Below are 144,179 nucleotides of genomic sequence, written 5' to 3'. Positions count from 1 at the left end.
CCAATGACAGTTTTTGCTGGAGAGAATGTGGAGAAAGGAGAACACTCCTCCACTGCTAGTGGGAGTGCTGACTCATACAGATACTTTGGAAATCAGTATGGAGATTCCTCAGGAAAATGGAAATCAGTCTACCATACAACCCAGCAATTCCACTCCTAGGCATATACCCAAATATGCACATTCATACAACAAGGACATCTATTCCACTATGTTTATAGCAGCACAATTTGTAATAGCCAGAACCTGGAAGCAACCTAGATGCCCCTCAACTGAAGAGTGGATAGAGAAAATGTGGTACATTTACACAATGGAGTACTATTCAGCAGAAAAAAACAATGTAATCTTGAAATTTGCAGGCAAATGGATGGCACTAGAAGAAACCATCCTGAGTAAGGTAACCCAGTCACACAAAGACAAACATGGTATGTACTCACTCATATATGGATTTTAGAGATGAATCAGGGGAGTGCCTGTCTACAACCCCACTGCCAGAGAGGCAGAGAGAAACAAGAAGGACCCTACGAGAGACATACATGGTACCCCAGAGAAGGTGGAATGAAGCAAGATCTCCTGAGCAGATTGGGAGCACAGGGTGGGGGAGGGGAGAGGGAGCCAGGAAAAAGAGGAAGACAAGAGGAAGGGAGAGGAGGACATGGGGGAGCAGGAAGGTTGAGTTAGGGGAAGAATAGAGGAGAGCAGAATGAGAGATACTATAATAGAGGGAGCCATTCTATGTTTGAGGGGAGATCTGACACTAGTGAGAACTCCAAAGATGTACAAGGATGACACCAACTAGCAACCTGAGCAGTAGTGGAGAGACTACTTTAAATGCCCCTCCCTAATAATGATTTTGATGACTGTCTTACATACCATCCTAGAACCTCCATCCAGTGACAGACGGAAGCAGAGGCCGACACCCACAGCTAAACACTGGACTGAACTCCTGGAACCCAGTGACAAAGAGGGAAGAGTGATCAGCAAAGGGGTCAAGACTGGGATGGTGAATCCCAGAGAAACAGCTGACCTGAACAAGGGAGAGCTCTTGAACCCCAGATCAATGGCTGAGAGGCCAGCATGAGACTGATCCAGACCCCCTGAATGTGGGTGTCAGTGAGGAGACTCAGGCAATCTATGGGGTTTTGGGGTATTCAGTATTTATCCCTGGCACACAAATGGACTTTGGGGACCCATCCCACAATGAGGGATGCTTTCTCAATTTGGACACTTTGGGGAGGGCCTGCACCCTCCCCAGAACAAAATGACAGACTCTAGAGATCCCCCATGGAGGAATGGAGTGGGGATTGGGTGAGGGGCTGGGGGGAGGAGTTGGATGTGGAGGGGAGGGAGAGGGAGCTGGGACTGACATAGGAAGCAAGCTTGTTTCTAATTTAAATATATAATTTTAAAAAGTGTAAAAAAATGAATGACTGTGGAATAATATACAGAGGTTCTTTCTGCACATCTGTGTTACTTTTGGTCCATGTTAATTCATTGCTTACTAAACTCAAGTAACAGGAGACAGTGATGTTGTCCTGTGTTGGACATCCTGGTTTTTTATGTTATTTTAATTCATGTTTTACTGCTGAAGACACTGAGACCTGTATACATGAGAACAACTAACATCTCTAGTCAGTAGCTAAGCTGGGCTAGTCCCAAGCAGTATGTACCAGACATTCTGTCAGTTGGCAGCTATGAGAATAGTGATGCTCCTATTAGGCAACACAAGTGCAGCTGCTCATTCTCCAGGGGAGTCGGTAACTACAGGTAAAAGAAGCAATCTTTTCCAGTGGCACTGTCTGGAGACTGCACAAACTAACTATATCCGTACAGTCTCTAAAAATCCATTAGGATTGTTGTTCTGGCTGTATGCACCACTACTTTTCATTTCTCAGGCCTTTGTTTCTACATATAGGAGGCAAACTAAGGAAGTGCCTATTTCATATTAAAATCCAAGCCCATTCCATCACCCGGTTCACCTGAAACATCACTACTTCTTCAATATTTCTGGGTTGACTTTTTCACTAAATTCAAATCAAGAGATTTATCTGTGCACCTTCCCCAAACAGTAACAGGGCATAGCATCTTCACCTTTGCCCTCACCAGAGGGAAAATTCCTAATACATTTAACACAACAGTAGTTCAAGCCAGCCTAATAAAGATAGCAAGTTCCAGGCCAGCCAGAGCCACATAGTAAAAATAAAGTCAATAGGGCTGTTGACTACCCAATCCTACAACAAGCCCTTTCCCTCAGTGTTATACAACTCTATGGCTGCATCCTCAGCCTCCTGCCTGATGGTCACTTCCAAGAGCTTTGTACCCAGCCACCTCTGCATTCATTCATCCGCTCATTCATCTAAAGCACCATTAACTCATCTCCAACATTTCCACACACTTTCCAGAGTATTTAAAACAAGACAGAAAGTGTCTCAGAGCTAGCTAGCTAGCTCTCAACGGCCTTGAAGGTCATTGAGGACAGACCCCTCCCCTTCATCAGCAGCATCTTGTAAAAGCCTGGACTGAGACTGGAGAGCTCTGGTTACTGCGTGGCCGTGGTCCTCTTGAACTCACAGCAGTTCTACCTTGATAAGAACGGTCCTGTCACTGAGTGGGGATAGAGCTCCTGAGACACCGCCCCCATCCCCCTTCCCCCCCACCCCACCCCACCCCACCCCCGTGTGCCTCCACCTCCTTCCTAGGTGGATTTCTTAGGCAGTTCATGGTTGTGAAGGGAGGAAGAAACATTTTCTTCAGTTAGGTGTCCATGCCCCTGTAACTTTTCATGCTCCTACGAGCAACCTTAATGATACTCATTAGGTCGTGAACACACACTCAAAGGAGCAAGTCTAGCCAGGAAGAAAAAGGGCACCGTGAGGGTGGGACAAGAGAAGGTAACCTGAGTTAACATGATCAAAATGTATTACATATACGTGAAAATAGCATAATGAAACCCACTATTGTGTATATTTAATATACGCTGAATAAAGGCACTAAGAAGAGTTTATCCAAATGGGCCTGCCAATCACTTGGGCAGGAAGATACCCTTTGGGGGAAGCTGCCAGTTCTGGAAACCTTAGAAATGGTATAAGCCATGCCTAAAATGCAGCATGCTCTTTTTCCTGCTGCTGTGATGACACACTGACGAAAGCAACCTAAGAACAAAGGGGTTTATTTTCCCTCCAATTTGAGGCTCCAGTCATAGCTGCAGAGATCCTGGCGGCAGAAGCTTGCTTGAGGCTGCTGGTCTTGCAAGATCCAGCCAGGAAGCCCAAATGCTCATGCTCAGACCTCCCCCTCTTTTGTGCAGCTTGAACCCCGAGTCAAGGAATGGTACTGCCCTTCTTTAGGGTAGGTCTTCACGCCTCAGTTAAGCAATCAAGATAACCCCCAACAGGCATGCCTATTGAAGAACTTTTTCATAGGGACCGTCAGCTCCCCAATAATGACGTGGAGACTTATTATTAACTACGAAAGTTTGACCGATAGCTCAGGCTTGTTTCTAACTAGCTCTTAAAACTTAAATTAGCCCATATCTTTTAATCTATGTTCTTTTATGTAGCTCGGTTAGCTTTACTTTGTAAAGCTCATGCTGCTTTTTCTACGTCTCCCGGCGACTCCGCCCTTCTTCTCAGAGCTCTCTCTATCTAGAAGTCCTTTTGTCTATAACTACTGCCTAGCTATCGGCCATTTCACTTTTTCTTTGACCAATCACAGTGGCACATCTTCACACAGTGTAAAGGAATATTCCACAACACATGTCCAGCCTCTACCTTTAGCTAAATAATCTGTCACAGGAATGCCTGGGGACTCATCTCTGGGGCAATTCTGGACCCTGTCAAGTGGATAACATCAACCATCACAGGTATGTTGGCACAGTGCTCCATTGTTCACTCTCACTGCTGAGGGTGCTCCTCTTTCTAGTAAACTCTATGTATCCTGTCTTCATGGTGTCTCATCTAAATTTGGTGATCAAAAGGACCCAGGAGCTGAGGGGAGTTCACCTTACCCAACCCTACACTGCTTACAATAAAACCCATTATTAAAGATACTGACATTTTAGTTGTATGGGGGCTTGAGTTTGGGTTGAATAGGTCATTCCTCATAGATTTCAACTAGTTTTATGTCCAGGACAATGACTATCCAGGGATCATCATCCATTTGTTCTGTCACCAATTCTAAAGTCCTAAGCTCAATAAAAAAAAAAAGCACAGAAAACAGCTTCCCTGCTTCTATTTAAAACATTATCTCTATACTAGGTGCACCCAAAGCCTCCAAATGTCCTTACCATTTAAAAATCCCTTTATCAACAGCTTGATAGAGAGCAAAGAAGTCCACACACCCCTGAGGCAAGACAGTGAAAACTATTACTGTCCAGCGTGCACTGCTGCAAATAACTGCTGGTCATGTTTTAAGCACAGACTCAGGGAGTAAATCTGAAATTGGCCACATTAGTTACTGAATAGTAACAGGATATATTGAGATTCTATTCAAGAATTAAAATACTCCCGCATCTGGTATTAGCAATGGTATGATTCGATGGGCAGTAGCAGAGCACGCCTTTAATCCCAGCACTCAGGAGGCAGAGGCAGGTGGATCTCTGTGAGTTCGAGGCCAGCCTGGTCTACAGAGCCAGTTCCAGGACAGCCTCTAAAGCTACAGAGAAACTCTGTCTCGAAAAACCATTTTTAAAAAAAAGGTATGGCCCATTTTTGTTACTTTAATACCAAAGTCACATAATCTCAGAAAGAAAGAAAAAATGCATACATAGTCTAGGGAATAACACATATGTAAACGAATGTATATGCAGGTAAAGCATAATATGAAGAAAAGAGGACAAGAAAGGTCAAATATGAGTGAATAGGAAAGGACTGAATGCAGGTAATGGGCATGGGTTATGAAAGGAGACATAGAACTAAGTGTTTTTCTACTTCTAATTCTGTCATGGATTTTTCATTTTTAGTGGTAAGTAAGTTCTTAAGATATATTCAATAGTGAAAGTGCACAAACCAATGTACGGCTCCATAGCTTCCATTCCAAATGGTGATTTCAACTGTATAGATGTTCACTAAGATATAAAGACTTTGACTCTGGTTAATTTTGGGGCATGATTTTTTTTGCAACTTCCTCATAATATTTTATTTAAAATTTTTGCAAAACAATTTACTGAACAAGTACTCCCAAACTGTATTGGCTTCACTGGGCACAATTTGCCCATGGTTCCAATTTCCCTTGGCATCTCTAGCCAAGGCCAACAAATTCTTTTATTCCAATCCTGATTACCAATGTCAACTCTCAGGTCACACAATATATATCACGTGTGTGTGTGTGTGTGTGTGTGTGTGTGTGTGTGTGTGTGTTACAGAATAGTTACAATGAGTTAAAGTGGCCAGAGCTGATGCCCGACTGGAGACAAGCAGACAGCTGGTAGGGGTGCAGAGGGAATCTCCCTGGCAGCTGGCTCACGAATCCTGTTGGAAGTCTGCTAGAGTTCAGCCAAGACTTAGGGTTGAATTGAGCAGCTGAAGTCAGAGAAGACAGGAAAAAAAGAACAGGATGGGGTCCAACGGGAAGGATGGCAATTTGTGTAAGTCCCATCAACAATGGAGACCGAGACAAGCTGAAGCCTCTAGGATAGTCAGTAGTTTTATGCTTGTTGGTCCCTTAAGACCCACACAAGGCTGATGAATGACAAGCTAGTGGAGACTGTCCCCATCATAGTTTCGGTGTCCTACTCCCCATGGAGTCCAGGTGAGATCCTCTACATCTGCACTCAAATGAGAGGCAAGTGATGCTTAAATGTGGTGTCTCCTGGAGAAAGCTTGTTTCAAGTGTTTTGGTGTTTTGTTTTGATTACTGGTTGGTTTATTTGTTTAGCTCTCATGTAGCCCAGGATGGCCTTTAACGTGCTGTCACCAAGCATCATCTGAATTTTGGATCCTCCTTGCCTTCGCCTCCTAAGTACAGGGATGATAGACATATGCCACCATGCCCAATTTTATGTGGGGCTTGGGACTGAAACCAGAGCTTTGTGGGCACTAGATAAGCACCCTGACAATTGAGTAACATCCCCATTCCCAAACAATGTTTTGTTTTGTTTTTAAAAAGAAACAAAAATAGACGAGAGGAATAGAGCAAATTCCAAGTTAATAAATTAACGTGCTTTGTCCAAATCCAATGCCAAGTTCATCAGTCATGACAAGACTAAACACTAAACCCAAGACAACTGAAGTATGACAGGTTGTTAGTGCATCTGAAAGCCAGCAGGGACTAAACAGTCAGCAAGACTTTGAGAACAGCAAGTTCAATCAGAATGCAAATATCTACTCCTGGACAGAGAAGTGAGGAGGAGACTTCATGGCTTTGTTCTTATTCTATCACACAGCAGGTGTGCAGTCAAAACTACCTCCATTCCTAGGATTTAAATATATACAAACTTAGGCCAGGATTGAGAGAGAGCTGGAGAGAAAAAAAATTTCACTTTGTGCAGTGTTGAGGAGCAGTAGGATTAAGTTTTGAATGTGTTGATCAGCAGGATAATTCAGTCAATATTAATGTATGTACTAGAATATGTAAATTTCAAATATCTTAACTTGAAAGTAATAGGTCAACGAGGAGATGATGATATAATGAGCTTGCTTTAATGACACCTAGTGAATGTTAAATAGTTAAAAATTAGAGGGCATGAAGGTCATATAAATAGATTCCTCCCACATAATCAGCTTTTGGACACCCCCACCCCCAAGCCCAAATATCACTAACCTTAAAGGGAAAGTATCAGAGTTGCCTCCCCCAGTTGAAAATATCCCCTCATAGGAAGGCCCAAGTGTTATCGTCAGCCCTCTGCTACAATTTAAAGGAAGAAAAAAAAATGAGCCATGCTGTCTGTCTTTGGCTGTGTGTTTTATTGCTGCCTATATTAGAAACATTGACAAGGTGGTTCTACTGGTAGCTAGAAGAAATTCTAAATGTCTAATATGCATAGCATAATTATCACTTTTATTTCACTAAATATAATTTTCCTAGTACACATTACCATTTTATCTGGCCATTTAGCTACTGGTAATGATTCTTCCTGAATCACGCCCACAACCTGAAGATTTTCTGTCTCATGTTCCTTTGGACCCTTGCAAAAACAATATAGAATGCCTGCAGAGCAAAATTAGTCCTCAACTTAATTATCTTGCAGCCTATTTTCCGAGTTTAATTAACTTTCCTGAGTGGCTTCTACTGCAGTGAGGACTAGGCTCATTCCATATTATTTAAAGTCATAATTTCTCTTCTCCCTCAGTTTCAAGGACACCACAAGCTACCTCCAGTCTTAATTGCCATCACAAACGCAGAGATATGAGACTGGAAAAACAGTTAGGCCTAAAATTAAGGGTGTGTTGTGGTGCATACTAACACAGGGATGGCAAGCTACGCCTGTGCTATGTATAATCCCTGCTGGCCTCTAAATGAAATGACAGTAAGTATTGATGTTGCTAAGCAAATTCAGACTACAGACGAAATTCTCATTGATGTAGATCTGAATTCGAGCCTAATCCAACAACCTTTATAAACTACAACACAACTGTTTACACTAAAGATGCCTCCCTCCACCCCCACCCCCCACCCCAGCTCCCACCACACCCCACCCCCACCCATACTCACACACTGCTCCTCTGAGCTGAGAAGAGTGGATATGGCAAGTTACTCTTTCTCTTGTCTAATCATCTTCACAGAAGTGGAGTGAAGGAGGGTTGTTGGAGAACACCTGATTGGAAACAGACTAAGTTGTTGCAAGGTATCTGTAGTGCTTGCAAGTTAAGTACTTACCTAGAAACCTCAATTTCCCTGCTATTGGTTGATGTGTTAGCAATGTGTCATGCAAAACACTGCTCTCACTTCTGAGGAAATAAGTGAGTTTATTCTGAGCCAAGTGGCCATGGACTGAGAATCTCAAGCTACAACCTTACCTCACACACACACACACAAAAAAAAAATTGTTCCTATATGGAAGCAGTTACGTGAACTATACAGTTACAGAAAACAAAAGGCAATTTTTAAGGTGTGCTGGTGACAGCATCAGGTAGGCACATTGTAGTAGCAGAGCAAAACCAAGCAAATGAATAGGTTTTAGATATTATTTGGTGGAAGATACTGATCTGCTAGACTGATATTTTCCAAAGGTTGACCCTGATGCTTTAAAGGATGATATGTCTAGCACAGATGTGGGAAAGAAAAAAGAAAAAAAGGGGAGAGTATTAAGAAGGTTAAAGATAGCCCAAGATAATTTGACTCTGAATCTACATTCCAGCTCTCTACAGTTCTGTTCAGTCCATTGGCCTTGTAGAATCTTCAACACAGCATGGATTCTCAGGGAACTTCAGCTCACAAAAGAAACCATGTCCTTCCAAAGAACACAGTCAGTTGACCTCTAATGTGCTGGTGTGTTTGAGAACGGCAGGGAGGAGTTACGAACAAGAAAATGCACTTGGAAAAGGAGACCTTGTTTTAAGACACAGGTCAGAAACATCCTACTTAGAGGAGAGGTTGTGAGGACCTCAACCTTGCTGGAAGGAAAAACTAAGCAGAAGAGGCAAGGAAACAAGGAAGGGAACAGGAAGCATCTGGGAAGTTCAGTTGGAAATTGCACAGAAGTCAGAATTTCTACAAAAATCTGGCAAAAACAAAGAAGAATCCAGAAAGACAGCAGGCTATCCCCCAGGCCACTTTCTCTCTAGTCTCCAGGTCACTCTTCTGCCTTTGCTCCTGTCAGAGGCTAGAGACCCACTGGTCACTGGTACCGAGGGATGCTAAGTACCTTTCTGATGGCACTAAGGCCACCCCCGACCACCTTTTCAGTCATTCACTTTTCTTGCTGATTCAGTCACAGAACTGCAGTTCTCCCTGGTTCAAAGCACAATCTCCATTTGTCATTTGTCTATTTCACAGGGAAGGCAAGGGGCTCTCTTACCTCACTACTGCCCTCGGTCCCTTAGTCCCTCCTTGGGTCTCTTTGAGCCAGCCAGTCACTCACAACTACTCCAACTTATCTTTTAACTGTTGTCATCTGAGAGAAAAATAGAAAGATACCGAGATGGATATAGAGATAGAATGAGGGTGACTTAAGCTGTGGTGGGTGAGCAGATGCCTTAGCAACTCTGCCTACCTTGGTCATGAACCAGACAGGAGTTCCCACCCATGCTCTCTTACCACAGAGAGGCCCAAGCAGCCCCTGCTGAGCTGCCTGGCCTGAGGAGCCTTCCAGGAAAGAGTTTAATGAATATACTCACCCTCTTTTGTCCAGAAAATTGCCAAGTGACCCCAGAAAACAGCCAAATTCCTCTATTTATTCTCTCATTTCTCCGGAAGCATCCAGATAGTCACACTCACACAGTCTTGGCTCCAGGAAAAAGCTGGGCCACCAGTCCTGATCCTAGTGACCCACAGACCTAGGGAAGCAGCAACCCATGAGCCTCAGAAGCCACTCAGTGGCCTTTCCTGAGTGGCTTGCTCCTGGGAGGTAACCAAAAAACCCTATACATTCTCCTGAGGTCCCCTTAAAAGAACCAAAAGCTCCTGCTCTGTATAGCACAGCTCACTGAAGCCCCAAGAAGACCTTTCTAAAGATCCTACTCTGTGTAGCATAGCTCACTGAAGCCCCAAGAAGACCTTTCTAAAGACCCTACTGTTAGCATTCAGGCATCTACACTGGCCTGCCCCTGGAGTTCCGACAGGATAAGTCCTCAACTGCAGCCACTAAGAGCACCACCTGTGCTCATTCACTACGTTCCCTTATAAAAGTGCCTTGCCGTGTCTTTTTCTCTCTGTGTCTATCTGTCTGCTCCTGTTTCTTCCTCCTCCACCTATCTCTCGGTACCCCCCCTTTCTCTTCTGCTGCTCCTGTCCCCAGAGGCCGATCTTCCCTCTCCCCTCCCTCCTTTCCCCAAAGGGGGGGAAACCCTCCATGAGAGCTCTGTCAAATACGGTCTTTGTCTTTTATGCTGCTTTTTAAGTTACACCACCTACTCTTTGTAGCATAGTTCACGGAAGCCCAAAGAAGACCTTTGCCTTCCAGGAGCATTCAGGCAGAATTCTCTGGAAAGACCAGCCTCTAGAAGACCCATAAAATCTCCTATGTAGCTTTCAGACCCTGACATTCATCCAACCTTGCCACTGGGCACTGTGATATAACCACCTGGGCACATCAATATACCCTGCTTCCACACATGACCCTAAATATTGATGGGCACATTACACATCCGGGACGTGCACACAGAGACTAGGTACACTAAGCCTGGTGCTGCCATGAACCAATGTCACTTAAACTGAATCCCACCTGGCATTGTGCCCCCACAATGGCTACAGCTCAGGCCACTAAGACCCATGCAGACATCACCAACTTGATTATAGCTGAAGCTGATATGCTGACCCTGAACTTAAATGCACACACCTGGAACAAAAGCCAGGCATACCCAAACAGGCGTTTAAAACATTGCCTGCTAAAAGTCCTTGACTACGAAAGCCACTCTATAAAATTAATAGGGGTAACTCAACTACCACTGGCAGAATACCGAGGTATACACTCAAGAAGACTCAAAATACACAACAGGATGCAACCAAAGGTACACAATTATTTTATAGCAACAGACCCAAATAAACTGATGAATTACCTGAAAAAGAATTCAAATAATGATTTTAAAGAGAACAAGACACAGGAGACACAGGAAAACACACACAGATGATTCCATGACACCAGGAAGACAACACATGACAAGGGTAGGAAATTCAGCAAAGAGAACACAATCCTACAGAACAAATCAGAGATCTTGAAGCTTAATAGCTCAATAAATGAAATAAATACAGCCTAGAACCTCAGCAGAATTATCAGACAGAAGAATGTTTTGCCATCTTGGTTGCTCATGCCTGTTGTCCCAGCATTCCACAGACTGAGGCAGGAGGATTTCCAGACCAAGGACAGTGTGGGATATACAGAAAGCCAGAAAAAAAGGCTGCAGTGGGGAGGAATGGAGGAGAGGGGGAGGAAAAGCACAGTTGGGGCTTGAAGGTAGGTCCTTTGAAATAGTCCAATCACATAGAGGAAAAATATGTACGTTTGTTTATGTCTTTTTTTATTTAAATTAGAAGCAAGCTTGTTTCACATATCAATTCCAGCTCCCTCTCCCTCCCATCCTCCCCTTCCCTCCCCACCAGATTCCCCAGTCCCCCACCCAATCTCCACTCCAATCCCCAGACAGGGTGAGGCCCTCCATGGTGGATCTCCAGTAACTGTCATTTCATCCAGGACAGGGGCTAAACTCTCCCCCAAGAGTCCCATCTGAGAGAGCCTCCCATATTATGGCATGGGCACTCAAAGTCTACTTGTACACCAGGGATAAATACTACCTAAGGCCCCATAGATTACCTAGGTCTTCTCACTGACACCCCCATTCAGGGGGTCTGGGTCAGTACCATGCTTTCCATGCAGCCATCAATCAGGGGGCCAAGAGCTCCCCCTTGTTCAGGTCAACTGTTTCTGTGGGTTAAACCAGCCCAGTCTTAACTCCTTTGCCCATCAGTTCTCTCTTTCTGACGTTGGATTTCACGAGTTCAGTTGAGTGTTTGTCTATGGGTATCTGCCTCTGCTTTCATCAGTCACTGGATGAAGGTTCTGTTTCCCAGACTCTCTGGCAGTGGGATTATTGTATGCTGGTACTCCCCTGATTCATGTCTAAAATCAATAAATGAGTGAGTACATACCATGTTTCTCTTTTTGTGACTGAGTTACCTCACTCAGTATGGTTTCTTCTAGTGCCATCCATTTGCCTGCAAATTTCAAAATTCCATTTTTTCCCACTGAATAGTGGAACAGACATCGTTGTTGTATGAATGTACATATTTTGGGTATATACCTAAGAGTGTAATTGCTGGGTCTTGTGGTAGACTGATCCCCATTTTCCTGAGGAATCTCCATACTGATTTCCAAAGTGGCTGTACAAGTCAGCACTCCCACCAGTAGTGTAGAAGTGTTCTCCTTTCTCCACATTCTCTCCAGCATAAACTGTCCTTGGAATTTTTGATTTTAGCCATTCTGACAGGAGTGAGATGGTATCTCAGAGTTGTTTTGATTTGCATTTCCTGGATGGCTAGGGATGTTGAGCATTTTCTCAAGCCATTTTAGTCTCCTCTACTGAGAACATTTAGTTCTGTACCCCATTTTTTTTATTAATATTTTTTATTTTCCATTTTAAATTTAGATAAGAAACAAGGTTGCTTCACAAGTCAGTACGAGGTCCCTCTCCCTTTCCCTCCCCTCCTCCCGTGCCCTCCCCGCATCCCCCCCCCCGTTATCCCCTCATTCCCCCAGGGAGGGTGAGGCCCTCCACGGGGGTGTCCATAGTCTGTCATTTCATATAGGGCAGGGCCTAGACCCTTTCCCAAGAGTTCAGGGTGAGAGTGCACCTCACATTGTTCTATGGGAGTCCAAAGTCCGTGTGTATACTTGGTATGGGTACTGATCTGCTGCCCAAGGCTCAATAGATTACCTAGGCCTCCTCACTGACACCCAGATTCAGGGGGTCTTGATCAGTCCCATGCTGATGCCTGGGATTCTAGAGTTAACCTTTGTCTGGTCAGCTGTTTCTGGGGGTTAAACCAGCCCAGTCTTAATCCCTTTGATCATCAGTCCTCCCTCTCTGATACTGGCTTTCTTGAGTTCAGCTCAGTACTTAACCAGCCACTAAATGTAGTTTCTGTTTCCCAGACTCTCTGGCCATAGGATTGTAGGCTGGCACTCCCCAGATCTATGTCTAAAATCCATATATGAGAGAGTACATGCCATGTTTCTCTTTTTGTGACTGGGTTACCTCACTCAGGATGGTTTCTTCTAGTGTCATCCATTTGCCTGCGAATCTCATGATTCCGTTATTTTTTTCTGCTGAATAGTACTCCATTGTGTAGATGTACCACATTTTCTCTATCCACTCTTCGGGTGAGGGACATCTAGATTGCTTCCAAGTTCTGGCTATTACAAATAAAGCTGCTATGAACATAGTGGAACAGACATCTTTGTTATATGAATGGGCATCTTTTGGATATATGCATAAGAGTGCAGTTGCTGGGTCTTGTGGTAGGTTTATTCCCATTTTTCTGAGGAATCTCCATACTGCTTTCCAAAGTGGCTGAACCAGTTGGCACTCCCACCAGCAATGGAGGAGTGTCCCCCTTTCACCACACCCTCTCCAGCATAAATTGTCATTGTGTACCCCATTTTTTGATTGGATCCTTTTTGGTGTTTTGGAGACTTGCTTCTTGAGTTCTTTGTAGATTTTGGAGATCAGCCCTCTGTCAGATGTGGGGTTAGTGAATATCTTTTCCCAATCTGTGGGGTGCCTTTTTGTCTTGCTGACTGTGTCCTTTGCCTTACAGAAGCTTCTTAGTTTCAGGAGGTACCATTTATTAATTGTCGATCTTAGTGTCTGTGCTACTGGAGTTATATTCAGGAAGCAGTTTGCTGTACCAGTTTGTTCAAGGGTCCCTCCCACTTTCTCTTTTAACAGGTTCAGGGTGGCTGGATTTATGTTGAGGTCTTTGATCCATTTGGACTTAAGTTTTGTGCATGGAGATAGACACGGATCTGTCTGCAATCTTCTGCATGCCAGCATCCAGTTATGCCAGACAATTTGTTGAAGATGCCTTCTTTTTTCCATTGTATAATTTTAGCTTCTTTGTCAAAAATCAAATGTTCATATGTGTGTGGCTCTAGCTAGAACTTCAAGTACCATGTTGAAAAGGTATGGAGAGAGTGGACAGCCCTGTTTTGTTCCTGATTTTAGAGGAATCGTGTTGAGTTTCTGTCCATTTAGTTTGATGTTGGCTGTTGGTTTGCTGTATATAGCTTTTATTATGTTGAGGTAAGTTCCCAGATCTCTCCAAGACCTTTATCATGAAGGGGTGTTGGATTTTGTCAAAGGCTTTTTCAGCATCTAGTGACATGATAATGTGATTTTTGTTTCTCAGCTTGTTTATATGGTGGATTACATTGATGGATTTTCCTATGTTGAACCATCCCTGCATCCCTGGTATTGTTGTGGAATATCTTGTTTTCTCCACCTATGGTGATTGAAAGCTTTTCTGGGAATAGAAGTCTGGTCTGGCATCCATGGTCTCTTAATGTTTGTAGAATATCTATCCAGGTCCTTCTGACTTTCAGAGTTTCCATGGAGAAGTCAGGTGTGATCCTGACAGGTTTGCCTTTATATGTTACTTGACCTTTTTCCTTAGCTGCTCTTAATATTCTTTCTTTGTTCTGTATGTTTGGGGTCTTGATTATTATGTGGCAAGGGGATTTTTTTGTGGTTCACTCTATTTGACGTTCTGTAAGCTTCTTGTGCTTTCATTGGCATGTCACTCTTTAGGTTGGGAAAGTTTTCTTCTATGATTTTGTTTAATATGTTTTCTGCCCCTTTGAAGTGGATTTCTTCACCTTCTTCTATCCTTATTATTCTTAGGTTTGGTCTTTTCACTGTGTCCCATATTTCCTGGATATTTTGTGTTGGGGATTTGTTGGACTTAAGAGTTTTGTTGGTCAATGAATCTATTTCTCCTAGTGGATCTTCAACACCTGAGATTCTCTTTTCCAACTCTTATATTCTGTTGGTTATGCTTACATCTGTAATTCCTGATCATTTACTCACATTTTCTAATTCCAGCATTCCTTCAGACTGTGTTTTTGTTATTGTGTCTATTTCAGCTTTCAAACCTTGCACTATTTGAATTGTTTCTTGCAATTTTTGCTTTGTCTTTTCCTCCATTTCTTTAAAGTATTTTCTCATTTCCTCCTTTTGGGTCTCTATCATCTTTATGAAATTGTTTTTAAGGCCATTCTCTTCTGCTTCATCTGCATTGGGTCTTGCTGGTGTACAGTCTCTAGACTCTGGTGGTTTCATACAGGTTTTTCTGTTGTTGAATGTGTTCTTATATTGTCGTCTTCCCATCCCTTCTTCCAGTAGGTACAGATGGTGTCTCTCCCTTTCCTGGTGGGTACAGGTCCAAGGTTCTCTTCCAGTGGGTGCAAGCAGGTTCAATACTCTGATGGGTCTCATGGTGGGTACAGTTGGGTCTGAGGCACTCTCTCTCCTGACAGGTGGGAGCAGGATTAGCACAGTGCTATTAGCAGATTTAAGGTTTCTTGGTGAGCCTGGAGGAGTCAACCTGTCTGCAGTCCTCAGGCCAGGAGATCCCAGAGAGGGCAAGCAGAAAGAAGTCGGGACCGAGAGGGGGCTGGAGCTCACCTCTGCCCTCTGTCCTGAGTGGGGGCAGGGGTAGACCTGCACTCTCAGCAAGCTCCTGGTTGCTTGGTCCTCTGGGGGCAAGTTGACCTGGCTCTGTTTATATCTTTTTTAAGGAAAAATATTAATGAACAAAACTTTGGAGACATACTGTTGCTGCATGAGCAAACTTTTGCATGGTGGTTATTCCAGAACAAGAGAAGAGAAAAAGCATGAAAACTCCAGTCAAAGAAATTGTTGCTGATGACTTTCAAACTTTTGAGGAAGATATAAGCATACACCTCTAAGTATCTCAAGAAACCCCAAATTAATCTGATCTAAAACAATTTTCTCCAAGCCCTTTTCAGTCGAACAATCTAAAACACAAAGAACCCTAAAAATGGTAAAATAAGCATCAAGTGGATTATAAAGAAACCCCTGTTAAAATAACAGAAGCCAGCAAAATATATAATAATATGCTTAAAGTCATGAGAAAGGAAAAATTCCAGCCAAGAGTGTTATACCTACAAACCCATTCTTTAAAAATCAACAAGAAATGTTTTCCCAAACAAGAAAAGAGCTGAAAGACTGTACTGTGCTTCAGTAGGACCCTTTGACAGCTGTTTAAGGGAAACCAACATCTCGAGCAAAAGAAAGATAATTGCTCTCCTGAAAACACATCAAAGTGAAAACATATACCAACAAAAGAGAGATTAAAACATAATATCAAAAAGCATCAAAACAATGAACAGAGGACAAATTAAGGGACATACAAAATAACTAGGAGAAAATAGACATTGTTGGTTGTTAATAATCTTCCATATGAATGGCTAGCTCCTCCCCCAATTAAAATATACAGCTGAGCTGAATTGATTCAAAAGAGAAAAGCTAGAGCTAACGTTAAGTCACTTTCAGGAACTCCTTTTTCCTAGGTACAGAAATGAAATGCAAATGAAGGGATAGGAAAGAAGACAAACCCTGCTAAGTGGAAATACAGAGCGAAGGCTGGCTAGATGACTCAGTGGGTAAGGGGGCTTGCTGCTAAGCCTAACAACTTGAGTTCAATCCTCAGGACCCACTGACTCCGGCAAGTTTTCCTTTGACCACCAGAAGCATGTTATAGAATGTACTCCCTTTCTCCAAATGAATAAATGAATAAATGTGATATGGAATATCTACCAACAGCAGCATTTTTCCCCAGTTGCTTTCTAGGAGCAGGAAATGCCTTAAGGTTCTTTGACAATTTGGAAGCATGTCTGGGGGTAGGACCTGCCCTGAGGGCATACAAGCAGGCCTCTCCTTAATGACACTAATCTCCTTAACAATTACAGCCCACCCAGAGCATTGTATGTCTCTAACTAGGCTGCACTACCTAACCCTCCCCTAACAGTACCAATTGGAGTCTAGGTATTCAAATGCCTGAGACTAGGAGAGACATTTTCTCATTCGAATCTCTATAATTGTAACTATAATTAACAGTTAGCGGAGTATTCCAAGCTGGCTGATAGAAATTGTGAATAGTCTCCACGCAAAGAAAAGATGTGTAGGGTAAAGAAGTTGCCTGCTACCCTGATCTGGCTGTTACTCAATGCATTTCTACATGTCCTCCCAAGCATGCATGATTACCATGTACTCATTAAAATTCATATTTTGGTCCATGAAGATACCTTACGCAGTGGGTGGAAACACTTGCCACAAACGCCAAATGACCCGGCTTCAAGTCCCAGAGCTCATGTGAAGGTGGGAGAAACCAACTCCACAAAGTTGTTCTCTGACCTCTCCACACACACCGTGGCTCACATACACAATAATACATTTTTTTTTAACTGTAAGGTTTTGTTAACACAGATTGTTCTGGAAGAGGCTCAGTCATATTGCACTCAGTGGTGTAGCCACAGGGTCTAGAGACATTCCATCCCCCTGTGCCAAGAACCTCATACGTGAGATCAGGGTTGCTGTTCAGTCTTCGTGTGGAAGGGCTGTGACATGCACCGAGGTCCCAGCGTCGGTTTCACCTCCACCCTGGGAGAATTTCTCTCTGCCCATTCATGGTCTGCTACCGCCATTCAGAATTCTCAAACCTCCCCTTTACGGTGACATGACCCTGAAGGATTCGTCCAGTACCTGTGTCTTCGTCAGTGTTCTGTTGCTGTGAAGAGACACCATGGACCACGGCTTATAAAGGAAGGCATTTCACTGGGGCTCGCTTATAGCTTGAGAGGTTCAGTCCATTGTCATCATGGCGGGGAGCATAGTTGTTGTTCTTTGGTTTAAATTTCTGGGGGCTGATGGATGGAACACAAACCAGGAGATACATTAACCATGGAGTTTATTACAGGAGGGGGGGAGTGAGAGGGGGCAGAGAGGGAGGGAGGGAGGGAGGGAGGGAGAGGGGGAGAGAAAGAGAAGAGAGCAAAGGCAACAGAGCGTAAGTGGGCGGGGTCTATCTTTTAAAGGGGTCCTTTGCGGACCCAATTAAAAAGTGGGATGCAGAACTAAATAGAGAGTTTTCAATAGAGGAATCTAAAATGGCTGAGAGGCACTTGAGAAAGTGCTCAACATCCTTAGCCATCCGGGAAATGCAAATCAAAACAACTCTCAGATACCATCTCACTCCTGTCAGAATGGCTAAAATCAAAAACACCAATGACAATTTATGCTGGAGAGGATGTGGTGAAAGGGGGGACACTCCTCCATTGCTGGTGGGAGTGCCAACTGGTTCAGCCACTTTGGAAATCAGTATGGAGATTCCTCAGAAAAATGGGAATAAATCTACCACAAGACCCAGCAACTCCACTCTTAGGCATATATCCAAAAGATGCCCATTCATACAACAAAGATGTCTGTTCCACTATGTTCATAGCAGCATTGTTTGTAATAGCCAGAACTTGGAAGCAACCTAGATGTCCCTCACCCGAAGAGTGGATAGAGAAAATGTGGTACATTTACACAATGGAGTACTATTCAGCAGAAAAAAACAATGGAATCCTGAGATTCGCAGGCAAATGGATGACACTAGAAGAAACCATCCTGAGTGAGGTAACCCAGTCACAAAAAGAGAAACATGGCATGTACTCTCTCATATATGGATTTTAGACATAGATCTGGGGAGTGCCAGCCTACAATCCCATGGCCAGAGAGTCTAGGAAACAGAAACTTCATTTAGTGGCTGATCGAAGAAGAGGCAGACTCCCTCGGTTAAGTACTGAGCTGAACTCAAGAAAGGGAGGACTGATGACCAAAGGGATTAAGACTGGGCTGGTTTAACCCCCAGAAAAAGCTGACCTGACAAAGGTTAACTCTTGAATCCCAGGCATCAGCCTGGGAATCCAGCATGGGACTGATCAAGACCCCCATTATGTGAGTGTCAGTGAGGAGGCCTAGGTAATCTATTGAGCCTTGGGCAGTAGATCAGTACCCATCCCGAGTATACACACAGACTTTGGACTCCCATCCAACAATGTGAGGTGCACTCTCACCCTGAACTCTTGGGGAAGGGTTTAGGCCCTGCCCTATATGAAATGACAAACTATGGACACCCCCATGGAGGGCCTCACCCTCCCTGGGGAAATGAGGGGATAATGGAGGGGTTGGGGGGAGGGCACGGGAGGAGGGGAGGGAAAGGGAGAGGGACCTGGAACTGATTTGTGAAGCAACCTTGTTTCTTATCTAAATTTAAAACTGAAAAATAAATAAATAAATAAAACCAAACAAAAAAAATAAAGGGGTCCTTTGCACCTGCTTGCAGACTGGTTCTCATGGAACCCTGAGTTGACCATAACCCTGAGTGCATTCTGCCAGGTAACAGGGGCAGGCCACCATAATGCCTGAACCCTTACAATGGTGTCATTCAGGCGGACATCCTGGAGAAGTAACTGAGAGTTCTGCAGTGGAGCCACACAGGCAGCAGGAAGAGAGAGAGCCACTAGGCCTGGCTTGATCATCTGAAACCCTAAAGCCCATCCCCAGTGACACACTTCCTCCTCATCCTTCTAAGCAGCTCCAGTCTCTGATGGCTGAGCATTCAAATATAGTACCCTATGGGAGCCACTCTTAGTCAAACCGCCACAACCTGATTCTCTTCAAGAACAAAAGATGTTGCCATAATATAGAGCCTACATACTTCTCACGGCTTGTACATAATCGCAACCCTTACAGTGTCGCAAAGGGCTTTACGTTATAGCCTTAGTAAGTTAGCTTTCCCATCACAGCACGGCGAGCCACCGTGGCCCTTGGACTAAGCAGCCTCCCTCCTGTTCCTTCCCAGCCACCCCACACGCCCCTGCACGGGCTTTAAATCATCCCCGCACACCCTGCTCGTGTACCTGCCAACATCATCGCCGTCTGAACGCAGTCGGCAGCTGTTTATTTACAATTAGATCTGCCAGCTGGAAAGCAAACAGTCTGCGTTACCAAATCAATCAATGTTGCCGGGAGAGGAGGGAAACAAACAGGTACAGCATGAAATGGAGGGCAGCCACGCTGCGTGTGGCCTCAGCTGTCCCTGCCGGCGCCATTAGTTGCTCTCTGCACAAAGAATTAATATCACCGTGGCCTAGGATCAGCTGTCCTCTGGTTGCAGCTTCGACTTCTGAGAGACACAGCCTTAAGATGAGGGCTTTGGAAGCTAGCCTTCAGCTGATGACATAATAATTCTGTCCCAGGGAAGGCTCTCTGTAATGCACAGGGTTTGTCGTGTTTACTTTCTCTCCTATTCAGGATGTGATTATAGATGAAACACACATCTTGGAAGTGGGATTTCAAAGCAATACACTACTAGACCTGTGGTATTGAGAGACATTTACATGTGTGCACCGGGAGCATAATCTCATTTTTGAAACTGTGTGTCTTATCCTGTAGCCCAGGTTGGCCTCGAACTCACAATCCTTTGACCTTAGCGTCCAGATGTGAACAATTATCTTCTCCTCATGAGAGGACCATTTGTGAGTCATCTTCCAGTCCTGGACCCTGCATTTCCTGACGTTCATGACCTCGGCTTGAGTGTTAACGCATGCAGCGCATGCTCAAGCCTTGATGCCTGGCGTGTCCCTCATAATTAGTAAGAAGGTGGAAGCAAACCTTCCTCAGGGCGCTCAGCCTGAAAAGCTGGTGATCAAATGGGTGCTGCTTTCGGTATGTGTGGTTCCTTTTGAGATGGGGTCTCCCTGTGAAGACCTCGGCTGGCCTGGAACTCACTATGTAGACCAGGCTGGTTTCAAACTCAGAGATACAGGTCTCTGCCTCCCAAGCGCTGTGGTTAAATGCATGCCCTGTGATGCTGGGTTTTTTGTTGTTGTTGTTGTTGTTGTTTGTTTGTTTGTTTGTTTTTTTGGGAGGGTTGGTTTTGAGGGGCTTTGTTCTGGTTTGGTTTTATTTTTATTTAAATTAAAACAATCTTGTTTTACATACCAACCCCAGTTCCCTCTCCCTCCTGTCCTCCCATTCCCCCCACCATCTCCCCATGCCACCCCCAGTCCACTCCTCAGGGAGGGTGAGGCCTCCCACGGGGAATCATCAAAGTCTGTCACATCATTTGTGGCAGCACAGAGGCCCTCCCCTGTATCTAGGCTGAGAGTATCCCTCCACAGGGTATGGGCTTCAAAAAGTCAGTTCATGCTGTTTTGTTTTGTTTTTAACAATGAAATTTCTTTGGTTTTTGAGTCCGATTCTGGGTACAGTCATTGACAAAGGCCATGACGGGGAAGCGATAGCTGCAAAGTCTGATGGCGACTAAACATGAGATCACAGGATATGGAAAAGTTCGCGTCTGTAATCAGCGAAACTTCACACCGAGGCGCTCAGCCCTGCGGTCGCCCCCTGGCCCTCACTGCCGTGTCATTTACAGGGAGACCCGCCACTGCGCGCCACTGCCCCTGGAGCTCGCCTGTGTGTGCAAGTTCCTGGCACAACCACTGCACCCAGTGGCAACGCGGGAGCTTCCGGTGCAGCATCTACTGAGTTAGTGGAAGAAGGGCTGAAGCCGACCTTCAGCAGAGCCCTCCGACCTTGTTAGAACCTAGCAGAAACATTAAAGCTTGGAAAGCTAAAGGAAGCCAGAAAAGATAGCCGAAGGCTTCGGGAGGGCAAATAAACCTTCTTAGCCAAGCGGTAAGACAGGCCATGAGTGGTTAGGGGCCTGCAGCAGGGGCTTCTCATTTTCTCTGTCCAGGTTACATGTTCAGCCACAAGCTGAACTCCGCCTCACTCACTCCAGTGGGCCAAGGGGAGTCATCCGTGTCCATGAGACCTGGTTAATAAGGTAGCAGTTCAAAGCCTTATAAATTCGAAGTTCCCAGGAGGGCACACGATGAACACAGCTAAAGGTTGTAAACTAGTGGTTCTCAACGCGTGGGCCACACAGCAGACATTTACATTACCATCCATAATAGCAGCAAGAGTACAGACCGTCATGAAGTAGGAACGAAAATAATTTTACAGTTGGGGGTCACCAAAACATGAGGAACTGTACTGAAGAGTTGCAGCATTAGGAAGGTTGAGAACACGTCACCCGGGGTGATGGGGGTATGACATAAACAAATGCCGGGGTGATTGATGGGGGAAGCCAAGGATGCCCATGGCTGAGCTTGGGTAAGGACCAGCTGAGGAAAGGCAGCCAGACCATGCAGGAACCTCATAGGCAGGAGGAATGAATGATCTCTCGACATCGTGTGACTTAAGTAAATACTGACAGGATGGTCCCACGGTATGATGACTGTGTGCTACAGAGGGCAGAGCCATCCATGGTGTCCTTTTCCTGGGACTAAACCAGAACATGGGAGATTTGGAAATGAAGACGTTTCCTTTAATAGTACATGTGGACTCAGCATGACCTAATCGGAAATGAAGACGTTTCCTTTAATAGTACATGTGGACTCAGCATGACCTACTGCTTGCTTTTTTCTTGTTTTGTTTTGCTCCCAGAAGAATGTCTCTTTCTCTAATGCCGATGTCCTTAGCCCCACGCACTCATCATGACATGAAGGCAACCTCATGATACCGATTTCGGTCACTTGGCTGATATAGACTGTGAAAGTCCTTGGGAAGGAAATAAGGTAGTACATCAAACAGATGAGTAAGATGAGCATCAAGCGTCAGGAGGGATGAAAACCAGACTGATGCTGGGAGGATGGACAGTCTCCTCAGGCCACCAGAATGAACCCAGCAGCTGGGTCTTACCATTTGACTTGGGATTCAGGTTGCTAGGTAATATGCCATTCTTAGGAAGATTAGGGTTGGCCCTTGGGTTGAGACTCAGGCTTTGGTGTGATGGTATGAGGAAGAGCCTGGGAGGCTGGACTCTGAGGGTGGCGCTCTCCTGGAGAGGGTGAGTGGCCCTTGACGCCCTCTCCTTTTCGTTATTGGCATATGGCTCACTGTTGTCACCCCCCATGGTGGCTGGGGTGGCAAACAGCCCTCCAGTGGTCCCCAGCTGCTGGCCCTGTTTGGGTAGGTTTAGGAAGCATGTCACTGGGCCAGCCTTGCCCTGCCCACTGCTGGTTTGCCTTCTCTGCTTCGTGCTTGCGGTTCAAAATGCGAGCTCTAGAAGCCTGCTGCCCCAGCCACCATGACTGTCACCTCCCCATGATGGTGATGGGCCCTTATCCCTCTGGGACCATCCTACAGCAACAGAAAAGTAGCTCAGACCCCCCCAACCCCATACCAAGGAGGCGTATTTGCCCATTCACTGTGCCTGCTCACGGCAAGAAGCTGGCAGTATGCAATCAGCCTCTACAGTAGGGGTTCTCCACCTGTGGGTCCCAACCCATTTGGGGTCAAGTGACCCTTTCACAGGGGTCACCTAGGACTATCAGAAATCACAGGTTTTACATTGTGATTCATACCAGCAGCAAAATTACAGTTACAAAGTAGCAAGGAAATAATTTTGCGATTGGGGGTCACCACAACATGAAGGACTGTACTAAGGGGTCACAGCATTAGGAAGGTTGGGAACCACTGCGCTAAGGGAACACTCACAAGAACGCCCATGTGCCGGCTTCGTCAGAGTTCCCAGCCTCCAGGGTCAGCAGAGGCATAACCATTGCTCAAAAGGTGCCTAGCTTGGCGTGCTATCTGACAGGAATCAGGATCCCTTGTGACAGACCGAATCACTCCCCATCATTAGGAGACTGAGCTAGAGCTACACAGAGTCTCAGAAGTGAGGGTAGGGAGACCTTGTCGATTACATAAATGCTGTGGCATAGAGTGCCCGGTACTGGTGGGCACCTTCTGCATCCAAGCTCGCCGAAACTGCCCGCGCTGCGAAGGACTGAACGCTATCGGATTCTGATTAATTCCAGTGCAAAGTTAAGCAGCCTATTATGATTAACTCCATACTGGGCAGTGAGAGGCGATCTCAGACACCCAAGAATTCTTTGTCTTTATCTGGGCCCTGCTCCTCTCTGAGTCCTGGGCATGGTGAGGGCGTTAAAGTTGACTTGAATGTTCCTCTGAGGATATTATCACCAACACTGTGCCAATTTCAAGAGTGTAGCAATAAAGGAGCACCGTGGCTTAATGACCTGTACCAGATCTCCACAAAGCAACGGCATCTGGGCACACACCCATGGCCTAGGCCATCCTGAGCCCTGCCCTTGGCTCCCCACGACTGCACAGCTTATCCTCATTTTCCAGAAGGGGAGGAGTCAGTCTCCACACTCACATACCCATATTAATTGCTAAGTGCCCCGCCTCTCATTCATCATCCATGATTCTGGGAAGGGAATTTGGGTGTAAATAGATGAAGGCTCTGTGATTTGTTGCAATGTGTGTTTTATGAAAAAATAGATTTTAGTCTTAGATAAGATTGCAAGTGTTTGTTCTGGGAGAGAGGCAGAAAATTCTCACCTGTCAACGATGCACAGCCACAAATACTGCCGCAGTAAGACATTATAGCCACCAGGTGGCAGCATTGTAGCACTAAAGGAGCTCTGACCTTGCACTTGAGATCTGTTTCTGAAAAATTGTCTTGGCCCAATGTCCAACTATCTACATTCTTTCTACAGTCATCCTAGCTGGGACTTTTTAAATATATAATTTTTAACTATTGTTATTTGAATTTATTGTTAATGCTACTTAAGCCATTCACTTTTTAATAGGCCACTGTGTTTAAAATGCTGTTACAGACATTCGGATTATGAACTAGTAGATTGAAATCACCTAGGAAGTATCTTAATGAAGTAGTAGCCTTCATTGTTATTAGCTTATTTATAGGTTCCTGGGCATGACAATAGTGTATTCCCTCACAGCTGCGAAGGACAGGAAATCTATTATCAGGACCAGAGCCCTTTGCTACATCCTCACGCGACATAACAGCAAACAGCTCTTGCACTGTTGTTATTCTAGAACTCAAGCCTGCTAGACAAGAGCTCTTTCACTGGCCTATATGTTCCCTGCTCAGCCGTACTGCCTCATAACAAAGGAGCACTGTACCCGCTGGTGACATCTCTAGTCTCATGACTGGATTCCCAAAACTCCTTCTCCCTCCTCTCGTTTCCTTTTCGAGAAAGGATCTCAGAGTGGTTATGTCTCCCAGGCTGCACTCAAACTTGAGCTCTTCATGCCACGGCTTCCTGAGCACTGGGAACAAGACATGAATCTTCAGATGCAGATGAAGTCTGCACCTTGTTATATGCCTTGACGGTTAACTTTCAGCATACAAATTTTGGAGAAAGGCATTCAGACAATGAGCAAAGGTTCCCATTTTGTTGTTGATGGGAGTGGGGGTACTCACCATGTCACCCAGACTGGTCTCAAAGCCAAGAGATCCCACCTGAGACTCCAGAGTAGCTGGGACTACGGAATGTGCCTTGAGTGATCAAAATAACACTGGGCACCTTTTCTCTTGCTGGTCCTTTCTCCCTTACACAACTCCACAGAGTGGAGTCCTTGCCTTTGACTTGGGAGTTCATCATTGGACAAAGCAGTGTAAAACCAGTGAGCGGGGTGGGGTCCCGGGAGGGGGTGGGAAGGTGGGCTTTCTCTGTTTCATCCTAAGGGCTCACCTCAAAGTAACCCATCCTGAGATGGAAGGCAAGTCTTCCCCACCTCCATTCTGAAAAGACTCATAGAAACTAAGTCCCGACAGGGTTATAGTAATCATTTTTATCCCCAAGTCCAACAGTCATGACTCCAGAAATAACATCGACTCTCAGTACACCCTAATACAAGTGCAGTACTATTGTGATTGCGAAGAAGAGGTTTTGTTTCTTTCCCTTAGAGATAAAAAGCTGACATAGTGGTCACTGAACCCCCATGAAGATGCCTACTTGCTCTGTAAGACTTCTAGAACATTGGAGGGCTGTAGTGAAACACACACACACACACATACACACACACACACACACACATACACCTGTGCTAAAACAGAGCGAGTGCTATCAGGGGTCCTGGGCGCCAGGAAGCCATGTTTCACCCCAGGGTGAAGCATTTGAAACTTTCCACCTCACCCCCAGGTGTTTTAAAGAATGAAGTGTTCCCTTCTTTCCTCAACCCAAATGCCTGCTTACAGGGATTATTTGCTCATCTTTTGTCTTATTTTGTTTTCCCCATGACAAGACCTATAGGAAATCCACAGAACACCTAAGAGACAAAATAAGAAATCAAAATCACATCGTAAGACACATGCAGGGGGCTGGGTTCATATAGCAGAGCAGGCAGCCTGCAGAGTGACCGGACAACCTCTCAAAACACAAGACTCTACCTCTAAAGCACCATCGTAGTGTCATCATTGACATCCCAAAAGACACTCGTTGTTGCTTTTTACAACACTAAAAAATTGGGGACTGCAAAGAGGGCTCAGAGGTTAACAGCATTGGCTGCTCTTCCAGAGGGCCCAGGTTCAATTCCCAGCTCCCGCATGGCAGCTCACAACACTGAGAAATTAGACATTATAACACCAACAGTGTTGATAGTTTAAGTCAATTGACGGTGAAATTTGCAGCCCTTGATAAAGTTTGATAAAAGCTAAGGACAATACCAAAACATGCTTGCTACAATGAACAGAAAAGGCCAGTTCTAAAATAGCCTGTGCTAGGCTATGTGCAATATATCCTGAAGGACACACAGAAACACAAGGCTATCTCTAAGTTAAACAAATATGACTGAATCTGTATTTTCTCCTGCTTCACTTTATTTTTCTCATATTTTTAAAAAATGAAAGTACATATTTACATCACTACACACCACAATGTTTATAGGCACACAGAAGTCCATTTAATTGCCTGGAATGCAGGAAGTCTGGGATATCAGAGAACTACCACCCTGAATGAGCAGCAATAAAACCAATACCACAGCCACGACACATCCCAGCTATGAGGGGAAGGAGAAACTGAAGTCAGCAGCAGAGTGACTAAGTAAGTCCTATCCCGAACCATGACTGTATCAGATAAACAGATGAGGGAACAGACACAGATAACATCACCCAACATCTGCTACAATGACTTCAATGAATAACATCTTTATAGAAAGCAATGGAATTGGCCCAAAGCTCTGGAGTTTTATAAATTGTGGCTCCCAGCATGCCTAGACTGGGGGAAAGAAGCTAAGATATCTCTGGTTTTCAAATGTGCGTCCTGCCCTACTGCAGAGAAAACTGCCATGTAAAAGAGAAGATCTGTTCTACAGACGAGGAAGAGTGGCCAGGTCAGACGGATTTATGTCAGTATTAGAACTTCTTTCTTTGTGAGTCTCAATGCATTTAACAGAGATTTTAAGCGGTAAATCTCAGAAGAGGTTCTGGGCACGGTGGGCATTGTGGATTCTCCTTCCTAGTCTTGGCTTCCAGTCCTGTCTGCCCTTCCACAATCTAAAGACATGTGGCACACGTGTATATCACTGTATAGTGCACATACACACCTCCATCTCATCAGATAAACTACAGACATGCGGCACACATGCACACCACTGTATGCTGTATGTGATTACCTCCATCTCATCGGGTAAACTACAGACATGCGTCACACTAGTGCGTATACACACCTCCATCTCATCAGGTAAACTACAGACATGCGGCACAATGTACACACCTCCATCTCATCAGGTAAACTACAGCTGTGCGGCACATGTGCACACCACTGTATAGTGTGTATACACACCTCCATCTCATCAGGTAAACTACAGCTGTGTGGCACATGTGTATACCACTGTATAGTGCACATACACACCTCCATCTCATCAGGTAAACTACAGACATGCGGCACACATGCACACCACTGTATAGTGTGTATACACACCTCCATCTCATCAGGTAAACTACAGACATGCGGCACACGTGTACACACCTCCATCTCATCAGGTAAACTACAGACATGTGGCACACATGCACACCACTGTATGCTGTATGTGACCACCTCCATCTCATCAGGAAACAAAGCAGGTCTTTCTCAACCCAAAGCATTCTTCCTCACACCACTACCCGCTAATAGCATTTTATTTGTTTGTTTGATCAAATTCTGGCCTCAGATGAACTCACCGCTCTACTACTAGAATGCCTTAGGGACACAAACGTGCACCTTTCTTATCAATTCGAATATTAGTGTGTCTCAGATCCCTTACTATTATACCAACCAAGCCTATCTTGGTTTAAATAAATAAGACCCTGTTTAGGACATCTTAACCACATCTTCATCTTCACTAGCAGGCAAAGCCATGTATGATTTCCCCACAAAAGTGTCCAGATGAAAAAAGTGTCAAATACTGTGCCTGTCTGCATACAACAGCAGAGAACAAACCTATTTTATAGTTTACCAGGCAGAAGAGAGCTTATCACAGTGCATTGTGATCAAAAACAAAAATCTCTTACAATCTAATTGACTGGAACTTTTGTGGGACATCACAGTCAAAGTTAATACTGCACTTCAAGGCCGCACGCTGCGTACTCCTGTGTACTCGGCCGGATTGCTTAACCTGTAAGGACTCAGGCATTACGCTGGCCTGCCCCTGTTAGCTGGCAGCATGCACTCAGGCAGTACCCTGGTCAACCCAGGTGCCAAGGACCCCTTTAAAAGACAGACCCCGCCCACTTATACCCTCTCTTTCCCACAGTTCCCCTGGAGCAGACAGGACTTTTCCTGTCTCCCTCTTCCCTTCTGTCCTCTCTCTGTGTCTCTTTACCTCTACTCTCTTTCCTTTCCCCCTTCCCTCCCCTTTCTAATAAAACTTCTCACTTAAGCTCTGTCTGCCTCGGCATGTTTGTCCCCCGGCTCGGTCACCCTCGCCTGCCATAGAATCCGACAAGTTTCCCCCGTTTGCATTATCACAACATAACCTGCTTTTAAGAGAACAACGTAACAACCAACCTGATTTGCCTTGGGTTTCCCGTGTAGTCAGATTTTACACCCTAAGCTATTGCATAGCTGTAATATTAATCTATGTGCTACTCTTCCATATCCCTGACCCAGAATAATGCATGTGTATTCTAATCATCATTTGCTGAAAATAGCAAATACAAAGGTGGAAAGTAACCTTATTATTAGGTGAATAGCCACTGTAAATGTTCAACCTAACATCTGGATATTGCTTGATAAGCAATGATATTGTAATGGCATTTGTTATCTGAGTTAGTTGGTGTCTGTGAGACTCTTATGATTTCTGTAATGGGTACTTTATTCCTTCACCCATGTGATGCTTTCTGTGATGTTCAATAAACACAGAGCAAAGCCCTTTCTTAGGGATTGACAGACAAGAACAGACCAACACATGGACAGATCCACAAGGCAGTCTCCAGAAAGGTACAGCTTCAGACTCGTACAACAGACAAAGGACAGAAAACACAGGGAGCAGAAATAAAGAATTCAAATCAGGTCTCACTCTTGGTTAAAAGACGCCAGGGGGAAATGCTTTGGTGGTTTGTTTGTTTGTTTGCTTGCTTTTTCCTTAATGTGACACCGATCAATTATTGGTGACTCAGAGTTAATCACCAATGCATTTAATCCACACAAGTTTATCCTTCCCTTGAAGACGGTGGACACTCATAATTTGCAAGATTTATTCCTTTGATATTCTCGATCCTAACCCTCTCAGGTTTGCAGTTGCAATGCTGTGTTGTGAAAATCAGCAGTCCTAGGCAAGGACAATGCCTCATTGATTTAAAATCCCCCCACAGATAACGCTGCCTATTGTAGAGGTTTTCTGAGCCCTGGGCAATTCATTCATCATCTTTAGCTTAGGCTGTGGAAAAAGGCTAGCTGTTCACCTCTCTCTAAAGATCAAATCCACTGTGTTCAAGACAAATTACTTCCTTCTTAGGGGTTTAAAAAATTATTTACTTCTAAGTCCTAATGAAGATATATCGCTTCAAAGACCAGAGAAAGGCAGTCCCAGGTACAGCTTTTGAGTGAGCCCGGGAAAGGTCAGAGAGGTTGTAACATAAGAGGTTTCTACTGCATCAAATCATCCTTTAGAACGGCTGCAAGCTCTGCAGGCCATGCCAGGCAGCGGCTCTGGTGGGTGGCAGCGGGGTCACCCAGGGAAGCCACTCACACCTCTAGCAACAGAACAATCAGATTGTTCCACTTGTGGGAGGATAATTCCACACTCCTTTCATACCTTGTGTTCAGAGGCAAAATGGCTGCAGGATGGCTTTTGACAGCGGACGCTGCTGTTCTCCATTACACACGCCCTTGGGAGGTGAGAGGCTAAGGTGTTCCACCAGACAAGGAGCGACTCCGAGACATCAAGGGCCGGAAGATCTCAAACCACTCCATCAAGTCCAAGTGAAGGTGCCTCTTTGAAGGGCAGAGTTCAGCTCCTTCTCTTTTCCCTGAACCTCAGAGAGGTGTATGACTCAGGCAGAGGTCGGCACTGCGTCTTGATGGAAGAGAGAAGTGCAGGCACTTGGACACATTCACTCGGCCTGACAGTGCAGGCCAGCAAGAAGGTTCCTCAAGCCGAAGGCTGCACTGCAGTCTGCCTAAGACAAGCGCTGACCCTGGGCACTAACCAGTAGGTGATCGGAACACAGATTCCTTAACAAAGCCTCTTGCAAACACAGTGAACAGCTCAGCACCATCCCGGAGGAGTCTTTATCACCATTCAGGGTACGCCAACTCTCATTCCTGCCGCCTGATTTTGGGAAGCAGGAACACAAGCCCAGGCTTTCCAACCCTCCTCGGTGGAACCCTTGGGGAGGAATTAGGAGAGTAAAATGAGCTAGAAGACACCTACAGTCCCCACCTTAACATAACCCAGAAAACTAAGCCCATCTGCTTTACAGAGCTCATGGCTTGTAACATGTGTTCTACCCCTGCTAATTCGATACCCATAAATGCTAAATAAATAGATCAGAAAAACGGGTGACAAAAATGGTAAAGCCAAGAAATCAAATAGACACACAGCATCTGGGGTCTAGAGAGGAGGAAGGGGAGGTTCGAACTATCCCATTACCCTGAAGATACTGGCCCCCTGCCAACACCTAAGGAAAACTCTGGATGGACATAGTCACCCAACATGGATCTTTCTTTTGAACTGTGTCTCCTTGTAACAGTTGCAGACGATGTGTGACTGTTTGTCATAAACACATTTATCCTCCAGTCAGTTGACCTAGTGACTCTACCTTTTCTTCCAGCACAAATCCCTGCCATCCTACGGGGATTTGCTCTGAATTGGTGAAATCACTTTGATCCCACACGATTGGGTAGAGACCATATTATCCAAAGCATTATTCCAGTCTCCCAGTTTGGGTTCCCAATACTGGAAAGTCATGTTTGAATAGGAAATACATGCTTTTTCAAAAGGAAAACTGCGTCTTTAAGTATGTATTCTTTCAAGAAATACTTGAAGCAACCCTGTTCGTTTCCCTTGTTGGGCTAGTTCAGTAGCAAAGGATACGGGACCCATGGCTGAGGCCCTCAGATGTCGTTCAAGCCACCTTCACCGTGAAGAAACAGTCACCCAAGCCACCTTCACCGTGAAGAAGCAGCACCCAGACTCCAGTCAGGATGGGTGTGAAAAGCACGCAGACAAACCTGAAGGCATCTCCCGTCTTCTCCGCTCCATGCTTGAATTTCTGCACCCCGATCTCACATCTCGTTTTCCATCTCACCCCTGGCTCCTCTCTAGTCTCTTCATAGTTCCGTGTTTCTGTGTGTTCCTCTCTCAACCTGAGACGCCAGACTCCCCACTGGGTTTCCCTAAGGGTCTCAGTGCGAAAACAGTTTTATGTTCCCATATGATGTATTCTTATGGCACTCCTCAAAACACACCCCCAGTTACCCAGAAGTCTGTGAGTATGAAAATATTATCAGTGGTACCATACACTGTATATTCCTCACTTCTGTGCAGATAACACGGAAATTGCTCATATTTTTGTTAAGTTGTTTTTCAGGGTTGGAAATCAAACCCAGGGACTCACACACACTGAACAAGTGTTATCGCTCAGCTATACCCCATATATACCCTCTTACCTTTTGTAAGCTTTGGACCGACCATATGCATGCTATTTTAATCTAGGATGAGTTCTCTACTCAAAGAAGTTGCTCATCTGAGTTTGGTCCAGTGAAACCTGCAGCAGGTCCCTGACCAGTCAGTCCCCTTGCCTTCCTTCTCTGTAACACATAACCCACATGGCTATTGACTCAACTCTCTAAATCACTGGGAGGCATACCACTCCCCCTTCCCTAATCCTGCTGTTGCTCTCTAGTTAGGGTTCAACACCCATCTTTGCCTAGATTACTACTCCTGTCCCAGCCATTCATCACTCAGTCCTGAACATCCCCAATGTATCAACATTCTGTGCATATTCCACGGAAAACCAAGGTCCCTAGCCTTGTATCCAGCATGTCTTTCCCACCTTGCCTACCTAGAGCGTTCTCACACAGCTCCCATGATGCTCCTCTTCTTCATAGCCTTCCTTCTAGTCTAACAGATTCCCTCTTTGCCAACTGCTAGGCCATTTCAACATTTCTGAATTTCTTCGTATGCATTGACGCATAAAAACAAGACGACATATTTATCTCGCAATTCTGAAAGCTCTCCTTTAGTTATCTTTCCATTGCTAGTATTTTACACAATAAATACCATCCAATAAGTATCTGTGGAGACGAACTTCATCTCTCAGCTTATGGACCAGACTTACCACATGGACTCAAGTGTTTAATTAACCTTAAAATCCTCACCCCAGCGATCAGTTTCATTTTCCCCATCACAGTCTTGCCCCTTGTCAGTCACCAGAAAGCCAAACTGGGATCATTCCTCCTGAAACTTGCAGGCTGAACGTAACAACATCCCTGGTTTCAGGGGACAGAGGGCTGGGGACAGGTTGCTGCTGTTCTGAACAGTTCTGCTGGTAGGAAGGACCACTTCAGGGTACCCATCATCCTACCTCAGTCTCAAAACTATCAGAGAAAATAAGTGAGAGCCATATGAGGCCCGTTTATACAGTTCTTCATGTCGTGGTGACCCACAACCGTAAAATGATCCCATTGGTGTTTCATTACTGTCATTTTGATACTGTTATGAATCTTCATGTAAATATCCAATATGTGAGAACCATTGTTGTAAAGGGAGACAACATTCTGCCAATGGAGTCTGTTGGGCAAAGGTCAGGCCACCAAGAGTTACCATTCCATGTTAATTTCTGCACATTTGCCTGACCCCATGAATTCTATTTCCCTTCCAAAAAAATTATACATATTTTTGCTTAAAACTTTTCTCCAAGAGACACCAAATGGTATAGCCATTCAGGGGTAGAACTTGGTCTAGAAATACTGGCTTCAGTAACTTCCGTGTTCAATGTGCAATTTTCAGTTTCCTCTTAAGAAGACTTCAGAGGAGGGTCTTATTGGTGGCTTCCACGTGTAATGAAATGTGATGGACGTTCTTCAATAAAATGCTGTCCTGTGGCCCTACTGTACTCCTGAGCTCTCTTTCCTGTCATTATGTGTCATTTTCTTCCTGCTGCTGGTTGCTGCTATCGTGTTAAATGCCTGACCCCCCCCCAGAATGTAGCTTATAAAGAGATCCAAATGAGCACTGCAAAGAAAAAAAAAGTGTGTCTGAAAAGATAAACGTTACAAGCTTCAGTTTTACTTTTAAAAAAATAACAAACAAAAAACCTGGAGGTGCCTAGTCCCAGGCCACCCATGAAAGTCAATGAGAAAAATCTTTTTGTCTTTCAATGTCCTACTTTGTAACCAGCTAAAGCAAACAGAAAAGTGCACAAACAGTACAGTACTCAATTTTCAAAGCTAACCCTCCACCTCCAACCCACCTCCCCACCGTCATCCTCCCCACCCCACCCCCTGAGCTAACTGCAGATCAGCTACTCCTGTTTCCCAGCTCTGGTAAACTGAGCAAACATTCTTACACACACACACACACACACACACACACACACACACACACACAGTCTGTGAGCTCCATGTTTGTTTGCCATGCTGGCAGTTTTATGAAGAAGCCATAAGTTTTAGATCCTTGATTATTGGAATTAACTGGTAATAGTGGGACCTTTGGCTTCATGAAAACAAGTCTTTTGAAGTACAGTTTAATCATTTTTACAGGCGTCAATTTCAGAGGATCTGGAAGTCATCAGAAAGCCTGTGCTTTCCCGATCTCTTCTTCTACCCGCAGATTAACAAAACCTATCACAACGCCAAGTTCCCTAGCTTCAAATATCTGCTAGGAACAAGAGTGGATGCTGGGGAATATTTGCTAGAGAAGACAGGAATTACCAGCTTGTGGGAGCATCTCTGACAACTGTTTTCTTTGTGTCCCTGAAAGTTACACATATCCTCGAAACTCCTTGAACCGTTAGAAACTCATCTAGTGTCATCCGAGGTCATCCTGGGGAAGCTTGCGTGTGGTCTGGCTGTTCCTTCTAACACCAGCTTTCCACAGAAGCACCTTCCTAGAATGCTCTGAAAGAACTGTTTTGTAGAACAAATAACAACAGAGGCACCTCCAAAGCCCAAACAATGGGAACTGCCAGGACTGGAACGCATCACGGACCTCTTGATCGCTGAGCTGACAACAGAAGCATGGTTTCTGCCATGTTGTCACTGAAGACAGGTCCTGAGCATAATCAGGAAGAAACATCAGAAAGTCGAATTGAGGCCTTATGAAAATTAATTATCCAGTATGATGTGAAAAGGGCATGCCTATTGAAAGACAATAAAATGAGTCCAAATTATTACAGACTGGACATCAAGACTACACACTTTAATGTAAACCCCAGATAGGAATACAAATCAGGTACATTGGTGGGCCAGTAGGCACAATTAGTAAAGTCTATAAAATATGTAATGGTATTTCTGTATCAGAGATACTTTTTAAATTTTGATTGATCTGCTGCGAAGTAGCGAAGTGTTGCCACTTGAGGAATCGGGATGAAAAAATGAGAATTCTGTTTTTTCTAAGTCTGAAATGACTTAAGTCTTAAAAAATGAAAAGTTAAAATTCATTTCATTGTTAAGATTAGTAGGATGGACGATGAACAATTGAAGTAGGATCCTAAGGTTAGCCAAGTCGCCTGCCACGCTCGCTGGCCCGTGGCTGACTACTCCAGTAACTCTCCATACCTCGGCATAGCTTGACTGCCACCTCCTCTCCAGGCTCTCTATTCTTGATTGTATCAAAAACATAGCAATTCACCTTGATTTTATAATATAAGACACTCTTTAACACTTTTACTTAAGAAAAAGAAAGGGGTGGCGTTGCGGGGAGTAATCAGACAAACGACTGACTTCCAAGGAGAGCATTGAATCTTAAAGTCAGTTAAAGCAGAAACATCTAGAATGCTGGTTTTTAAATGGCAATGCCCTAGTCACACACCAAGCCTACAGAGTAAGAATCCACACGAAAACGGTGTTGCTCAACTCTGAAACAAGCTGAGACATTTGAGAGATCCTTTTGGAGAAATGACTGGGCTAGAAATCTGGATTCATTAGCCACTAGATGGCGCCAGGACTCCAAAGATGGGGCCCTCCTGATACCTGGTCTTTAAGAAACAGTTCACTCAGCTTCACTTAGCAGTCTCCCTGGTGTTTATCTTGGTTGTGGCATACAGGTGCTTCCCAAGAGGGTCTCAGGGAAGAGGCCGCCTCAGACCCTTCCTTTCCCTTCACTTAGGGTGTGTTGAGGAGGAAAGCCTCTGCAGGTGGTGGCCTTTCCCAATCATGATCAACAGGGTAAGAATTTCATAATGTCTATACTCAATCATGTGTACTCCCTATTTCAGCTTGCCCCCGCCAAACCCCCCACTTCTGACATGCACAATGATAACCAATTTTCTTTCTTTGCTAAGTCCTGCTGTCTGTGAGCAAATGTATTCGACAGGCTTCCTTAACTACTTAGTTCTTCCTTCTCGTCTTTTGCAAATTAAATTCTGTGCAGAAAACGATCTCATCCAAACTGTCTCTACGTCCATGTGTTTGAGATCTCTTTGAGGACATTGCATTTGTCTTTACCCGTGTTTGTTTTCGAAGTGTGCCTGAATCAGAAATGGCAAGAAAGCTTTCATTAATTGATTAGTCTGTCTGTGCTATTATAATAAAATATCTGCAAAAGGCTGCTGTGTGAAGAATGGGATTATGTTCATACTATCCTGGGAGCTACCAGCATTGCTTGTCCAGTCAGGGTCTTCCTCACAATGAAGCAGGAATTCAAACAGACTGAGGCCTGTGCGAAGTCCTCTCCATTTTGACAAGTGAGAAACCGTTGTGCTCTGCCGCCCCTGAGGGCCCCGTCTCCCAACAGAATCGCATCACCAACCCCCAGATTGTATAGGCAACAAGTTCAGAACACAGCAGTTCCAGAAATTATCTATCCAGACAGGCACTGTAACATACATCGAGTTAGGGATGCACATTTGAACAAAACAAATCCAAAGAAAAGAAATGAACCAGACAAGGACAGAGGGCAGCAGCTTTTTTTGCAAATAAACAGAAGGTCGTGGTCATCCCTCACCACACTGTGTGCCCTTCACGGTGTAGCCAGGGAGGGCCTCTGAGGAGGGGACCTTCGAGTAGAGGCTGCTAGGAAAGGCCGCAGGTGAGGCTGTCTAGGCAGAGGGCAGAGCAGGTGCACAGTCCAGGGACGAGGACAGAGTGTTGCTGATCAGAAAGAAAACCAGCAGAAGCAGGTGTCAGCCAAGCAAGGTATAGACGGAGGCGGGGGTCCCATCAGGGCCAGGGGTGGCATTTCCTTTTCAATTTTAGCAATTCCTGAAACCACCAGGCAGCTTTAAGGAGAATAAAGCCAGACATGATGGTTATACCTCCAGACCCAGATACTCAGGAGGCTGAGAGAGCAAGATCCCGTGGCCCCAGGAGTTCAAGGTTAGCCTGGGCAACACTGAGGAGCACCACACCCCACCCCCACCACACCCTACCCCCACCACACCCCCAGCCCCACCACCACCGAGTCTAAACTACGATAGTGAAAAAGGCTTGATGGACAGAGTGTAGTTCGGTGTAGAGTGCCTGCCCTGGCATCATTCCCTGGCATAGGGGTGGGGATAGAGAGCATGACTAATTTTGTTTTTTAAGATGATCTGTGTACAGCAGGTTCGTGAGGAAGGGCAGACAGACCTGGAATACTATTTGTCTAGCATCGGGGCAGCGGTGTTTAGAGGCAGGTTCTGAAGGCACAGCTGACAATACCACTTAATGATTGTGAGGATGGAGGCATTGAGAGACGTCAGCATTGTCTTACGTTGCTTCACCATCACCCAGGTGGGGGAGGAAACACTGTGGTAAGAAAGGTTAAAAAAAAAAGAATGTTTTCAAAGAGATTTTAAATTTTGTTGTGGATTTAAATTTTCACTTTGGTCACATGAAATCTGGGTTGTTTTGTTTACTAGGGATCAGTCACAGAAAATGCCAGGATTAAGGCAAGACTAGGATGTATGGCATTCATCACAGGACTGATAACCTTGCAGTTTGTAGAGCAAGCCTTGTTGGGCACGGTGGCACACACCTTTAATCCAACAGGAGGCAAAGGCTGGCCAATCTTGATGAGTTCAAGGCCGTTCTGGTCTACATAGCAAGTTCCAGGCCAGCCAGGGCTACATAAAGTGCCCTTGTCTCAAAAAGCCCAAAAGTGAAGCAAGGGAACAAAACTTACACGCACACACACACACACACACACACGGAGATTCTGTGTTTTTAGTGCTGTCTTCATAAAGTTAAACTGGTTATGGGGTGGGGCTAGAAAGGCATAATTGTTAAAGTCAGTATTAACAAAGTAACATAATACTATCCCATAGGGTTATTGGAAGGAGTAAACAGGAAAAGTATAAAGTACCTGGATGATACCTGGCAGAATAGGCAATCAAAAAATGTGATTCCTCCATTTCCTCCTCTGGTAAAAGCAGACATCTTTACAGCCGAAGAAAGCCTTAATTACCTATGTCTACATGTCTCAACTAAGATTTTCCCCGAAGGTGTTAATAGGTTTCCATGCTCTCTATTGGCTAAGCCTGGGTTAGTACAGTTGCCTAGACTGATGACATGTGACCTTCTTCAAGGTCTTTCTAAGGAACAGAAATTTTATACAGCATTTCCTGGCTTTTATACTGGTTAGAGGAATTATTCACAGATTAGGAAACTAATGGATCATCCCCAGGCTCATGTATTACCTAGGAAAAACTGGGGACAAGGGGGCCAGAGTCACATCCCATACAAGTGAAGTGTTCTGAAAACATGGCTTGGAGAACTTTGTTCTAGAACACATCATCGTTAAAATGCCACTTACTGTTTCAAATGTATTCCCACATTCCTCCATCCTTTCCCTCTGAGGATTCCTTTCCTGCTCTCCTAACAGCTGAGATGCTGAAGTGTCCAGAGAGGATTGCTGTCTGATTAGGTGACTAAAAAAGGCCTTCAAGTTCCCTTATGTGTCTGGAATTGCATCATGATCTTAGCAACTTCCTAAGGAGGAAGGACCTTGTTACACATTTATAATATTGCGCAGGAGGTAAATTTTCATATTTTTTTCTCTAAAGATGATCATGACTTAAATAATCAATCTGTTATTACATTAAACACCTCCCCTTCTGTCACATATGTGACTTTGGATTCATCCATACACATAAAGTCTGAACTTTTGTTTCTGGGGCTGATAAGGAAAGTAGTAAAATAAGAGTTAATATTTACCAAAAGGTTTGGCCCATAACTCCAAGCTTCCAAATCAGCAGAAAGTGTCTTCACGGGTGATCAAAAGGACCTTGGGCTACGTGACTTCAAAGCAATCAACCCTGGTTTTTCTTCTATTTCTTTCATTAACAGTGAGGGTAAGCAGTGCAGAGAAAGCGTAGAACTTGGCCGGTGTCCTTCCCTCTTCATCATTTTTCAGAAAAGAAAACTGAACTGCAGGGTTACTGAGACCTCAGAATGTCTGAGGACACTCACATATCAGGCGTGAGGCTCCGCGGTGGCACACTGCTGGTATATTTGTCACACTAATGGTGTACTATCCCTTTACTGCAGAAGATCTGGGTCCCAGAGAACAACATTTCGGGAACAGGCCCGAGGAGAGGGATGCTGGACCCCGTCCTGAACTTCGCTGAGAAATCTCAAGTGGAGTACAGGGACAGAAAGGTGGCGGGGATGTGGTCCCAGCATATTGCGGACGTGAGAGTGAGAGTCTTGGTCTACCATATTTGACTTTGAGACAGTCCACAGATGTCATAATCCTGATCCTAATATTACCTTTCACTGTTAACATGTTGGCTCTGCAGTGAATCTGTCTATCATTCCATGAAGACTCCAGGTCAGTCTTCATGCAGATGCTGTCTCATAGTTAATTTCATTTGCTTAAAACACTTGGCGTTTACATTGTGATTGTCCCTGGGAGAAGCTATTCCAGGTTTACCCCATTCATAGTATGAGTAATGGTCAGAAGCAGTTATCCATGGCTGTCTATCACATCATCCTGAAGCAGAAGTGTTGAGCATGCTTTTTTCACGGGCCTACAGACTAGCATACACATTGCAAATCCAGGTCGAGTAGATTTGGGTCAGGCTCACTCATGTGACTGTGGTGAGATGACCCATGAGCTGGGAGGTGAATGGTATACCACGGCTGGAATGACCCAGGTCTGCTCAGGGAGGATGCCTGTAATTCAGGTGCGCTACCATGAGAACCACATAGAAGAAGCGCTCAGACATCCTGAGTACTAAGCTTCCAACTGTCACAAGTTCCCATCTGCCCGATTCCACTCACCAAAGCAAAGCACATGCCCAAGTTATAGTGGGCAGTAGTTATGTGTGGGGACATAAATGTTACTAATTTAAATCAGAAGTTCTCAACCTGTAGGCTATGACCCCTTTGGGGGTTGAACAACCCTTCACAGGGGTCACCTAAGACCATAGGAAAACAGATGTCTACATTACAATTCATAACAGTAGCAAAATTACAGTTATAAAATAGCAATGAAAATAATTTTATGGTGGGTGAGGTCATTGCATCATGAGGAACTTACTAAAGGGTCACAGCATCAGGGAGGTTGAGAACCACTGATTTAAATAGAGCTGTTGTGGCCGTTGTGGCCATTGTGGCCATTGTGGCCATATCATCTAGTTGCCATGACATTCTGCCTAGCCTCAGGAATGAGGCAGTGGACTCAACTGAACATGAACTGAAGTATCTCATGCCATTAGCCAAAATGAATGCTTTTCCCACTTTAAATGTTTTTTCTCCAAGCTCACAGAGCAGAAAGCTAACACCGGCAGTAGTACTTTTAATCTTCCCCAGAATCTCAGGCAGGTTTTCATCAAAGAGGAGGAAAGAGAGTGGAGATCAGAGAATAAAGCCATGTATGGTCCTAATATTCTTGTTCATGGGAACTTCTGGTTCCATCTCACCCTAAACTCAAACATGCTGTGCTCTTCTGTTTGAACGCCTTGATCTTAGAACTTCCTGTGCAAACAAATCATCTTCCCATGCACTCTCTGTTCTGCAGTGATCTTAAATTAATACACAAAACACGTTCAACCATTTGAGTTCAACAACTGAGATTTTGTTTGACGTAGAAAAAGAAAGGCTATTTGAATCTCTCTTTATTCTCCTTGTTGACGCATTGGAACCACTTACAGAGAAGAGAAAAGAACAGCTCCCAAGAATCCACTTCCTCCCGTGGCAGGTTTTCTTTGTAATTGGTAAATATTCCTAGACTCTCCACAGTGAGGGATGAACCTGGCACTGAACACATTCAGCAAAAGCCGGGTTCCGTTCTGATTACAGAAATTCCCGTTGAAACATAGGAGATATAATTTAGTAGTGAGCATCCAACTTGCATCAGGGAGGTTTGATTTATATAAATGAACAGTCCTAAACTTGAATAAACTGAGGATAATTTGAGAATTCTGGTGGGACCCTTCAAGGTGCATATTCTCACTGCTTAGTGAGAAAGTACTACATCAGGACTGATGTAGGACATAGTAATGTAGTCTCACTTGTCCTTAATCCCATCTCCCACTGGCCACCTCCTTCTCCTCAAAGCCCCCCTAGGCCTTCGCCATGAGTATGTCTATGTTTATATTCTGTACGCTCACTTGTATTTAAATCTAGATTCCTTGTGTGAGAGAAAAAATGTGGTAATTGTCTTTCTCAGTCACTCTGCTTTCACTTAACATGATCTCCAGTTCAACCATTTTCCTGAAAATATTATTATTTCATTCTTCCAGGCTGAATAAAGCACCTTGTGTATGGAAACCACATCTTCTTTGTTCCTCATCTTATGGGTATCTAGGTTCCATATCTTGGCTCTTGTAAATAACAATACAATAAACATGGGTGTGCAAGTCTTGCCTATGGTCCACTGACTTAGAGTGCTCTGGTCTATGCTACAGAGTAGCATAGCTGGTTCATATGGAAGCTCTATTTTTAGTTTTGAGGAACCTCCATAGCTGATCTCCACAGTGGCTGCACATATTTCCTGTGGTCATCTTCAGAGCCACAGGTGCACGTTTGGGGTGTGGCTGATCCCGTCATCCTGAGCAGTGTGTGAAAGAGAAACCAGACAGTAGGATCTCAGGGCTGTAGTTTGCCAGGTGGAACAGAAACTCAAAGTTCCTTCCTGGTACTCTCCAGAGTTTCTGGGACCAGCTGGCTTCCAGGAATGAAGGGAACACAGCCGATCCTGTCGCCAAAGAGGAGCATCCAGCAAACACTGCAAGCTCAGCTCATGCCCTGGAAGAATTTGCTCCCATGGAAGGATGTGAAACCAGAGGGGCTGGACATGGAATTGTAAGTGACAGGTCTCAGACCTGGGAAAGCCAACAATGGCGAGAACGGTGTGCAGCTGCCTTGCTAAGTGAAAGGCCTTTTTCTCTGCATGGAAGACGGTCTTTGGTTGCTCATTGAAGCGCTTCCCCTGTTTAATCGTTAGAGTCTTGAGCAAAAGTGAGCATGTTCCTACAGACTTGATTGTACTAGCGTTCAGCATATATACTCGTTGCATAGCAAGCAGACTCAGATGAGCTTCTGTGTTGTGCACGTTGAAGAATTCAGACGGAGAAGGTGGGTTAGTGATGCAGACGCAGGATGGAGGGTGTGGCTGCAGCCTAAGACTCAGTGCGCTCGGGAGAGTTCTGTGTTTCCCTCTTCGGGGCGTCAGCTCTGCAGACTTTGACTTTAAGTTCCTGTTCATCCATAAAGATAGGTTTGGCTTTAGGTTTTGTTTCTTGAGTTCCTTGTAAGGAAGAGATGGAGAAGCGGCTCAACTTCTAAGAGCACGTACTGCTTCCACAGAGGATCTGAGTTCAAGTCCCAGCATCACACACACACACACACTAGGAGAGAGGGAGGGAGACAGAGTTAAAAAATAATTTCAGGGTTTTATTTTTTAAATCAGGAGCTGTGGGTCAGACTTTTGGGTTTGGGGATTTTTCTTTATTTTCTAGTTTAAGTTTTATCAAATTACTAGTAGATAGGTAGAGGTAGTTTTTAATTCTCTATTACTACAGCTACAGTTTATTTTTAAATCCCTCAAAGATGTCTATCTTCAAACAGTAAATATTTTTATTGGAGGGTTATAGAGGTGGTAACTTCCCAGAAGTAGGCCAATAAAGAGAACAAATCCAGATATACATGACAAAGCACCACCATGGTCATAGGCAATATTGTGAAGACACATACTGCCTGTGCGGGATGATGGGAACAGAAATCATATTATAAAATGTGAGGAAAGCTCCTGGAAACGTGGCCTCTGGTGTGACTGTCTCTGATGGTGTCATCAAGGTGTTCAATGACTTGAAGGTGCACAAGTCCTCAACACCAGAAGAAACACAAGAAGGCAGTGCTCTTCTGCCTGACTGAGGACAAGAAGGAGGAGGGCGAGGAGATCCTGGTAGGTAGACTGTGGATGGCCCCTACACTTTTGTCAACATGCTGCCAGACAAGGACTGTCACTATGCTCTCTACAATGTAATCTTACGAGACCAAAAACAAGAAGGACCTGGTGCTCATCTTCTAGACCCCTGACAGTGCACCCCTTAAGAACAAAACCATTTATCTGAGCTCCAAGGATGCTAACAAGAAAAAGAAATTGAGCATGAATTATAAGTAAACTACTAAGAGGTGGTTATCAACCCTGGCAGAAAAACTAGGTGGCAGCTGTCATCCCCCTGGAGGCAAGCCTTGATGAGTCACTCCAGCCCACTGCCTGGAACATCTAGAAGCCCCAGACCTGCTCTTGGGTGTTGCAAGCTGACCCTTTCCTGCCAGACTGGAGGAGTTGGGGTTATCCCAGCACGGGGTCGGCAATCCCTTCACCACAGTTGTCAAATGTCTCCACCCCACCCCATGGACCATCATCCCCACCTCGCTCCCTGGCAGTCCAGACCTTCCCAAGATGCTTTTTTGATCTTCTCATTCCTCTTGGGTTGTTATAGACCATGTCACTTCCCAGGTACCCAGTTTGGGGAGAGCCTGTATTTTTTTAATGACATCCCTACTCCTTGTCCCACCCCCATCCCATGCTGCCAACTTCTAACCACAATAGTAACTCTGTGTTTGTCTGTTTAGTTCTGTGTGTAAATGATATCTGGAAATGACCCTCCCTGTGCCAGCTGGTTGCCCAGTCCTTTCCCTTGATTCTGGATACTCATGAAAACAGGACCAGAAAGGGACCTTCAATTTAAATAAATAAATAAAAGCTAAATAACAGAAAAAGAAGAAAGAGGAGGAGGAAGAAGAGGAGGAGGAGGAGGAAGAGGAGAAGGAGGAAGAGGAAGAAGAAGAAGAAGGAGAAGGAGAAGGAGAAGGAGAAGGAGAAGGAGAAGGAGAAGGAGAAGGAGAAGGAGAAGGAGAAGGAGAAGGAGAAGGAGAAGGAGAAGAAATATAGCAATAAATTAAAAAGAAACAAAAGGAACAAACAGCACACATTGATGAGTTACAGCTGAAAGGAGTTAATCTCCCATGAGTTACAACAAGGATCGGTTCTATATAGCACCCTCCTGTAGAAAACATCCAGTTATGGAATCAGAAATGAAGGGAGCCTGGAGGCAGTGCTAGCCTTACTACTGATTATTCCTGGGAGATTGAGGTCATCATCCTCTCCAAACAGAGACAAAACATCTATAGCAAGAGCTATTTTAACTGGATGCTTTGTAAGATCCTTATTAGTCCCCAAATCTCATAATCAATTTCCATTGCCCAGAGGGACCACCCTCCAGTAGCACAGGACTCAAGGGGAAATCCACAGAGTCATGGTACTGGGACATTTTTATCTAAGGGGGTAAGGAGAAAAAACACTCACACTCCCTTGATGGTTTCCTTCAGAACTTTTCTTTGTTCTTTTGCATTCTCTGCCTGTATTTTGTCTGTTTGTTTTTCTTCTACAACTTATATACCCCCCAAAAAATTTTCAGGCAATATAGAAATCACAGTGTGGTTACATTCCATTCTTCAAGTGAGAGATTATAATGAATACAGGTAAAAAAAATGTTTTCATCTCTCTTACATGATTAAAACAAAGTCATCCCAAGAACCCACATACATTTGCATCTAAGTAACTTGTTACAGATTAACAGACTGTGAGAAAGAAGGGGGTATTTTTCTCAGTCATTTCTTTTACTGGAAAGCTGAATATTGCGGTTATAAAGAAAGAATCAATTACTTTATTAGTCATCTTGAAAGGCAATCTTACAAGGAATCACAAACTTAAACTTTTATACATGAAGAATAATCAGTCAGCTCTACTTTAAATCTTTAGGGTGTGTACCCATTCATCAATAGGTTTTTTTTTAAGCATCAGGATATTGAGGGCAAAAATGGATACGAGGAATTAATTAATTATCACCTTTGATCATCAACCAATCCTAGCAAGAAAGGCATGTCATTAATGATGATTGAGCTGCTTTGCTCTTGTTCCCTGACCTTAAAGAGTTCCTCACTCAACTCTGTGTCTTTCTAAAATTTTAGATTATCTTCACGGGTTTTTCATCTCACAACTATTTAACAAAAAAAAAATCTTAGTCTAACTTTAAGTTATTTTCAGAACTTTGTTTCAGCTGTGATGCACTCCAAAACTTGTGAACACATCTCCCAACATTAAGATTAAAAGAATTTAAATTAGCTGGCCTACTGGGACTCAGTTGTTTTCTTAATCATTAACCTGAGCCACAGTCTATTTGGCTCCTCAATAGAAATTCATGTGTTCTAGCTGTGTGACACTTCTTTGTTTTAGTTTTAATCATCAAAACTCTATTTAAACTAAACTTATTATTAATCAATTAGACAGGATAGCATAAGAAGAAATCGTCTTCATAATAATCCACAGGTAAAATTGCCCAGTAAAACAGGATATTTCCAGGGGATAAGCATGCTACATTATAGGCAGCGGGGTTATCCCCACATCCATGCACACCATGCCAGATACTAGAGAAAGATGGCAGCAGCAAATATGTAAAGGCACAGCACTAGCAAAAGACACTCTGGAGTCTGTGGTCTCAGGGCCTTCCCTATCTGAGGTTCACCCATCAGGGATTTTCCTTCGGGTGGGCTGACACCCTGAAGTCAATTGCCACCTGCTGCTCCTCTGGCAAGGCCACCCACAATCAATATCAAGTTCCTAGACTTATCTCAAAACCATTGTGGCCAGTGGAATGCAAACTAAGGTCCTGAGGTTGTCCAATGATACTGTTAATGTTATCTCAACAGTCCTTGGCCTCTGGTAAGGAAGGAGTCAAGAAGACATAATTTTTTATTACTCCCTTCTGATAAGAGCTTTCAAAAGTGATAAGTTTATTTAGTCATGTTGAACATACTTTCAGGATTACTGAGCTATTTTGACATGCTTTGGAAGTAAAATGTGAATTTTATGACACTACAATATGAATGCTTTTCTCGGGGATATGGGGTACTTCTGTGATTTATGTATTTTTCAGAGTAATAAATAAACCTTTATTTTATGAATAATACTACCAACCTATTAACTTGAAAATTGTAAGTTTTATGTTATAATATAATTTACTTTAATAATATCACCAAAAATGTCCCTATAGAGGCACAAATAATCGTAGTAGCTCCAAAAATAATTACCAGCTTACATATAGCCAAAGGCTATATGTAACAGCTGCTTTGCAACCTGTCAGCTGATAATGCTAATTAAACCAGAGAACACAGGCTTCTTAAATCTAATGTCCTGGGGACAGATGGAGGTGCTTCACCCAGCACCCAGGCTTGAGTGTCAAAGTGTCTGTCTCAAGGTGAGCGAGCCAGCTCAACTTCTGGAGACTCACAAGGACTGACTGTCACCAAGCCCTGAGGGCATCATGTCAGGATCAGCCACAGTGGGAGGATTTACACGAAGTCACCCAACACAGCACATTAGAGCTTTGTTTTCTAGAAAGCCAGCTTATTAACATAACGTTGCTGTATAAGAAATATGTCAGTCAACCACAATAACAGAATGCTAAAAATGAGTAGCTCGAGTGTGTGTGTGTGTGTGTGTGTGTGTGTGTGTGTTGTATGCATATGTACACATTTGTGTGCTAGGTCAGAGGTCAACTTTGGGGATCTTGTTTTGTCACTCTGTGCCTTTTTTTTTTTTTGAGACAGTGTCTCAAAGATCACAGCTTTGACTAGACTGGCTAGTCATCAAGCCCCAGGAATCTTCTCACTTCCGTCACACCCAGCATTCCCAGGCACTAGAGTTACAGGCACATGATGCCATGCCTGTTAAGTGGGTACTGGGAGTCACAGGGCAACTAAGGATGCAGGAACAGGTTCATTTTCTTTACCAATGAAAAGGAGGCAGTAAATGTTCCCAGAAATCTGGGAGAGTCCCAGCAGAACCATCAGATGATACCTGGGAAACCTGGGTTCCCCCTCGAAGTTATTAATCTCATCTATAAAAGAATTTAAGAATGGGTACAAACAGAAGCTCAAGGACAAAGAGTGTGCTCAAATGGAAGATTGAGGATAATTTATCAAAGTTAAAAAGGAGAGTCCAGGGCATGCAAGCAATGGAGAAGAGAAGGAACTTGGGCTTAGCCAGCATAGAGGTTGACCAGTAGGCAGCTACACCATGGAAAGGGGAGCTTTAGACAAAGAGTAATGGCGCTCATAGTATCAGTTAGGTATTTTAAAAGCAGTCTTTCTGTGGGCAGGAGGCATGAGCAGAGCCTGCTTCCCAGCAGGGACTCAGCCACCCTGAAACGGAGTGAGAATGGGGTCAACTAGAACCCTAGGCCTCTGACGGTCCCCCTCTGAACGCCACTTAATCCTTTTCAAAGGTCACAGCTGAGAGACCAAGAAACGGTAGCTTTCTTGTGGGTCTGCTGTCTGCTGTCAGTGTGAGCCAGCCAAATGGGCAAAGCGGCGAACCAAAGGCATCGTGTGTTGGCATGGAAGCGTAAGATCTGGAATATCCCTATCTTGTGAATGGGAGGACCCGTCAGTCCACTTTGGGTCCCAGGCAGCATCTTTTTAAACATGACATCTCTATTTCCCACATGTCCCAGGATCTAAGAAACTGACAGTTGTGCCTGACACATACAGGAACTGTGATCTGACAGCGATGTGAGCCGCTTTGAACCCACCCCTTTCCCTCAGGCTAGCAGAGGGCATATTCCACCTCAGCAGCAGAGTGGCCTCCCCGCCCCCGTGGACCGCTGGGGAGGTCCAGTGCATCTCTGGCATTGTGGAATGAGGACGGGGCTATGACCAGGAGGTGCGGGCTCTGAGCAGTGGGCCTTGCAAAGGTGTTGAGTGGAGAAGGAGGAGAAAGTGAAGGGGCGAGAGTAAGGAGGAGGAGAAGGAAGGAGGAGGGGGAAGAGAAATCCTTTTTTTATAGGTCTTACCTTTGTTCATTGATTTTCTGTTGGGAGGGGGTGCTCACCGGACATACACATCAGAAGTTGCCAGAATCTCTTCTCTGCTCCCACCATGTGGTTTCCAGGAATTGAACTCAGTTTGGTCTCAAGGATTTTTATCCACAGAGCCATCTCACCAGCCCAAAACCAACAATCATGATTTAACTTATAAATGTAAGCAAATATAATTGAGAACAATGAAAATATTTGCCCCGGCTAGACTAGCATAGGAAACTGGGTTTTCAAATTTTTTTCTCTTCTGTCACAAAGACCAAACACACAAAAGAAAGATTGCCTCAGGTTTGCTAACTGTTCACTGCAGTTGGAAGATTAATTTTCTAATCTTTTTGGGGGCAAAACTCCCCCTATTGCCATAACCTCTACAGAGAGTTATATAATCATAGAACACTAAAGGCAATCTCTGTCTTCTCCCTTCATCCTCTCAAAGATGGATGGGCTCACATGAGGTGAATTAACCTCATCTCCAATCTAGAACAGAAGGTTTTGAAGACACTAAAAGGGACTTTATATGGAATGCAGCTGGAATTAGCCTGGAACAGTACAGCTACTTGATGGAACCATTACCATAAATGGGGACACTCGGAGTCCCCAGACTCTTGGCTCTGCTTGTGGGATTTGGGTCTTCCACAAGCCACATGAGGCACATAGCTGCAACCACAGTGAGAAAAAGAAACCACACTTTTTAATTGCACACTTACATTCATATACACCACACAGACCCAGGAACATTCACATAACTGAAAAAAAAGTCTTTTCTAAAATAAATAAATAAATAACCTCCATAGTATTGTAGGGGCATCTTGGTCTAACAGTGTACTTGGGGTGATGGCCATACCTTGGGGCAAGGCTTCAGATGTGTGGACACGACCCCTTATAAGGAAAAGGAGAGGCTGGCTCACACCTTCTTGGGTTGTGGTGGGAGCATCCTGAAGGGCAGAGGATGCATATCTCCTGGAGCAGGAAGACCAAGGCTGTTATTTATCATCACTGCATGACTGCTCCCCAAACACACACCTGTCAGTTCTTTATCTGGGTAATTGTGAACTCCCTTAAACCCACCATGATAGTATTTTTCTGATTCTGTCTGTGTACAGTCTGGATACTCGAACCTTCCAAGGGCAGTAACATGAGCTGAGAGCACACCAACTAATGCCATTCATACTAGCCAAGACGCAGTCTAATCCACCAGATGAATCACAAGTCTTTCTAACTCTGCTTAATCACAGAGGAAACATTCACTTCTAAGCAGAATTTTCCATGCCTCTGGGAAGCTGGTTTGAAACTGTCTGTTTGGTGTTTTCAGTTTGATCATATGTCTAGATATCCAAATTCCACGCTGCTAGAAAAAATGGGAGGGGGAGAAGAAGAGTTTACACAGTCATAAAGACCCCACCTCAAATCTAGCTAGCACCAAAAGATGAGTTATGTCTTCAGACATGGACTTCAGAACGCTGGGGCTCAAGTTCACAAGACTATCATCATTGCACAATGCCAAGTTGTTGGAACTATGGACCTTGTTTGATTGAAGAATAAAAAAAAATTACTTAGAGTCAAATTTTACTCTGTGGTGTTCAAAAGTCTGAGAAGACTTTGAACATCATCTTGGCCGAGAATTTTAAACTGAAATGCAGGCCATGAGAATGAGGGACAGAGCAGGTGGAGAGGCCATGAAGGCTGGAGGCTAGCAGAGAGCTTTGCCTATAGGAAGATATTTCGTTAACTGAGTGCTAGGGAAATTTTCCTAGTGAAAACAGTGCCTGTCACACTGACACCAGAATCTTCTCCCTTGGAAACATTTTATTCTGAGTTAAACATTGCTTCCAGCTAAAATCCATACCTGCAGGAGTGAAACAACATCCTGCACTTCATTGTCTGTTGACATCTGAGGAGCAGACTTTTCCTAACAAGTTTAGAAACTCCGTTGCCAGTGGCTGCTTTTTTAAGAGATCTGGTGACCAGTATCATGCAACACTTTAGTATAACTTAGCTTTCATGCCATGCCTTTGCAACGTGATTTCCCACACAATGGAAATACCAAGACAAGGGAACAAAACTCATCAGGAAGCCCCAGGGGCAGCTGGGTCCAAGACACCGTCACAGTCTTGGTGCAGAAACTAGTGTGGCCACCAGTCACAGTTAGTCCAGCAATGATTGGTTCCTGGGAGTCATGACATTCAGGCCTCAAAAGAGAAAAATCCCAGGCAGACAAAGATAAACAGGTCACCCTACTGGGGACCAGGAAAGTTCCACTGAAAGATTTGCTTTGCCTCATTTGCAGAGTGTGCTTCGAGGCAGTGGTGCAGTCAGCAAATCTGGCCCTGCCTGGTTATCAGCAGAGTGATAATTAAGGGCAAGGCTGAAGGTTTGATTTCCCAAGAATCTGTGCTCCCTTTCACATTCAAATTTATCTGTGCTTCTGTTGGTGTTACTGGCTAATCACAAAGGTCCAGGTACCTCTAGCACAAACCCACCTTGCTGTAGAATCACTGTGGGAGGGCCCTGTTTTCCATCCCATGAGCATGGGGCGGTTGAATATTATCACACAAAAGCATTTTCTTTCTGGACTTCCTGTATATCATCAGTCCATGCTTAGCTACAATCACCATGACACATCCGACCATGTAATTGTCCTATGAGGCAGAGAGATGGACACCAAGCACGGTAAGGTGGGGACCATTTGAACTGCCCAGTCAGCAAGTGACAGATTAAACTCTCACACTCTTGCTTCTTAGTGTCTTTGCTCTTATGGTTTTGTTAAAGGTTGTGAACAAGTTGTAAACTCAGCCGAATAAATGACCAGAGTTCTGGTTGACTTTGCCTTGTCATATCCGTCAGAATTCCAGAAGCCTCAGGTCCTGAGGACCAAGGCTCCCACAGCTTTAAGCATCCTGGGTGTAGTGATGAGGATTATTTCCTGTATGTGTGGGGAGCCATCACATCCACATTCCTCACCCTGCCCAGCAGGCTCAGGCAGTTAGCAAGGGTATATCAGCTTTCAATGTCTACCTGCAACCCGCTCTGCTCCTCCCTGTTTTGGTTTGCTCGTTTATGTTTTCCATAGGCTTTTCTGCCTAAGCCCACAGATTCAGCCATGTTCATATTAATAAAGTGAGAGCTGAATTCCCCAAACACAGTTGTTTCTCTTTCAGAGAAAATGTCACTAGGATGAGAACCGTGCTGTGTCATACCAATATGTTACTCATTAACTAACTTTAAAAAAAAATTGCCTGAGCTAGATCGGAGTCAGGTAGGCTCTTCCTGCAAGGCAGGAGCTGTGGCTGCCTGCTGGAATACAACAGTTTTCACTTTGTTTGAGAGCTCTAGTGATGAGCTTGTGAGGTGACTTCTCGGCGTGCTGGAGCACAAGCGTACAATGGGGAAGAAAAGGCTTTCCTCCAGTGACAATGTGTTCAGGTTCGAGTTCCCCAGTAGCCCGAAGACCAGTGCCGAGGCCCCACACAGCTCCGCTGACAGCCCCAGCTTCGTGGTTTTCAGGTAAGTCGAGCCTTGCCCTGGACACCCAGCACGCTGCTCAGGCCACCCCCAGTCACCGGGCAGGTGGCCGTTGGAGAGCTCTGACCTCATTCCCTGGAGGAACACTGGGCCAGGGGAAAGAGACTTCTTAGCCCGGGAATCCTGCCAGGGTGTGGAGAGAAAGAATATGAGCAGAGAGAAAACAAAAATCAAAGAAAAAGCAGCGACAGCTACTGCCACCATTAAGCCCAATCGTCCATGCCTTCCACCATGTTTGTATCAGATAAACTGGACACTGGGTATTTTCTCAATTCTTGACTTGCTGTTAGGTTTTCAGGAAGTGGAGTTAGACCATCAAATCAGAAATCTGGCTTATTATTAAAATATTATTAAGTAGTATTTCTCAAAGCATTCAGACAATTGCCCTCTGGTTCAGTTTTTTACTGTATGGTGACTTAAATAGCCTTTGACCTGTCGGGACGCATCCCTTTTTAGCTGTGTTAATACCAACCCACTGCTCTGATATGGTGCAATTGCATATTACTAATGAGAACTCAGCTCCTTATTAATTTAGTCTCAATAATTCTTTTGTAAGTTTTCATGTTGGCTTAATCTTTCTACCCATCATTAGTGGCTACTTGAGTGACTAAAAATGTAAAACTCTAGGCTGGAGAGGTGGCTCAGCAGTTAAGAGCACTGGCTGCTCTTGCAGAGGACCTGGGTCAGATCCCAGAACCCACATGGTGGCTCGTGACTGTTACTCCAGTGCCAGGGGATCTGACATCCTCTTCTTGGGCACATGTGGTCTGAAGACATCCATTCAGGTAAAACACTCACACACAGAAAATGAAATGAAATAAATCTAAACAAAAAAAGAAAGACCCCTGCAGCGTATGCTCATGTTTTGATGGTCTGTGAAATGTGTTTTCTGCTTAGTCTGCCTGTTGGACAGCCATGTAAGCTCTTCTTTAGTGTGCAAAACTAATGAGGAAAGTTAAGGTGTACTAGCAAACAAAAATATGTTAATACGTATGATTTAAGTAAATATAATAAGTACAGTCCTCAGTACGTAAACAGGATAAAAAGGAGGGGGAATGAATGGACAGTTAGGAGCACCTGCTACTCTTTCAGGAGACTGGTGGTCTGTTCCCAATACCCATGTCTGCTGGTTCACAACCACCTGTAATTCCAGCCCCAGGGACTCTGATGTCTTCTTCTGGTGTCCAGGGGCACTGACATCATGTATACACCCCCCCACACACACACACACATGTACACACAATTTTGAAATAAAAATAAGATCATTACCAAAAGAGAAGCTGCCGAAGCCTAGATGTCCACATCTTTCTGAAAGGATCCCTGATCTATGTTGCCTACATAATATTTAGCATCATCTCTCCATCTTTTGATGCCGCTTTATGAATGCTACTTTTAAATGTGTATTGGAAACAATTAAGAGTACATTAACATACCTCCAAATAGTGTACGCATTCAGGAGCCTTTAATGTAGTTGGAAGATCCTGGTGTTTTGTGTATAAAATGACCAAAAGTACTTGAACAAATGTTCAGGCATACATTGGTTAAGTTTTTCAGATATAAAAGAAGAACCAGAAAACACATCTTCTATATTCTAAACATATTTTTGGAATTTCTGTAGCTGTGGCCGTTTGGTTTCCTATTGTCCTTCCCACGAACTGGAGCTGATAAGGTTGACTCTCAGCTCAACAAACTACCCTAAATAGAAACAGATAGAATCCACGTACTATTTTTATTCAAGCACACAAAGTATATTGAGTAACTTTTGTATGCCAGGGGATATAATCACGACAACAGAAGGGTAGTCCCTGGCTTCTTGGAGGTGATGTTTAATGTTGGAGGCTTGGAAAACACACACACACACACACACACACAGATGCATGGGTACATACATAAATACATAATTTAAAATAAGCATTTTTAAAATGAAACAAGTCAAAGCCAAGAGAGAGAATAAGGTTGGAAAACCAATTTAAATGAAATGGTAAAGGCCTCCTCAAGGAAGTGATATTGAGCTCAATGGAAAGAGCCAGCCGTGAACAGCGTGGAAGGAAGCAGGTAACAGGGGGGAGGGAGATTGTGTTATCTGGTTTGATGTCAACCTCACATAGGCTAGAGTCATCTGAGAAGAGGGAGCCTCAATTAAGAAAATGCCTCCATAAAATCTGCCTGTGGGCAAGACTGTAGAACATTTTCTTAATTAGTGAATGATGTGCAAGTGCCCAGCCCATTGTTGAGAGTGCCACCTGGACCTGTGGTCCTGGATTATATATATATATATATATATATATATATATATATATGTGTGTGTATATATATATATATATATGTGTGTGTGTATATATATATATATATATATATATATATATAGCAGGCTGAGCAAGCCATGAGGAGCAAGCCAGTAAGCAGCACTCCTCCATGGCCTCTGTGTCAGCTTCTGCCACCAGGTTGCTGTCCTGTTTAAGCTTCTGCCCTAACTTCTTTTGATGATGAACTGTTGTTATACGGAAGTGTCAATGGAATTAATTAATCCTTTCATCCCCAAGTTGCTCTTGGTCATGGTGTTTCATTGCTGCAACAGTAACTCTAATTAAGACATAAATCTTGAGGAACCTGGAGAGAGAGAGAGAGAGAGAGAGAGAGAGAGAGAGAGAGAGAGAGAGAGAGAGAGACATGACAAAGGGGAGGACGAAGGTTGGCATTCCATTCCAAATATGACAAGATGTCCTCGGGGTCAAGGGAGGAGAGTATGATGTGATTTCACTGTAGATAAGCGTGTTATTTTCAGTGTCATTGCTCATACAAGAAAGTGTCATTAGGTTCACGTCTCTTGGTGTGCTGTGATGCAGCACCACGGGGTACCCAGCTGGGAGAGGAGTTTGCTCATCATAGATCACAGACACTGTTAACTTGGCCATCGATGTCTAATTGTTTTCTGGCTTACTGCGTTAGTTACACTACTGTCAGCAAAGTGCTCAGTGGCATTTGATTGTCTTGATCTTACGGTTTCCCTAATTTGGAAGGTAGGAAATGGAATCCTGCTGCAGCCTTAGTGTGCTCCCCTCATGAATAGCAAAAGGAGCACCACTTCAGCATGGCTGCCAGTCATGCTAAGCCTCCGCTTCTTCGAAGAGTCACTATCTTTTCCTTCCTGTGGACCAAATACTCTGGATCGTAATTTTTTTGGTCAGTGGCAGGTGTTGTAACATTTTTTTTGTTTAATTCAAATTTGTCTTTTCACGTTATATCCAAGACTTTGTTTTTCTATGTCTTATTTTTTGAGATTATAGTATATTTATATCATTTCTCCCTTCCCCCCATCCATACCCTCTCGCATACCCCTTCTTGTTCTCTTTCAAATTCATGGCCTCTTTTTTTTTCATTAATTGCCATCATCCATATACATATTCCTAAAAAATAACCTCAGTCTTTATGGTGTTACTTGTATGCATGTTTTCAGGGCTGACATTTGGTATTGTGTAGCTAATTGGGAACTCCTCACTAGGGAAAACTCTTTCTCCCACTCAGTGCTCCTTAGTTGTCTGTAGTTCTTTGTATAGGGCTGAGGTCCCCTGGGCTTTCCCCCATCCGCATTAGCATGTCTATTGCTATTGTTCTTGTGACCAGTTCGTGTTTAGGTGGTCTAGCTGGTGACCAGTTCGTGTTTAGGCGGTCTAGCTGGTGACCAGTTCGTGTTTAGGCGGTCTAGCTGGTGACCAGTTCGTGTTTAGGCGGTCTTACTGGTGACACGTGACGGGTACAGTTTCCGAAATTACTAGGAGACAGAGTCTCACAGCAAACTCCCTGGCCCTCTGCCTCCTACAGTCTTTCAGTCCCTTTTCCAAAGCGCTGCCCAGCCTTAGTTGATGGGGTGTTTTGGAGATGTATCCACTGGAACAGAGCTCCACAATCCTGCGTTGCGATTGGTTGTGGTTTTCCATAATGAAGACCTTACAAGAATTTGTTTAGCATTTTCTTTTAAGTTAGGGTCCTCTTCACATTTGGAATTTATCTTGATTCTTGATGTTAATCGACAGTATTATAATTTCTTTTAGATACTGAATTGTTCTACATTATTTATTAATTAGCCTTTCCTCTTCTTCTTAATATGCAAAATCAGTCTGTCATATATTATGTTACTAATTTTTATAGTAAAAGAAAATCTGGAAAAACAGGATTACTTACTTACTTACTTACTTGAAGGGCATAGTAACCCTTGTGAGTCTTAGGATTTACTTTTAGTTTTAATTGAAATGACATTGAACCAATTGTTCAATTTAAGGAAATTTGACATCTTTACAGCAAAAATATCCATTTTTATAGACACCGTTACTCAACATCATTTTATTACCTTTGATAATTTATAGGTCTTAAAATGTTTCCTCTGTAGACGATAATATTATTAGAAATATTAATATATTTGTTTTTACCGTGTGTACGATTGTGATATGGTGTATTGTACATCTGTGTGAAGGTGTGTGTTTGTGCATGGCCTGAGGAGGACATTGGATGCTTTGCTCCATCCTTATCCACTTTATTCCCTCAAGGCAGGGTCTCTCACTGAACCTGGAATGAGGCTGGGCATCCAGCAAGCCCCAGCAATCCTCCTGTCTTTGCCACACAGAGTACTGAGTTTGTTATATGAGTGCAGGGACTGGAACTGAGATCTTCAAGTGTTCTTACAAGCTGAGCCAACTCCCCACCTGTTTTTACCCTTCTGCTCTTTATTTAATAATTACAAAGTATTACAAGGTTGCAAAAGGTAGTAATTCCAGATATTCTTGCTTCTGTTTTTTTTAAGATTTATTTATTTATTTTATGTATACGAGTGCTCTATCTGGATGTACAGCTTTATGCTGGAAGAGGGCATCAGATCCCACTAGAGATGGCTGTGAGCCACCCCGTGAGTACTGAACCTCTGGAGGGGCAGCCAGTACCCTTGACCTCTGAGCCATCTCTCCAGCCCCCTTGTTTCTGATTTCTAAGGGAATCCTTAACATTTAAGTGTTTATCAATATTTTTAAATCTAAAAATGTCCCCTTCTAATTCAGGTTCTCCAAGGAGCTATAAAAGCTATAGAGCACTTCCATAGGTCTTATCATGACAATCCTCATTTGAAACTGCATAATATGTACAGTATCACTACACCCAAAATTACAAAAACCATCATTGGCTGAAATACACAGGACTCTGGGCGACCTTTAAGAAATACAAATTATTATAATTTTATGTTCATTTGATTGGGAACGCTTAGGCAAATTAATAGTTAAACTAATTGAACTTAATTCAATTGTAATAATATTATTAAATTAACTTGAATTAGTTAATAATTAAATGTTAATTAACTTAGTCATCCAAAAATAGAAAAATAAAAAACTGTTTATTGGAGCAAGTATCTTTGGGAGAGTCATTGTGCCAATTGACTGTGAGGCCAAGGGGAAAGTTATTTATTGACACTTAAGTGGAAGGTCCCCTATGGGCTTTAGGGACACACACCAGGCTCAGAACAGTAACCAAAGAGGTCAAAAATGAGGCAAAGCTGTGCTGGAATGCAGGAGAGAGAGCCAACCATGACTGACAACTGTCCCTGAGCTCTGGTTTGGGGACCGTTCCAGATAACCAACAATGGCTTTGAAGTGCAGGGCAGCCCTACAGTCACACTCATTCTCCAGTCACACTCATTGTACAGTCACACTCATCCTACAGTCACACTCATTCTCCAGTAACACTCATCCTATAGTCACACTCATCCTACGATCACACTCATCATCCTGCAGTCACACACATCCTATAGTCACACTCATCCTACGATCACACTCATCATCCTGCAGTCACACACATCCTACAGTCACACCCATTCTACAGTCACACTCATCCTACAGTCACATTCATCCTGAAGTCACACTCATCCTACAGTCACACTTCCTACAGTCACACTCATCCTATGGTCACACTCATCCTACAGTCACACTCATCCTACGATCACACTCATCCTGCAGTCACACTCATCCTACAGTCACACTCATCCTATAGTCACATTCATCCTGAAGTCACACTCATCCTACAGTCACACTCATTCTCCAGTAACACTCATCCTAGTCACATTCATCGTACAGTCACACTCATCCTACAGTCATACTCATCTTACAATCACACCCATCCTACAGTCACACTCATCATACGATCACACTCATCCTGCAGTCACACTCATCCTGCAGTCACACTCATCCTGCAGTCACACTCATCCTACAGTCACACTTCCTACAGTTACACTCATCCTATGATCACACTCATTCTACAGTCACACTCATCCTACGATCACACTCATCCTGCAGTCACACTCATCCTACAGTCACACTTCCTACAGTCACACTCATCCTACAGTCACACTCATCCTACAGCCACACTTCCTACAGTCACACTTCCTACAGTCACAGTCATCCTACAGTCACACTTCCTACAGTCACAGTCATCCTACAGTCACACTTCCTACAGTCACAGTCATCCTACGGTCACACTTCCTACAGTCACACTCATCCTGCAGTCACACTTCCTACAGTCACACTCATCCTACGGTCACACTCATTCTCCAGTCACACTCATTTTGCCTCCACTTGTTGACCTCAGCAAGCTCCTTCTCCTCCTCCACTTAGCAATTAGTGGAAGAAGGTGTGCTTGCCTCTGTCCTTCTAGCTCTCCCCTCTCCCAGATCTACACTCTTGCTCTGCCAAACACTAAGGCCAAGAGCACTCCATGGTACATGAAGAGCAGGAACCCAGTAGACTAAGTTCCACTCCTATCCACAGAGGTCACTGAGACAAAAGGGAAACTTAGACTTGATAGCAGTCAAGGCAAGCCAGACCATGTTAGGGCCATCATTTTTTTTCCTGAATGTGGAGCAAGCGTTCCTGTGGAGAAGGCCAGAGTGACAAGGCTGGTGGAGAACCTCAGAAAGGAGGGTGAAGGGCAAGCGAGTTCATAAGGCGGTGAGAATAAGGGCACTGGGTGTAGGGAAATCCAGATGTGGAGGTTAGAATGAGGAGATTAACCCCAGATGACTAGGCCTCTTCCTCAGGAGAGTCAGAATTCTCAGAGCGGGAAAGGATAAACACATTCAGCAGCTGTCATTGCTAGTAGAGAAAGATTCTCTCCTCAACTTCACCTACAGTTTCCTCTACTCAAAGCACAGAACTCGTTCTCAGTAAGGGCTCCCATGCTTTCACCAGATTTTCAAACTAATGGCATGTCCCTCTTTTCCTTGACTGCCACACAGATTCCTACTCTTCACTCAGGATGTACTTCCTGAAAGGCTTTGTACAACCTCTTGGGGACTTTCCTGTGGCCCCAATTCCTAAGTCTCCAAGTCAGCAGTCTTCTTAAATTTGTCAGCACCACGTCCTGTATCAGCCAGTTTTCAGAATGTATTGCAGTAGGGTGTGGTTGTTTGTTTGCCTGCTTGCTTGTTTTTCACCAAGCCAACACAGCTTACCCTTCTCCCTTACCTACCTTCCAAGGCCCCGGAGAGTTTTTAGTGAAGTGCTCACAGACCTACACTTTTCATCACAGTTCTGATTGCTGTATTTCTCCACTAATTTTCTCTCTGCCGCACTTCACCTCTGGTAAAATAGCCAAGGGCATCGTTGACACTCTGATCTAGGGAATGCTGTTTGGAGATTCATTTTGTTGTTGTTGTTTTATTCTGTTTTTGCTTTTCAAGACAGGGTTTCTCTGTGTAGCTTTGAAACCTGTCCTGGAACTCCCTCTGTAGATCTGACTGGCCTGGAACTCACAGAGATCCATCTGCCTCTGCCTCCCAAGTGCTGGGAGTAAAGGGGTGCACCACCACTGCCCGGCCAGTCATGATGTTTCTTACAGAAAAACTCAAAAATTGCATATCCCCAGACCCTCAAAGGCTGTGTCCACTTCTAATTACAACTGACAGTATTTGCCAGGCTAATCTGAGCTTTTGGTATGGATAGATCCTGACCCTGGCCATGCAATGTACAGTGCTGGATGAAGGAATAAATGTGGTTTGGCTGTCTGGAAGGCTTAACCCCCATAAGGAGTTCATGCTAGATTGGAAGTGACTCCTGTTGTATTTCTTTTTTTTTCTTTTTGCCACCAACAACAAAAAATTTTAAAAAGTCAAATTTGTCAGGTGGTGATGGTGCAGGACTTTAATCCCAGTAATTGAAAGGCAAAGGCAGGAAATCTATGAGTTCAAGGTCAGCCTGGTCTACAAAGAGAGTTCCAGGACAACCAGAGCTACACGAAGAAATCCTGAATCAGAAAGAAAGGAAGGAAGGAAGGAAGGAAGGAAGGAAGGAAGGAAGAAAGAAAGAAAGAAAGAAAGAAAGAAAGAAAGAAAGAAAGAAAGAAAGAAAGAAAGGAAGGAAGGAAGAAAGGAAGAAAGGAAACAAGCAAGCAGGCAGGCCAATTTTATGAAAGGTTTTTGACTAATTTTCTTTCTATTAAAATTTGTAGATCATCCCAAACTGTTCTTCAAAAGAAAAGCATGATTTAATCATCTATGCTCTACTTTTTAATCTTTCTTTAAAATTTAAAACTACACAGATTAATTTAGTTTAATTGCCCTTACTATTAAGAGCTTGTCAACAGATTAAAAAAAATAAAACAATCAGATGTGTTTATATGATTTTGGCTTTGTTCATTTGAGATTTGTGTAACATTGGTGTTTAACAAAATTAAAAGCAGGCAAGGAGAAATGAGTTGGAAGTCCTAGGAATTGCTTCCTCTGCAACTCTGTGGGAGACAAAGCATGGACAGAACAGCAACGGGGATCCTAGCCGGAAGCGGAAGCATGGGGGGGCGGCAGAGCTGAGAGCCCAGGACAAATGAATGTGTCTTGTGTGTGCATAGCGGCTTGTTCATAGCAATATTTTCATAAACTTGAGTGCTTCTCACTATAATAGATGGATTACAGGCACTCCCTACATTGCTTAGATGAGGAAAGGAAGTTTTCTGTGTTGCCATGTGATGAATAAAACCAGTGAAAATGAAATTACCTCTGGGAGCGAATGCACTGACGGACCGTTCTATCCAACTTCATCGCCTTTCACCTGGCTTGGATTCAAATTATTCCTATTATTTTCATAATTCAGGGGTGATTTAACTCAGTTTATTTATGTCACCTAGGATACTTTTTAGAGCCCCAGAAGGGACATTCAGGAATAGACACCATACTGTTTTTAAAGAGAAATATGGGATCTCTCAGCCTAGGCTCACTGTGGCTCCGTGAGTTTCCAACAAAGTGAACAGATGCACCTCAATTCCTGATAGGGCTAATTCCCCAAGCCCCAGGGTAAGTTACAGGGGAAAACCAAACCAAAATCACACACACACACACACACACACACACACACACACACACACCATGAAAGTATGGTTTCTTTCGAGCCCATTTCTCTTTCACCCCATCATGAAGTGGAGGAAACACAAAGCTGAAGTGTTGCATGTCAGGGACCATCTACTTATGAAAGACAGTGGCCTGTGTTCCGAGTGCTTCTGGGAAGGGGTGAAACAGGAGGTGTGGTGGGTAGTGTTTTTAAACAGTCCCAGAAAGCTCCCTAGAATCTTTTGCGGAGCATCTGTGTGAGGGGCGCAGCTTGGTGTACAACTGGTTTTCTAATTTATGCACGGTCCATTTGTGTGCGTCTCGTTTTCTTCACTGGTAAAGTGGGGATAATCAGGATTGTGCAGAATTCGTTTTTGGGGGGATTTGTGGTGGTGGTAGTGGTGGCGGTGGTTTTCGTTGTTATTTTGAGACAGGGTCACACTACGTAGGTCTCGATAGAACTCACGGGGCAGACCAGGCTGTCTTTGAATTCCCTCTGTCTCATGAGAGCTAGGATTAAACCCTGACCCAGGGGGAAAAAAAGTGAAGCACCAGAGAGATGACTCAGAAGTTAAGAAAGGGATGCTATATTCCTAGAAGACCAGAGTTCTATTCCCCACACCCATGTTGGGTGACTCAACTGCTTATAACTTCAATGCCCGAGGGTTTGATGCCCTCTGCTGGTCTACATGGACACACACACACACACACACACACACACACACACAATAATAAAATAATGATGATGATGATGATGTCTTTTTAAAAGTGAACAAAGGATTTGAACAGATTTTTCACCAGACAAGACATACAAATAGATAATACAATTGAATATTGTACTAAAAATAATTTGTCATTAAGAAATAAAAACTTAAACCACAGTGGTATGATTTCATGCCCACTAGCCTAACTACAAATGAAGACAGGTACTAACAAGTGTGGGGATGTAGAGAAATTGGGTCCTCTTCATTGCTGTTGAGAATGTAAAATCATACAAGCTCTTTGAAAGAAACAGGTGGGCAAGTTCTGTAAAAAGTAGAGCACAGAATTATGATATGACTCAGCAAATTTACCTGTCACAGCAAAGCTAATGACAGAACCACTACTGGCACATAAGTATTTGCCACAACATTGTTTATAATGCATATATAATTATATATAAGTATATATAATTTATAATAGATAGCCATTATATAACAATCTGCTAAAGGATAAATACGTAAAGTATGAAATATTAATGCTATTAGAATATTATTTGGTCATAATAAAGGATGAAATACTGTTGCATGCTAGAACATAGATGCTAAAGACTAGGTCTAAAAGGCTACATGACTCCATTTAAATAAAATGTTCAAAGTGGGCGAATCTGTAGAGAGAGAATGCAAACAATAGTCCCAGGGCATGGAGGAAGGGACAAAGAGACTGATGACTAACACACAGAGTTTGGATTTCTGGAGTTTTGAAGACCTTGCCTTTCGGCTTTGTCTGTTTGCAGAGAGGGGATGGTAATCATGCTCCAGAACTGGATAGTGGCGAGACTTGCACCATTCTGTTTAGTGATACAAAAATCATAGACATGCACACTTCACTTTTTGGGTGCTTGTTTGTTTGTTTGTTTGTTTGTTTTTGAGACAGGGTCTCTCTACATAGGCGTGCCTGTCCTGGAACTCACTATCAGGCTGACCTGAAACTCACAGAGCCTACCTCCGCCTCCCTAGTGCTGGAATTAAAGGAGTGTGCCAGCACACCTAACACTTCACTTTTTAATATCTTATTTTAATTTTTACTCATGTATACATCTCTGTGTGTGCATGTGAGTGTCTGATGCATGTGTGTGGGCACCTGTGGGGACTCAGAAGAGGGTGCTGGGGTCCCTGGAGCTAGAGGCAGTTGTTAGCTGCCTGGTGTAGGTGCTAGTAAACAAACGTGGGACCTCTAAAAGAAAGGCAGGTGTTTTTAACCACTGAGTCGGAAGTGCACACTAAAAAAGTGAACTTTGTGACATACGAATTAGATACCCATGAAACCCAGAGAACCTTAAAGGCATTCCTATCTTTGAAAGTACATTTGCTAATACAAAATATATAAATAATTTTCCATGACTAATAAACTGACTCGCATTTTCAAAATGATTGACACTTTTCCTCTTAAACTACACTAAATTGATACAACATTTCAAAAACATTTCCCACCCCAACAACTCAGAGAGAAGTAGCCCATCCCTGGCACTAAAGTGAGTCTTTGTTTCTTATTGTCACAATGAGACGTTCCTCATAGGGATGCCTAACATCAGAAGCACTCTGTTAATTTCACGTGCATTGCCTCATTTCCTTTTTCTTTAATTGCATAAAATCTTAGTCCCCAAACTACTACATCTACTACACCAGATTAGGGCTGGCTGCACAGCATTGAAAGGCCTTCTGGGGTTAGAAACAAAGTAAAATGCAGAATCTTTGATGGTAGTAGGTTCTTTGCTACAACTAAAGCATGTTGTACACAGCATGTTGTACATTAATATCCTACTTGCTCTCCTTGATCCCTTTGACTCCAGCCCTCAACTAACCTTTGAAAACCTGCACAACCAACTAGGAGTCAAGAAGTAAAGACCCACACTGTCAACAAACCAGGACTTATGAGTCTTGGGACATTTGCAGCAGATATTCCCTAGGTTTCCATGGCGAAGAGTCATACACTTTACCGTGTATGTAAAAGATGAATGGGAGAAAGAACAATGGAGAAAATCCCAGCCAAGAATGCCTTTGTCACCACGGAAGTTTTATCATCAAATATTTAAAGCAGAGATAATGGGATGTTTTATCTGCAGAAAAGAGACAAAATGAGATTAAAAAATTGGCACATCTTCTTTTAGTTCATCAGTTACTTTACTAGATGTACACACTTTTTTTTAAAGCCAGCTTGACAGAAGATAGTGGAACTTTTCTTTAAAAAAAGGTTAACATTGACGTAACTTACATATATTGTTCAGTGGATTTGTTGAATCTACACAAACAGGTAACTGGCCACTAAGATCAGTGTATAGACTATTTTCAGAACTTGTATAGATAAAATGACACAAATGACAAAGTAAAGGATCCTGAGTTGATGTCACTGTGTTTTCTGACGTACGCTATGGTTTTCTCCTGGCAGAAAACACTGGACATTTAGTAGTCATCGGATACTCTCTAAGAAATAAGTGCCCTAAGTGATTAAACTGAAAGCCAGTGCCTGGGACTTAGGAGAAACAGCCTTCACATTCTTTCTCCCTAAAGCAAAATGGGTCAGAAAAGCATCCCATGAAGGATGTTTACAACCGCACATAGTGTACCTCAGTGAGTAAAGTAACCAAACTTACTCAAGACGAATCGTAAGACTGAATTAGTCGGATCCAAACTTGTGATTGGATTTCGAGCCACCAGCCCTGTGGCTAAGGACATGCCCTGGTTTCCTCTCAGTGGAGCATGAACTTCAGCTGTTGCCCAGCAACTGTGATAACTGCACACACTTGTTTTCACCTCAACTTGTTGGCAACCTTCAAGTCATTTAATAAAACTGTTGGGAACACAGCAACCGACAGAGAGCAGCCTGGTTAATTGGATGCCCACTTGGAATAGTTGGTGTGGTCAACATTGTAGGTTAAAGGCGGGTGTGGTAACACACAGCTGTAATCTGGGCGCTCAGAAGGCTGAAGAAGAAGTTTGTAGGTTTGAGGCCAGCCTGGACTACGTAATAAGACACTGTCTCATCCCCCACTACATTCTACAGAGTCATATCTAGGGACTGAAATTGAACTGTATTGTAAGTATGCCAGAGTTATAGGACTTAAATCAGACTCGTCCCAAGCAGAGCAGAGCTAAAGCTTTTGTGTTAAGAAAGATACTCTGCTGGGGGGTCAAGAAGACAGGAGATTAGATCTGAAATTTAATAAGTTAAATCTATCCATGCCTCTAACCTGAGGACATAGCCTTGACACGAATAAATTAGCCTGAATAAGATTGACTACTGAGAGGATGACATAGGTCATATCTCATGCAGCATTAGTAGCTTCCTCCAGCATGTGACATTAATATGCTATAGACTATGGGTTGACTTTAAATACTGAGGACTGATGAAGTAAGGGACAGCCACATCCCCAATTTGTTACAAGCAATTATTTGGTCAATAATGTAATGATGACAGTTAATAGTTCAGAGCAATCAAATGCTTACTATGTGTCTGACATACCATTCACAAATAAGATGATCTTTTAAAAGTTCTTAATGGCTCTAGATAGTAAGGGCTTCTGCAGTTCCCTTCTCCCACCCCCAAAATGAGGAAAGTGAGATTTAGAGAAAGTAAATCATCCACCCAATGCAGTAGAATTCATATGAAGAGTCTCAGGATGGTCTGGGTCTTCTCAGTCTACCCCCCCCCCGCCCAGTCTGGGTTCCAACTGCCAGGACAAGCCTCCCACATGCTCCTCCCACTGGAGTTCAAGCAAGGGAAACTTCTAGCTCCAACAGGAAAAGCTATTTACTGAAAGGGCACCACAAACAGTCCCTTGAACACCCAAGGACAAAAATAAATAAACACTGGGCAACATCTGGGGGTGAGGAGAGAAGCCAGGAGGATATCCAGCAGCTTGCAGCAAGGCTACTTTGTGCTGTCTACTACAGATCTGCCTTCATAATTTTAAATTTTATAACACTAAGCATTCCAGTGACACTCCTTGTGATGCATGTCTTGGTAGACAGATTATTACCCACCAGCTCATATGGAGTAAGATTAATTTTTAGCTAATGGATTTGGTTACAATAAAAATTAAATTTGAATTCTGATTTTAATTAACCGATGACCTTAACACACGGAGAAATGTGCTGATTCCATCTGGAAACTAATGCAAAGCACACAGGCCTGTCTTCTCAGATGAATAGACTGTAATAATTACTCTATCCTCGGGAAATTCTTCAACTGTTTTGCAATTGATTGACACAAACCTTGTATGTCATCATCCCCCTCCCACTGCTAAGATTGTGTCAAAGCGTAAGTGCTATTGCTCTAGCTGGCCCTGCCCTAGGTACAGCTTGATACTTTCATTCTGTGCTCCAGTAATAGAGTCACATTCCAACACAAAGCCCAGAGCTTGGACTGGAGCCCAGCTCTCCTGACTTTCAGGCTTCTGTCAGTCCTACAAAGTTATGCAGATGTGGGGGAGAGGAGATGGCTTCTGTGTGACCCAGACAGGAGAACAGGAATGAATGGCCAGTACCTTCTCTCTTTGACAGTAATTAGTGCCAAGAACCTAGTTATGAAACAAAACAATACACGTATACATGCATGCTGAGGAAATATCTGTGGATCTGCTCTCCCACACGATTACAAATTCACTTACAGCAAGCATGCCTTGTGTTTATTTCTATAGCTCTATCACCCAGAATATGGCCTGGTCCATAAAATGAATCCCTCCCCCCAAAAAAACCTGGTGGAAGGGGCAGGGGGAAGGGAAAGAACAGAGAGGGGGAAGGAAGAGGAGGTTGGACGCAATGTCTGCCTGACATGAAGAGTCTAATTTTAAGACTGAGCCAACATGCAAAGTAAATCTGCAGCTGACTGACAAAAGAGCAGAACTTTCGTATTTGCTCAACAACACTTCCGTCACCGTTCTTGCGTATTTCTTCTGGCCGTTCTTGCGTATTTCTTCTGGGCTAACTTAATTCTTGTGAATAAGTATTTCAAGATAAATAGTAGTGTATAGATGAAAGAAGAGATGAAAAAACATTAATAGGATTTGTCAAAAAGGAAGACATGGGTATAAAAAGTGAATAAATAAAGTCAGAACCAGCAATAGAAAACGTGCGATAGAAGTAACAAAGAGTGTGATAGGCAGAAACAACTCTAATCATACTTAAACATTAGCTGCCTTGGGACAATATGGCAAGGGCAATGGTGGACCACATTATCAAGAGTCTCACAGGAGGGAAACAAAGCCTGCAAAAAGATGGTGGGGGGAAGAGAAAGGCCAGTCCGATGACTGATGGCACCATCAAGGTAGGAAGAGGCTGTGTGGCTGAATCTAGACTCTGTAACTCTGCCTATACCTGTTATAAATAGTGGCTCATGGGCTAGACCATCTGGGAGTCTTGAACTCCCCTCTTCTGTTTAGAGACACTAGCACTCAACTAGCAGAGAAGTGACATATAACATGAGCCAGCGGTTTTCTTTTTCAATTGTGAGGAGAAATGTTCTACTATGTGTTTCTTTTTCATTCCTTCCTTTCCCCCACTGTGAAGTAGGGGGGTGGAATACCAGTATATTTATATCCTAGGTCAGTGAGAATTCTACAGGAGTGTGGTTGGACATCAGTAGTTATAAATGGCTACACTTGGCAAATATTTATTGAGCATCTGTCTTAGTTAAGGTTTCTGTGCTGTGATGAGACACCATGACCATGGCAACTCTTACAAAAGGAAAACATTTAACTGAGGTGGTGGCTTACAGTTCAGTCCATTATCATCATGGTAGGACATGGTGGTGTGCAGGCAGACACGGTGCTGGAGAGGAGTTGAGAGTTTTACATTTTGGTATGGAGGCAACAGGAAGTGAACTGAGACACTGGGCATGGCTTGAGCATAGATGAGACCTCAAAGCCCGCCTCCACAATGACATACTTCCTCCAAGAAGGCCACACCTACTCCAACAAAGTCACACCTCCTAATAGTGCCATTCCCTTTGGGAGACCCTTTTCTTTCAAGCCACCACAGCATCTAACATGAAGCAAATAGTTTTGGATAGAGTAGTGAATACATCAGATGGGGTCCTTATTTGGGGGGGTCATTTCATTCTTGAGGGAAAGAACTGATTTTATAGAAAATAGACAGAAAACCCATTACATGGATGAGACATCAGCTATCTCCCTCTCTGCAGCAGACACACTACAGAGCAGTAGCCTTTTTGTTGTTGCTAGCGTGTGCCAAACTCAGTGACTAGTCTCAGGGTCTCTGCCTGTTCCTTCCCTCCAACAGGCTAGTTCTACATCAAGATCTTCATGGGCTTTCTCCTTCTTATCCTTCAAAGCTCAGCTGAGGTGTCACCTCTTGATGGGACATCCCCATCATCCTATGTAAAACAAGTCTCCCTCCCTCTCTACTCTTTTCTAATTCCTTATCTTTGTATCTCTTCTACATTAAGAAATGGTGCCACTCAGATACAGTGGTCCCTCAGCATCCTCTGTGAACTGTTTCTAAGATCAAAAGCCAGTGAGGCTCAAGTTCCTTATAAAATCTGGTGTAAAATCTGCATTTAATCTCTACTCGTTTACAGTCCCCAATACCATAGGAATGCTGTGTCAATAGTTGTTATACACGTGGGGAAAGACTCCATACATGTTTAGTGTAGACACACCCACTGTAGGCCTATCGACATTTTGACCTGCAATTAGTTATATCTAAGGAAACAGAATATGTGACTAAAGGGGGCTGGTTGTACTTTTCAAATTTTAGTTTCTACATCTAGAATGTAGGATTCCCTAGTGACCTGGCTCCTGGCTGGTCTGTGGCTCACCTTTGCTGAATAGAATCCAACATAGATCTTCCAGTGCCCTCACATAAATAAACTGTGGATTCAACCTTGGTTTGCAGAACAGATGGCTCCAACAAGTTAAAAACAACAACTATGACAAAAACACAAGTGTATCAAGATACCAATGTTATATATAAAGATGTCACAGCTAGCCTGCTCATTGGAGTATCATACAGGGAAACTAGGATGTCCCTCTGGCTTTCAGCCCTGCTATCTAGCCCACCAAAAGAGCCAAGTCTTCCAACAAAAATGCATTTTGCATATCCACATCAGTCGAGTCTTTGAATGGTTCCATCCCTGGGCTGCATGTTACTGTGCCCAAATGAGTTCTATGAGTTGACTACATAGAACTACAAGTCAACTCATAGAACTACAAGAGACAACAGTAAATTATTGATGAGACCCCTACAGTTTCAGGTAGATAGTTATAAAACAACTGGAAAATTCAAAATAGAGCCACCAAAAGTAGCTCTAAACTCAAATATTTCTTTCCTTCCCAATACAACTATTTTAAACTTAAATTTTTGTCTTCTTGAGAATTTCATGCATGAGTATTACACTTAAATCATTCCCACTCTTCCTTATGGCCCTCCAGTTCCTCCTGTGTCTACCACTGCCTCTCAAATTGCAACTCTTCATCTATGGATGGGAATTACTTCCATCCACATTGATATGGTATGGTGGTTTGAATAAGAATGGCTCCCATGGTGGGGGGTTGGGGGGAGGGCACGGGAGGAGGGGAGGGAAAGGGAGAGGGACCAGGAACTGACTTGTGAAGCAACCTTGTTTCTTATCTAAATTTAAACTGGAAAATAAAATAAAAAAAAAATTGAAAAAAAAACCAATTGCCACAAAAAAAAAAAAAGAATGGCTCCCATAGGCTCATAGATTTGAATGCCTGGTCACCAGGGAGTGGTACCATTAGGAGGTGTGGTCTTGTTGGAGTGGGTGTGGTCTTGTTGGAGGAAGTGTGTCACCGGGGGTCAACTTTGAGGTTTCAGAGGCTCCAGCTAGTTCAAGTCTCTCTCTCTCTCTCTCTCTCTCTCTCTCTCTCTCTCTCTCTCTCTCTCTCTCTCTCTCTCTCTCTCTCTCTTCTCTCTCTCTCTCCTTCTCTCTCTCTCTCTCTCTCTCTCTCTCTCTCTTTCTCTCCTTCTCTCTCTCTCTCTCTCTCTCTCTCTCTCTCTCTCTCTCTCTCTCTCTCTCTCTCTCTCTCCTCTTGTTGCCTGCCAATCCAGATGTAAAAGTCTTGGCTTCTTCTCCAGCACCATGTGATAATAATGAACCAAACTTTGGAACCTGTAAGTCAGCCCCAATTAAATGTTTTCCTTTTTAAGAGTTGCTGTGGACAGCTGCACATGGTGGTACACGCCTTTAATCCCCACACTCAGGAGGCAGAGGCAGGCAGATTTCTGCGTTTGAAGACAGGCTAATTTGCAAAGAGAGTTCCAGGACAGCCAGGACTACACGGAAAAAAAAAAAAACCCTGTCATCAAGAAAAACAAAACAAAAAAAGAGTTGCTGTGGTCATGGTGTTTCTTCACATCAATAGAAATGCTGACTAAGACACACGTCAGCTGGGCTTGTCATTATGCAAGTCTTGTTTAGGCAATTGCACTGTTGTCATTTCATGGGTGCAGTTTTCCTGTCGTGCATAGAAGACACTGTCACACAGGAGACATCCTGATCGTCTGGGACCTACAACCTTTCGCACATTAGCTGAGCCATAGATGGAGTGGCATCGTAGGTTTACCATTTTGGGTTGGGAACCTCGTGGTCAGTTGTTCTCTGCATTTTGACAAGCTGTTTCTCCACAGATATTGTATTCACACCTGTGGTCCCTGATGGGGCTCTCCTTCAACACACTGTCCAGTATAGCTTGTTCTTTGCCATCAACAAAACATGTTTTTGCATTATTCAGGCTTCTATAATTCTGTAAGCACCCCATTGGGAGGAAAGAAAACAGGGTCTTTACCTTCTAGAGAGTGTTGTGGGTTTTTGTCGTTGTTCTTGTTGTTGAACTCTGTGAAGATTACACTCATCTTTTAAAAGTGATGGAGGTTTAAATTTTGTTTAGTGTGTGGTAGGCAAGTTTCCCATTTCCCCAGTAAAATCAAGAGAAAGTACAAATATATGAAACAAGCTTAAGCAAAAGAATTCCAGCCGGGCGGGGTGGCACAGGCCTTTAATCCCAGCACTCAGGAGGCAGAGGCAGGCGAATCTCTCTGAGTTCAAGGCCAGTCTGGTCTACACAGTGAGCTCCAGGATAGGCTCCAAAGTTACACAGAGAAACCCCATCTTGAAAAACAAAAAAAGAATTCCAACTAAAGCTGGAGTGACTACACCTAAATAGTATTAAAACTTGGCATTGAACAAGATGGAATGCATGCCTGGTACTGTTAACTAGGCCAAAAACCTATGACTGTCCGGGTCATAGGCCCCTGGGGAAAACCTAGTACTATTATTGTTCTAGATGGACTTAGTAATAAACTGTCCCCTAAGTTCTTATCTCTATGCCTATAGATAAGTACATCTCTCGAGCCTCACAAGAGAAGCTCCTTTTTGCAGTAGATAGCAACTAATACAGAAGCCAAGAGCTGTTCAATACACAGAGAATAAGAGACTAAACGTGCTCAGTTATGGATGGGATGTCTATATCACATCCCTTTTCCCCAGAGCTCAGGGATCGAAGTGGAAGAGGTGTCAGAAAGTTTGTAAGAGTCAGAAGTAGTGGACACCTGCAGCAAGACACGAAAGGGCAGTTGCACACTTGAGTCCACAGCAGCTGTGCTGCATGCACAACAGTTGTACAAGATCAAGCCAGAGAAAATTCCAGCATGGGCCTGGGAAGGGCTCATGAAGTTCCACCTGTGGTTATGGAGTTGCTAGCAATTGATGGTTGTCGGGAAAGGATGGGTCTTCTTCAGGGGTACAGGCATAGAGCCTCAGATGGCCCTATAACCATGCACACTGGCAACATTAAGTAGACTCAGTGAATCTTTAAAAATCAAAAAGCAAAGCAAAGCAAACAAACACACAAAGTTGGGAGGGAACAGTGGAAGGGGATGGGCAAGAGCTGAAGGAGGTGGAAAGGGGATGAATCTGATTAAAACACATTATATAAAATTCTCCAAGACAAAAAAAATAAAAGAAATATAAGCATTAAAAAGACAAGAAAATAAGTTGACATTGAGTCAGAAGACTTTGGTTCAAGTACCAGGTCCTCTCCTCACTAGACCTAAGAGCCTGGATTCGACCCCAAACCAGTGTGGAATTCACCTGTATGCCCTTAGACGCCTTCCCATTCACAAGCTGTGGTCAATAACATTTACCATTGAGATAATAGGCAAGTGTTTTAAAACATAGAGCAGATTTTAATTTATTGCTTATGTGGTATACTAGCTTATCGTTTCTATAACAAAATAACTGAGATAATCAACTTACAGAGAAGGAAAGGTTCCTTTTGGCTCACAGTATTGAAGATTCTGGTTCACAATGCATTGGGCCACTGTTTTGGAAGTTGCTAAGAGAAGTGTAGTGTGGAGGGGAAGCATGCCAGAGGGGACCACTCACCTGGTGGTAGCTGGGAAGCAAAAGAGAAAGCAGGAAGAGCCAGCGTGCCCGTAGTCTTGAGAAGAGGCCCCTGTGACCTAACTGAATCCCATGAGGCCTTATCCCTAAGGATTTACCATCTCTACAATCCTCCTGAGCTGAGAACCACACTTTTTAACCCATGGGCTTGCGGGGGAACACTTATTTAAACCATGGCATGTGGCATCATTTGTTTCATCTTTGAGGCGGATTGAAATGAGGGCTGAGAGGTACTTAAACTGAGCCTGGTGAGCACAAGCCTCTGGAGTTCCATCCTCACGTGAGAGCTCAAGGCGAGTGGGGCTCCAGACCCTGCCTTTAAAGCGCGAAATGCACAAGCAATTAATTTATACTTTTGAAAGTGTAAAGAGTGCTGAAACGAGGAAGGCTTTGCATCGCCTCTTCTGTTCTCACGGAACCAGATATTTCCTAGTGGCTTTGAACTGCCCTCTGCCCGTTTTCCTTTCAACACAGGCAGGAAACATGGGTTTTGTTTCATCTCTAGGCAGAAATCTTGAGTGATTAAACGTCCCAGTATACACTATTACCTGGGTTGGGAAATACTGGTTCAAAATCTTTCTATTGATTTGAAATGTCTTGTTATTTCAAAAGCGCCACAGCAGATGCTTCCATGGCCCATGAGACACTCTTCCACTGTAAAGGCTGTGTTCACCAGACCTTCTCGTTTAATATAATAAAGCATCCAAAAGTGATTAGCCTCCAGTAACATTTCTCAACTTTGATTCTTACAACTTTTCTTTAAATGTTAAAATTAAGCTCTCCAGTGTCACTGGCACAGTTCTCTTACTCTCTCAAACTCTTCCCAATTTCCCCTTCAGATAACTGACTGTAATTGAAAACAGGGATGGGCTGATAAGTGTTTCTGGGGTAAATTATTATAGAGCCTCCAGTTTTTATTTTGAAAACTCATAGGCACCTTCCAAATTGTACCATTAGACTGTGAGTAACAATACTGGCCCGTAAAGCCAGTTAATGCACAATCACACAATCACATTGACTAATAAATATACACCCTGCCACGTTCTGTGTATTAGGTAACCATTTGGTCACACACCACGACCACACCTCTACTCAAATTTCCAAACTCATTCTTTGAACTCTGCCCTTGAGTTTGGGACAGATGCACAGTGCATCTGACCAATGCTAGGTAAAGGTCAACATTTGACCAATATTCTAAACTGTCTGAAGCTTCTATCTCCAAAAAGATGAGTTTAGAGTTTTCTAACAGAGCTATTTCAATAACTGGAAGAACTATGAGTCAGAATTCTTCTTTGATATTAGAAAAGAATTTAGGTTTCCAGAGGCCTGAAGGAAGAAAAGTAATGAGTTTCATATCAGCGTAAGGTCAAAGCCTCTGAAAACACATCTCAAGCAACATCACCTGCCTCTGAACTACATATAAGACTTCTTTGTCAATTGACTGATGCTACATTGCAAACACTGTGCTTGACTTAATTACATGGTAATTGAAAGATAACTTTCTGTTCACTGCTGGTGGGGGTACAAATTAATACAGCCATTGTAGAAATCAGTTTGGAGATTTCTCAAAAAAAAAAGAAATAGAAATAGAATTACCACAGGACATAGTTATTTCACTCCTAGGCATGTGTCCAGACAAATCTACCACAGAGACATTTGCATCCCTATGTTTATTGCTGCTTTATTCACTGTAGCAAAGAATTAGAACCAACCTCATTGTCCATTAATGGATGAATGGATTGTGAAAATTTTAGTGCATGCGAGTGTGTGTGTGTGCACATGCACGCATGCACACATGTGTGTATTGAAATACTACTCAGTTCTAAAGGAAAATGGAATTTTAAAAATTGTAGGAAAATGGATGGATTTAGAATTCAGCAAGGGTGTCTGGGCCCCATATTGAGGGGCCATCTTTCTGGACTCACAAGCTAATCTAGCTTCGTACCTAAGAAGGGAAGTATAAATTGAGGAAAGAAACAGGCTAGAGACAGAGATAGAGTCAGGAGGGCTGCCAGTGAATACCAGGATGAGCCCCAAGTTTATTACTCAAAGCTCCTATGTACCCCAATCAAAACGGGGGAAGGAAAGACACTTCCTTACCAAGACACAAAGAACAAGCAGGGTAATTTTGCCTCTTCAACACCTGAAACATCAAGTAACCATACCCTGACTTAGGTATTCTGTTGTTTAGACAGGATAAGCATCACCACACCTTTGGCCAAACATCCTGTTGATCTACATCTTAGGCCAGACATCTTTATTGTTTCACCTTGAAAGAGCAAGGGCAGGTAAAAACTCTATGACCTTAAGTCAAAATGAAATGGAGTCAATTCTGTGGACTGCCACACAAGGTCACAATCTCAGAAAAAGAGAGAGAGAGAGAGAGAGAGAGAGAGAGAGAGAGAGAGAGAGAGAGAGAGAGAGAGAGAGAGAGAGAGAGAGAGAGAGAGAGAGAGAGAGAGAGAGAGAGAGAGAGAGAGAGAGAGAGAGAGAGAGAGAGAGAGAGAGAGAGAGAGAGAGAGAGACATTTTTACCTATTTGTCATGTTTATAAAAAAAACAATAACTGGAAGAAAAACCAACTAACTGTTTGGTGGTGTAATTAAAACTTAGCAAGTAAAGCAAAGCAGGTTTTTTTACACCGGGTACTTTACCCACAAGCCACACCTCTATAACCTCCCCTAGCTCTGCCTCACTTACAGTCATACCGCTTAAGTCCTAATCTGAGATGCTAAAGAGTATTTTAGCGCTCTTTAATTCCAGCTGTAAAACTATGCCTGAATACTTAACCCTATTCACGCATCAAGACGGGCCCGACCACGGCTTTGCGGAACGCTAAACACACAGAGCACCCTGTGGCCCAGCATGCCTACTTTTAGATAAGCACCCGAAGGAGTGGAAGCAGGGACTTGATCACTGGTACGCAGATAGCAGCATCATTCAGAACCGTGGAAGGTGGGGCGCCCCCTAATGTCCATCCGCAAACACACGAAGGCACATCTGCTATGGAAGATGTGTACATGATAATGGAATATTAATCAGCCAAGCCACACCCGCCAAGATTGCTAACGAGGTTTCGATGGTTGTTTCGCTGCCTCCCCCATCTCTTACCCACCGAAGAACTAAACGGGGTTCACAAGGTGACCCCTACCTATTACTTTTGTTCCTACCTGACAAACCGAGGGGCTCTATTGTTAGCACGGAGAGGCTGTCCTCCCCCCACCCACCCCCGCATGAGGTTAACACCCTGTTTGGATAAATTTCGGCTGGGCTGAGGACCGTCCCGCAGGGGACTGGTGTGAGCTGGCGACACTCTGTGAGGTTCACTTCCTGCCCAGTATAATCCACCCCCAGCCCCCGCGGGCCCCGCCCCCGCCTTCCCATCCCCCTCCCCAGATTACCCGCGGGGGTTGGGGAGGGGGGGGGAGATATAAACTTAGAGCAGCAGGCAGCTACTGCGTTGTCTCATTAGGCAAATGTTTCACCTGCTTGGCCAATTAGCGTCCTCTCCCAGAAAGACGAGTTCAACAGGTTTCCATTTGCTCTCCCTCTGCCTCCTGGGTTGGGGAAAAGGGCTGTCACTTTGCTTCGACCCTCCCCTTCCCTCCCTCTGGGCTCTTCCAGCAGGCTCGGACCAATCGCGCCGGCTCCAACGTGTCCAGGTTGGCGGCCCCGGAGCTCCGCCGCCTGGATGCGCAGGGCTAAGGTGCCAGAGGGCCGGCAGCGGGGAACCCCGAGTGGGGAGCCGAGTCCTGGGGTGAGCCCGGGACGCGGCCCCGATGACTGAGCTCCAGCAAGAGGTGGAGGACGCCAAGCCCGCCAAAGTGCTCGGCAAGAGAGAAGGCAAAGTTGGCCCAGCCCAGTAAGTGACCTCCGGGGGGACGCGCCCAGACCGAATTGTTAGCCTGCGTTCCGATGGGAAGGGCTTTCTAAACTTCTGCACAGACGGCTCTCTCTCTCTCCCTCCCTCCCCTCCCTCCTCCAGCTCTTTCCCCTTCTCCCTTCCCTAATTAAAGAATGCATTGTCTATCTTGAAATCCAGTGGTGATGAGAATCACTGGATCCGAAAGCATAATTGATGTTTTCTAATCCCCAAAAGAGTTCTGGGGAGACTTCTCAAATCTTGGAGCCTTGTCAAGCGCTCATGCTAATCTTTGCTTCAGTCCTGATATTTCCGAATTATATCTAGGGAGATCCAAGTGTCTTTGGTTAGTGGATGTCATGTGTTGATCGCTTTCACAATAACGTGTACTTTATTTGACTTAGAGCTCGTGGCTGGCTCTCAGAGCTCCTCTTCACTGTTTCTGCATAAGAAGGAAGTAGTTGGAAACAAGTATACTTAATCTTTCCCTCCAAATCTGAGCCCTTACTCACACACACACACACACACACTCACTCACACACACTCACACACACACACACACACACCATTACAGTGTTGTGAAGGAACGCTGAAATCAGACAAAAACACTTAAAATACTGCTGTGTCTATGCTCCTAAAGCATTTGCGTGCGTGTTGGATTTGCACATTACCTGACCTGTATATTCTTAGTCGCACTGAGGACAAATATTTCCATCACAAGGGTACATTCTGCAAGGACACTCTCTTTTCCTTTCTTGGGCTACTTTGAATGCTTGTTTAATAATCCAGAGGTGTGGTTTTTAACTGATTGCTATTCTTGTTCCTCTTTTTAAAAAAAAAAAAGTCTTTCACTATTGCTGATTTGCTCTATCTCCATCATGTGTCAGAGCCTAACACTGCAACATTAACTAATGGCACAATCAATATCTAAGTAAACCCCCTTTTATTTCATGTTATTAAGTTGCTGGTGAGCCTAGTATGTTCTATTGATACTACTACCAATTTCTAATAGTGAAGTCTGGGTCTATGACCATCATGTAGGCATTTTGTTGTTGCTGTTTTTGTTTGTGAATCACAGCCTTGTTCCACATGAGGACTCTCATATATGACTGCAGACTCTAGATCAGCGTTTCTCAACCTATGGGTCATGACTCCTTTGGAGGTCCAACTACCCTTTCACAGTGGTTGTGGAAAACACAGGTATTTACATTACCATTCACAACAGTAGCAAAATTATAGTTATGAAGTAGTGATGAAGATAATTTTGTGGCTGGGGGTCACCGCAACATGAGGAACTGTATTAAAGGGTCGCAACATTAGGAAGGTTGAGAACCACTGCTCTAGATTTATCAATTGAGTTTACGTGGAAATTTGGGAAGAAGAGCTGTTAGCCGTTATGATCTGTGGTTTCAAGGCTGTGGCCATACTGTCTCCTAGGTCTCTGTTCCCCTGACCTGTCTTTGCTGTCCAGTGTCCAGCACCTTAAGCTTATGTCCCTGCAGTTGATCTTACTGAAAAGGTCAAGAAGTGGTATATTTCCTATTCATTTTGGTGAAGGGAAAAGGTTGTCAGAAGTGAAACTTCTATAAAATATGGTTTTTTCTCACCCGCAAAATAAAATCCTAACTGTATAATAATAATTCAGACCCATGATCCGGTGTGATAGTACACACCTTCAATCTCAGTACTACGGAGGCAAAGGCAGGAGAATCTCCATGAGTTGGACGCCATCATGATTTATGTAGCAAGTTCCAGGACAGCCAGGGCTACATAGAAAGACCCTGTTTCAAAACACCAAAAACTAAATAAATAGCACCTGTTTCCTTGGTTCTCTGTCATGTTTATATGTACTTTATTTCTCTTAAGAAAACTCAGTACGGATAGCCCTTTCACCATGTTATAGACATTGTCTGTGATTGGAGCACTGAGTGGCAGAAGCGGGACTAGAGAACCTGGGTCTCAAAACTCCTAGTTTCACCCAAGGCAGTCTGTATCCAGCTAAACAAGGAATGATGACTCAAGTTTACCGAACAGCTGTCAGGCTTTGAAATCTTCATGTCCCAGGTGTCTGGATCCCCAGATAAGGCTAAGCTTCGGATTGATTGAAAACTCACCTATGGCAGTGATACAAGTTTTGTTCACTCAAAGCTTAGGTGTTAAGGACATACTTTCATAAAAAGTAATAAGCCTGATCACACTGAAGCTCCAATGCAGCCTTTCCTTTGGAATAATCCATTTCACAGATTCATTTTGCCAACAAGTGCAGTTGTACAGTTGTGTGGTCAGCTCAAAGATGAAGCGGACAAGGTGCCATAAAAAGTTTGACCTCTAACGAGATCTTCCATGGAGTCAAGATTTGCCTCTTGCCAACTTTGGTAAAATGTGGCAAAATTTGTTAGCTTAGTTTGTACCTACAAGGTAGCATTTTCTGGGCCAGCCAGTGTCACTGTTGTTTCCGTCTGGATTTTAGACATTTTCTTTTGAGCCCTTCAACTGTTGCTCTGTTGTCAGGATGAGAGATAAAGAGGGAATGTCGCCGTGGGGGTATTTGTGATAGGGTCACTTGGAACCTTTTTAGCTTAGCAGATGCTTGTGCTAACTCCTGTGGGCTTCCAGGTGTCTCAGTACTCATTTGTGGGAAAGCATTGGAATGGCGCCCTAGCCGTCCCACCTTGCGCCTCCTAGACGATAATAGTGGGCATTGCTGAGAATGCCGGCTATGTGAGAGCGAAGATGCTCAGCACTGGACACTCATTTGCACTTAGACTGAGCTAGGCATCCTTGTAACTCCATTTTGCAAATAAGAGCATCATAGCTATGAGGAGCTAAGCAGGATAAATACAGCAGCAGCTCAGATTCCAGCCCACATCCCCTCTCTCTAGATAGAAACACTGGACGGTAATTTATCCCTGGTCCTTAGTTCCAGAGTCTGTATACCAGAGTGGCTGTCCATAGCATACCCTGAAACACATAGCCTTCTGTCAAAATTTTAAGGTCCTTCTAATTCTGGACACACATAGGCCATCTCAACCCCTTTCCTAATGTTAGCCACCTGTACATCACTTAGAGTGAGGTAGTCATACTAGTAGCCCTGTATTTAAGAGGTAACATGTAGCGCAGCCATGTTCATCCCAGAATTGTTCACGAAAGTTAAGCTGTAGAATCAGCCTTTATCCATTCATGAATGAAGAGACAAAGAAAATCTAGTCCATATGTGCAATGGAAAATGTGGTGTAGGGATGCTATCTGGCTTCCAAAAGGCAGGAAATCCTGTCATTTGGGACATGAATTAACCAAGAAGATGAATGCTAAGGGGAATAAGCCAAGCTCAGAATGACAAATACTGTATGATGTCATACAAGTAGAATGATAGTTAGCCAGAGTATGGAGTGGGAAGGAATGGGGAGTTGTTGATGAGACCAGAGTTCCGGGACTGACAAGATAGCTCAGAGTGTGAAGTCAACTGATGATCTGACTTTGATTCCTGGGTCCCACATAGTGGGAAGAGATGACTGGCTCCCAAAAGCTGCCCTCTGACCTCCACATGTGCCTCGGCAACCACATGCACAAACAAAATGATTGTAATTTGTAATAAAGAGGACAGAATTTCAGATAGATGGCAAGAATAAATGTGAGATATGTTGGGTAGCGGTGTAACCAAAATGACAAAAATAATGTATGTTTCAAAGTAGAAAAATATCAAATGTCTCATCCTAAAAAATGATAACTAAGTGATGTTTGGAATTTGTTAATTAGATTGATTTTGCCCATTCCTTGTTGTGTGTGTGTGTTTGTGTGTGTGTGCATGCCCCATAAATATATGTAGTCATGATTAGTCATTTTAAAATATTAAGGGGGCTGAAGAGATGGTTAAGAACACTATCTGCTCTTACGGAGAACCCAGGTTTGGTTCCCAGAACCTCCCTGGTAACTTGCAACCATCCATAGCTGCAGTCCCAGAAGGTCTGATGCCCTCTTCTGGCCTCCACGGGCACCAGATACATGCACAGTACAATTACATACATGCAAGCTGTGCACAGAATATAGGAATAAATACATTTAAACTACTAATTAAAAGCTAGGGACAATGGTAGCTCAGCAGCAGGCTGCTTGAATAGCCTATGTGAGGCCCAGCACCAGAAGTAATAATAGAGAAATTAAATTTTGAAAATGTTCTTACAAAACTAACAGAGGAGACAATATACAGAAGGAATAAAGAGCTGAATTGTCTCCATCCAGCCCCCTCCCCTCTGCTCCTTGCTCCTTTACACGGAGTTTTTTTTTTTTCTCTCTCTTTTATTCCCTAGAAATCAACTCAAATTTTCCTTCTTTTCAACCTTCTGCCCATCCCTAGCCACAAACATTCCTTCCTTACCAGGGCTCACCTTGTACACACAGTCAGTTGATGGGATTTAGCTGTTGCTGTTATAATAATTATTCACTGTTTATTGAAAGTTTAGTTTGTACCAAGTGCTGTTGTAAATTGTTGGCATATATCAACCCACATGCTACCCCCTAGACTCTCTGAGGTGTCTTTACCCTAAGTGGGTAAGTGTTATAAACTGATTAAATTTTTTCTTCACTAAATTTCTCAGGTGTTTATTCAAAGTGACCTGTAAGTGGTCACATTTAATATGGTTTGCTGATGAACTAGGCAGGCGGAGACCTATGGCTCCCTAATTAGGAAATCTGGCCAGCTTATACCTGACATTCAGCTTGACTGTGTCAGGGGGAATGCCACATTTTCATTGTGTGAATCAGACTTTCTGTCAGCTATTTTTAGATGCATTTGCTTGCCCAATAGCTACTACTTATGCAGTCATTGTGCTAGGCATTGTAGCAATTGACTCCTACCACCCAACTGCATATATATATATATATACATATATATCATACACGTGTACAGACACTCATATATAAATAAAATTAAATCTTTGAAATTTTTAAGTAAAAATGAGTAACTTGTAGTAAGAACTGCCTATAAACCTTTACTGAGCTTTAAAATTTTTGTTACATTTAAATTTGATGTGTGTGTGTGTGTGTGTGTGTGTGTGTGTGTGTGTGTGTGTGTGTTCGTCTCTAAGATATCAACTTTGACAGCCCCAGTGTAGTTGCTAGTTATAAACTTTGGTGTAGGAATTAAACATTATAGTGCATTAAAAGTACAAAAAGTATACTGGAGTGTAGTCATCAGTGGTGGGGACATGAAGTGGTAACCACACCCATGTTCTGGCTTCAAGTATTGAAGCTAGCTATAGTGAGCGCGACCGGCTCTATGGCTGGCCTTTTAAACTGGGACACAGTCTACATATGGGATATATTACTGAATGTGGGAGTCAAGAAAAATTTGGCAACAGCCATGGGTTTCCCAATGAAATGACCACAGTTAATTCAAAGTCAAACACGTGATGAACCTGAGGTGTTTCTCGACACGTTGCATTGTCAGTTTCTGCATCGCCCTGGTTCTGAGCACGGAGCAAGTACACTTTGTGGGGTGCACGCTGTCTCAGCACAGAATGGGAGCAAACCCTGCCTGAAACAGCATCCCAGACTGTTCTCCATCATGGACTGTGGTGATTGCACTGCACATGCAAAGTTTTCTGCTCTTCCAGGAAAGTAAGGGTTCAATTATGGATAACAGACTTTTTAATATTTTCCTAGCTTCACTCCCTGCCCTGTATCATATCAGTATATCTTTGGACTATAATGTTAAAATGTTTGATTTTTAGAATGTTTACGTTGTGGACCTGGGCAGATGGTCCAGACTTACTGACTGGTGTCAGTGCCTATATGGTAGCTTACAGCCTTCTGTAACTCTAGTTCCAAGGGGACCTGACGCCCTCTTCTGGCTTCCAAGGGCACTGCATGCATATGATGTACACATATTTTTAATTTTTTAAAAAAATTGTTCAGCAAATTTTGGTCTGGGATTAATACAGTGTATGATATGTTCCCAAACACACTTCTGCTGAATTTATGCCAAAGAGCATTCTTCTCATTGACAATTATCAAATCAAAATGTCTGTCAACTCTGAAAGACGTCCTTTGACTTGTAGTACTTGTATCAAATATTCGGCCAAAATGTAATGCTTTATATTACAATAATCAAGCACACTCATCACTAAGAAATAGTAAAATTATACATATAACAAAGATTGTTTGAAAACACATTTCTTTTTTAAAAAACACATTTCTTTATGATTTATTATCAGTAACTTTCATTTGTAGGCCTATTTTATATACCTGTGTACCCTGGATCATGTAAAAACTTCTTGCTGGGAATGTGAAGACAAAGGGTTGCTGCTGCAATTAGGGTCAGAGCCTATTGATTGGTAGAGCTAGCAAACCAGGCTCAATCACCCCACCTCAATAAGCTAAATTTAAAAAGCCAAAGTAAGCTGGGCAGTGGTGGCACACGCCTTTAATCCTAGCTCTCGGGAGGCAGAGGCAGGTGCATCTCTGTGAGTTCCAGGTCAGCCTGGTCTACAGAGTGAGTTCTAGGACAACCAGAGCTGTTACACAGAGAAACCCTGTTTTGCAAAACTGAGGGTGGAGAGAGCCAAATAAATAGTGAAAACGAGGAAAGGGAGATTTGGCAAGATGGGAAGACAACAAAGGACCCCAAGGATGCTCTCTGCCAGGCCACCTTTGGGTCCTGGCTTAGGGTTCAGAGTTCTGCATAACTGTGGCCCTACTCATCACTGACCCCTCACCGCACCCCATTGTTTCCTGAATGGTGATCTGAAAACTGCACATCTTTCTGGGAGACGAGGTCCCCGCACGGCTGCCCCGGGGACTCAGAAACCTTCCTCCGGCATGAGATCCCAGGGTTATCCCATCTCTTGCAGTCCATTGTTTCAGTTGTCTGTTGGCCAAAGTGAGAGCGTGTCTTTATCACAGCTTGTTCCTGTCAGAAACTTCTGAGGTTGTAAACTGGAGAAGTTGAGAAGCCCAATTCCACAAGAAAGGCCCTGGCAAAGTACTGGGTGGCTAAGCTTGAAGTTCATCGCCTGTGTTGTATCAGCTCACTTTAAATGGGGACCGTAAGATGTGTGCTCTGCCCAGGGCTGATGTTTCCCAACACTTCATAAACTGTAGCTGCGTTGGCATATGCTAAGTGTGTCCCATGGGGTGGGGGTAGGAGAAAGATGCAATGCATAGTAAGTAAATTGTCAAAGTTCAGAAGGTTTAAATTCTTCCGGTAGCATGCAATGATCTGTTTTATGACCCTGACAAGTCTCTGATGGCTTTTGACTTCGCATTTTCTATGCAGAAATGCGCATTGCCATGTTTCTGTGGCACCCAGTTTCTTTCAGATATTAGCGATTGGTTTTTATTGAAGCCATTGCCCTGTGCTCTTACTCGGGACACCTGATCCTTGAACCCTGGCTCATGGCACTGGGCCTTCCTCTTGCCAATTCTTAGTCTTGACCCGCTAAGTTTTCTGCATGTATTAAATCCAACAAAAGGTCCCCCATTGCCTTGCTTATCTTTTGCATAACTTCGGGCATATTACACTTCTTCTAACAGAATAAAGCAAGTATTTTTCATTCTATTGTCATTTAAGGCCATAATCAAGCGTTTTGTTGTGTTGTGTTTTCTTGTTTTCCTACAATGTTGAGTTCCAAATGGACATACAGTCTTATATTGTGCGATGATGGGGACACACTTGGAGAAATGGCACTGTTAGGTAAGTTCACCCTAGTGTGAACATCAGAGAGTGAACTCAGACCAGACTGCTGCACACTTGTTCTCGTAATGGTCTAATCTGTTCCCCCTGGGGGGGGGCGCTTAGTGAAGGAGACAGCAAAAGATTAAATTCAGCACACAAGAAAAAGTGACACAAGGACTTGTTAAACAGAGGGTGTAACCTGCCATACTGACTAATCTTCATATATATATATATGTATGTATATATATATATATATATGAATGAATGGGTAAATTTGGAGAGAATAAAAAGCATAGCAGTAAATTTTTTAAAAAGTTTGTTTTCATTATCAAACAGTATGTACCCTATAATAGTATTACTGTGCTTTTATACAGTTGGCCCTACAACTAGTTCCTTTGTACCAACATCACCATAAACAATTCACATGGCACATCATGATGCCATGTTATAATGCTGTGATGTCACAGGAATTATTTTATTTCACTACAGCAATTTTCTTTTTTCCATTGTCATGGGTATGTGCCGTGTGTGTGTGTGTGTGTGTGTGTGTGTGTGTGTGTGTGTGTGTGTGTGTCTTTGCAGGTGTGTGAATACATGGGTGGGTGTACATTTATATGGGTGCCCATGCATGTGGAGGCCCAAGTTTGATGTCTGGGATCATCCTCAGTCATTCTTCCATCTTATTTAATAAAGGCTCTCTATCAAACCCAGAGCTTGCTAATACTGCTAGTCTCTCTGGCCAGCTTGCTCTAAGGATCCTGTCTCTGCCCTGCGAGGTGGGACTTACAGATGGCCCACCACACTTTCTCAGCACTTCTGTGGGTTCTGGGGATCTGAACTCCAGTCCTTGAGCTTGGATGCAAGTGCTTTAACCACTGAGACATCTCCTGAGCCCTCTAGATCCTGTATAGTCTTGTGGACTACTGTTATATATGTAGTATTTCGTTGACCAAAACAGTGTTATGTGACGTGCGACCAGATAAAAAGTTCTGCACTGGGTCAGTGGTTGCATGAGGCTGAAAGTGATCACACAGATCTGGACAGGAGAGCTTAGTAAGTATCAGGCATCACTTCCACAGCCCACTCTTTCTGAATTTCTTCGCAGCATAGTTAGTTACCTACACAGTGATTGCACTGTTCTAACACCGAACAAAACCACTGGAATGCAACTGTCTCATGGCGTAGCTAATACACTTCTGAGCTCGGTGGAGGGAGAGGTTCCCAATGGGCATCCCCAGTTATCAGCTCATTTTCTTTTGTTTGCTTGTTTGTTTTTGTTTTTGAGACAGAGTCTCTTTACATAGCCCTGGCTGTCCTAGAACTCACTATGTAGACCAGGTTGGCCAAGAACTCATACAGATCCACCTGCATCCTGTCCTGACAGAAGAGAAGTGAATATTTTTCTGTTGCTGCCTTACTTTATAATGTGCATTGTAGTTATTCATAAATCTCCTATTTTAAAGCCTATCATTGAAACCAGGCACAGTAGCACACACCTTTAATCCCAGTGTTCTAGAGGCAGAGCCAGGCAGAGGTTTCTGTCCCTTTGATGCCAGCCTGGTCTATGTTGCAAGTTCCAGGACAGTCAGGGCTACATGGAGAGTGTCTATCTAAATAAAATAAAATAAAATAAAGTAAGTCCCATAGTTCAGTTCTTCTTTGCACAGGTGTTTCTAGAACGTTTCTCTAGAGGGCTGGGAGCAATTTGTTTAAAGAGCATGTGGATATTGTCTGTTTTAAAGTACTCACCAACAGAACCCAAGAACTTGACCAAGAATGCTGCAGTTTCACAAAATCTGTCTTGCAGAGTTGCTTTTCAAGCCTGATCGAACAGCCATGGGGTTGGCAAGGCCTCTCTTTTTGAAAGAGAATTCAAGTTCTGGAAGTAGCCTGGAGTTGTTGGAAACCAATTTTGGTGGTGAATAAAGTGGGCAAGAATAGTTTAAATACCTTTAAGCCTTTCTGTAAATAGGATAAATTTTAAAATGAAAAACAAGCTGTGACTATAAAATAACAGTTTCTGGCAATAGTCGCAATAATTTCTGTACATCCAGATCTAGAATTACTATTCATTGCCCCCATGAAAACAGTAAGTGTTTATGATTGCTATTCTGTTCTAAAATGGTTTTCATTTCTTTCTGTATACTCAGATAAATGCTGATATAGCATTAGCATAAATATTTTTTTAATTTTATTGTTTATTATGTATACAGTATTCTGCCTGCATGTATTCCTACACACCAGAAGAGGGCACCAAACCTCATTACAGATGGTTGTGAGCCACCATGTGGTTGCTGTGAATTGAACTCAGAACATCTGGAAGAGCAGTCAGTGCTCTTAACTGCTGAGCCATCTCTCTCAGGCTAGCATAAAATATTTTAAGAGATGGGTCCATTAGTACAGTTTCCATTGTACTTGCCACAAAAACATAAGAATCTTTGTGTGGTTTGAATGAACCCCCCCATAGGCTCATAGGGAGTGGCACTATTAGGGTGTGGCCTTGTTGGAGGAACTGTGTCACTGAGGGGTGGGCTTTGAGGTTTCAGAGGCTGGAGTCAGGTCCAGTGTCACTCTCTCTTCCTGCTGCCTGCCAGTGTAGATACAGAACTCTCAGCTATTTCTCCAGGAACATGTCTGTCTGTGTACCACCATGCTTCCTGCCATGATGACAATGGACTAACCTCTGAAACTGTAAGCCAGCCCCAATTAAATGTCTTCCTTTATAAGAGTTGCCGTGGTTGGGGCTGGAGAGATGGCACAGTGGTTAAGAACACTGAGTGGTCTTCCAGAGGTCCTGAGTTCAATTCCCAGCAACCACATGATGGCTCACAACCATCTGTAATGAAATCTGGTGCCCTCTTCTGGTCTGCAGGGATACATGCAGACAGAACACTATGTACAAAATATATAATCTTAATTTTTTTTTTTTTTTTTTGCTGTGGTCATGGTGTCTCTTCACAGCAATCAAAACCCCAACTAAGTCAACCTGAACCAGCACTCACGTGAAAAACCAAGTGCACCTGTAATCTCAGTGCTGGGGAGATAGAGACAGAATCTCAGGAACCAGCCTCTGTAGAGAGTTGGTGGGATCCGGGCTCAGTGAGAGACCCTGTTTCACAACATAAGGTAGGGGGCCTGGAGAGATGGCTGTTAGAAACACCTTCTGCGCTTCCAGAGGACGGGAGTTCAGTTCTCGGCACCTATGGCTGGTGGTTTACAGCCACCTCTAACTCCAGTTCCAGAAACATCTGACACCTTTGTCATCTGCAGGAACCCATCTCTTTATTAGGACCACCAAGTGACACACCTTCACAGAGTTAAACAAATGCAGCATAAACAAAAGTCACACACCTGAAAATAATATTCTACCACACGCAGGCTTGGCAACAAGTACCTTGACCCACTGAGCCATCTTGCCCTTTGTATGTTTTTTTATGTGAACGTAGGGGTGTCTTGCAGAGAGAATGGGAAGAGGAGGACCTGGAGCCCTGTGAGCCAACATCCCTTCCCTGGTTTGACTTTGCTTCGCTTCCAGCTTTGGCTCTGCAACCACCGCTCGGACGCTTAGGGAGAACCATTCTCCTCGGGCCCTCACTGCCCTCCTTTATAGAAGAATGACCTGGCTTGTTAGAGCCTTGCCAACCTAAGGAGTGTGGTCTTTGAAGAAACTGCCCTACTTCTCAGCGCTCTTTGGTGCCTTTGTGTAGAGAATTCTATTAGCCTGAACAAACTGGAAACAGCCTTTTAAATATGAAGAGGATCCCTGCCTTCCTGCATGATTTGACATCTTTATTAATTCCTTAATCCTCCCTTAAGTAAACTCACAGCTGTGTAAGGTGGGGTTACCACTGAAACAAAGCCAGACTACCCTTTACAAACCATAGTTCCGTATCAGCGTTCAGCTGCGTTCCGGTGACCCCATGTTGCCATGGTGTCACGGTGGAAATGCTTCAGTGAGTAACTTAAGTCTGTAACGCAAATGAAGGCCAAGTTGCTCATCAATAGTGCTGCAAGCTGCTCTGGCACACTCAGAGTCTGACAATAATCATTCATTGAGTCTGAGGATATAAAACAAGATGAAAAGCCTCTTTCTTCGGGAGTGAAATTAGGGACATGTGAAGCGGTTGCAGGTTTCCACTCAATAATTACACTTGTGTTTGTAGTATCCTTTGTGCCTTGAAAACACTTGTATTTGCAGAGTAACTGAATTTAAGGGACATTTTTAAGGTACCTACATTGTTAGCATTGGGGAGTATCTGGCATAGACTGTCCTCAAGAACATTAGGGCAGAAATTGCTATAATTTCTAACTGAATTTATTTTAACATACATGAAATATATTTATTAGCGGGATACCATGTTATACTTCAATATACATATACTTTGTATAATATTGAAGTCAGGTCGAACAGAGTGATCTCCAGGGTTGGAGAAACAGCTCAGCATGATTTCCAGCACTCACGTCGTGGCTCATAACCATCTGTAACTTCAGCTCCAAGGAATCTGACACCCTCTCTGGCCTTGGGCACCATACCTATGTGGTACTCAGACATATAGGCAGGTACACACTCATACAAATAAGAAGTAAGTAAACCTTTAAATGATAGCTATATCCTTAACATTTTTCTGCTAATATTTTGAAATATGTAGTTTATTATTATTATCTGTTCTCACTCGACTATTACGTTAGCACAGCAGTACTTCTAGCCCAGCTAACTGTAACTTCGTACCAATGGTTCATCGCCCTTCTCCATCTCTGCCCCTTCCCTGTTCTCTCCAACCTCAGAGTGGTGGAGAACTACTGGTATAGAGACATGAGCCATGTTTGGTTTGGGGCTTCAGAAGTGTAATGCATGACTGGAGCTTGAGCTTGGAGAATGGAAAGAGAAGATGTCTGAGTGCTTGTCTGGCAGGAGACCTCAATCCACAGTAAGGACTGGGTTGTTTCTCCTCCCTTCATAGAACCCAGGGATTATGACGTTTAAGACTGGCTTGAGCTCGTCAGCAGCTCAGTGGGTGTGTCAGATGAGTGGCATGACTTGACCTCATAGGTAATCCAACTGCCTTAGAAAGTGAGTCAACTTCAGAAGGCGTGGTGGATTGGAAGCACTTGGACACGTCAAGGGCAGCTGTCTACCTCTGAGGCTTAAAGCATAGGAGGTGATCGTGGCAAGCGCTGGGAACTGGTAAAATATGTGGTCACAGGCAAGCGGTTGAGACATTAGAGACACCCTGTTGATGGAGGATCACCACAAGGAAGTGACGTGTCGGCAGATGCTACGGGGTGATGAGCTGCCACCCAAATGAACGCTGAAGGACCCGGGTGTCAGAGTTCTCAGGAAAGTGTGTCAGAGGATGAGGGCAATGAGGAAAAGTAAAGGCAGCTAGGTCAAGAGTCATGTGTGGGGAGTCGGAGGGAAGAAAGAGAGTCCTGTGTGGGCTGTCAGACTTTCTCAACATACAAGTTGAACGGAGGGAGAGTTTTATTATATAGTATGTTTACTAGCCAAACTGCAATTAAAGCGTTCAGTAGGTTTTATGAGTGCCAGGAAAAAGATGGAAAAATCAGTCAGCTTTCTCACCAACGAATTAAAAGACAAATTGGAGAAAGAGGTGCCGATAGGCATCCAAAAATATAAAATGCCTAGTAGTGAATTTGTAAGACTTAAGGTAGAGTAAGATGTTCACTAAAGCAAACAACCTGGATAAATGGAGGATTTGCCTTCTTCGGGAGAGCTGAACGTGGCAAACAGTTGCTGAAGTCTGTGTGCAATGGCAAAGTAACCCTGTCTCTCAGAAAGACATTATCCATGACATTATGAATGACCATTTAAAGAGCAGGGCGTTGGAATGCCCATGCGAAGTCCGAATGATAGAAACGTATGCCTGACATATCGTGGTGTGGACGTTGGGATGGAGGGTCAGAAAGAAGTAGGAACTTACCTGGAAGCATTTTCAGATCAGTGGGGAAAAGATGAGATAGCTGGGTAGCCATTTAAGAAACCTCTGTACTGCACAATTAGAATACGTTCCTAGTTGATCAAGTGTTTAAACACAGAAGAACTGTGAAAATACTTGAAGACAACATGAACGCTGATGTAAGTTTGAGGCAGAAAAAGGCTCATGGAGTTAAATTGAAGGGAGAGATTTAGTGAATTTTTTAAAAAATGTGATAGTCAAACAAGAGAGCCTAAAGAACCATCAATATTAGATGAGGTTTATGAACCATCAATTATTGGATAAATAATACACAAATATAATGGGATATTTTGCAGCATTTGTAAAAGGTATCGTTTATCTCTATTCTTGGAGTAGAATAAATTCAGGAATGTCTTAGATAATTTTTTAAATTGAAAAGAAAGGTCACATGATCCTACTGTATAAAATTGTATGTGAGTGTTCTATTTATTGAAACGGGCCTGGGAAGAAGGTCACTAAGATCTTTCTCTCTAGGAGAGTTCTGTGTAAATTATGCTTTCTGGTGTTGTTGCCAGTTTCTTTTTACACATTGCTATCTTTTTGGGTTTCCTAAAATGAGCATCTATTATCACAGCAAGAGAAAAAGAAAACTTTATGATAGGGTATGATTTAACATACTCCTTCCCTTTGAACTTGGCTGCCCCCTCCACAGAAGCCATCAAAGCCTTTCAACACTACGATACGGTTGGCAGAACTTAGTGGAGCTATAACAGCCTGAAGACTGTAATCACATTATAGGCTGAAGTTCTGTAGTGCTGGGGACCACTGACCCTGCAACCCAGCTGCCTGTCACAGCTAGCATGCGGCCTGTGGGATGTAGATTGTCAAAGATGCAGGCTCATCTCTGGGTGCCTTGGAGACTGCGTGAGGGGTTGAGTCATGGACGCCGCTCTTCTACTGTCTTGTCTTTGGCGCTATTGCGTGTATGGTCCTAGTCTTCTACAGTTATACCATTGTATACAGAGTTCCAATAGCAAGCTATGGAAAACTCCCAGCCTTTCCCTTCACCCCCTATGGCTAAGTCATCTGATCGCTCCATGATAGAGAGACACAGATGTGAGTGTTGATGCCCCACCATAGTGATGGACAATCTTGATATGAAGCTGTTTTTTGAAAACATACCGTATGCTCTAATTCTCTAAGTGTTCTCCCAGTGAGAGTCAGCTTAGAAATGTGTTAGCCAGTTTGTTACAGGTTCCAAATAAAGCATACTCCTGTATTCTCCAATGCTGAACAACAGCAACTGTCTAATAACTATAACAGTGGTCATAGGGTTTTATTAGTTTCCAAATCAATTGCAGATGCTTTTTATTTGGCTGAAATAAAAATTTTCATGTATTTCTGTACATAAATAGATGTTATTTTCCCCCAAAATCTTGCCATGCATATAAAAATACTTTAATAAGATTATCTGCCCCTAAAAAAATTATCTGCCAAAACAAAACCAGACAGGATTTGAATGTAGTGTATGAACCCATTCTCTCAATCTCATTCCTTCACCTAAGTATTTATATCAGTCAGAACTTTAACAGAAACTAATCCAAAACCCAATCTAAGATGCATTTCCAGTCACATTTGTGTGTTATAAGACTTGTAGATTTTTTTCTATGAATCTACTTCTCATAAACACACCCTAAAAACTTACTTGAAATTTGCTCTGGTTTAAGATATGGTACAAAGCAGATATCAGAAGCATTGTGTTCTCTCTTTGTTTTGTTTTTGTTGTTTTTGGAGACAGCGTTCCTCTGTGTAACAGCCCTGGCTTTCGTGGAATTTCCTTTGTGGAATAGGCTGGCTTTGAACTCACAGAGATCCACCTGCCTCTGCCTCCCGAGTACTGGGATTAAAGGCGTGTGCCACCACTGCCTGGCTGATCATTGTGTTCTTATTCCTCTTTTTCAAAGAGTAGTTTCAAAGCATTACCATCTATGAAGCTTTGGCAACCAGAGATCATAGTGAAAATTAAGCCCAGATTGGAACATTCATAGGGTATCTGTAATAAATACAGAAAGTCCATTCCTGAAGACAGCGTTACTGATTCAACATGATGGGGATTGTTTTTACAGTAATGCTGGTTTGTATGTATTTACAATCGTCCCCCAGCCTCCTTACAAGATTTCTGCATGACAGAAACACAGTAACACCTTCCTCGCTTGACCCCATGATGCCAAGATCTTAGTGGGTATGAGACATGCAGAGGTCTGACTAGAGTTGAGAAGTGTGTTTTTACAGACCGCTGGCACCAACTGACTCTGACATATAAATGTCCTTTGAGATCAGAGCCAATTTACTGTATGGTCCAAGTGCACATGAAATGACACCTAAGAGAGGAGGAAAAAATGTTCAGCCTTGTTTATATTCTCAGCTCTGGTTTTACTAAGTATTGTTTCAATCTACAAATTTATCTTCCTGTTCTAAAGTTCTATTAACTAGATTAAAAAAAAAACAAACGGGGCCCACCTAGGCGAAACCTTATATCCTTAAGATCCTCCCCACACCTCCTCTTAGTTTTCTTTCCCTCTTTTCGTTTTCTTTCCCTCTTTTCGAAGACTCTCTGGCACAGGCACCTGCTGCTCGCCCAGTGGAGATGGTAACTTTCCTATACAATACGATAGTCCTCCTTTTCCAGAGTTTCCATTGCAATCTGAAAAAGTAAATGGAAAGTTCCAGAAGTAAACAACGTGTAAGGTTTTGGTTGCATTCAGTTCTGAGTAATAACATGAATTCTTACAATTGTCCCCTCCTTCCCACCCAGACACCGTTTCTAATGGTAGTCTCCTCGCTAGCCTTGCAGTGTCTGTGGTGATACCATAGTGGCCGTGTGCAAGCGGCTCTTGTTTGACTTAACACTGGGTCCCAAACTACAAGCATAATGATGCTGGTGTTTTGATACGGTCTATTTCTAGTAGTAGTTATTTTAGCTTCTGTTGTGCCTAATTCATGAATTAAACTGCGTCACAAGTGTGTGTGTGTGCAGGAAAAACATAGTCCATATAGGATCCAGTACAGCCTGCAGTTTGTATTGACAATTTCAAACATCTATTAGTGGTTTCAAAACTTAGACTCCATGCTGCTTGGGTTTCTCTCACAGCTGTCCCTTCAGCATAGGGCAAGTGTTCCAGGAAAAGGAACGGCTGTAGCATTATGTATGTGTGGCTCCATCTTCCAGCCTGGCCTAGTGATCATCCACGTGCTTTGATACATTCTGTTATAGTTATGACTCAAGTCATGTGGGTCCATGTAATTCTCTTCCTCTATCTCCAACAAAACCAAATATGGCCCAGATGTTAGATTAGGCAGTGGCATTTATGTTTCTTTCTCTCCCCAGAATAGAGAGAGCGGATAGGATCCCTGTCCCCTGACAGTAGCTCTGTGTACTAGATAGGAAATGTGGTCCTCGAATTTCATACTGGTTCCCAGTGCCTAGCAGCGTGTCTAGAGACGCTCTAGTTCACAGACTTCCCACCTCTATCCTGCACAGCCTCAGTACCATCCTGAGAAAAACATCTGGATTTAACTCCATTAGAAATATCAGAAGCAGCTCCTAATCCTTTTTCAGACTTGCCATTGCTTACTCATTTTGCATGTGTACGTGTGGAGGGTACGTGCATATGTGTATGTGTGCTCCCTGTGTGGGGACATGCCTACATATGTGTGCAGGCCTGGGAATTGTCCTCAATTGTTCTCTGCTTTATTAACCCAGACCTCACAGGTATAGCAAATCTAGGCCTCCAGCTTGCTCTGGGCATCTCCTTTCTCAGCTTTCTGAGCGTTGGGGTTACGGCTGGCCAGCCATACCCAAGCATGTGTTACTTGGACTCCGGGGATCCAACCTCTGGTCTTGTGTTGCACAGCAAGCACTTTATCCAGGGTGCCGTCTCCTATCCAGGGTGCCGTCTCCCCAGCCCCTGGTTGGCTATTGAGAAACCATCTTCTCCAGCTACATGCTGTAGTAGCCACAGATGAAAAGATAACGTGGGGGATTTGATTAAAAATAAATAGGACGTGGGTGTGGTTGGCAGGGATACAGATGAAATAGGATCAGCTTTAGAGTCTATAGCTTTCCCTACTTCTTGTAAATCTATTAGTCAACTCAAAAAGTAGGCCAGTCTAGATTTTTCTAATGAAATCTATCACCGCCATTTCTTTCAGCGGTGGCACCTGGCTTCTCCAATCAGGTGGACAGTACATAGACTCCCAAAAGCCTTCTTAGATGTCTGTTTTCTAACTTGGAGGCAAGCCTAACAAAGCTCATGCCATGCAGATGTGACACGGTCTGTGGGCCTGGTCACGGGGAGCCCCCACCTCTTCATCCAGTGAAATACGATAGCTTCCCTTGTGACGATGGCACACCCGGCCTCTGCCTCGCTCCCTAGCCAGCCGGAGATGACGGGGGAGGCTCTTCTGTTGCCTTCCCCGTGGCCAAGAAGGAATAAATGGAGGAAACCCATCATGTTTTCTTTCAGTTCCCTGTAACCTGCAGTCTCTGAACGTTGCCCTTTCAACTCAGACAAAGTCCACACTGTAGCCTGAAGGCCACTCCCAGCAAAGTGGTAAGATCATCTGGCTTCAGTCACCAGACCAATCCTATCTTTCACCCAGTTACTGAGAAAGGCTGGGGAAGCTTACTCACTGAAGATGAACTCTCTCACCTTTGAGGGCTCCTTGTGTCTGATCACTTCCTGGAGGGCAGCGGTTGCCTCCTTGTGACTGACCCTCGCTAGTCGAATACCCAGATCAAGATCCATACCCGGGAGAAAATGTCTCTGACCTTCCTGTGCTAGTATTCCTAAGCCCGGGAAATTCCAAGAGAAATCCATCCCTGCCCGCTGCTGTTGATAACAGTGAGTGGCAAAGAAAGGGAAATCAGATAGCCTAGACTTTAGGGGACATGCAATTCTTGAGACAAATGTCTTTACACCTTTGTGGGTTACACAGATGTGACAGGACCAGGACACTACCCTTTCGGGGGCTAATAGATGGCCCAAGCAGGAAAAGACAAACGGTAGCCCACTTTAAGTCAAATACTAAAGGGGTAACATTGCCATGGCAGCCATACCTCGTATGGTAGGAGGAGGAAAGACAAGGACAAAAGGGTCAGTCTTAGGATCCAGAAAAGTTGAAAAGTTAGGACAAACTTCACTTATGGTATGACCCCAACCAGAGCCAAATCTTAAAAAAAAAAAGTACGGGTCTAGAGAGATGACTCAGAGGTTAAGAGCACCAACTGCTTTTCTAGAGGTCCTGAGTTCAATTCCCAGCAACTACATGGCAGCTCACAGCCATCTATAATGACATCAGATACCCTTTTCTGGCATGCAAGCAAACATGCAATACAGATCCCACAGGAGACCCTGAAGCAGAGGCAGCCCAATCTAAGGTAGTCAGGCTTCAGAGCCGGAAACCCAAGTGTCCTTTGCAAAGAATCTATTCGACGTACTAACTTCAACATCATCCTATTGGCAGTGGAGAACGACAAGGGCTTTGGAGGCGGAGGGATAATGTGAACCTAAGTTTTGTGGGGTTTGTTTTAACCTTTTTGATTTTGAGGCAGGATCTCATGATGTACCCCAGGCTGGCCTCATTCTTATGTATGCAGCCAAGGATGACATTAAACACCTCAGCTTTCTGCTTGTTCCACCCCCAGAAGCTGGCGGTATATGCACGTGCCCCCACATCTGGTTTTATGTGGTGCTGGGGTTTGAACCCCGGACTTCCTGTATACTCACTGAACTAAACCCCCCCACAGACAGCGTGATTCTGTTTGCTCTTCTCAGAGATCTCAATTCTGAATCCCAGAACCACCAAGAGACCCATTCCGATGCAAAAGCAACGAGTCTTTTATTGTTGTTTAGTGAGCTAACCTTATTAACTCAGGCTCTTCGGCTCCGTTCATCATGGCGGATGGTGGGAGAAGGACCCAGGGGAACCATGAGGCCTGGTACTTATTGGGCAGCGTAAGGGGAGTATCTAGGGGTATGCAACAGTCTCAGGATTGGTGCGATTCCGGGTGGGACGACCTGTCCTTTGTTGATTGGTCAACCAACTGTTATGGCCTGTAGGCCCTCCCAGGGCAGTTGCTATGCTCTGCATGTCACTGTTGTTCCACTTGTACTGCAAAGAACATCCAGAGCCGTAAAGCACGTCCAGAGCTAACTTCTTACTGGTTTCTTGTCATGAGGAGGGTATCTGACCTCCTAGTGACCAGGGCAGGCCCAGCATGGTCGGACATGTGCCGAGTCAGAGGCCTACATGTCTTTTCTGCAGCCTGTCATGGCTGCTGAAGCAGGGGGCTGGTCCCTCCAATGGCTAAGTTATTTTTTCCAATCAATAAACATGAAGGGAGGTGTCATATATAAACTCAAGTGAAGGGAAATCCATCCAAGCAGGAGGTATTTTGGACCCTGACTAAGCCAACCAAACTAGAAGACGAAAGGAAGGAACTGCTAGAAAATACTAAGGAGGTAGCGTCTGACTGGCTGTGGTGAGAGAAAGGTCATCAAACAGGAGCATGACGGGGCCCCCTTCAGAGGTCACCTTGTGTGCCTCCTCAAGACTCTCATCATTGTCTCAGTGTCTGTGGGGAAGGGGTGGAGCCTGGCTTACATCCTCCCTGAAAGGCCTGGTAGGAGGGTTGTGTGTCAGATTGGTGGCCATGACGCAAATAATGGTTAAGGACAGCAAAGCACCGTGCAAACATGAAGTCACCTGGAAGAGACTTGTGTTTTCTGTGGCCACTTGCATTTACTGCAGGTAAAGAATAGGAATGTCCCAGCACCTTTAGTCCCAGCATTGGGGAGGCAAAAGCAGACGTGTCTCTGTGAGTTTGAGGTCAGCATGGTCTACAAAGTGAGTTCCAGGACAGTCAGGGGAGGTGGTAATTGTCTCATGTGAATCACATTAAATCTAAGTCTTTAGGGGCTGGGTGGATGATTTGGCATTTAAGAGTACATACTACTCTTGCAGACAAGCCAAGATTGATTTCCAGTACCAACAATGGGCTCCTCACAACTGGCTGGAATTCTAGCTCCAGGGGATCTGTTGCCTTGTTCTGGATTCTAGGGGCAGAATACACATATCGAACACACATAGAGACAGATACACATACACACAAATAAAAATAAAGTAAATATAAAAAGGTTGTGTTTAAGATATATGGGCAGACCCTTGTTTTCCCACAGCAGTAAGGTGCTATCATTTGCAATTTTCCATGTCTTCATACATGGAGAATTTATAACAATATGTTAACATGGCACTTAAATATTACTGTTTTAATAAAATATGGAATTATTGTTGACATTAATGTGTATGGCATATGGTGATAAATGAGAGATATTTACTTTCTTATATAATTAAAAAATGTTATTAACACTTTTAAAGCTTCCCTTACAACTTGATAGACAGAAGACCATAGTGTCTTTTATTTGTCTTTCTTTTATTTTTCTTTGTTTTTTTATTTTTGAGACAGGGTCTCACCATGTAGCTCTGGCTTTCCTGGAACTCCCTTCGTAAATGAGGCTGACCTCGAACTCACAGAGATCTGCCTGCCTCTGCCTCCCCAGTGCTGGGATTAAAGCCTTGCTTGTTTCTCATAGTTGTAGATGGGCTGCTTTTTTTTTTTTTCTTTAAGTAAGTGTATCTAGTTCAGGAGTGTTTGGGTTAGACAAAGCCTTTCATAGAAAACTATTTTCTCTGATGTATAGCTGTCTTGTTTTGAAGAACTGGCAGTCACTTCTCTAGAAGTTGACTCTGGTTAGTTTTTGGTTTATTAGTTTTTTAAAGTCAGTCTCACTGCATTGTTCAGGCTCAAGTGATCTTCCTCCTTCAAACTGCCAGCTAGCTGGGTCTACAAGCAGGTGCTGCCACGCCTGACTGATTGTTAGAAACGGTGTCCTGAATTTAATAATGCATAGTATTTACCCACAGTACATTTCCTCGTGGCATCGTCCCCTCCCCTGCTGCGTTCATTACCTGGTGTCATGTGGCATGAGATGAGCCTGCCTCTGGGAAACTCCTGTGTGGTGAACACCCTGTGCTTTCCTCAGATACGGGAAGCCTGAAGTGGGGGTCAGAACACAGGAGACAGGAAATAGTAACAGCAGGTTTGAGTTGGGGAGACGCAAGGCCTAGGGGCCTTCTGGAACACTCTTGAGACTTGGTGCCCTTCAGTTCAGCTGCAGTGACCCTGTATTTTGGCTTCTCTGTTTACTTGCTTTATTCTCCTACATAGGACAGAATGACAGAGTCATAGGAGATAAAGGGTAGAGGACAGAGGAAGGGCTTTTGTTTCCAGAAACGCCAGCGACGGTGCGGGGTTCAGCCTTTCCATCCTGTGCTTCAGGTCCGTGGCCCCTCCCTCAGGCAGTGCAGCAGCTCATTCTCCGGCCTCAGACGCACACTCATCCTCAGGCGCACTGCCGCTTCGGGCACTCCGGGTACGCTAGCCGCTTGCCCTTTCCTTTGTCCGTCCTTGCGTATTTCCCACCTGCTATGACTTTTGCCTGGAGCCCCCAGCCTCCCAGTTTTGTATTGCAATAAGAGGGTTTTGCTGCGTTTTACCATTCAAGATTGTGTTTAATTCCAAGCGGCTGTTTTAATTTAACCACACACCATACTCTTCTATGTTACTTCCCCCAAAATATTCCCAATGACCACATTGCTTTACAAAATTTAAGCTCCGGTTTTTAGCTGTTTCTGAAATACCTAACCAGCTCTCCCATGTTGTTTGATATTTCTGATGTTTATAATATTTAATAGCTGAAGGTTTGTTAATATTGTACTTTGCCTGGTTTCCCCTGAACTTAATGTACTCTTTTTTAAAGTAAAGTGTCTATCCTATTTAAAAGCCAATTCTTCCCTAAACATAGCTTAATCAAATAAATGTCCCCCAATATATCTTATAAGTATATAAAAAGTGATTTGTTCTGATATTCAGCAATCAGTAGTAAATGAACAGTCTCAAAAAAAAAAAAAAGAGATGCAGACAAAAATGTGAAAAATACCTAGGTGTGGGAGGCAGAGGCAGGAAGATGGCCAGGAGTTTAAGGCCAGCCTGCTCTACCTAGCTTGTTTAGGTCCATGAGACCCCTCTCAAAAACAAACAAACAACTCTTTGCACTTCAGGAGATTATGTTCTGGTTTACGATTGACATATAATCAGTGTATTTTCTTTGTACCGAGCAATGCAAACCGGCATTCCCATGCAGAGGGTGTAAGTAGCAAGAGAACTCCATCGGCAGCATCGGTCTACCTTGGCTGGAGATCGAACACATCAGCGGGTGCCTCCTTGATGTAGCATCTTATTATTTTCCTGTGTTGTTTCCAACTGTGCTCGGCCTCAAAATGCCACTGCTGAGAAATTCTTTCCCTTGATTTTGGTTTTGGTTGCTGTGGTTTCTACTTACAGTGAAGACAGTTTCCCAAGTTTCCGTATGGTTTCAAATTATTGCTCACCTCACTGATAATCTATTTGAAAAAGAAGTTTCTGTAATACTAACTAAGCAGGGGAAAGTCTAGAGACTGGCCTTTTTCTCCTCTCACCTCAGTCCTCAATGGGGCCCTCTTCCAATGGAAACGAAGTTACCATGAAGGTTTAAAACAAAATCCCAGGATAAGATTGTGTTATAGTGCAGTCTTGTCTTTGGACTATTAATACTCATTGTGCAGTCAACTAGTATTAGTTGCAGTTTCCTACATACGGGTATTGGGAAGGGAAATAACTGGACCTGTCTAGAGGCTGTGAGAGGAAGCAGAGTGTGTGTGTGTGCAGAAGGAGATGGAATGGATTGGATTATAAAAGAGGCCATGGCAAGAAAGGCCAGAATGGAGACTGGAGGACCCTGGAGAGGCTTGGGTGACGTCCAGGGCTCAATGAAAGGCCATTGTTAGCTCTGGAGCTGTGGTGTGACCCATGGAGGCAGAGTCTGAGGAGGATGAATCAGGCCCTCATATCCTAGAAGGCTCAAGGAGAGCGACTGTGGGCATCACAGCTGCATGCCTCCCAGGATGAAGGGAACCACAGCTGTGGCTGTTCCTCACTGTTTAACTTCACAAAACACAGAGAGTGTGGTGCTCCGAGGGGCTGGCTGTCCATTTGTCTGTTTTTAACACAGCTGCTTTCTCAGTGACTTCACAGTAGGAGTCTGGAAAGCAAACACTGAGAAGTAGTTTGTTAGGTGCCCGAGGCTTTGAGAGACACGCAGTAATTGGGAAGACAGGATCAGGAATGAAGGTTGGGTGGGAAGGGACAATGCGTCACCCACAGCAGTAGGAGCAGAGAGAGTTCTGTACGATTCCAGGGAGGCTGCCATGGCTGTGTGCTAGACTCAACCCAGTGTTCCAAACCAGCAAAACCATCCCCTTCCCCCGCCCCCCACGCAGCATCATGTACTCTTACTGCTGGTTTCTCTTAGCCTTTCTTGATTCTATTTTATTTTATTTTTAGGTTCAGTTTTCAGCTCATTGCCCACACCTGTCTATCATATCTAAAACGGGATACACAACTTTCCCAGCAGGTTGTTTCCTCTTGTGACCCTAGGACCGTTTCTGGCAACGCCATCCTCCCCACCCCCGATGGCCTTGGCTTGCCCTGATGTTTTTCTCATTGCTTATCTTCCCATTCATCTCAGTATTATCTCTGAATTACTTCCCTTGTGCAATCTATTTCCTGCCCTCAAATTCATCCCCCATCCATTTTTGCATTTTCTTCCTCTCCGACCTCCATGTGTGCCATCCTTGCCCACTGATGGAAATATAATGCCCCAGAGACGTGCATGTCCACAAGGTCCTGGTGAGGAACGGTGGGCACTCACCACCTCGTCTCATTCCCCCTACCTAGTCCTCATTAATGAATCCTCAGTAATCCCCTCTGCCAATCAAATGAAGTCTGAGACGTTCCCCTCTGTCTGTTTAGCTAAATCAGGCTTCACTGCCTCCCAGCTCTGCGGCTTCCTGCCACCTGCCCAGGCTTTAAAAAGTCAAACCGCCCCCACCCAGCATCACACTCCAGCGCTCCCCTGATTCTCCTCCTCACAGGCACCTCTTCATGGCCGCTACTGTTAATCCCACCAGGAGAGAAGAAAACTGATACCACAATTTTAAGCCCAATTTGAAGCATGCTTTAATTAAATACTGGCCAGGAGGATGGACTCTGACCAGGATCATCCCAGGGTTCCCAGGAAATGGCCGCAAGTCACAATTTGCAGAAGCTTAAAAAGACAAGCCCCACAATCCACCACATTTCCTGTCATGTCCAATCAGGGCAGGCATACATCCTGACGTATTTCCTGTCCACATGGACCAAACAGAACTCTTAAGCTGCAAGGTGTATTTTTCCCAGTTGGCCTCCCATTAACGTGCAAGGTCTATTGTTTCTGTTCCTGTTTTTGGTCTCACAATATCACTTACAGTGTGCTAAATTAAACTTATTCCCAACAAAGGCTAACCCCTCAAGACCTGAGAGTGTCCACTTGAAAGAACAGAGTCTAGCATTAGGTCTTACACAGATTAAGAAGAAACCCACTTATTTTTAATGTGTACTCTTGTGTTTTATAACTTCTCTATATTAGTAAAGATCTCCCTCCCCCTCTTCTTCTGTTTTTGTTTTGTTTTATTAGCACACAGCTCCTAACCAAAGCCATATCCCTTAAGATTCCCATTCTTTTTTAATGATCCTTACCCACTTTTTTCCTGTTTCTTTTTTCTGGCTGTTACTGTTACTGTTGTTGATTTTGTATTCTCTTGACTCTCTATTCATTTAATGCAGACATGCCTGGCTTACGCGTCTTAATTTTCTTGCTTTTTCTCCTTTTGATTTTTTTCTGTCTTGATACTGTCTTCCAGCACTTGTAAAGCTATGACTTCACTGAGAAGGTGACTAATAAAGACTTGAAGATGAGAGTGTCCAGCTGAAGGACAAACCCAGACAGCTGTTCCTCCTGTTCCAACTAGCAGGGTGGCTGACTGGAGTGTGTGAGCATCAGAGAGACCTGGAAGGTAGATGAGCTGATCCTGAGGTGTCTTACAAACTATGACCAGGATTTGAACTAAGAGTTAGGAGTCAGACAGACAAGCTCCCCATACTGTTAGGTTTTGTTTGTTTTGTTGCCGTTGTTTGGTGGGGGCAGAGTTCTGTACCAGGCTTTTTCTTTTAAGTCACCAACAGCTCCCAAATCATGACATGGAGACTTCTTGTTAGTTACGTATGAGTGCTCAGCCTAGCTTAGACTCGTTTTAACTTAAATTAACCTGTTTCACTTTATCTACCTTTTGCCTCGGGGCTTTTTACTTTTCTTTCCTTCTGTATATCTTGCTTTCATTATTTCTCATGTCTGGCTTGTTGGTGGCTGCCTGGCTCCTCGCCCCAGAGCAAGATCTCACTCACTCTTTCCTCTTGTTCTTTTTTCTCTCTCTTCCCACTCGTATCCCTGCTCTCTGCCTGGCAGCCCTGCCTGTCCATCTCCTGTCTAGCTATTGATCCGTCAACTTTTTATTAGACCAGTAAGGTGCCTTAGGCAGGCAAGGTGAACCGATTGAGACATATCCTTACGTTGTTAAACAAATGCAGTATCAACAAATGTAACACACCTTTATACAGTTCCAAAGGGTTCTGTCTTCTTTCTCTGAGGATTCAGGGTGCGATAGTCAAAGTCTTAATCTTCCAGAGGACCTGAATTCAACTCCTGTACCTGCCTTAGATGACCTACACCTGAGTGTAACGCCAGCCCCTTCTTCCTAATCTTCCAGAGGACCTGAATTCAATTCCTGTACCCACCTTAGATGGCCTACACCTGAGTGTAACTCGAGCCCCTTCTTCTGAACTGCACAAGCACCTGCAGTCATGTGTGCACATTCATACATTAACACATGCACACTCGAATCTGCACATGCACACGTACGCACATCATTAAAAATAAAGAGTGGGCCACAAAGTCCCTAGCAAGATAGGCTCAGCCACCTGTCCTCAGTACTCCAATTAAAGAGATGCATAGTGGTGAAAAGCAGAGAATAGAGATTTGTTCAGTGTGGTTACACTGGGAAAAACAGCAAATAGAAAGTTCTGGCAAACGCCTCCCCCTCACCCAGACCCATCCATCTTTGAGGTCCTGATTGGAGGTCTAGCTTTAAACGGAAGACAAGAAGTATGCATAACTAAGCAGCGTGGGTCAAGCTGTGGTCCCACCCATCACTGTCTTATTCCATTCTCTCCAGCAAGACTGCCTGATAAGATGTTAGGACTATGTCGTTCTATTTCTAGGAGACAAGTACTTCCCCTGACTGGGATAGATTCCAGCCTTCTCCTCCTTCCAGCATGAGATTTCTGGGGCCATTCCAGCTCTGTAGGGACCAGGGACGTCTTTTCACTAGTCTGTCAGCCATAAAAAGAGTAAAGTGTCTTTCAGAGTGTCTTCCTTCTGCCAGGACTGTTACGCCCACTCTACTTCCTCCTTAGCGTAGCTAGACCAGCTGTCTGTATTTTTACAGAGGGTGTCGCCCAGCAATTCCCAGAACCCTCCTCCATCACTGGAGGGTAAATCTGCTTCTCAAATATTGCAACTTCTCCTGCTCTTCACGGAGCTACCGAGATAGCAGGCAGCACACCACACAAGGGTCTGGTGAGGGCCCCAGTCCAGTGGCTCAGTCTTCAGCAGCAGGGCTGCTTTTGACCTGGCCTTGATCTCTAGAGTCCTGTTTCCAGAAATGTTTTCCTACATAGATCCTCTAATGGTAGAGGGTATAGAGATGGCTGGAAAATTACCCCAACCTGAGAAAGTTTAGTGACATATTATTGTAATGCCTTCACTTAGACTAGCAATACGGAATTGTCACTATAATTGGAAAGGATTCTAGCTCCCCAGAATAAACCACAGCAAGACAGTTGATGCTGTTTGCCTGAGAAGCAGTTTAATCGTGACTTCTGCCTAGTTGCAGTGTGCCTACTGGAGAGAGGAATGTTGAATGCCCTTTAAACCCCTGGGGACAATCACCAGAAGAAATGATACTAGCCTCTACCTAAGAAATCTAATTCTGAAAAACTGTGAAATCTGAATTTAAGTCACCCTCAGATTAATGAGGTCTGGGAAACGACAGACATCAACGTTTTGATAAGGGTGGTCCAACCTGTTTTTATTTGTGGATTGTGTAATAGTATATGGCAGTGTTGTATTAAAGTCAGCTTGTCCCAGCTAGTATGAAATGCAGGCTTTTAATAGGCCAGGACAGGTTTATTTGTGTAAGCTAGCCATCTCATTGTTCTCAAGTTCCTACAAGAGGCTTTGTGGGCCTATAACTGATACTTAACTTGGGTACCTAAGGTGGGAGAAGAAGTAACATGTCAAGGCAGGTAAAAGTAAATCCTGTGTTTTTGGTGATTTCCATTCCTTCTGTTAGTATCAGATATGTCCACATCACTGAAGAAGCCCTGAGCCTGGTAAAGGCCTTCCCAAGAAATACTCATTGATTGGATTTCCCAACTTATTCTTTCTGTCTTTGTCCATGACAAGGTTTGTCTTCTTGTTTAGAAACAACAACAAATCCTGATTTTGTGTTCATGTTTAAGTTAAGCCTACTTGGCTTCGTTTTCAATAATTCCCCGGTTCCTAAAGGAAGCATTGGGTGTCTTCCCAAGCGGTGCTTCCTCAAGTACAGCAGAAGGGGTCCTCACTGTCTGGATACTATGGGCTTTTAGTCTTCTGCTGACAAGGCCTCCAAGGTGAGGGGCACCTGCCGGCTTGTTGGGAATTAACTCCCTTAAGCCCCTAGCACCTTTCAATAAATAACTCCCCTGAAACTGAATTAGTCCGTGGAAGGAATTCACTTCCTCTTTGAGACAGTGCACAATTAATCCCACATCAGCTGAGTGCCCTGGAAAAAAAAGCAGAAAGTGCCTGAATTTTAAGGCACTTCGAGTAGTAATTCAATAAGGAAGGCATTTGGGAGAAAAGCAAATAGCCCAAGGCATTGAGTTGGCACTTGGTGAGTTAAGAAACCACCAGGAGGGGCTAGAGAGATAGCTCAGAAGTTGTGATCATGGTACTGCTCTTTCAGAGAACCAGAATTCAGTTTCTAGCACCTGCACTGATTGGCTGACCCATTGCCTATAACTGCAGCTCTAGAGAACCAATGCCTCTGGCCTCTGGGGGCACCTGCACTCATATGCACATATCCACGCACAGACACATACATGTAAGTGAAAATAAAATAAATCCCTTGAAAAAAAGAAACCAGCAGGTACGTGAAGGGGACCAGGCCTTGAAGCGAATGTGCCCCCAGTAGGGCTGTCAAACAGAGAAACAGCACTGAAGACTGGCACATGTTCAGGGAGAGTGGAAGTGTGTCTTGCATTGGCAGTCAATGTTTGGATAAGATGTTTAGAGATGTATGCTTAAGACTCCGGTGCTAATCTAGAGTCCCAGAAACAGAACCACCATGTGATGAGACCCTCAGAACCCTGCCCTGTACAAAAGCGCCTGCCCAAGTAAGGTCAGGTCCAGGAAGAGCTGAAATTCAGCCCAGTTTGGCTCCCCTGTAGCTTCTTGCTAGGCTGTCTGTGCTCAGAGCAAGGTACATCTAGCTCTGCCGAGCCAGGTTATCAGGAGAGCCAACTTCTGAGTGGATTTTAGGAAGTACTTAAGTGGATGATGAGATGAAGTCATCTCCCACATAAAAGAAGTCAGTCTTCCTACTGAAAGAAGGGCTTCCAATGGCATTTCTGCCTGGTGAGCTTCAAAAGATGTAGGGGTGTGTGTGAGTGTGTGTTAAAAAGAATAGGCAGGGAGGCTGGAGAGATGGCTCAGTGGTTAAGAGCACTTGAGTGTTCTCCCAGAGGTCCTGAGTTCAATTCCAAGCACCCACATGGTAGCTTGCAAGTATCTGTAATGGGATCTGAATCCCTGTTTTTATGTGCATGAAGATAGTTTCTATTGTTGTGAAGAGATACCATGACCACAGCAACTCTTATAAAGAAAAAGATTTAATTGGGGCTGGCTTACGATTCAGAGGTTTAGTCCATTACCACATGGTGGGGAGGATGGCAGCATGCAGGCAGACATGATGCTGGAGAAGGAGCTGAGAGTTCTAAATCTTGATCAGAAGTCAACAGGAAGTGAACTGTGACACTGGGAGCAGCTTGCGCATTGGAGACCTCAAAGCCCACCACCACAGTGACACACTTCCTCCAACAAGGCCACATCTACTCCAAAAAAACCACCCCTCCTAATACTACCACTTTGGGAGCCATTTTCTTTCAAACCACTGCATGGCCTCAAAGCCTCCTAGTACTTCCTCAGCTCTTCAAGACCACAAATGAAATTGGCCCTGAGGTTTAATAAAGTACTTTTCTAAAATTTTAAAGCAAAGCATTTTTTTTCTACTATGTATACCAGGCTGGCCTCAAACTCACAGAGATACACTTACTTCTACATCCCAAATGGTGGGATTAAAGGTGTGTGCCTCTACACCTGGCCCAATCATAGTTCAAAGGCTTCCAATGCGCCTCTGGTCATGTAAAGCAGTATGGTGTAGACTCAGCCCTTTTAATATACCTTAAAAACTGAAGGAGGAGAGGATTGGTCTCTGTCCTTCAGTATGTATCTTCTTGGAAGAAAGAGAACTACTAACTACACAATGAAAGTACCAGCCATTTCTGGGATTGCTAGTTGATTTTCTTGTCAGATAAACTCTTTATTTCAATGCCAGGATGTAATTCCCACTGGGTGTGGCCTGCATTGTCTGTGTGCTGTGAAACATGGTTAGTGAGCACACACAGAGCTTAGCCCACCTGCCTGTTAACCTTCTGGCCACATGCAAGCACAAATACCAAATAGGTGATAAATTGGGATGAAAATCGGCTAATGCGTCACAGCGATGCCTTTTTATTGCACCTGGCTTTATGCTCACCTTCGGTGGAGTGCTCGGAACCTCAGAAGTATGTCCCTTGAATTTTTATGGCATAGGCTAAGATCAGAGACAGTCTGGACCATGAATACCACCTTTGTTCTCCTCCGGTTTTCCTTCTTTCCCACTTCCCACATTGAAAACCATCCTACAGCAGTCTTCGTCCACCAACTGGTGTGCCTGCTTCCCCCACCACGCTGGCAATCATCCACTTGTTGATGGTCCGTGAGCAACGCCTCTTAATTTACCTTCTTCTCTACTCTCTTCCTGTCTCTTTTATCAAGGTCGGGCTTCGTTTTTCCATAGCCTGTTGTTCATAGCCCACTGCTACGCTAGACTCTGTGGTGAGTGAGTTAACGTATAAAGATGAGCACAATTCTTGCCCCACCTTGGAAACTCCCACATTAAATAAGCTGAATAAATGAGTGAGTTGGAGGTGGGAAAAAGGGATGGATAGATGGATGGATGGATGGATGGATGGATGGATGGATGGAATTAGAAAAGGAATGTATATGCAAATACCTTATAAAGGGGCAGAACTAAAGTAGATTTGAGCTCTGTGGGCAAGATACTCAGTGAAAGCCTCAGATTTCCTACCTATAAAATGAAGGTTGTAATTCCTACTTAGCCTGGGTGGCTATAAAGATTAGACTCTGTAAATTGCTTAGGGAAGTGCGTAGTTAAAACAACAACCCAAGTGGGACCGTCATAAGTACAACAAAAGGTGATAAGTGACATAAGAGAAGTGCAAACAAAGAGGGTGGGGGTTCCCAGCACCTGCAGGAGGCCACCCATGCGTGTGAGCCACCCGCGCTTGCGCACAGGGCCTCTCCCAACCTCCAGGTGATCTGCTGCCCAGCACCCGCCTTGGCTGGGCAGAGCTGAGCAGCTTGGGGCCCGGAGCTGAGCAGGTCCTGGGCGGTCAGACATTTACAAGTGAAGCAGGTGTCACCTGCAGCTACTGCCGTGGTGAAGACTCCCACAGTGGCTTTAGAATGGGACCTGGGAAGGACCACAGCTGTCAGAGTTGACAAGGCTGCCAGTGAAGAATGAAGATTATCCCTCTCCCCAGAGCTCACTTCATCATTTCTCCTTCCGCCTCCCTCTGGATGCCTAAAGTGAAGCGGTTCTCTCTCTTCTCCAGCTCGGAGGCCGAGAATGGTGTGGAGGACAGAAGGAAGGTCAGCAAGTCCCCAACAGCCCAGTCCCCTACCTCGTCGGTGGAGGCTGAGTCCCCAGACCAGAAGAGAAGCATTGGCCTGTGGTAAGTGGACCCTTCCTTCCTGGGCTGGTAGGGAGCACTGCTATTTCTAGTTTCACGGTTGTGGTTAAGAGTATGTCTCAACCGTAGGCAAATCGTGCCCTAAGAAAGTGCGGCCCTGGTCTTTTCCCTGAACGCTTATGTCTCCCTTCTGCTCCTGTTCCCCGGCCTCTGCAGAAGGGCTGCGCCTCTTTCTGGGAACACTGATTTGCTGACCCAGGAAGCCAGCGGATCTGCTGTCAGGGCAGAGGGCACCCAGTGTCTGCTTAGCTGCCACACAGCCACACCTGGCCCTCCCTTTCCTGGGAGCCACGGGAAAGAGCAGAAGAGATCACATCCCAGGGATCTGCTGAGCTCCCCGTGTCCTGAGACTGGGGCTATGAAGGAGACTGGGATGTAGGAGGAGTGATGGCGTGTTTTAATACAGAGCTGTAGGCTCCATCACTCTCAGAGGCAAAAACTGCCAAGGCGGAGCTTAGAGATGCCCGTGGCCAGAGGACTCAATGTGAGAAGTTTTGTTGTTTTAATTTCATTTTTGGTTTTTGGTACTGGGGATCAAACTGAAGGTTGAACACGTGAGCTGTTCTACCACTGGGCTGCATCCCCAGGCCTAAATGTGGCTTTTAGAACTCTCCACTAAGGGAGAGCACTCTCCTCCCCATTACTGGAACTTTATTAGAACATTATTAGAACCGCTGCCTTCTCCCATCTTGAACCTCCGCCAGGAGCCGATTAACCAAGTCCTACATTTCCCTTCGTCCCTGGCTCGCCACCTGTATGTCCTTTCTAAACCAATGCCTGCGTGGTAACTCCTCACCCAGCTTTTCCTTTTCAGGGACCACTGGCAATTATTTCTGTCCTCCCTACACACCGATTTGTGGTTTTTCCCAGCAGAGCACCCTGCCCCACTCACCAAGCAACTCCCCCCAGCAAGAGCACGGTGTGTGTGCTCTCACGGGTCTTTCACTCTGACTGACTGGGGAGTCACCTTGCAAATACGTGGGTTCCTCCTGACTTCCCCAGGCTTCACGCGAGAGCCGTGTGTGCATCAGTAGGAGATGGGGGGAGCCACGAGGGTACACAGTGGTGCAGAGGGCCCGCCACTGTCGCTCTGCTCACAACGTCTGGCAGTTCTTGGCAGTTTTCATGTGCCTTCGCTTTGCACTGGGCTTCCATCTTGCTTGTGGGCAGCTGTAGGAAGTGAGAACGGCATGGCAGAGAAGATGCAGCGACATCGGTGCTATGCAAAGAAGTTTCCCTTTTGCTCCACAGAGCGGCCTCTGCCCTTCATACTGCATTTGCCTACCATGCATGGTCTTTCAGGACACCTGCCTGCCTGCTGCCCTCTAATTCCATTAGCGTGTGTTGAACCGGATACGTTCCATCCTTGTTTTATCTGCTTGGAGTTTTTATTTGTTGGTCGCTTTGTTTTCCTGATGTTTCTTTGTTTTTTGAGACACGGTCTCGCCATGTAAACCAGACTGGCCTCGAACTCACAGAGATCCGTTTGCCTCTGCCTCAGGAGCGCTGGGGTTAAAGGTGCACACCACCACACCACACCCCGCACTGTTTTGTTGTTGTTGTTTATATCTGAGGTACTGTGTAGCTAAAGCATGCTCCTAACTCACTATGTTCCTCAGGGTGGCCTTAAATTCATGATCTTCCTGCCTCAGCCTCCCAAATGCTAGGATTGCATTGGGCACTGTTGTACCTATCTACATGTCATTGTTATTTTTTGACATTTGTAAAAAGTGTTACCTTTTTCAGGTCGAGTGTCAGCAAACTCATAGTTTAAAAATTAATAATAATCCCAGGATTCCCACGGAACACATTAGCTAGCCCAGAGCTGGTCAAGTCTGTCTACTGTGAATTGCTGAGAGCTTCTTTGCCTAAACATCACGCAGCCAGTGCTCTCATAGCAGAGAAAACCATTGTCCACTGTCTGCCCAGCTTCCATCATGTCTGTCCCTCTGTGGCATTGAAGAAACTGTATAAAAGTATGGACATTCTGTGTACTGTTGCCAGCCCCTAGCAATAAAGCAGCTATACAATGATAAAGCACATGCGTGCATCAGTTCTGGAGCTCATACACACTCTGCCCCTTGAAATGATTGTTCTCAGCTACAGAACTTAAGATGACGCGCAGACACACGCATCTGCTGAAAGTGGAGAGCCGGGCTAAAAATCACCCACACCCAATATTCCAAACTTCTGGCCTCTGCCTGTAACAGACAAGGGAAGATTTGGATCTTATGATGATGTCTGTCTGTCTGTCTGTCTGTGTAGCCTGCCTTGTACGCAAATGGCAGGGAGGGTTATAGAGCCCATGCATATACATGGACAGACCAGAGGAGGAGTTGAGGTATCCTGTTCTCTCTCCATCCTATTTTTTTAAACAAGGTCTCTCACTGAGCGTAGAGTCTGCTATTTTCATCGAGGCCGCTGGCAACAAACCCAGCAAATCCCCACCCCCAACCCCAGTCTCTACCAGCGCAGTGCTGAGGTTACGGACAGACGCACACAGACATGCCTGGCTTTTTACATGGGTACTGGGGATCCTCGGGTACTCGGTCCTCTTGTGCCTGAGTGAGGCACTCACTCCTTACCCACTAAACCGTCTTCCCAACCCCCACTCTTGTCTTTTGAAGATTCTGTGTAACCCAGGGTAGCCTCCAGTACACTCATTCCTGTCAGCCAAATGCAGAAACAGTCAGATCCTTTGAAGAGGTGTGTACTGTGGGCACATGGGACAGACAACGCTAACTTTGATGATCTGGAAAGACACTGCAATACAGGGCCTCCTCTGTGGAGCTCCGCCCCCTGTGGGTGGAGCGCCGCCCTCTGCGGGTGGAGCATGTCCTTACACAGTACTGCTTTCTGAATCTTCTCAAGGTATTCTCACTCCCTACAGGTGTTGTGAGCAGAACCAGAAGGCAAACGTGAAATGAAACGTCAGGCACCTTATACAAGGCCGCGCGCCCTAGCCTTCCGTGTGCTAGGACTGCGGGCATGCACTACCGTGCCCGGCACACACTGCCTTTAACAAAAAGAAGGGAAGAAATGTCTGGTGCATGTGCCCACAAGCTCCCTAAGGATAAAGACTGTCTTGTGTGCGTAAGGCCTTCAGCACAATGCTCCACTTAGTTAAGTCTTATTAAATATGAATGGGTTGTGAAACAAAAATACTATTTGATTGTGCTTCAGCTGTAATTTTGTTTGGCAATGGACCTCAAGGATTCCTCTTTCTGTTGGTTAAAACACGTCTGAGCCGATATAATTGCTTCCGCATCTCCAATGCCCTTTCTGCAGTTCATCCTGGTCACATGATGCATGAATGCCCTCAGAGTGTAGCAAGTTCTGATCTGTATCTAGAAGGGGAAAAAAACAAATGTCAGTCTTTCTCGTGACATGGTACAACGGTGAGGATTTATAATGAGTGACATAAACAGTCCCTTGTGTAATCTCTGTGGCTTTTCTTTCCCCAGGTCAAAATCCAGTTTTGATGGTTCCACTTTGTCGGGTGATAAGAATGAGTGTAAATCCGAAAGCAAGACTGAAAGAAAAAAGTCTTCATCTTCCAGCCAGGTAATGAGAACTGCAGTGCGTGTTGGCTCCAAGGGCGATTAAGAATCCAGAAATGCAGCATTCTGCTAACCAGGGCCAAAGCAGGCACGGGGTTTAGAAAATGTGAAGGACAGATGGGCACTGCTCGTCCTGACTAATTCCACAGCTGACCCATCAGAGCACATGGAGAAGGCACAAGGCTGTGGGATCGAGCCTGACTGTCGGGTGCTAGTGTGTCATCTCACAGAGCAGGGGGAGTGCTACATCCATGTCTTATAATACAGCCTCCTCAGGTGCCCACCGCGCAGAGCAGCAAGACCTATGAACACACAGGTGACGGCTCTGTGCTAAATACACCCAGAGAGGTGCAGAATCCACCTTACTGGGACCAGCTCGATGGTGTAAAGGGAAGCTTTTTCCTTGAGAGAAGCCTTCCCGCCAGCCTGGTTCTAGAGCCGCATCAGTCCCAAATAAACACACAGGAGGCTGTATTAATTGTCAAGCTGTTGGCCTTGCTTGTTTCTTACTGGCTACCTCTGACTTAAGTAATTACCCCATAATTGTTAATCTAAGTACTTCTCTTACCGGAGAATAGTTCCGGGCTTCCTACCCCTTGGCGTTACATCTTGACTCTCTGTGTTTCTCCTTCCCAGAGTTCTCCTGGACTCCTAGTCCCACCTATCTAGATTCCTATTGGCCCAACAGTGCTTTATTGACATAATCACAGGACTTCCCACATCACAATGGAGTTTGGGTTTTATTTGGTTCTGGGAGTTGAACCCAAGTCCTGTATGCCAAGGACAATCTCCACTACTGAGCAGGACCCGCGACCCCAGTTTCTTGCAGCTCATTGTTATACATAACTCCCATAAATGTGTTGACACCTGCCCTCTAAGGATGCTGCTTGTGGCAAACATTTCACTAGCTATAAATTGCTGGCTGTATATTATCTCCACTGTTGTGGAGACAGGTGCAATTTGCAAGCAATCCATCTGCAGTGCTCCAGACTCTTGGGCCTCATACTGCCCTGGAGTGTTACGTCCTGCTAGTCTGTCTCTGGCCTCGTGTGCTTTCGTGGCCTCATAGAACTAGTGACTACATATTGTCCCAAGTGGTGAGCTCTCCCAATGTGTTACTCCATGTAAGTAGCCCTCTAAGGCAAGGAATTCTTTTGATGTCAGTCACAGAAAAAAGACACCGAGGCCCAGGGGAGCTAACTGATGAGAGCATGACCGCACGCCAAGGCAGAAGCAGACCCAAGACTTCAAGTTCAGGGTTGTCTGAGTGCAGTTTCTAAGTCCTGAACTTTCCCCAGGGCTCTTGGGTGTGTGACTCTGGCACCTTCCCTGGTGAGAGCCCTTAGAATGCGGTCTCCTCTCTTATCAGGAGTACCTTCGCCCTGCTCTGGTACTTGGCTGGCCACCCAGCAAGGTGTTAATCATGTTGGAACAAGAACCTATGTAACCCTGTGTCCCCTGTGTCTCACCGAAGGATGGAACTGGAAACTTAATCAGTTAAACCAGGGTTAAAATGTGTGATGGTTGCAAAAACTGTAGAGATGATGTTGACACCTGTGTTTTGCCCTCCTGCAGTACAAGGCGAACATGCACTTTCACAAGTTATTTCTTGATGTCCCAACCGAAGAGCCACTGAGGCAGAGTAAGTCCCACCTGCTATTGGTTTCGTCTCCATGTTTAAAAGTCTGTCTAAGGGAGCTAGAGACAATGGCTCAGCAGTTCTAGAGGACCTGGGTTCAGTTCCCAGCACCCACAAGGCAGCTCACAGCCATCTGTGACTCCAGTCCCAAGGCATCAGTGCCGTCTTCTGGCCTCCGAGGGCACGAGGCGTGAACATGGTACATAGACATACGTGTAAGCATACACTTAAAAATAATATTTAGAAATTTTTTGAGTTGTGTAAGCAGTATAGGGAGAAAGAGCACACATTTCAGGGAAAAGTTTCTGAAAAGTACAGGTCATGTCATGACAGTAATGCCGGCTGCATTCACATTTCACTAATACCCTGGAACATAGGACAGAAGGAGCAGCCTGCTCTGGTGACACCAAGTCATCCAGGAAGGTCCCACAATAACCTCCTTGCCGTTTCTATTTATTCTGAAGTGTTGGTGACTGAGTCATCCTCAGATTTGGGATAATAAGCCTGGGACAGGAAAGGCTGCCACAGGAAGCATCGTCCCTGGTGGTAGCATTGTCCCTGGTGTACGGAAGTAGTCACAGTGGTAGCAGTGGTAACACCCAAGCAGTTTCCCAGGATGCCAGGTCAGCATGTGGCTCATCACAGGACCTACAATTGAACTCTAGCCTCTCTTGGTGTGTACTTGGTAAGTCAAGAGGCTAGGTGCCTGCCATGGTCAACTGGCAGGAGGTGTGGTCATGTGCTCTTTCCCCGGTGAGACCATCTGTTTCATCAGTGAGTCATTAGGATCTTGGCAAGAGAGGACCAGGGGTGCTTATATTAGCATGCAGATGATACATGGTTGCAGACAGAAGAGGTTTTTTTAAACATGGTTCCTAGTTTCTAAGGGTAGACTTGCCCTCCTCCCCTTCCTGCTCTTAGAATGTCTCTGACACTTTGAATTGAAAAACACATTCTAGCTACTACGACTTTATCATGCTAAAAATGACTGAGGAGCTAGGCATGCTGGTATGTGCCTCTAATCCCAGCACTGAAGACAATAGCAGGAGGTTCTCAAGGTTGAGGCCAGCCAGGTCTGAATTTTGAACTCCAGGCTAGCCTGGACCACACAGCAACACCTTATCTTCAAAGAAAAGAAAAGAAAAAAAAAACTCACAAGGAAGTGATAGTTCAGCCAAATGTAGTATGCTCACATATTGTGCGTAAGTGCCAAAACATGTATGAAAAGTGGGAAACAATCTACTACCTGCAGTGGAGTTATTTCAAAAGCAATAACCCTCCTCAAAGAAAAGAAGCCTAGGGAAACTATACAAGTAGGGAGTCACTTTGGGGGTGGGCACCCTGCTGAGCATGCTCATTTTAAGGTCCTAGTTCAAGAAGGAAAGATGGCAGACACACGTCTGGGCATGCTTTAACCCAGATTCACACAGCACATGTTTGAAGTCAAAGTGGCCGACCTGAATGTTTAGGAGCATGCTCAGTCAGGGTCATAAAGATGGTGGACAGGAGCACCCCTGGTCATGCTGACCTCTCTCCAGAAAGGTTTTGTGTGTGTGTGTGTGTGTGTGTGTGTGTGTGTGTGTGTGTGTGTGTGTGTGTAAAACAAAACAACAACAGCAAAACAAGACAGGCCATCCTGAAGTCGTGTTTCATGGAGGCGTTGGCCCTGAAGAGGTTTGCCTTTGGTAGTAGCTAGCAATGGAACTTTGGAGTGTCTCATCACTGAAATACAGACACACTGTTATTTGGAATAGGAATCATGGGAACAATAGTAATGTAGAAAGATTCTAAAGGGCACTGTTCCACCTGTCTGTTTCTTAGGCTTTACCTGTGCTCTCCAGAAAGAAATTCTATACCAAGGAAAGCTCTTCGTGTCAGAAAACTGGATTTGTTTTCATTCCAAAGTCTTTGGAAAAGACACTAAGGTTGGTGTGTTTAGAAGAAAAAGTAAACACGGTATTCATTACATGCTTAAATGGAAACGACTTTAAATCTGGCTGTATTTAAATATTCCCGCCACGAGCCTGACTTTATTTCCAGTTTTCTTTGTTGTGCTTCCAAATTCGAGGGCTCTGAATGGCTCCAATGGCTCCAGCTTCCTCCTCCCCCCCCCCCCAGCACGGCTCGATTCCTGCTTTCCTTACTCACATCACCTTGTACGTCTCCCACCCTTTGCCCTGAATCCCTTTTACCCACATGTCATCAGGACCCTGAAGTTGTTCCTGTGCGTTTCTAAGAAATAAGCTCTAATCTGTCTCAACGGCATTCATTAAACACCAAAACATGTGGCTAGGTGTGGTGGCTCAGCCCTGTAATCCTCACAGGAGGGCTTCCATGAGTTTGATGACACGATGGGCTATAATAAATGAGTTGCAGGCGAGCCTAACCTACTGTATATGACCCTGTCTCAAACAACCAGCCTCCCCCCCAAAACAAAACTTTTACAAGTTATCCATCTTTGCTCTATCCATAGCAGTTATTAGGACAACAGGTTTGTACCTCAAGGGACCTGCAACTCAAGTGTAAAGGCTTTGTCTGCAGAGCCCCATGACCTCAACTATGCTCTGGTGTGGCTGAGATATAGGACACCCAGAGCTTGAGAACAGCGTGGGTGACAGAGGAAGTGACAGTTTCCTGAGGCACCGCTCTCTGAAACTGTCCCACAAAGAAGGAAAAGGCAATCCGTGCCTGTGAACTGTGACTTCATATAAGGCACCGTTCGTTCAGGCAGCCAGAGGTCAGAAGAGCGCCTTCCTGCTCTGCATGACCTTAGTGAGTTTTCAGTGACCATGCCACCAGATTATGAATAGGCTGTTTCATACCCACGAGGTAGCTAGCCAGTTACGAACTCTTTGCAATAAATATCCTGTGTCCAAACATTCTCCCTATAGCCACTAGTAATCCTGTAAGGACCAATCAGCGAATGTGACTGGTGTTCCCTATTTGCTGATGTTAGCTCTGGAGGGCAGCATGCTTCATGTTGCTCCTTATAGATGCCTACTGAATGCTATTCTTAGGCATATTTGGAGTTGAGGCATTCTCTGAATTAATACAATGCAAACTAGTATTCCACCATAACTCTCAGGTTTCAGGATTATAAGAAGCTGATCATGGAGTCTGGAGGGGGGTCTTGCCCTGCTTCTCAGAGGGATAAACATGGGTCTGAATTCAGAGCCGGTCTGCGTCTCTAATCAGAGTCGCAGGAACTGAAGACATTCTGAACAAAGGGTTTTCTCTTTTTAATAACATATGGTTTCACAAGGGCAGTGAGTGAGCTTCAAGCAGGGGTTTGAAAAGTCTGCTTCACTGCCAGAAGTAGCTGAAAGGAGTGTCCCTGGTTTTTAATACTTGGACACATTGGGCTTCTTCTGTATGAGCTACACTTACTCCTCAGAGAGAGGAGACAGAATTAGCAGGGGACAGAGTGAGAACAAGGACAGTTTGTCCGTTTCTTCCCACCCCAAAGATGGTGTCAGAGTCTTGGCAGAATTCACTCATGAGTAAACAGACATCAGTTATCCCAACCAGAACTGTCCCCTGACCTTAAGAATGTGTGTGGGTAGACATCTTTAAAACAATAGCTTTTATAAAAGAATCCAAGTGGCATCATTCTCTCGTTCTTCTCCGTCTTCCTTCCTAGAGGATAGCCCGTCTCAGAGACCCAGATGTGAACGCAGATATTCAAAATTAAGAGTTTGTTTTCATCCTCTTAAACTGGCAGAACCAACACCCTCCTCTTCCCCACTGACCCTCTGGCCTCTTTCAGAGGGCATGGCCTTTTTATAAAATATACATTCATAAGCCTGTGCACCTAGGCATAGACTGAAATCATTTTTTGTTTGTTTATTTTTTGTTTGGTTTGGATTTTTGTTGTTGTTGTTTGTTTGTTTTGGAGGGGTTTGGTTTGTTTGTTTGTTTTTTCAAGACAGGGTTTCTCTGCAGCTTTGGAGCCTGTCCTAGAACTTGCTCTGTAGACTAGGGTGATCTCGAACTCACAGAGATGTGCCACCACTGCCTGGCATCAAAACTTTTTTTTTAACCCTGCCCGTAGGTGAGACTGGGGCTTCACTGTGATATGATCATTTTCACTTGAAACAAAACAGTGGCGGTCACTGTTCTCTGTGTCGTCTGATATATTCTTATAGCACATCATATGGGAGGAAATGACCATTTTGGATCAGATCAGTTCAGATTCCAGTGTTTATAAGTTCTGATGCACAGGACCTTGAATGAGCCATGTATCTCTCCAAACAGATTTTATGATCTGATATCTAAGCCTTACATGATTGGCATGGTTAAATGATAGTCTCACTTGATAAGTAAGAATTGTTGTTTCTTGTTTGAGCCATAAATGAACATAATGTTTTTTCTTTATGTTGCACATTCTGATATTCAAGAGAAAAATGAGGAACTTGGTAAAAATTTTTATTCAGCATACAATGCCCTCTGACCCTTATCTTTTAATCCAGAAAAAAATCTTGAGTATAAAGAAAAGCTGTCTGGGGCTGGAGAGATGGCTCCAAGGTTAAGAGTACTGGCTGCTCTTCCAGAAGTCCTGAGTTCAATTCCCAGCAATCCATGGTGGCTCACAGCCATCTGTAATGAGATCTAGTGCCCTCTTCTGGTGTGCAGGTATACATGCAGGGAGAACACTGTATGCATGATGATAGATGGATAGACAGACAGACAGACAGACTAAAAAAAGAAAGGCTGTCTGTACTTGTAAATCAGGAGGCAGAAGCTTTGCATGCATGGCCTGTCAGGCTGAGATCATGTAAATAGTAATGGAACTAAATTCAGTTCTGGGTTCAAGACTTTCTGTCCCCACCCACAGGAGCTCAGCCCAAAAACCAAGTCCACAGCAAATTCGATAAGCGCTAGGCCTCTGTGGAGCCTTGAGCTCGGATGCATGCACGTCAGGGTAATTTCTGTGTTCTGTTACCATGTCTACAATTTCCCAGTTGTGCCCCGTGGCTTTGGAAACCCCAGTCTGAACAACTCAGTGATGTCTTCCCACCACTCCCAGATTCACTGTTCTCCACGAAGCTGGCTGGTGGCGTCCTTAGCCAAGTGTAGATCTGAAATGTCGCGTGTCAAGGCTGAGCTGGCACTAACCGAGTGGTTCTGTTTCAGATCTCCATCCCTGCTTTCTCGGTCACCCTGATAAAGAAAACCAAAACTGCCCTTCTGGTGCCAAATGCCCTGATCATAGCGACAGTCACGGACAGGGTGAGTACAGGACCCTTGCTTTGTCCGATGCTTCCTTCTCCGTCGTTGTTACCCTTGTTCTTCTGAGGCGCTGTTGTTATTGTTATTGTTGTTGTCGTCATAATTTAATGCATTTCAATAGCAAATGTACAGGAGCAGCACAGAACGCAAACAGTGTTAAGCACTCACCACAGGTAGGACAACTCTGAAAAGTATGTTGAATGTGTGGAACGTGCTGTGCGCTAACAATGCTGCCTTCACCATCCGGTTCACTCCAGTAAGAAATTTATTCACTGAACAAAAGGTCTGGGAGCCTGGCAAGATGGCCTAGTAGATAGAATGCTAACTCTGCAAGTCTAACCACTAGTATTCAGTCCCCAGATTCCCAAAATGGAAAAAGAGAACTAGCTCCCAAACGTAGTGCTTTGGCCTCTTACATGTGTGCACTGTAGCACTTATATGTCCATACATATATCATACACACACGTATGTGCTTGAAATAATAAGAATAAAAGATTAAAACTAAGTTTAAAAAGAAAAAAAAAAGCTTAGTCTAGGGTGTGGTGGTGCATGCCCTTAATCTCAACACTTGGGAGGCAAAGGTAGACAGATCTCTGTGAGTTCAAAATCATGCTAGTCTAAATAGCAAGTTTCAGGACAACTTTGACTACAGAGAGAGGCCTTATGTTAAAAAAAATGAATGGGAGAGAGAGAAAGAGACAGAGAGAAGAGAGGCCTGGGCTACCGAGACAGTTCAGCAAGTAAAGGGACTGACAGAAGCCTGACAGCCTAAGTTTGGTCCCCAGTCTCACAGGTAACAGGCACAGACACACACACACACATATGCTCACGCACGCACACCATCACATGCTCACACACACATATGCTCACACACACACAAACACACATATGCTCACACACACACACACATATGTCCCACACACACACCATCACATGCTCACACACACATATGCTCACACACACACATACACACTAAATTAATTTGAGAATTAACAGCAAGTGATCCCCTGACCTCCACACATGCACACAAATACATGCTCACACACACACACACACACACACACACACACACACACACACAGCCCCTCTTCTGTCCGAGGTGCTGGAGTAACTCCTGAACTGAGTTACCCAGAGCATGCACAGCCAGAAACATTTCCATTTAGACATTTGTTTCATCTATTTTGCAAAAGCATAAAAGCTACTTTCAACCTCTAACTGTACTAGATAACTAAATATGGGTGAGAAGAAAAAAATAACAGTGCATCTGTGATCTCTGTACTTAGGAGCTAACTTGGGAGAATCATAAGTTTGAGGCCAGACTGGACTATGTAGTAAGATAGACAGATGACAGATGATAGAGATAGATAGACAGACAGATAAATGATAGGTGATAGACAGATGATAGACAGACAGAGGTGATAGATAATTAATAGATAGATGATAGATGGTAGATAGATATAGATCAATTCTGATAAACTAGGAAACAAATTTACCTACCTATTTTTTTTAATACAAACAGCTATCAAGCACTTCCTTTTTGCCAGGCGTATATTAAGTGCTTTCTTTATATTTTGTAATTTATCTGTGTGCACACCATAGGGAAAGCATGCTTGAGCAGCTTCCCATTGTTCACTCTTAGTAAGTATCAGCGCCAGACTCTGCACCTAGATCTGTCCAGTGACAGAGCCCACAGTGTCTGCTCCTCTGAAATGCCGTGATGCTGACTTGGTCATTGCATCATTCTCTTGGTGGCCAATGAGAGGGATCATTCAAACTCGGTCTGAAAAGATCCCATGACACACACGGATAAAGCCGCAGCTTTTCAAGTCTTCTAGATGTACCATTTCCATATGTCCTCAGTTTCCCAAATATTTGAGTGGCTTTGATTTTTATTATTTTTCCCATAACTCACAAGCATCCAGTTGCGGGGAGTGGGAATCTCCATATAAGTACAAAGAAGAAACTGGAAATGACATGAAAAAGAGCAACCCTGTTAGAACTGCTGGGAAGTCTTCCACAGAAATCCATGTCAGAGCAGAGAAAGCAGGCCTCCTCCAGGAATCACAAAATACCTTTAAAAACAAAACACTCAGTAGGGGAGGAGACTTTGGAGGACCCAGCCTGTATCACCAGCCTTGCCTTAGTGACCTGACCTCCCATCTATGCTTTTAGGGGACACCCATGTTATCCTTTGACAGCCTCAATTTTGCTCCATTTTTTTTATTATGTTTAAATTGTATTTGGGGACTTTATTACCATAATAGAGATGGAGATGTTGGAGAGGGATGTAAGGAGCTGGAAATGATGGAGGGATGTAGGCAGCTGGAGATGATGGAGGGGGATGTAAGGAGATGGAGATGATAGAGGGGGATGTAAGGAGATGGAGATGATGGAGGGGGATGTAAGCAGCTGGAGATGATGGAGAGGGATGTAAGCAGCTGGAGATGATGGAGAGGGATGTAAGGAGATGGAGATGTGGCTCCATCTGTAGAGTGCTTGCCTGGCAGCATGAAACTCTGGATTCAGCTGCCAGCATCACACACACTGGAATGGTGGTACACACCTATAATCTCTGCACTTGCAGGGTGGAGTCAGAACTATCAAGAGTTCAAAATTATCTTCCTCTGCATAGTAAGTTTGTTGTCAGTCTGGGACATATGAGACCCTGTCTCAAAAAAAAGGGAAAAAAAAGGCAAGTGAGGGAATGTACTTGTTTTATTCAAGAAAGAAAATAAAAATTGAATGTTTAGGTGAAAAAATGAGGTTATAGTTAAAGTGATGGTCTTTGTTGTTTGGAAATATAAAAGCTAGGGGCCACAAAGATGGCTCAGCTGGTAAAGGATGTCTGTACCATAAAGTCTGATGACCTGGGTCCAATCCTCAAGACCCACATAGTAGGAAGAGTTGTCCTCTGATTTCCACAGGGACACCATGGTGCATGCGCATGTACACACACACACAATGTAATTTTAAAAATTCATAAGAAAACACAAAACTAAGTAACAAGTATTTTTGTAATTCTAAACTATTGATTGCACTTTATTTTCCAGTACATATTCGTTTCCCTACTTTCCAGAGATTCAACATACAAACTGCTAAAATCTGTGTGTGGACACTTGGAGGTGCGTATGACATCCAAATTCTCCAAATTCTGTGCTGTCTTTCTTTCATGTGTCTTAAAGTCTGAAGCTGATCTGGGTCTTCATTTTATTCCTGTGATTTCAGAACACAAGTGTCGGTAACAATTCCAACCCATCTTCTCCAGAAAATAGTTTCCGGGCAGATCGCCCTTCATCTCTGCCTCTGGTAAGCTGCCCAAATAATGATGTAAGCGCACAAGCACAGGATGGAGCCACGGCTACCCTGTGCTCACACTACAGCCAAGGCTCGGGAGGAATTCAGGGCCAGTGTAGTTGGGGACAGCTGCAGAGCACAGCCTGTCTCTCCAGAAGCAGAGAGACCAAAGGAAGCCACTAGCTTTTTTTTCTAGTAATCTACAGGTTGTTCTGCATGGAGAAGAAATGGCATAGTGAGACTGGGGGTACACAAGACCTGCTTCACTTGCTTGTCAGTTTTGTTGTGTGTGGTGCTGGGAGTCAAACCCAGGGCCTCATGCATGCTAGCCAAGTGCTCTCTGCGAAGCTGCATCCCAGACACAGGGCTCCTTTAAAGAGATCCACAAATCTCTTTGAGGCAGGCTTGGATCACAAAGGTCCATTCAGGGTACTATACTGGGAAACCAAGGAAAATTCAGACCAATTCTCACCTTGAGGGACTTCAGCTTAGGAAGATGGGCAGACTCAGAAATGACTTGGCAAAGCTATTATGCTCAGGGGACAGGTAGAACTATTATGGCTCCCTTGGACTTTGTAGACCTCAGTGAAAACCTCCAGTGGTATCTCCTATGCATACATGATGTCTACCTGTAGCAGAGACCTCTAACAGTATCGTATAAACCATTGACCCTACACTGATTACTGATAAATGTTTGCCTGGAGTCAAGCAATACAGCCCATAGTTTCAGCTATATGGCGGTGGCGCACACCTTTAATCCCAGCACTCAAGAGGCAGAGGCAGGTAGATTGCCAAGTTTGAGGCCAGCCTGGTCTACAAAGTGAGTTCCAGAACAGTCAGGGCTACACAGAGAAACCCTATCTGGGGGGGGGCAAACAAAAAAAAACATAGTTTCAACATCTATGAATCTTCTTTTGCATTTTGAAAACTAATGTAATTAAAACATGTTCACATAAAAACAAGAAAGTTTACCTGGGAGTAGTGGCATGCACCTGTAATCCCAGTACTTGGGGGGCTAAGACAGGAGGATTGCTATGAGTTTTAGGCCAGACTGGGTTACATAAGCCATGCTAGAAATATATAGCAAAACTTTGTCTCAAAAGCAAAAAGGAATATTTATAGCAGTATTTTTCATAATAGTCCAAAGTAGGATAAAACCCTGATGAATGGGATGTATTTAATATAGTATACAGTGGAGTATTACCCACTCATGAAAAGGAATTGAAGGCTGATACATGCTACCACATAAATGAACCTTAAAAATCATTATGACAAGCAGGGCATTGGTGGCGCATACCTTTAATCCCAGCACTCAGGAGGCAGAGGCAGGCGGGATGTCTATGAGTTCAAGACCAGCCTGGTCTACAAGAGCTAGTTCCAGGACAGCCTCCAAAACCACAGAGAAACCCTGTCTCAAAAAAAAACAAAAAAAAAAATCATGACAAACACAAAAGGGTATGTGTTGTGTGATTGCATTTACTGATGCTTCTCAAGTTAGGATGGGTTTCCATCCTTATAGACCATCATAATGATCCATAGCACTCGGAGGGAAAGGGTGTGGGCCGTACAAAATACACATGTGGTGACCTGTAGAGGTAGAGGCAGGAGGGTCCAAGGTTAAAGGTCATCCTCGGTTACATTGAGACTTTGAGACCAGCCTGAGATAGATAGACCCTGTCTCAAACAGTTAAACCTAGTATAAATCAGTCCATCAAATGTTCGCCCTTTTTTCCTCTATCCATCATCGTAAGGAACCTAATGGATGCTGAGATGACCCTAAGACAGTAAAGTCAAACACAAACGTTGCTCATTTGCTTACTAGTGTTTCCTCGGTCAGCAGCTAAGCTGTTAAGAGCTCAGCCTAATTCGGCCTTTGCCAGGGCCAGCTGGGAACACCATGTGTTCCCTTAGGTCTTAAACACTTCGGGAAAGCCAGGGGAATACAAATTGAGACGCCTCTGCCCGTGGCCTTCTCTCCTGCCCACATCCTCTGAGCCGTAGCTGACCCTGATCGAATCTAACTTACAAGGTTGCAGCTTTTCTTTCCCAGTCTGATTTGCCGGCAGTGTTTTATTTGTTTGTTTTTGTTTTGTTTTTCTTCTCTGTGCCCACTGTCATGTTTTCTTCATTGTAACTTACAATACTTTTGTCTCCACATCCGAGTGGCTTTGAGCTGTCTGTCTGCTCTTGTGCTGTTGGTGGCGGTTAGATGTTCCAGGGCACAGGGCTGCTGAGCTACTCAGCCTCCCACTGGAAGTTTCTCTCCCACCAGCCTTCTAGCGCTTTCTCTAGACACTTGTTTCAAACCAGCTGTGTGCTGTTTGTTAACAGAATTCTAACCATGCTGAGGAATCTCGGTTCCATAACCAGATACTCCCAGGTTAGGAAAATCCTGTGGCGAGTGGTAACCCGTGCTTCCTTTCCATATTTTACGGCTCAGGCCTAAGCAAGGCGGCTAGGGTTTACAAAGGCCTGCTATCTCCTCATGTCACTGTTCTCCGCATAGGATTTCAACGATGAATTCTCAGACCTGGATGGAGTGGTTCGACAACGAAGGCAAGACATGGAAGGGTACAGCAGCTCCGGCTCCCAGACTCCAGAATCCGAGAACTCCCGAGGTCTGAGGAGATCGTGTCCCCATTCAAGTTTCATGCCCCCACCCAACACCCTCCCCTCACCCTCTTCAAAACACAAAATAAGGCCCATCCTTCTCTCAGTTAACAGTTGCGAAGGAAATCTTGGGAAAGGGTTCCTAAGAAAGGGAATTGCCTCTGGCAAAATCCATCTCCTTTGTCCGTATTTAACAGACATCTCTTACACTGATGTGCTAGGCTGGCTGAGAGAGATCTACATGAGATTTCTCACTTACGTCAGTAAAAGTAAGAGAGGCTAATACCGTGTGTCTGTGGATGCCAACCCAGTGTCCTTGCGTCATTCTTGGTGAACTTTGGGTTTCAGTCTCCAGGCACCACATCCCACTCAGGAGAGAGCCACAACATGGCCACTGTGTAGATGAAGGACTCATGGGTTTTGTAGCTGATCCTATGACTTTTAAGTATATTGGGGAGCAAATTGACCTGGCCTCATTTTCTTGACAGACTTCCATGTGACTGAATCTCAGACAGTTCTGAATGTCACCAAGGGAGAAACAAAACCACCTCGCACCGATGCCCACGGGAACAGAGCGCCTGAGGGGAAAGCCAAGAGCCTGCCTGCGCATGGTGAGGAGCAGAGTCATTGATGGGAAAGTGGTTGGTAACGTGTAAAGAGCCCCAGTGTTTTACACCATGACTGCCTCTCATGGTTCCTTCCTCTTGTTTCTCTTTGCATGTCAAATCCCACTTACTTATTCAATAAGTAGTTCCTGGTTCTGGGCTTTACCAGAGGTCACAGTGGGAAGTTGCCGAATTAGTCTCCATAATTTGAGATTATGAACCCAAAGTTTATGGTAAAGCTTGTTACTGACTTGTTTCTTACTTATTAACTATAGTAGTAATAATAATAATAATAATGTTACATTGTTCCATAGACCCCCCCAATACAATACAGAAATAAGCATCTCAAATATATATTAGATGAAATGACTTGAAAAAAATGAGCCTACTGGTTAAAATACCAAAGAGGAGTTCTCCACTAATACTTTCCTTTCCATCTGGGAATGAACCTATCTCAAGTACCTCTTCCATGTTGAAATATTACTAAATGAAAGAAATATACTGGGGTGCTAAATTGCTATTTTGGTTTTCTCTCAACAGGCCAGCCAGAAACTGTTGGGATTTTGCATAACGTCAAGTCTCAGAAATGCCCAACTCTCCGCCATATTCTTATATTCTATGCAATTGTGTAAGTAGATATGTTTACTTTAAGTGGCTTATGCAAATGATCTGGCTTTGCAGATGAATAATCTCTTCACGTTGCCAAGAGTCTTCGTGAATCCCGCTGGTGCTGACACAACCCACATATTTTTCTTGGCAATTTCTGTTTCCTTCTGGGATGGTTCCGCCCCCTCCCTCGGCTGAGAGGAGCCAGTTCAGTTCTAGGGTGTCTCTAATACCAGAGGGGGATAAATATGCTCCTTTGGTCTCCACCAAAGGAAGGAATTTGTGAGTCTCTGGGGAACGAGGTTTGCTGCCTCTGCTCAGCCTCCTGGACCAGAGGAAGAGGATGCCAAAAAGGATGGGAGCTTAGCTTAGCCGTCCAGCTTGGGTCTGGCCTTGAACAATCCTATAAGAATGGCCATTTTTGCACTTTGAGGACTTGGGTGACAGGATTTTTAGTCCTCTTGCTGTGAAGTTTTATAATAAGTATCAATCCATTTTCTCTCCTGATTTTTATTTTTTGTTATTATTTTTTATTTCATGTGAATATTTTGCCTGCATATATGTCTGTGTGCCACATACACATCTGGTGTTCTTGGAGGCCAGAGGGCATTGGATCCTTAAGAACTGGAGTCACAGATGGCTGTGAGCCTCTCTGGGGGTACCAGGAATCAAACTCGGGTCCTTTGGAAGAGCAGCAGCAAATGCTCTCAACTGCCGAGCCATCTCCCCAGCGCTCAACTTAGACCTTATAAATCTCTTTAAGCCTTTGGTTCTTTTTGAAAATGCTCCCAAAGTGGAAAGATGGCTCCACGGTCACTGTTTTCTGAAGGTCAGTTCCTAGCCGTTAACGTTTGGAAATTTCTGGTTGCCCCTCTCTAGCGTGTGTGTGCTGATCGTCTCGACCTTCTACATGCGATACAGAATTAACACTCTGGAGGAGCGGCTGGGGTCCCTGACAACCGTTTTGGATCCCTACAGTACTGAGTAAGATGGCTTTCCCGTGTGGACTCTTTGAATTAGTGTAATGACTGTCCTTGGTTTGGAGTCCCCCTTAGCAAACACCGAGAATGCGTTCTGTGTCCTCACTCAGTTAATGTGTGAGCCTGGAATGCAAAGAGGCAGAAGGGTTCTAGAAATGAGTGACTTCACCCTGCATGGTTCCGGGGCTGCTGTCGTGTCCCCAGAAATGCTACAAGAAACATGCCGAATATTGTGTTATTCTGCTAATTATCCTAAGATGTTGGCTGTGACCTTGACCTTAAATGGTTCACCTTTATCTTTAGAAAATGGCAGTGAGTCAAAACATAGGTTTAAAAAAAAAAAAGTGACTCAAGCAAGTCAGCACATCCCATCATATGTAATTGTTTATATTAACTAATTTATTTGCAGAACCCTTGCCCATATTCATGATCACTGACTCATTGAATGTGTCTGTGGTGATTTTTCCTCCATCTCACTCACTCACACACACACACACACACACACACACACACGTATATATTTGAGACAGGGTCTCTCTATATAGCCTTCGATGTCCTGGAATTCACTCTGTAGACCAGTCACAGAGATCTGCCTGCCTCTGCTTCCCGAGTCCTGGGATTAAAAGTATGCGCCACCACACTCAGCCTCATCCAACACTTCCAATATGCCTAACTAACCAGATCTATCCAACCTATTCATTCTTTTCTTTAAATCTATTTGGATATGGATTTTGATACATTGGCTAAAATGGCTTTTAAAGACTATCTACCACTTGCTAGGGACCCTATTAAAAGGGCTGGAAAGATGGCTCAGCAGTTAGGAACACTGGATGCTCTTCCAAAGGACCTGGGTTCTCTTTCCACCACCCATAGTGCAGCTCACAACCTTCTCTGCTCTAGTTCCAAGGATCCAGTGCCTTCTCTTGACTACCAGGGGCTGTACACATAGTGTACATGCATACACTCCTACATATAAAATAAAAATAAACATTAAAATAAAAGCTGGGTGTAGTGCCTCACACCTTTAATTATTCCCAGAACTCAGGAGGTAGAGGCAAGTGGATCTCTGTGGGTTTGAGACCAGCATGGTCTACAAAGAGAGTTCCAGGAGTTCTGTAGACGGACTTCCTTCCTTTTCCTCTGCCAGCACCAAATAACAACACCGAGACTTCTTTTTAATTATAGACACTTGGCCTTGCCTACGCTTGTCCCATTAGCTCTCATAACTTAAATTAACTCCCTGGCTTTTCATTCTAGTGTACATGGCCCTTTCTCCCATTAGAAAATCTGTCATGGCTGAGGCCAGCCGTCCTTCATACACATGGAGCTGTCGTGGGGATGGCAAGGATATTAGAATCATAACAAACCACATTCTTGGGAGCAGTTGTCTGAGTTTTAAGTTCAATCCAACGCACAACAAGGCACTTGGGGAAAAAATTAGCTTAAGAGATTTCATGCCAAACTCAGAACTGGCCCCTGCATATCTACCCTAGGGTTGAGGATTACTACCCAGCCTTTGTGACAGTGACAGGCAAAATGGCGCCGGTCCTCTCTTCTAGCCTATCGTTTTTCCGTTCAAACTCAATGTTCTGTGCCTTTCTTTGCTGTGGTTGCTCTTAATGTTTCTCTTTTTCCTTACAGGCAGACAGTCCCATCGGGCCGGGGGCCACAAGTACAGTTAAATGTGGAGGCCCTCTGCCAAGAACTTACAGCTAACATAGTGAAATTAGAAAAGGTAAGTTGGTTTTTTTTTTCCTGAGTAGTATAGGAGCAAGCTGGTCGTTCCTTTCAATTGCTAATGACCATTTTTATTTCTATAAAGAAACAGAATTTAGTCACAACAAAATAGCAATTTGGTTGGTCTAGCATTTGTGTCCCTGCCTGGACGTGGGACCACTGGTAAAGTGATCAGTGACATTGGGGTTCATGGACGGTTACATTTGGGAATCAACTAGTATGCCTGTTACTACGTTGGCTCATTAGGAATAAAGTTTTAAGTTACCTTGCTCCCAGTGGCAGAGGTAGAAGGCTGTTGTCTGGAGACCTAGCATTTGAGCCACTGGCTAAGTTGTGGTTAGAAGTCTCCTGCTTGCTTTAGGGTCTGCAGAGACAGCTTAGCTGTTAAGAGCAATGACTGTTCTTCCAGAGGACATGGGTTCAATTCCCAACACCCACATGACAGCTCACAATTGTCTGTAAGTCCAGTTCCAGGGGATCCAACACAGATGAATATACAAACAAAACACCAATAAAATAAAATGATGAATAAAATCACTAAAACAAACAAACAAACAAACAAAGCTATGTGGGGTGAAACAGCCTTTAATCCTAGCTCTTAGGAGGCAGGGGTCAGGTGGATCTCTGAGTTCTAGCCAGCCTGACTGACAAAGTGAGTTTCAAGACAGCCAGGACTACACAGAGAAACCCTGTCTGGGGTGGAGGAGGGGAGGGTCCTCTGCTTAGGACTGGCTCAGAGGGAGAGGTTCAATCCTCATAATAAATAAATTCACCTTCTAATTTACTGCTCATAGGCCTCGCCTGGATCAACTCTGTCCTTAGCTTCAGTCTTAGATTTAAGATGGTAAGAGAATGCATGAGGAGAGCATAATCATTCATAACTAGCCTAGAGATACACCTGACTGTCAGGGTTTATTTCTCCTTTCAAACATTTCCGTCCTTTTGTGTGCGGTAACTCCTTCCGTTTTTGCCCTAATCCTTTACCTGCTGCTCGCAGGGTGGGGCAGTGTTGTTTTCAGTTTTCCTCATTCTGACTTGTAAACGCTGTTCTTTGGTTCAGGCGCACACAGAATCCTTCCCCCCACTCCCTTGTCTTTCTCCCTCCTCCTGTTCCTGTCCCTGCCAGGCCTCCACAGAAGGATTTGTTCACCAATCGAAGTTGGCATGTCTGTGTGGGGCTCGAACCCAGCCCAGCTGGGCAGCGAGGGAGACGGCTGGAAATGAAAGGAGACCGCTTGCATCCCCAAAGCAGAGTCTGTAAAAAGTAGATTTGGGCCAAAATGTTCCCAGAGGCGGTTGAGCAGTTAGTTGCCTGGCACAGCCTGGGGATGAACAAGCCCGCCGAGATGAGCTGTGGGAAATCCTGAGGCATGACTCAGCTCTTTGCAGCAATTCCTTTCTGCTGTCAGAGACCGATCATGTCTAAGCCTCTTGATCATTCCTCTACACCCTGTTTCTGTTCATGGTCGTCACTGTCCCTTCAGTCACCTTCACGGGAAACCCAAGGGTAGCCCCCACTCCCCCCAGTCCCATGAAGTCTGCCTTCAGATGTCTCCGCATTCTCTCCCCGTCTGGCACTGTGAAGTTGAATCCCATTATGAGTTTTCTTTATTTTTTCTGTTATTATGGGATGTGAGGGGATATAAGGAGTGTGTACACCAGTGCCCCTGAACACATGTAGGGGTCAGAGGACAACTTTTGGGATTTTCTTTAGTGGGTTCCAGGAACAGAACTGAGGTCAGTAAACTTGCACTCATTTTTTTTTTTAGTCTATCAAGTCATCTCCATGGCCGCATTTTTGTTTTCTAATACTCCTAAAACTCAGCATTTGATATATTTATTAGCCACTGGATTTTTGGCTATTGGTTGCTTATTTATCTCTTTTGTTTGGGTTTTGCTTTTTTATTTGTCTTTATGAGTATGTTCAACTTTTTTTGCTTTGTTTTGAGGGATTTTTGTTGGTGGTGGTGGTGGTGGTGCTGGTGGTGGTTTTTCCAAGACAGAGTTTCTCTGTGTAGCCCTAGCTTTTATGGAACTCGCTCTGTAGACCAGGCTGGCCTCAAACTCAAAGATCCGTCTACTTCTGCATCCTGATTACTAGGACTAAAAGCGTGTGCCACCACTGTTTGGCACTGTTTGCTTTTTTTTCACATTTATTTGTGTGTATGAATGTGTACACACACACACACACACACACACACATTTACACACAATACCACTAAGCACATGTGGGAGTCAAGGTGGGTTCTAGGGATCAAACTCAGGTTGTCAGACTTGACAGCCAGAACTGTCCCTAAATATCTAACCTAGAGTTGAGAATTACTACAGGGCCTTTGTGCTGGTCACAGGCAAAATGATATAAGTCCACTGTCCTGTTTTGCTTCTCTGCCACCGTGATAAAACACTGACCAATAGCATCTTGGGGGGCAATGGGCTCATTTCAGCTCACAATTCATTATCCAGGGAAGCCAAGGCAGGAGCTGAAGCCGAGACCATGGAGGAAAGAATGCTGCCTACTGGCTTGCTCAGATACCTTTGTTTCCCTCTCTGTCTCTTAAGACTTTTGTCTTATATGCATGAGTACTTTGCCTGCATGTGTATATTAGTGTCATGGATGGGCCTGGTGCCCAAAGAGCACAGAACAGAGTATCGGATCCCCTGGAGCCAGAGTTACAGAGAGTTGTAGACCACTGTGTGGTGCTGGAAACTGGAACTAGGGTCTCTGCAAAAACAGCAAGTGCTCTGGCCCACTGAGCCATTTCTCCCCACCCCCAATTTTTTTTAGATTTAAAAAAATTTTTTGTGTTTCTGATTGTTTTGACTGCCTGTATGTATAGTCGCACCTCATGTATGCAATGCATGTACAAGCCAGAAGAGGGAGTTGGACACACACACACACACACACACACACACACACACACACACACACACCCCTACCTACCTCAAACCTGGAATTACAGACAGTAGTGAGCTCCCATTGGGTGCTGGGAACTCAGGTCTTAGTTATCCCTCTTATTACCCAAGGCCCACCTGCCTAGGAATGGCGTTGACCTACAGGGATTAGCAATTAAGAAAATGTCTCAGGAAGGAATGAGAGAGGAGGGAGGGGAAACTGGTCAGTATATAAAATAAATGAAAAAAATGTAAAAGAAAGAAAATGTCTCACAGACAGGGCTGCAGGCCAATCTGATGGAGGCAGTTCTGCAGCTGAAGTCCTCTTTCCCCAGGTGTCTCTAGATTGTGACACGGTGGAGGTGAAGCTAGCTGTGACACCTGCTAAGCCATCTCATCAGCTCACAATGCTTTAAATGTTTTTATTTTGGTGTACGAGTGTTTGCATGCATGTATGTATGTACACCACATGTGTGCAAATGCCCCTTGAGTGTAGAAGAGGGCATTACATCACCTGGAACTGGAGTTACAGGCAGTTGTGAGCCACCTGATATGAGATCTGGGAACCAAACCAGGGTTCTCTGCAAGAGCAAAAAGTTCTCTATGGGGGCTGGAGAGATGGCTCAGTGGTTAAGAGCACTGGCTGCTCTTCCAGAGAACCAGGGTACAATTCTGAACACCTACGAGGCAGCTCACAGCTGTCTGTAACTCCTGTTCCAGGGGATCTGAAATCCTCCCACAGACATACATGCAGGCAAAACGCCAATACACATTAGATACAAATAAATAAATTTTTTGAAAAGTTACCTTACATGCTAAACCATATCTCCAGCATCCCCTCTTCTAGGGAATGCTTTTTATGGTAAAGAAGTAATTATTTTCCTAGGACTAGAAGGTGCATTATTGGTAAAATGATATAGTAGGAAGAACATAAGTGTGAGTTATATTTTCATACGTCAGCCTAGCCTGTGTATGGGATGGCATGGTCACGGCGAGAATACCTAAGTACCTACACACGAATACTAGAGGCCTTTTCTTTCAGCTTTCCCTGAGCATGCATGTAAGATATCATAGACTTCCTCCAAGCAGTGTCTTAGTTTGTTATGCAGAGCTATCACCGAATGCTACAAACTGGGTAATTTTATAAAGAGGAGGGATCTGTGAAGCTCTCACTTCTGGAGGCTGGAAGGCTCAAAGTAGGGAAGGTGTACCCAGTGAAGGACTTCCTGCTGATGGGGACTCCATGATGGGACAGAGGGAGCGGACTGCCTTGGGTGTCTCTTACCAAACCTCTAATGCAGTTGTTAGTGAAGCCCCACCTTAAAATACCATCAGCATAGGACTTCATGGTTTCGTTTCAACATGAGTTTTGTTGGGGGACACAATTACCAGGCGTAGAAAAGAAATATGGGTTGGGGTTTGTTTGTTTGTTTGTTTGTTTGTTTGGTTTGGTTTGGTTTTGGTTTGATCCACAGGATTCTCTACTGCTGTTATAATATTGGTTGTTTAGAATCCCTCCTCTGAAATCTTTAAGACTCACCTATTCTGTGTTTCCTGAGAGCATTTTAATGCCCAGCCAGGAAGTAGTTGGTCTCTCTGGAAGTAGGTCTTCTGTGGACATTATGCATAGCAATGTGTAATAGAATTGCTAAACATTACGTTGCTAGTTAAAGTCACAGGGTGGAGCTTTATTTAAATTTAACCTCCACATAGCTTTTTATTCTACATAGAATTATGTCCAGCATTTCTCCCTGACCTTAGCAAATATACTCTTAGGATACATACTGTAATTCATAACATTGTATAACAATGGCATCTCTTTAATTGTTTCAAGATACAGAACAACTTACAAAAGCTGCTTGAGAATGGTGACTGAGTGACCAGATGCTGGGACCAACATAATACCTCATGTTTTCCCTCGAAGAAGGTGCTTCCCGAGAGAGTCTGTTGTGCGCCCCCTGCTGGCCAGAGGCGCAAGAGGCTGGGAATCCAGATGTGTTTGCGCTTGGAGGTCTCCAGCTCAGGAAAGGGGGGGAGGAAAGGGAATGATTTTGCTTTTGTGCAATAAAAGGTGACCTTGTCTCTGCTGCTGCCTGAAGGAAACAGACCCATCTCGGGAGGTGAGCAAGGTCCCGGAGGACACCTGTAGAGCGAGGGTTATGGTGACGGTCAGTAAACACTGCACTCCATGCTTTTTAGCCCTTCCCAGCCTCCTCTTCGCTCCCTTCACCCATCCCAACCAACCTCCAGACCTAAAGGGTACGCCACATACAAACTCAACATGCTCCTTAAAGAACTAGCCATGAGCCTCCAACAAGGCAGGAAGGTGTATCTCCAGATGAACAGGCCTGCTTCAAACACCCGCGTTTTTGTCTCTATGTTTTTTTTTTCCTTCTGCTCTATGTTCTGACTTCTTTCATCTATGCATTTTAATTTCTCAATTCAGTTTTGTAAGCATGTCTGGTAAAGTGAATTAAGCGTTCCATTTGTGCTATGCTGTTTTGTTCCCTGTGACTAGTACTTAATTGGAGTGATTCTCCCTCACCTCTGACCAGGAATCTTGGAGGTAGGAAACTGAAATACTAAACCTAGATTCACTCTGAAACCAAAACTAATCTTCAGGCCAAAAGCTGTAATCGTGATATAATTTGCGATGGAAAGTACCGTTTCTAAGATTGTAAGTGGAATACGGTAGCCGTTCTGTAACCGGATCTCTGTGTTGGACTCTAAATCCCATCTCAGCATGGAAATCGGATGTTCTTTCTCCTACAATAAAAAGCAGTACGTGGTGGCTGGCTAACTTTACTTACAGTATGGGTTGGATTTTTTTATTATTAATAATTATATAGGGTACCGTAAGATCTGTAAGTATAAGACATTCTCTCTGCAATGCGTTTTGTAATCATTTCTATGAAATGTATTTTGTTTAATCAGATAAGCTAATAAATGGATTGGTTACGTCGTTTGTATTTGTCAGCCTACTGGGTACCTGTGCCTGGTGCACTGGCTTTTAATAAATACTCATTGGCTAAAACCCTGTACCTAACGCCGTTTCCTGGGTTTGTGAATTCTTTTGCCTAAGACTTCCTGTGCCTTTTAAGTTTCCTCAACCCCACACTATGACTTCCAGCTTCATACTCACCACCACCACCACCACCACCACCACGGAGCATTTATTTCAAAAGTACAAAAAAAAACCGGGGGGTGTTATAATGGTATCAAGGAAAGAAAATGAGCTGTGAAATCAATCGACAAGAGCCCGATTCCTAGGTTTGATGGATATTTTAGGAGGTGTAAGATAGTTTGCCGTCCACTTGCCCGTTTTGTTCCTGAGACTGAAAGTGCCAAAGGAAAAGGACCAGTGTGGCCTGATGCTCCCTCTGAAGCGCGCAGCTCTGTTGGGCGAGTAGTTTCCCTCATAACAGACACCGTGCTCCTTTTTTAAATTTCATCTGGGTGTGCATTTGTGCGCACATGAGGTCAGAGAGAACAACTTTCAGGAGTCAGTTCTCTCTCTAAACCACAACTTCCAGGGATCAAACTTACACTGTCCGATTGCACCGCAAGCACTTTTACCTACTAGGACCTCACTGGCCCCTCTGTGAGTGTTCTGCCATCTAGAGATCCATCTTAAAACAATAATCAGGCAAATATCAGCTTTACATGGAAGCATATTTCTTGAGACGGGGTCTTGCTATGTAGCTCTTGCTGGAACTTGCTGTATAGACCAAGCTTACCTGTCTTCTGCCTTCCAACTACTGGGATTAAAAGCACATGTCACACCCAACCTTCAAGAATGATCTTTGAAGTTTTCTGGTAGCAGAACACATTTCTGGTTTGGGTTTTAATTTGGTTTTTGGATATAGGATGTAGTGTATGTAGTGTGTGTGTGTAGTGTATGTAGGCCTGGCTGGCCTGCAACTCACTCTGTAGACTAGGCTGACCTCAAACTCTCAAGAGATCCGCCTGCCTTTGCCTCCTGAGTGCTGCGGTCGAAAGGTGTGTGCCACCACCGCCCAGCTTGGACAGTTTTTAAGAAAGGTATATTGTGGAACTTTGTCATCATTTACACACCTCCCTGTTGGAGTTCCTGCCATCTCACCAGCCCAGAATATCCTTTCATGTGCTGCTCCCCCTCCCCATTTTATTACATTTATCTAATTGGAGGGGGCAGTGAACATAGTATCAACGTGTGGCAATCAAGTGACAACTTGCAGGAGTCCATTCTCTCACCATATGGATCCCAGGAACCAATCCTGGTTATCAGGTTTGACAGCAAGCACCTCTACCTACTGAACCATCTTCACAGCCCCTCGTGTGCTGCTTTTAAGTGTGTATCCTGATGCTAATGCTGTGGCCAGATTAACTGATATAGCCGAGCCTGCCATGCCCACCACAGCTTCCCTGGTGCTGGGGTTTCAGGCATAAGCCACCACATACAGCTTAATACAGCAGGTTTGGTTTCCTGAATTTCCAGACCATCTTTGTTGTATCCAGATGCAAAACCTTTTCTAGTGTGGGAAGAAAGACTGAAAACCACTTTCTCTTTTGTGGTTTTTCTTATCTTTTGTGTTTCTAACTACTTAATAGAGTCTCCCCACCCCGACCCCTGTACACACATACACACACACACACACACACACACACACACACACACACACACACAGTGTCCACCACACCAATAATCTGTATAGGGGAATGACAAATGGGGGATCAAATAGCCCTTGCCTGCAGATAAAGTCACTGCATAAATGGATCTTTATGAATCACACAGCTCATCATCCTTTAGGTTTTTAAGAATCTGGCCAGAAAGCCTCACTTTAACAATTCTTTCTGAAAGTAGCCTTAATACACAAAACTATGAGAAAATGCAGCATGGAGAAGTATGCATCCATTTGTCCTGCCATCACTCTACCTAATTCTTTAAAGACGTGTTTATCTTATTTTGTATGTGTTATTTTGCCTGCATGTACATATGTATGTATATAAACCTGTGCATGCCTGGTACCCGTGAAGACCAAATGAGGTCATCCGATTCCCTGGAAGTGTGGTTACACAATTGTAAACCAGCATGTGGATGCTGCTGGGGACCAAACACAGGGCCTCTGCAAGAGCAGCAAGTGCTATTAACCGCTGACCTGTCTCTCCAGCCTCCTCTACCTGTTTTAAGGATGTTATAGACAGAAGCTTTCCTCCTCCTGAGTCCAGAAAGCTACACATATTCACTGAGAGTGTTGCTTTGTTAGTTTCTGAATGTCCCTCAGCTGTGTGCATAAATTAGGGTAGCAACACCGGTTCCTTTGTTTTCTTTTCAATGTTCCCTGTTAAAATGCACCAATGGGATGATGAAGCAGATTTGGCCCCAAGCATATTTAGACTCCTTCCCTCCTGCATGCATTCTCAGACTCTGACCATGTAAGAATCCCCTTGGCCGTTTGTTCCTTCATTTGAGCTTTGTGACAGTGTACTCTATGCCTTCCTGCCTATGTATATATGAATCACAACTCTCTGCCCTCCTTAGGCACTGCACATATGTGGCGCACATACATACATGCAGGCAAACATACAAGTGAAATAAAAAATAAATATTTTCAAAATATGAGTAAGCTGGGCATGGTGGTGCATGTCTTTAGTCCCAGAACTCAGGAAGCAGAGGCAGATGGGTCTGTGTGAGTTCAAGGCCAGCCTGGTCTACAAGGTGAGTTCCAGGAAAGTCAAAGCTACACAGAGAAACCCTGTCTCATAAAACTGATGATAAATGGATGGATGGATGGATGGATGGATGGATGGATGGATGGATGGATGGATGGATGGATAGATACATAGATAGATAGATAGATAGATAGATAGATAGATAGATAGATAGATAGATAGATAGATAGATAGAAAACTACTATGGCCATTCTAGTACACATATATGGGTATTTTCATTTCTCCTTGGGGAAACAGCTAAGACTTGAAAGGCTGCATCTCATGGCAAGCATATGATTAACTTAAGAAACCTAGAACTGGACTGGAGAGTTGGGCCCATGCTAAGTAACACATACTGTCTTCCATAACCACCCCCCCCCCTCCAGGACTTGAGTTCAATTCCCGGAAGCCACGTCAGGCTGCTTACAACCACCTATAACTAACTTCAGGGCATCCAGTGCCCTCTGGCCATCTCAGGCACCTGTAAGCACACACATACACACTAAATAAATATCTTTTAAAAAATCAAAAAGAACGAAACTCCAACCTATTATCCTAATTCATTTAATCTTCACCCGCACAAAACACGCAGTCTTAAATCAGTGTGTTAAGTCCAGTCACGTGGTCTCTGCCTGTGCCCAGGTGTCACCCCACGGCCAGGACCCTATTAGCACGCTGATGAGAGAAGGGCATGCATCTCAGGTCAGCACATACAGCCTTTTGGTTCTTGGGAACCCTCACAGGCTACTGTCAGTGGTGATTCAGACCCTTTTGTGCATCGGTAGGTGGGCGGGATGCTCGTGTTTCCCTGTAGCTCCGCTTCCGCTAACCCTGCCCGTGGAAGCAAGCTCAGCCGGGTCTTCCTCTTGCCCACATGGATTTGTGGTTTTGAGACAGAGTCCCATGTGGCTGACTCTGACTTCAAGCCTGATATTTTGCCAAAGGTGACCTCGAACACCTGATGTTCCTGCTTCCACCTGTTGTGAGTGCTACATCCCTAGATCCTAAATGGATTTCTGAATGGAGTTTTTAAATTACATTTTATTTATTTCATGTGCAAGTCTCTGTGTGAAGTTTTTTTATTATTTTTAAATTTAAATTAGAAACAAGGTTGCTTCGTATGTCAATCCCTGGTCCCTCTCCTTTTCCCTCCCCTCCTCCCACACCCTCCCACCAACCCCTCCAATATCCACTCATTTCTCCAGGGAGGGTGAGGCCCTCCATGGGGGTGTCCATAGTCTGTCATTTCATCCAGGGCAGGGCCTAGACCCTCCCCCAAGAGTCCAGGGTGAGAGTGCATCTCTCATTGTGGAATGGGCACCCAAAAGTCCATTTGTATACCCGGGACAAATACTGATCTACTACCCAAGGCCCAATAGATTGCCTAGGCCTCCTCACTGACACCCACATTCAGCGGGTCTTGATCAGTACCATGCTGGATTCCCAGCCATCAGTCTGGGATTCAAGAGCTAACCCTTGTCAGGTCAGCTGTTTCTGGGGGTTAAACCAGCCCAGTTTTAACCCCTTTGCTCTTCAGTCCTCCCTCTCTGTCACTGGGTTCCTTGAGTTCAGCTCAGTGTTTAGCTGTGGGAGTCTGCCTCTGCTTCCTGTGTGAAGTTTTTAAATTTGTTTAGTGCATGCCTGCACGTGTGTGTGTGTGTGAGTGTGTGTGTGTGTGCATGCATGTGTGTATGCGTGTGATCGAGCACGAGGGCACACACACCACAGCAAGTGTGTGAAGGTCAGAGAACAACATACGGGAGCCATTTCTCTCTTTGCAGTGTGTACCGTGTGAGGCCTGGATTACACTCAGGTCAGTCCACCAGCTACTGTTGCAAGCACCTTTCCCAGCCCCTTGAATGATGGTTTTAGGACAATTTCAAGGGCCCTGACTTCCTCAAGTATTCACCTTCCTTGTACTTCAGTGTCAGCAATAATCACTAATTTTAAAATGGCCCTTTCAAGAAGGGCGGTGGTGGCGCACGCCTTTAATCCAGCACTCGGGAGGCAGAGGCAGGCGGATCTCTGAGTTCAAGGCCAGCCTGGTCTTCAAAGCTACACAGAGAAACCTGCTCAGGAAGAAAAAGAACGGCCCATTCAGCAAGTGGTTGCTATACAACATAAGAACCTAAGTTGGATCCTAATACCTACACAAAAAGCCAGCACAGTGACATATGCTATAATCCTGGCCCTGGGAAGGCGCAATGAGGGGATCTCTGTGTGTGCGCGCACACACACACACACACACACACACACACACACACACACACACAAGCACACATGTTCCTCGTGAACACACACAAAAACGTAACCAATAATACAAAAGTGAGTTTCTAAAATAAGAATTTGGTAGTCATTCCGGGCAAATCAAATGAAAATCTAAATAATTTCCCCTTCCCAGGGGCCATGTAACAGCCAGTGGGGATCCCGCCTCTACATCAACTACGGCCTCAAGAAGAAAGATCTTGGGAATCTCCCTAGCCCTGATTTAGTCAAAGAAGGGAAGAACATGGCTGGAGAGCTGGAACCTTCCACCTGCACACGGCAGTAGTCCCTCGTCCTAAGCCCTGTCCAGGAAAGAGGGGATAAAGGAAGGAATGACTGAAGACACCAAAGCGACGGCGTGGCTCCGAGACTTGGCTCTGACGAGATCTGGGGAAGCGGCACACACGTTCTTCTCTGAGAGGGATGGCTGAGAAGCTCTGCTTTCCTCTTGGTTCTCCTCCAGGTAAACATTTCCACATGGCCACTCCCGCTATTAAAGTAGCTGCATAAACCAGATACATGGTCTTCCTGGGAAAACACAAGGTTTCCTATTTCTAAATCAATGTTTTTATAATCTCTTGTTCTGGCACTTTCAGGCTTTCTATATATGGGCCACTTCCTGACATTTGCATAAACTTTAATGAATCCAGGCCGTGGCATTTATAGACGACAAATTATGCCACCCCCATCCTTTGCTTCCAGCTTCATCAACAGTGCTGGAGGGCTGGAGGGATGGCTCAGTGGTTAAGAACAGTGGCTGTTCTTTCAGAGGGCATGCATTTGATTCCTAGCACCTAGATAGCTGTCCACAAGTGTCTGTAAACTCCAATGGAAATCCAACGCCTTCTTCTGGCCTCCTTGAATAACAGGCATGCACCACGTGCACAGACATATACCAAGCAAAACACCCATACACATGAAAATAAGTAAAATAGTGCCTGAGCTAGCAAAGGTGACCACACAGCCAGGACCAGCTGATGAAGCCAACACTAGAAACGACCATTCTGCTTCCTTTCCTTGTGTAGATGTTTGTCCTCATGCATAGCTGTGCTGTTTAAATCCTGGCTACGGGGAAATACAGGGACACAAGCTTTGTCTCTTTTTCCTGAGTCAGAACAAAGAGCCTGAGAGGACAGCTTAGATAAGGAGCAATCATCTTGGTTCACCATCTCCCTGGGTCCAGTCCATGGTTTCCTGGCCACACGCATTTACACAGAACATCATTGTACTAACAGCGTGTGCCGGAGGCTGTTCACCTCATGGCTGAGAGAGGAATGACTGTCAATCAGGTATAACCTCCAAAGGCATCCATCCATCCAGGAGTGTGTACGACCCTCGACCAGCTTAGTCTGTAGGGAGGGAATATTTAGATTCAAATGACCTATCTTGTCATGAATTTGGTTCTTATGAACTATATGAGATCTCCAAAATATTCCTTTATTCAGTATTTGATAATTATCATTTTTTAATTTTTTTTGGTATTGGGTACCAATCATATACATGGTACTTGCTGTGATTTGAATGAGAATTGCCCCATAGGCTCATATATTTTAATGCTCAGTCCATGGTAGGTGGAACTGGTTCAGAAAGATTAGGTATTGTGATTTAAGAAAAGTGGCACTCTTGAAAGAAAGATATACGACAGGGTTCAAGCAGAAGGGATTTTTACTAAAAGAAAAAAGTGGGAAGGGGTGGGGGGAGGGAGACCAGCCTCCAGGACAGGAGCATCAAGGAAGAGGAAAGGGAGGCAGAGAGGGAAGAATAGAGGGAGAGAAAGAGAGAGGAGAATGGAGGTGGGCAGGGCCCTTTAAAAAGGGAGCATAGTGAATGTGCACAGGTGGTGCTCTTAGTGGCTGCAGCTGAGGTTGTATCCTGTCAGAACTCCAAGGACAGGCCAGAGCAGATGCCTGAATGCTAACATTAGGAGAAAAAGCCTTGTGGGGGAGGTATGTCATTGGGAGTGGGCTTTGACGTTTCAAAAGCCCCAGCCTACCTGGTGCCATGCTCCCCACCATTCCACCATGATGATCATGGAGTCACCCTCTGAAGCTGCGAGCAAACCCCCAATTTAAAACTTTCTTTTCTAAATTGCCTTGGTCACGGTGTCTCTTCACAGCAACAAAGAATTATCTAAGACAGTGCCAAACAACTGCTGGTGATGGGCTAGGGTACCAGCTCTCTCTGGGGCTGGAGTACTCGAAGACATAGCAACTAGCTCATTTCTTGCATTTCAGTTGCCTTCCTAACTGTCCCAGGCACACGGCTTTCCTCACTTAGGCCCTGGGAAAGGATCTGCCTAACCACAGTGAATTTGCTACCATCTGGGGCTGGATGTGTGGCTCAATCAGAGGTTGTCTCAGTTAGGGCTTCTATTGCTGTGAAGAAACACCATGACCACAGCGACTTTACAAAGGAAAGCATTTAACTGGGGCTGGCTAACAGTTCAGAGGTTCAGTCCATTATCCCCACGGCGGGAAGAAAGACAGTGTACAGGCAGACATGGTTCTGGAGAAGGAGCTGAGAATTCTACGTCTGGTTCTGCAAGCAGCAGGAAGAGAGAGAGAGAGAGAGACAGAGAGAGACAGAAACACAGAGACAGACAGAGACAGAGAGAGAAACAGGTCTGACTTGAGCATCTGAAACCCCAGACCCCACCCCCAGTGACACACTGCTTCCAACAAGGCCACACCTCCTAATAGTGCCACTCCCTATGAGCCTATTGGGACCATTTTCATTCAAACACCACAAGAGTTGCCTGGCATGCTCAAAGCCCTCGTTTCCACCCCTAGAACTGCATAACCTGGGTGGTACATATCTATATCTTTCCCTGCCAAGTAACTTTAACTGATATTAACTGCTCTAGGGTGGTTTCTCACAAAAAACCTAACACCTATAAAATCATGTACCTCAGGGCTAGACTCAAGTCTCAGCGGTCAAGAACACCCATTCCAATTGCAGAGAACACAAATTTAATTCCCAGAACCCAAAGGGAGTGGCTCACGATCACTTGTAAGTCCAGCTCCAGGAAATCCCACCCCACAGGTGCCAGCACTCAAATGCACATACTCACACACATACACATAATTTAAAATGAAAGTAAAATCTTTAAACTTTCCCATGGTAGTCTGTCTCCTTTTTTCTCTCAGTTTAATTCACAGCAAACTACTAACTTAGGAGTGTAGAAAACATTTTTTCTTCCCCAAGGAAATTTGTCATTTATCCATTGCCACAAAACAAGAAATTTTTAGAAATATTTTGTATATTGAGATCAAATCTGGACCAGACAAAGAACCTTGACATCACCAGGAGTCCTGGGAAAGAGAAACACTGGGAAAAATGTCATTCCCAACCTCAGTGAAGGAAAAGCCAGAGGGCGAATTTCTCAGGAGCTAAGATCACAGGTTCCAGACCCCACATCTCTAACTTCAAAATTGTCTTCCATTAATTGCTAATGGGAAGCATTGGAGGTTTTCTGCCTCGTATTTGTCTGCTGTGACCCCTGCAATGGAGACAATGACACAATTCTGAAGACTTGAAGGAAATCTCACAAGATAATGAGCATGGTGATGCGGTAAGACAGGGTGGACCAAACCCCAGGCTGCTGCTGAGCTGCACTGTGGAATTCGAAGCCAACGTCACCCACTAGGAAGTTCCACACAAACTCCTCTTCAAGAGCATTTATGCTCATCGTGGTGGCACACACCTTTAATCCCAGAGCTTGGGGAGGCAGAGGCTAGCCTGGTCTACACTGAGTCCCAGTCAGGGTTACACAGTGAGACTCAGGCACAGAGAGAGAAGAAACTGAAGCCAGCTGCGGCTTGCTGGCAGGCTTTTACTCCCTGAGCCGTCTCGTCTCATCAGGAACACACACAAATGCATGCATGTGCACAAATGCACGCATGTGCACAGACGCACACACATCCACATCCAGTGGTTATTCTAGGCTCGTGGAACAGAAGCTGAAGCCAGAGGTCCCATCTGAGATCTTAGATGTAACGAGGTGAGTGCCTGGGGAATTCCAGCCTGGCTGGAGTTGAGAGCCAAGCTTCCCTCAGATTAAGTGGGAGAAAGGGCTGAGGTCTCATTTCTCACTCCCAGCCAAGCAAAGCCTTCCAGTAAACCAACCTGATAATAACTTATCTTCTCTAAGACTTCTGCAATCTCTGGAAAGTGACACACACACACACACCATGAATTAAACCGCCCATGGTTTTGCTTTAGGTAACAACCTGCCACTAAAATATGCCAACCTTGTCTCTCAAAACATTGTGGCGGGCTTTGTTTGTTTGTTTTTTTCCTCTCTTGAGCCTATAGAATCTGACTCAGCAGGTCTGCTGCTGTGACTCTCAATATGGGAACAGAAGCCCACATCCTAGCCCTGGCTGGCACCTTTAGTAGCCCTGAGGTCATTCAGGGGTCAATTGGAAACTGTAACCAGAAGAGTGCAGTGGTGTGAGGCTAAGGAGCCCCAAGCTCCTTGTCTCTGATCTACCTGGGAAGGGAGGTAAGCAAGGCTCGTCTGTCTCGATCTACCAGCGCAAGACAGAAAGGCACATTCACACCAGCACGTAGACGGCTAGACTGCTGTTCTGTATCAGTGTGAAGTTATATGACGTTCTAAAGGACAGGTCGGTATCATGCTTTTAAGGTATCATAATTTAATTGATGGTATTAGCATTAGGTGCAGATTTTGTCTCCTGTGAGTACTTTAAACAGGACAGCCAGAAACAGTAACAACAAAAGAATCCTTTCCTATAAGTAAAAGGCCCATTAATGGTCTTTTACTCAATCCCAAAGGAACTACTGCCAAACATTCAGGGATGTGGTGTTAGGATTCAGGCATTATGCTGGCCTACCCGCGTCACCTGGAAGAATGCACTCAGGCAGTACCCTGGCCAGCCCAGGGTCCTATAGCTGCTACGTCTCTATGTAGTCTGCATTCAGGTGCAAAGGTCCCTTTAAGAGACAAACTCTGCCCACATCCGCTGTCTTTCCCACTGTTTCTCTGGAGGAGCAGCCAGGACTTTTCCTGTCTCTTCTGCTCTCTCTCTTTCCTTCTCTCCCCCTCTCTCCCTTCTCCCCACCCCTTTCCCTTCCTCAATAAAACTTCCTTCTCACGTAGTTTCTGCCTGATGACGTGTTTGTCCCTCAACCATGGCTTCTGCCACAATCCCACCTCCAGCTGTTTTGTAACACTCCGTAGCTTGTTCCCAAGGTTGGGATACACAGTCTAACTCCAAATAATCCAACCTTTTGTCTCTTGGAGTCAGGGTCATTTTAATGATCCACAACCACAATGAGACTGATAAAACTCCCAATTATATGACTGCACTAAATGAGAATTCCTATAGAAAAAAATGTATTACTCACTTAAAATCAAGAAAAGACTTTTCCCATTAAGCTGAGGCAATCCGTTCATGTATGGGACAGCACACAGGCCAAGCCCTCCCCACCGTCTGCACATCACCCATACCTGTTCACAGACACCACCCCTTAAGAAGGATGCGGCTCAGTTGGTAGAGTGTGCTAGGCTCTGGTTTCCATGCCCAGCACCTCATGAACTATGTATAGTGTGGTATACACCTAAATCTCAGCACACGGGAGGTGGAGGCAGGAGGATCGATTCGGGACATCCTCAGCCACACAGTGAGGCTGAGACCAGCCTGGGCTACATAAGATTCTGTCTCAAGAAAGTAAATAAGGGCTGGAGTGTGGTGGTGCACGCCTGGAGTCCCTGTCCTTGGAAGGAAGGCAAAGGCAGTGGACCTCTGTGTATTGAAGGCTCACTTGATGTACACAGATTACAGTCCAGCCAGGGCTACCGAGTAAAAACCCTGTCTCAAAACGAAGAAATAAAT

The 144,179-nt window shown here is 44.3% G+C and overlaps 1 protein-coding gene across 2 annotated transcripts; it reads left to right on the top strand.

The window, feature by feature from the left end:
* The first annotated feature begins 50,794 nt into the window (after nt 1-50,794).
* On the top strand, nt 50,795-133,411 carry Gramd2b (GRAM domain containing 2B). Of its 2 annotated transcripts, none has more exons than XM_005069103.4 (14): nt 50,795-51,015; nt 107,076-107,195; nt 110,678-110,777; nt 112,349-112,415; nt 114,234-114,337; nt 117,546-117,641; nt 120,692-120,763; nt 120,867-120,947; nt 123,442-123,553; nt 124,034-124,156; nt 124,691-124,778; nt 125,636-125,740; nt 127,378-127,471; nt 132,200-133,411. In XM_005069103.4, the coding sequence occupies exons 1-14, from the start codon at nt 50,894-50,896 to the stop codon at nt 132,239-132,241; spliced, it is 1,326 nt and encodes a 441-aa protein (XP_005069160.1). In that variant the 5' UTR covers nt 50,795-50,893; the 3' UTR covers nt 132,242-133,411. The 2 variants fall into 2 exon arrangements, with proteins under 2 accessions (XP_005069160.1, XP_005069161.1); XM_005069104.4 differs by lacking the exon at nt 50,795-51,015 and adding an exon at nt 75,048-75,388.
* The last annotated feature ends 10,768 nt before the right edge of the window (nt 133,412-144,179 follow it).

The sequence above is a fragment of the Mesocricetus auratus genome, unplaced genomic scaffold, assembly GCF_017639785.1.
Source record: "Mesocricetus auratus isolate SY011 unplaced genomic scaffold, BCM_Maur_2.0 Super-Scaffold_6730, whole genome shotgun sequence".
Lineage (NCBI taxonomy): Eukaryota > Metazoa > Chordata > Mammalia > Rodentia > Cricetidae > Mesocricetus > Mesocricetus auratus.
The sequence above is the reverse complement of the archived record's forward strand: the minus strand, read 5'-3'. Positions and strand labels throughout refer to the sequence as shown.

Excerpts from the sequence above, each read along its gene's own strand:
- Gramd2b (XM_005069103.4), top strand. The coding sequence starts at position 50,894 with ATGGGGAAGAAAAGGCTTTCCTCCAGTGACAATGTGTTCAGGTTCGAG. Across the intron at positions 107,196-110,677 it reads AAGAGAAGCATTGGCCTGTG|GTCAAAATCCAGTTTTGATG; the intron begins GTAAGTGGACCC and ends TTCTTTCCCCAG. Across the intron at positions 110,778-112,348 it reads AGTCTTCATCTTCCAGCCAG|TACAAGGCGAACATGCACTT; the intron begins GTAATGAGAACT and ends GCCCTCCTGCAG.